Here is a 137,720-nt window from a genome sequence, read left to right as displayed (position 1 = left end):
ACCCACCCCCATCCCTCAAAACCCACCCACTTGAACTTTGGGGTCCATAGCCAGTGACCAGCAAAATCCCTTGTGACCTCAAATTCTTCTCTGAAGGGTCCCCCAGCTTCCTGCTCCAGCAGGGTCCCAGCTCTGCCCCGTGGTCACCTCTTCCCCTATGGCCCTCTCCAGTGGGGTTGCCTTCTCCTCCCACATCCTCTGAATGTGAGCCTGTGGCTGTCACACTGTGTCAGTTAGTTTTGCTGTGTAACAAATCACCCCAGAGCCTAGAGTCCTTAGAACTAACTTAACACAACATGTTATTTCTCATGAATCTGTGATTTGGCTGGGTGAGTTTTCTGGTCTAGGCTGGCCCCAGGTGACCTCTGCTGGCCTCTCTTGCATGTCTGGGGTCCACAGGCAGGTTAGCTAATGATTGGATAGTTAAGCTTGGCCTTTTTACCTGTGTAATGTTCCTCAGATTGTCCAACAGGGGCTGGCTCCTCAGGTCTCCTCTGGTGTTATCTTGTCTTCCAGCAGGCTGGCCCAGGCTCATGTACATGGTGGCCTCCGGGCTCCAAGCACCGCAAAGTAACAAGCTCCTGGGCACAGACACTTCCAGCCTCTGTGACTAATGCGCCTCTGGCCAAGGCAAGACACATGGCCATCCCAGAGTCTGGACACAGGCAGAGGAATTGTTGGGGCCACTTTGCAAACAGTTAATCCTGTGAGCCACGTTGCCTCCCCCATGCTCCGGTGTCATGTCAGGGGACTCTCTGACCCTTTGCCTTTTCTCTGTCACCCTCCAGTGCCTGGCACATATAACACACCTTTGTGACACTCAATAAATCTTCATAAATGAGTGATTAAATGAACATAGAAACAAATAGCCTGACCAGACAGTAGCACAGTGGATAGAGCATCGGACTGGGATGCAGAGGACCCACGTTTGAAACCCCAAGGTCACCAGCTTGAGTGCAGGGTCGCTGGCTTGAGCACAAGATCATAGACATGACCCCATGGTCACTGTCTTGAGCCCAAAGTGTGCTGTCTTGAGCCCAAAGGTCGCTGGCTTGAGCCCAAGATCTCGGCTTGAGCAAGGGGTTACTTGCTCTGCTGTAGTCCCCTGGTTAAGGCACATATGAGAAAGCAATCAGTGAACAACTAAGGTGCCACAATGAAGAATTGATGCTTCTCACCTCTCTCCAATCCTGTCTGTCTGTCCCTATCTGTCCATCTCTCTCTTTGTCACACGACTGATAGCATGCTTCCCGTCCTCTAGGACAACACCATCTCCAGTGACCACAGTGCACTGGCTTCACCCCTCGGGTGAGTCCCCCCTCATAATGCTGGGAGCAGCCAGGACACCCAGCTACCAAGGACACTGGGCTCTCAGCTCTCTCCGCTCCCGAGGGGGGTCCTGCAGTGTTGGTTGGCACCCAGGCAAGGGTGCTGATCTCAAAGGAGAGCCCTGGCGCTGGAGCTGTCCTGGGAGTCTGGGCACAAGGGCAGTGTGTGAGTATACGTGTGCAGATGTGTGTGTGAGACTGTGCCTGTGTATGTGTATGTTTGAGGGTGTGCATGCGTGTGTAAGGTGTTGAGAGGCATCATTCCCAATGTCATGCTGTGATCCTCACACCCTCTCAGAACCCGGAGGGGAGAAGAAAGGTCCCGGGTGCCCCGTCCTGGAACACATCTGGAGAGCACCTTGCCCTCTGGAGCAGTCAGGACGAGGGACAGTGGCCACTGCCTGCTCCGGCCGCACTCCCTGCTCAGCACAGCCTTCTGACCCAGTGAGCAGCTCTTCCCACTGGAGACTTTCTGTTTCTAAAGACAAACATTTGCAGGTCTCACAACCAGTGCCGTCCCTCACCCATCCACGTCCCCGTCTGGTCGCTGGTGTCAGGGCCAATGTTCCCCAGGCCCTATGGACAGAAATGACAACTGGACCATAATCCCCGTCGCCTCAACAGCACTATGTGGGGAATGACTGCAAACTGGGGTGGAAGACACGTTCTTTGGAAAGGGGGCTGTTCTGGGCTTCCAGTGGGGCTGAGAACTTACCCTTGGTTATGTCCTTGGCGTGACAGCAGTGTGGTCACGTGCGTGGTCTCTGCATCCCAAACCCTGGCTCTGCCACTTGCCCACTGTGTGTCATCTTACGCATGTCGTGTCCCCTCTCTGTGCCTTGGCTGCCCCATCTGGAGTCACAGTGGCCCCCTACTCTCTAGGTCACTGTGAGAAGTAAATAGGTTAGTGCACATAAGGTGTTTAAAACTGCACTTGGCCCATAGAAGCATTTGCGACTCTGATTTCAGAAACTCGGGAAGAGGTGGATCAGGGGTTGGATAAGGCACCAGGTGACCAAGTTTTCCAACTGGTTTGGAGCCCAGATTTAGCATCCTCAGTCCTCAGGAGCCAGTCCCTGGGACTTTCAACCCAAATCTCTGCAGAGTCCTGACCAGCAGGGAAGCAGGGACACCAGCACTAGCCAGCTCCTTTTTGATCTTTATTTAAAGGGGGATTAGGAAAGCCTGCAGAACCGAAGAAGCATCGAGTGAGGGTTCGGTAAGGACAGGATTGTTAAGGCAGACAGATCAAAGACCTGGCTCCTGGCGTCTTCGCATCTGAAGCCTTCCTTTTAATCACTCTTCGGAGAGCCCGAGGTCAGCGACGACATTTGGTTCCTCGTTCCCAAAGGCGTGTGCTTCCCACGCAGCAGAACCCCTGAGCTTGACTTTCTGCCTGCAACCAGGAAAAAGGGAGAGGCGCCCTCAGTTGTATGCCCCATACAGGGCCAGCATGTCACCTGGTCACCTCATTAATCCCCGTGACAACCCTTGGAGGTGCAGAGAATGATGCCCTTGGTTCACAGGAAGTAGCGGGTGCTCCGAGAAACCGAATAAGATGCTCAAGGTCACACCGCTTGACAAATGGGCCGCCAAGATTCAAGAGCACACACTCTCTTCCCACTGCCCGCTGGGGACAGAGTCTTGGGTCCTGAGCTCCCAGCAAAGTCAAAGATGATTTGAGAATTATTTACATCCTCAAACCCTGTATCCCTTCGCTTTTCCTCACTGGTGTCCTGGGGGCTGGAGCAGGGAAGCCATGACCTATCTACCCACCCCCCGGCTTTGGGGAGGTGCTTGGGAGGTCCCACCCCAAGCCACCCGCTCACTAGCTCTCCCTCTCCCTCTGTGGTCTGCACATGCTCCCACAGCCGGGACACTCGGTCCCCTCTGTGGTGGGGCTTCCATGATCTAGCAAGGTCAAAGCCACAACATGCCTTATCAGAGCGCCACCTGCGACCCTTGGCCAGCGCTGCGGGGGCCCCCTCACTCAGCAATGCTGAGCGCTGTGTCTCGTTTATGGCTGGGGAGACCTATAACTCAAGGGTGCTGCAGGCAGAGGAGAGAGCTGGGGCAGACTCCAGAAGTGGAAGGAAAGTAATCTCCTTCATAGCCGGGCTGTTTGAGCTCTCCCACAGGGGAGCACTGAGCTTTTGATGAAACGGCTGACGTTTGTCTCCGAGAGCCCAAACGGAGAGAAACGGGGGCAGGCACTATTTATCCCAGCCAGAGATTACCGTGTCCTGACCTGACACCCCCCTGGGGGTTCTAGCAGAGGACTCAACCCAAATACAAAAGCAGGGATCAATGTGAGGTGTTCTCCGTGCATGGAGCAACAGCTGGCTGTCTGCCTTTTTTTATTTTTCCTGTACAAACAAGAGTTGACAAACAAGTTACAGAGAGGCCCCCAGCTGGTGTCCTGCCCTCTGTTCTCTCAGTACAGAAGCTGTGTGTTCCCATTAATGTAAATCTATAGGGATTCAGGAGGTTGGGCTCAAGTGCCAGGACCATCAGTAAAGGAAATTAGATTTCTGAAGCAAATCCGCGGTGTACAGCAGGCAAGGCTTCAGGCAGGTGAGGCGCTGAAGCATTTTGGAAACATTCAGGGTTCAAATCCACCTGTGGGGTGTGCCAGAGGCTCATGGTAATGCCGCACCTTAGCTTTTCAGCCAGCCTGAATTCAGCACCATGGAGGTGGACACCTCCTAAGTTCACACATTTTCTGGGCAGTGATGGAGACCAGCCCTTGCATACACACACAGCCCAGAGGGGTGGTGGAGATAGCAGCCCCAAATGCAACCTTGGGGGAAATAAAACAGGGCGCCGGGGTCAGTGGATCAATAGCCCAGCCTCACTTCCTTCAGCGGTACAATAACGAGAGGCACTCTACATCTCCTTGCAGGGTCCCCAGCAGGAAGAAAGCTCAATGGAACACAGCAGCCATGATCTCCATAGCAAATTTGGTCATTTAGTTTTCCTCCTTCCCTGTTCTTCTCTCACTACTCCCTGGGATCACATCCCCATTCAAGTACCTGCACCCAAGTCCACGTCTCAGGCTCTGCTTCTGGGGAGTCCACAGCAAACTTAGAAAGCTGACCCTCAGCGAGGCATCCTGGAACTACATTGCTCCCTTGTCAGAGAGCCACAAAGACCCCGTTACTGGGTGGGACGTAGAGCCATGATCATCCCTGGCGGACAGTAGCATCACAACTATCAAAACTCTCACCGGCAGTGTGCTGGGTGAGGTCCCGGTGAGAGGAAAGCCTTGATGTTATGTGGTAACTAGCCCTTGGAGTATATGGAACCAATGGTCGTGGTGAGGATGGGAGGGTTGGCTGGCTTTGTGAACTGCCTGAGACTTGATGAAAGAGAAATGACAAGTTCAGGTCAGCCAATTATTAGCTGGGGACGTGCTTCCAAAGCCAGAATGCCTTCATGGCAGTGTTTAAAGTGGCCCTTGTCTCCTGTGGCTGGAAGGAAGGTGGTGCTGGAAATCAGGACTGTAATTAAATGTAAGTGTGGGGGGAAAAACTATAAAAGAGACTGAGCACATTGCCTTGACAGGTGTGCAAGGCTAATGCCAAGGACTGACAGAGCAAGAGTGAGACCCTGATCAAGGGATGGTATGCACCTAAAGGATCTTGAACTTATCCTCTGAACCCTCCAGGCTGGAAAAGGAACCTTTCTCCCCTTTGCGACAGGAAACCTCCTCTAAATTGGTGACTATAAAAAGACAAGTCTTCATATAATGATGCCCCTAGAAGATGCTGTCTTTTCTCAACAGATTCTGCTCTCCTCTCCTCTTTACCTCCAGACTATAATGAGTGTCAGTTGTCATCCTAGCCTGTGCAGGTTGTGAGAAATCGGAAGGGATGGATGGAGAAGAGATGATGGCGCTAGGACCAAACACAACACTAAGTTAGCTGTGTTTCACAAATGCTTCCATCTCAAGCCTCCTGGTGGAGAGTCCAACCAGCCACGGGCTTGAACACTCAGCGGTCAGGGGGACGTAGTGTGAGGCACATGCAGGTCCTGAAGAGGTGAAGAGGCAGGCAGTAGCCCACGTCCCCTTGCCCGCCTGGTTTCAGCACTGACTTTGTGGACAGTTCCATGCCCGTGGAAGAGCCGATGTCTCTACTCCTGGTTTTTCTGTCCAGAGAAGCTTTTCCCCAAAGTTGTATGTAGACTGCCCCACAGCGCAGGAACAACCCTCAAGTTGATGGGGAATAGGAGTTGGTGGATAGACAATGCCTACCTGGCCTTCTGGAGAGAGCCATTCTAACATGCATTCTCAAAAAGCCCTCAGTGTCTGGGAAAGCTGAGATCCATTTGCCCGCAGGGTTAACCAGCTCAACCAGGAGCCCTTCATGGATTTCCCCTTCCTTTCCCGTTGCAAGTCCATTAATCCACTCTCCTGATTCCCAGGACTCTACTTACTCTCCATTCATCTCCTGCTCTGAAGGCCTGGCCTTGGGCTCTGTAACTGGGGGTCCAAAAAACAAGCAGGCATCAGGTGATGTTTCTGTCTTGTCCCTTGGCCGTGGTCAGGTGCTGCCCAGGGTAGAGGGGAGGAGGGAGACATGGAGTAGCTCTCACTCTCCTCGGCCAGGCCACACGTGGAGATATATATTTATGTGAGTGGTTTGGGAGATAACCAGGTTTTTATTACTGGCTTTTATTGCCAGTGATTTAAAAACATGGGAAGATGTTAAATCATGATCATTATTGATTTCCCCCACTTTTTTTCTGGAAATGGGGGAATGAAGTTCTTGGTTTACCTCAGTTGACCTCAGCATACGAGGTCCCCTGGGAAGTGGCTCCTCCTGACTTCTAGGGCTTCGTGTCTCCTTCCCTCCCAGCCCCATCCCTGCACTCCATATCCAGTCCTATGGAGTGATTCAGTTCCTGTCATGCCCTACACACTCTTTCTCTCACCTTCTGGCCTAAGCCTCAGGTCTCAGCTACCTGGAAGAGCTCCATCTTTTTCCACCTAAGCCTCGTCTCACCTGTTCAGCCTTCAGGTGCCCCGATATCCCCTACACCAGGATGTGCTGGGTGGGTATCGCCAGTCGTTGAGGATTAGGGACCACCCTTATTATCCCATCTTAATTCCGTTTACATCTGCAAAGATCTTACTTCAGAATAAAGTCATAGTCACAGGCCCTTGGAGAGAGGACTTGAATGCGTCGTTTTGGAGGACACAATTCAACCCACCACAGTGACATGGAGCCAAAAGCTAGTGAATGTGGAGACATGAGTGGATGATGAAGAGGTGAGCCGATTGAGATATGAATGCTATCTTCACTGACATTGTGGCCAGAGGTGGGACAACCCTCCTGGCCTACTATCAAGTGTCCACTGCTTCTCATGGACTCCCCACCCAGGCAGGAGGGGATGGCCCAGATCACAGAGGCTGTGTGTCTGTGGGTCCAGCCTCCAGGGTGTCACCCAGTAGCAGCTAGAACTTGTCTTTGCACGACCACGCCATCGTGTCTCACCAACAGAACCCAGGTGGGGATGTGTGTCCCTTGCAGGCATACTCCGTTAAGAGTGGGTTTAATTTTTCATATTTGTCTTCCTTCTGCCAAAAGGTGCAAACAATGGGGGCGGGGGGGGGGGCTTAGGAAAGAAGATGTTTTTTAACCTAAGTGCCAGGAATTTGCGTGGCAGGTTCATTAGCCTCCCGCTGATACGCAGTACCTCCCTCAGTTATGAACACAGGCCACGAGCGGTCCCCGTGGCTCCATCCCCAGCTACCTTCACGTCTCCACGGAGTGACTACAGGTACGTGCACTTCCGCACTCCCCGCTGCTCCCAGGTGACCGGCTGCGAGACCCGCCACTCTGCAGTGTGCCAACATGACCCTCTGCAAATTCGCTACCTCTCCGTGGAATGCGTTTCTCTGGTAATATCACATATGTTCCTTTATTCACTTAAAAAGCTTATTTTGACAAGGGCCGTGCCAATGTCCCCAGGCATTTCTTTCCTAATGTGCCCATGGAACAAGAAAAGACATTAGGGTGTCCTCACAGTAGAGGAGTCCCCTGGTTCTTTCAAAGTTCCTTTGCACAACCAAATGGAACCCTAAGACACCTACCTGTCCTGGGCAAAGGGTGGCTCTCTCAGCACCCCTCCCCCCATGAAAGAAAGATGAAAGTCACAGTCAGAGGCCCAGCAGGACTTAAGAGGCAGGAAGTAAGACGTATTATCCCCGGCAGGGGAAACACCACCGCCACAAAAATGACATCCCCCAGGACAAGGCTCGCCCGTGGTGGCACTCGGGCCGTGCGGACCCCTGTCCTTTCCCCACGTGTGAGAAACTCAACAGCGCTGCTTCTGCATGGTGGGGGCCTGCATTTTCAGGGAAATAAAAGGGGCAGGAAGTGAGAGGCTTGGGCTGGGGACCCCTGATTCTATTCCCAAAGATGAAACCCCGGATTCTTACTGAGGTCCAGCACCTCCTACCAGCACAAGGCCCCCCACGACCTGCCGGGGGACGTGACCACAGTCAGACTCCCCCTCACTCCCCCAGCCCCATCTGTGCCAGCAGGTAATGACCCATTTGTACTCGCCAGACTATTGTTCGGAAGATTAACTAAGAGGTGAGGGTATTTTTAACCATCTGTATTCATTTAGGGGAAGAATGTAGAAACCCGAGGGCATCGTTCCTAACGGAGGACCTCTCCCGAACCCTCCTCAGATGTAGAATGTGGGCACGTCTCTCAAAGAGGCTCGGCAACACACGCGGATTACTGCAGCCAGTCCTCTTAAATTAGCCCGATTAAATGAGAAGACTTCTCAGTGTTTTGGTTGTGGGGTGGGGGTGGGGAGGGTTTGTGGACGGCAGTCATACACCAGCGAGGAGGAGAAGACAGGCTTTTCCCTACAGGCTGGTACTCACTCCCTAGAGGTGAGAATGGATGTTCTGGGCATAAACAATGTGGCAGGGAAATCAGGTCAGCAACTGGGTGTGGGGGAGATGCAGAGACATAGCCGCAGGCCAGCACCCCCGCACTGCCCACCTGAGCAGCTTCCTGCACTTAAAGCTGGTGACTCAAAACCTCTGTTTCCACGGGGCCCCCAGGAAGTGCCAGCCATCCGTGCAGCCAGACGGATCTCCTGTGGAAGGACACCAAGTACAAAACAAGCAGGCAGGGTTCAAGGGAAGGGTCCTGCCTCACAACCAACTCCCGGCGACAGCCCCACGGTTTGGAAGGAGATGCTGATCATGGATGGACAGCCGGCTGTCTCTGCCGTGACAACCAATGTCCCATGGCGGTTCCAGCAATTTATAATAAACATAAACATACATAAAAAACGGGGTCTGCTCGCCCCTGTGAACTGAGCCAGCATCAAATTCCCATTGTCCGTCTACACCAAGGAGGCAAAAGCAGAGACTGGGAAGTGACCCAGACTCCGAGCCAGGCGGCCGAGCGCTGAGAGCCCATTTCTTGGAGCGGAGTCACCGCCTCAAATCTGCTGTTGTTCCACTGGGCAGGGGGATGGTGGTGAATTTTCTTCCCCAAGCACCCCAAGTTCCACGTGAGGAGGGAGAAACCAGACTGGGATCAACAGGTGATGGCATTTTCTAGCCAGGAGGGGTTCTCCAGTTGATGTCACGTGTCTACATATATCTTGCCTCTGTCTTTTCCACAAACAGACCAACCTAACTTATACCTGCAACCTAGGTACGAGCTGGGGCCCCAAGTCCAATCTCCATGAGAAATTACATTCGAAGGGGTATGAAATAACGTCAAGGGCAGAGCTCTGAGCCCCGCTTGAATCCGGAAGAGGGCGTGGGTCTGACGTGAAGCCCACAGCCAGCCTACTCAGAGTTGTGTCCGTCCGTCCCCCGTCTTGAGCCTTCCTGCCTCTCTCTCTACCTCCACAGCCTCTCAGCAGAAGGCTCCAGAAACACCAGGTCCGCTCAGTATCTGAGCTCCCTCCCGTCTCCCCTCTCCATCACATCTTTGCCAGACAGACGGACTTGGCCTTCCAGGTGGGTTTTCTGTCTTCTCTCTGCACCGACACGCCTTCTGATCCAGCTTCGCGCCGAATCCCGGAGCTGACACGAGCGAGGCACACGGAATCAGCGTTCCATCTGGAAGGGCACCTGTCTCGGCAGGCTGCCCTTGAGATCTTCTCAGGCTGGGGCCCCACAGGCCGATGAACCTTGTCCCATCACCTGAAACGTACACAGTTCCCCGAGACGGCGGCGTCACCCGTGAACACATGAGGAAGACCGGCCAACTGGGGGAAGGGGAGGCTCTAAGAGGGGACAAGAAATGAGCGCTTAATGCCGAGGGTCCTCAAAATCAGCTCCGAGCGCGTCTGGGCGAGAGACGCCACCTAGCAGAGCGACTGACTGCTCAGAAGAAGCACAAACCAGTGTTTGGATTACTCCGGCTCAGAGAGCACCTGCCCCGGACCAGTTGCTACCACGGCTGCGCGCCCGGCCTGCCGTCCACCCACGGTTTATTTTCACAGGAGAAGGGAAGCACCTGCCGCCCTCTGAGCACCCCGCACCCCACCCCCTGCCGGCACACCAGAGCCAGGACTCACACCCAGCCCCCCTTACAGCGGCCATTCTTCTAAGACTAGGAAGAGCACAGACCCATAAAGAGTAATGCTAGTGACAGAACGTCGCCAGGCTCTGTCCGAGGACCCCTTCAAGGGGTGTCTTCACCTCTAATTCCCTGCAGGTGATGCAGACTGGCATTTCCAGGCACCAGCTCAAGTTTACTTGGAGCCAAGCCTCGCACCGGCTGGGTATGAGCGGCTGCTCCGTCCAGGCGACTTGCCCCTGACCTCACAGGGGTCCCAGCCCAGAGGAGTGGGGAGCCAAGGCCCCTCCGCTGCCATGGTGCGTGGGAACCACCCCTTCTCCATGAAAGAGCTGTCATCTGGCACAAAAGGGGGCGGGCGTGCTCAGGGCTGCAGTTCCCCGCCTGAGGACACACAATTGGGAGGGGTGCGTGATTTTCAGGAGCTCGGGCTCACCCTGCACATTGTCTATCGATTTTTCACTTTTCCTCGGCTGGGAGGATGCGGGGAGGCTGCAGTTCGCCACAATATTTCTGGCAGCTCTCCTGTTAAGTGGAAAGAGGGATGGCCGTGTTTGCTGGAATTCAAACGCTTTGCCCCGAACGCCCGGCGGGAAGGGAGCGGGAAGTGGTTGGGGGAGAGTGAGAGGAGACAGAGGGGGACAGGGGTGGTGGGGACAAGGACAGAAGTAGGAGAAACAGTTCTCTCAGGCAATATCCGCGTGGCGTGGGGGGAGCTACCACACAGCAGGATCTAAAAGGGACCAGAAGTCCCTTTGCCTTAGATCCCAAGCCACGGAGACAGACACCCTAACACCTTCAGAAGTCCCCCAGGGACAAGGTCCCCCTGGAAGCTGAGCCGCTAAGATACCGCCCTGGCCACAATGCTGAGCAAATTAAGCAGCTAAGATACCGCCCTGGCCACAATGCTGAGCAAATTGAGCCACTAAGATACCGCCCTGGCCACAATGCTGAGCAAATTAAGCAGCTAAGATACTGCCCTGGGCCACAATGCTGAGCAAATTGATCCGGGCTCCTCCAGCCAACCCTGTCTTTGCCCTTGAAATGGGGCCACGCCTCCAGTTCTAAACTGTGGCTCTGCAGGGTTCTGGTTCTCAGAGCACGCCTCCTGCCGAGGGGCTCATTACTAACCCACAGCCTCCCAGGCTCCTGCTCAGGCCTGGGATGAAGCCCAGCCCCCACTACGGGCGCTGTTCTTGCCCTTGACTTTGCTTCTGCCCAAGGCCCAACCCTGCGTGGGAAACTTCCTGGCAGCCCCTGGAGTGGCTTTCACTTCTCCTGAAAGGGACCGACTGCAGCCCCAGGTGTCATATCTGACCCCCACCCCCAGCTCTCCCTGTCCTGTGAGAATTAACTGGATGGATGCTGGTGCCCACGGGGGATCCCGCCACCCCCTGCTTCACACACACCCCAGCTTCACCCTCCCTCCAAACCAGTTTCTCCAAACTGCTTCTCATCTGTCTGTCTGTCTGTCTGTCTGTCATCATTGCTTCTGTCCCCATGATGCTCTGCGTGATATAACAGAAACAACGGGTCACATTTGTAAACCAGGCTGACTCGTTTCTGGACAAGCCAGAGGCAGGGTCTACAGAAAGAAACCGGATGGGAGCCTCGGAGGGAGGCAGCGCTGGCATGGAGGCTGGGATGAGGGGTGGAGTGAACTGGGGGCCAGCAGGGAAGAGCGTCCTGGGCAGAGGGAGGCTCAGAGGCCGGCACTTTGGTCTTGTGGCTGCTGTGGACTGACCTGTGGACCCCAGGTTCCTGTGCTGAAGCCCTAACCCCCTATGCGACTGGAGGCGATTAGGGAGAGGTCAGGTTATGCAGGCGAGGTCCCTCACAGGACGGCGCCCTTACCAGGAGAGACACCCAGCTCCCTCTCTCCACCATGTGAGGACTCAGCAAGAAGACAGCCAGCCATCTGCAAGCCCAGAGGTGAGTCCTCCCCGGAACTGAGTCTGCCGCCACCTGGCTGGTCCCGGATGTCCAGCCTCTGGAACTACAAGAAATAGGTGTCTGTGTCTAAGTTGCCCGGGCTCTGCTGTGTGTCTTGGTGGCCTGAGCCGACAGGGGCAGGACGTCTGTGCCTGGCTCTGGTGTCACAGTGACGCAGGGCTCGCAGAATGCCTCAGGAAGCGTCTTCTCGTCTCCTACTTCTTGGAAGAATTTGTGAAGATTTAGAACTGATTCTTCTTTGGTTGTTTGGCGGAATCCAATGGTGAAGCTGGCTGGGCAAAGGTGTGTTGTGTGTCCAGCTTGTTCAAGGCACATAATGAGGAGGCTGGTGTCACGGGGCGGGTAGAGGGCAGAGGACAGCCAGCTACACACAGGGCCCTGAGAGCCGAGGGGAAGAGCATGGGTCTTATGCAAGGGGAGGGGTGAGATCTGCCCTCACGTGACCCCTCTGGCAGCTGCGCGAGGTGGGGAGGCTCTGGGGAGACAGGACTGGAGGTCGGGAGGCCAGGAAGTTACTGGTAGGTTGGGCTGTCACCACAACGCACATATGAGCCTTTCAGGGTGGGCTCTGAAACGTGGGTCCCCTGGATTGAAGTTCAAGGTCGCAACCCCCCATCAGCCCGATGTCCCCAGAAGGAAAGGCCACGTGTCAGGTACCGCCCCTTCTCTCAGCCTCTTCCCATCCGGCTTCCACCCCCGCCCCCAGGGGGTGTCCCAGCCAGCAGAGAACCGCAGAGGGAGGGTGTTCATGCCATATGGAAAACGGGGCCACGCTCCATGGCTGCCAACCCGGACGGCCCCTTGAAGTGTCGGCGCGGCTGCGTGTGGCGTGACGAGGAAGAAAGACAATTTACAATTGCAAATTGGAACTCCTCTCCAGGAGCCACATGGAAATCTCACTCACAAAACAGATGGTGAGGCAGCGTCTAGGAACACGCTACAACCCATCACCGAGCAGCCCGGAGCAGGCGGTTCCGGAGGGAATCCTGCCTGTCTCTCCACCTAGAAGGGGCGTCTGGAGGGACGCTGGGGACAGGGGCCGGGACAGATGGCTGGAGCTGGGTCCGTCTGCCTGGCTCTTTTCTTCTGACTGTCCCTCTGCTCTCAACTCTCGCCACCGTGCAGGGGTCAGAACCAGGACCTCGGGGCACAGACGTGGAGTCACAGAAGCCTCACCCCAAACAGCTGTTGGCGGGGCCCGGGGAATGGGCTGTCCTGCTCCACCCGGTTTTACATCCAGGACAAGGAGGACAGTGAGTCCAGGACATGCACCAAAACCCTCTCTCCGCAAAGAGTGGGGGCCCGTGGGAAGGGCTGGGAGAGGGAGAGAGAGAAACGCACAAAAAAGGAAGACGAAGGAGCCCCAAGAGGCGTCTCCATATTATGCAAATGAAGCAGGTGTGTACAGACCCGGTGCATCTGCCATCAGACACAACTCCATGATCTCGCCGACACGCGAGCGAGGCCTTCCTCACTCACTCCTGAAGCTGCTCTTTTCCGGGAATTAAAAACAAACAAACAACAACAACAACAACAACAAAAACATGTCACTCCAAGAATGAGGTTTCTTAGTAACTTTGCCTCGTTCCTTCTTCCCAGAGCACCAAGACCAAGGACAAGGGCAAAGCGAACCCAGCATGGACCCTCAGAGGGACGCTACAGCTCAGCGACCCTGCCACCAGGAGCCAGGTGGGGGGCGGGAGAGACAGGGGCTGGCACAGAGCTCTGGGTCTGAGTTGGGCGGCCGGGAAAGGCTGGGTGATCAGAACGTGCTGATGGGGCAAACCCCAAGGACCTCCAAGCCCAGGTTGGACCAAAAGCCCAGGTGAGGGAGGTTCTCGGGGAAATGGGGTGTGAAGGGGAAGAAGTTTCCTTCAAGAAGGAGCTACCTGAGTGGACACAGCCAGGGGACAGCTCAAGGTTTGGTCAGACTCCAGGACTCCAGGAAATTCCACGGCTGAGCCCTTCACACACGTTGGAAAGTTTTAAGGAGACACTGACACAAATTGCGTACAAGCAGTAAAAATTAACATGCACAGACACGCACAGAGATTCAAAGGTGGGGACAAGCTGGCGTGGAGTGAGGAAAGGAGAGGCACGCTTGTCCCTGCATGGGGACCTGCCTCGTTCCGAGCTGCCGACAAGGCCTGGACGGTGTCCCAGCCCGAAATCCGCGGGAACGGGAGCGGCAAGGGTCCGCGAGGTTCTCAGTGCCCAATGTGCCTCTGCAAGACGCTGGGTGTTTTTAGCATAAATCGACCCAATTTTACAGAGTTTTCCTAACGCACTGCCTGCTTCTCCCTGAGAGAAGAGAAGCAATTAACAATGTTAAACACGGAAATGGAAAATTCCTGACAATCATCTGAGATTGGCCAGGCCACACGTGGACTTCAAGCGGGCCAGTGGACTTGGTGTGCCCCTTGGCAACCTCCTGGGAGAGAAAGCAAGCCGCCTGGCTGCCCAGATCTGGGCAGTGTCCCCACTGTCCCCTCCCACAGAAACCACTCTCAGGCCCTGGCTCTTCAGGAGGACAGACCCATCTGTTCCCAGAGGCTGAGGCCACATGTAGCCTCGTCCCTTGGAGCCCCAGCCCCAGCTGCACCAGGTCTCTGGAGATCCCTACCCTGCAAGACGTAGCCTGTCATAATTACCAAGCATGCAGGCCCAGCGCTGGGAACAGCACTGCGTCTGGGACGTCACCCTGAGCAGTCGAGCCCCACTGAGCCTTTTACGAATTCTGCAATTAATCCCACAAATATTTGTGGAGCGCTTACCAAGCTCTTCGGCGGGAGGAGGCGGAAGGCGTGGGCAGAGCTCCCGTCTCAGCCTGCGGCCACCTCACTGGCTCTCAGGCCTCCCAGGGGGCTAGGGCCACGGGGCCAAGGCTGTTCCAGTTCCTCCAACACTGGGCGCCGCTGGTTTCAATGCCTCCCCTCAATGTTTGAACGAAGAAAAGTCTCCTCCTCCCGGTGTGGGTTTCCGGGGCCGCTGTAACAGAGCACCATAGCCCAGGGGCTCCAGTGACAGAAACTGTTGTCCCCGTTCTGGAGGAGAAGTCTGAGATCAAGATGGTAGGATGTTGGCTCCTTGTGAGGGCTGAGAGGCAGTCTGCTCCAGGCCTCCCTCCTCAGCCTGTCGGGAGCGTTTCCTGAATGAATGCCTCGTGTGCCCTTGTTAAAAAGACAGCAGCCTGACCAGGCGGTGGCGCAGTGGATAGAATGTCGAACTGGGACGCAGAGGACCCAGCTTCAAAACTCCGAGGTCACCGGCTTGAGCGTGGGTTCACCAGCTTGAGCATGGGATCGCTGGCTTGAGCGTAGGATCACAGACATGACCTCATGGTCGCTGGCTTGAGCCCAAAGATTACTAGATTGAAACCTAAGGTTGCTGGCTTGAGCCCAAAGGTCACTGGTTTGAGCAAGGGGTCACTTGCTCTGCTGTAGCCCCCTGGTCAAGGCAGATATGAGAAAGCAATCAATGAACAACTAAGGAGCTGCAATAAAGAATTGATGCTTCTCACCTCTCTCCCTTCTTGTCTATCCTTCTCTTTGTTTCTCTCTGTCTCTGTCACAAAAGAGAAAAAAGCAAAGAACACCAATCATGTTCAATCAGGACCCGACCTAATGACCTCTGTAAAGTCCTATCTCCAGTGAGGTCACGTTCACAGGGACCGGGGTTGGCCCCTTGTCTTTGGATTCCGGGGATACACAATTCAACCCGTAGCATCTTCTGGCCTTGGTCACCTTCCACCTTCTCTTCCCCGCCCGGCACAGACGTGAGGACCTCCTGGGTTGGGGCCTGAGAAGATGCCTATGAGCTTTATAGGGCTGTGCTCCCGGGAGTTTTCTCTCCAAGGACAGGAAGCGAGGGTGACAGGGACATGTGTCTCCAGCGCCCTCAGGAAACCGCACCTCTCGAGGTGGCGGGAGAGCCCATAAGCAAATGGAGTGCCTGCAGAAGAAGTCCCTTAAGAAAAGCCACGCTTCCTTCGTGACCCACAGCCTGAGGTGGGAATCACGGTGCCAGACCAATCCGTCTCCCCTGATCATCACGCCACCTGCGCGGCAGGTGGTGGCAGCTCCTCCTGACCAAGACCAGCTCATTGCAGGCAACAGGAAATATATATATATATGAAACGGCGGCCCCTTGGTGGGAGGTTTTCTGGCATTTCATCTGAATTCCATAATGAATAATTTATGTAAAGGCTTTATTGGAGCCCAGCGCCCCACAGTAAATGCTCCATGAGAACACAGACAAATATCTCAACGTCAATTTCTCTCTGGTGGATTCGGCTGACAGCCCAAACCAGATTCGAGTCACTACACAGCTTATTTACAAAAAAAAAAAAAAAAGAAAGAAAATCGTCATCTCACTTTTATTCGCATTTTTGCAGACCTTGGCGGGGTGAGAGGCACAAACAGCTGCTCCTATTGGATCCAGGAGGGGAGGGAGGGCCGAAATTTTGGAGCAGGGAGTGAGGAGGGGGCCTCCACTGTCTGCACCTTTCTGCCCGCAAACAGCAATGAGAAGAGAAAGTAGGAGAAAGAGCCGCCTGGTTCCTGGGGCGCAGGAGCACTATGGGATCGCGTGTCCTGGGCCATCCTTGAGTGGCATAGGGTACAAGCGTGAGGGGCATGACAAGTCCCCAGCACCCAGTGCCGGGGAGGCCATGGGGGAGCGGTGGGAGTCTCCCTCGTTGCTGGTCGGAATGCAACACAGTGCAGCCACTTTGGAAGACCCTTGGGCACATTCTTACACAACTAAACACACTCTTACCGTATGAACCAGCAATCACAGAACTTGGCATCTACCAAAAGGAGTTTAAAGATCTACATTCACACAAAAACACCTACACACAGATGTTTACAGCTCCTTTATTCATAACGGCCAATGCTTAGAAGCAACCAAGACGCCCTTCCATAGAGGAATGAATGGATAAACTGCGGCCCATCCAGACAATGGAATAGTGTTTAGTCCTCAAAAGAAGTAAGCGACCATGCCATGAAAAACCACGGAGGAAACTTAAAAGCGATCATACGTGAAAAGGAGTCCGTCTGAAAAGATTGCTTATGTGATTCCCACTCTGACATTTGGAAAAGGCAAAGCAATGGGGCCAGCAGAGAGATCAGCGGGTGTCGGGATTTGGGGAGGTGCACAGGGATGTTCAGGACAGTGAAACTGCTCCGTATGATGTTACGATGACAGATACACGTCATTATACCTGTGTATACGCGTCATTACGCACACGTCCATAGAAGGACAACACAAGAGTAAACCCCAAACTATGGATTTTGGATGATATAATGTATTGATATAGGTTCTTCCTTGATCAAAAAAAAAAAAAGGTACCATTCTGGTGAGTGATATTGATCATGGGGGAGACCAGGCATGTGTAGAATTAGGGGTTCTATGGGAATTCTCTGTACTTTCCTCTCAACTGTGCTGTGAACCTTGAACAGCTCCCTCCAAAAATAATAATAATGTCTTCTCAAAAAGAAGAAAAATATTATTAGAACTGTATCCCATACATTTAAAAAGTTAGAGATATGGAAAATATATTTTTCTAAAAAAATACCCAAATCACCTGACCTGTGTTGGCGCAGTGGATAAAGCATCAACCTGGAATGCTGAGGTCGCCAGTTCAAAACCCTGGGCTTGCCCGGTCAAGGCACATATGGAAGTCGATGCTTTCTGCTCCTCCCCCCTTCTCTCTCTCTCTCTCTCTCTATCTTTCTCTCTCCTCTAAAATGAATAAATCTTAAAAAAAAAAAACCTCAACTCCACCATGGCAGAACTGTGTGATTGCAGACGCATGGAAGGATCAGTGTCCTTCTTGATAAAATGGGAATAATTAAAAAAATGAAATAAAAAAAATACCCAAATCAAACTTGTAGACCTGAAAACCACAGTGTCTGAGATGAAAAATACATTGAATGGAATTCATAGCAGGTTGGCTATTTCAGGAGAAAAGAGCAATGAATTTGAAGACAGAGCAATAGAAAATACCTAAAACAAAACACAAAGGGAAAAAAAATAATTTTCCAAAGTTAAGAGGACTAGTGAGCTTGGGACAACTTTGACCAATGGAGGAGAACAGAAAATTTATTTAAAGAAATAATGGTTGAAAAATATTCCAAATTGGATAAAAACTGCAAGCCCACAAATTCAAGAAGCTCAATAAACGTCAAGCACAAAACATATTATCGCATCTCATAATTGAAACGATTGACCTCAATGATAAAGAAACATTTTCAATCTGACCTGTGGTGGCACAGTGGATAAAAGCATCGATCTGGAGTGCTGAGGTTGCTGGTTTGAAACCCTGGGCTTGCTCTGTCAAGGCACATCTGGGAGTTGATGCTTCCTGCTCCTCTCCCCTTTTCTCTCTCTCTCTCTCTCCTCTCTAAAATGAATTTTAAAAAAACTTTGGGGGAATAAAAGCTAATTTAAAAAAAGAAAGAAAGAAAAATTTTCAAAGTTATCCAGAGGAAAAAGGGGCTGTTAGAGAGAAACAAAAATCAAAAAGACAGCAGATTTCTTACCACAAACAATGTAAGCAAGAAGATAGTGGGCCCACCTCTTTAAATTATGAAGAAAAAAATCCTAGAAGTCCCATAATGTGGGGTTCCTCTGTGTACTGCACCCCAATGCCCATCAGATTCTGTGGTGATGTGGCCACTGAAATGTATACCATTTAGCTGTGCAGTCATTGATTGCTTCTTGTACATGCCCTGACTGGGGATCGCACCCAAGACCTTGGTGTGCCATGACGACAACTTATCTACGAAGCCACCCGGCCAGGGCCTCTGGTTAGTGCCATTCCCTGCTCATAACCTTGTGAGGAAGGGCCTCAGTGTCACAAAGTGGCAGCAGCTGAGCTGCTAGCATCTCATGCTCCCTCTCACTGCCTTGGGTGTTCGTTTCTTGCTCCACCGTGGGGAGAAGACTCATGCTTTGTACAGTGTCTTTGACAGGTTGCTATTTTTTGCCTGCAGCTCTGGGAGGAGATTCAAGCAGAGAAGCAGGTGGAGAGCCAGTCAGCAGCGGGCATCCCTGTCCAGGCATTTCTGCGGGCAGCAGATCCAGGGGTTACAGATGGCACTCAGCACAACGCCACCCCACGGGCGCTGCCACCTCCGCACATCTGCTAGTGAGTTCCCAAAGCATCTGGGTTCTCATTCTTCACCAAGAAAAACAAAACCACTGGACAGTGGCTCCCCAGCTTTTCTGTCCTCTTGCCATTTCTCTGCGGTTCCTGGGAATTAGCCACTGTGCTGGCTGCTACAACCCCGAGATGTGGGGACTCACCGTGGGGCCCCCAGGATGACCAGAGAACCCAGCAGGCTTTGCCCTCCGCCCCTTGGCTGGGCCGGGAGTGGGTGTTCCCCTCGGTGGACCAGCCGAGACCACGTGGAGGCATTCGGAGAGGAGCTGTTGGTGGGAACTTAGTTAATAAATGGCAATGTGAAATATGTATCCACTTACACAAGCTTCAGTAATTTCAGTGTGCTGGAAACCAGCGTCATGTTTTCATTTTTAATGAGCCTTTTGTGAAGCAGCCCTTTCTGTCACCATCAGGCACAGAGGGCAGGAGCTTTGGAGCCTGATACTGTCTTTGACTCCCTTCACAAACAATGCTGAATAATGCACCGAGTTTGCAGAAGGCGTGCCCCAGGCCGGGGCAGGTTGGCCCCGCATTTGCTGAGAGGCTTGGAGCTGGGACAACTCCCTGGTCCTTACTCTGAGCACTGACGACTCAGGCAAAGTTTTTGCTGAATGACAGCCCCCAAAGATATCCTGGCCCCAGTCCCCAGAACCTGTGAATGTCACCTTACATGGGGAAGGGGTTTTGCGGGTGTGATCAAGGACTTTGAGATGGGAGATAATCCTGGGTTACCTGGGTGAACCCAATCTCCTCACAAGGCCCTTGTAAGAGGGAGGCAGGGGGGTCTCAGTCGGAAAGAAGATGGCGCACGGCCGGTTTTGAAGACGTTGGAAGAGACCACAAGCCGAGGAGTGTGGGCGCCTCAAACAGCTGGAAAGGAGCCAAGAACCAGCTTCCCCCCTGGAGCCTCCAGAGGAATCCAGCGGACCCATGTACACCGCCTAGCCCCCAAAGGTAAGACAACTATGTGTGTTGTGTGAGCCACTGTGTTCGTGGTGATTGAACACAATAGCGACGGGAAACTTACATGACGCTCTTCTCTTTGCCAACGTTTCCCAACCAGTTGGTCAACAGGAGCCACCAGGTTCTCCAGGCCACCTGGCGTCCGTCCTGTCTCCCGCTATTTCCCGACCCTGCAACCTTGGGCTGGTGCCCCAGTTCTAAAATTAGGTCAGCAGTGTCTCCTGGGGCAGCACAGTGCTGACCATAAGTGGGTGTGCATCCATGGCCCTGGACCCTTCATGGGGAGGCAGGGATGGAGAAAGAGCCCATCTCCTGAAGGCAGGGAGGGCTTCCTGGGGGAGAGGGAGCTGGGCTCAGCTTCAATTCAGCACCTTCTTGGCACACAGCACCTCAGTCCCAGATAGAAAAGGTGTTTATTGACTAGTTGCAGGCAGACGTGCCACAGCTCACTGTAATTCCAGAGGCCAGGAGAGGTGCAGAGAAATGCCCAAGGCAGAGGCTCAGAGAGGGAACAGAGCCAGAGGCTACATAGGAGGCAGGCGCACTCAACTGGGAGGCTGACCCTGAGCGGCCAGGAGGCGATGGGAGACCTGGCGAATGGGGCAAAGGCCTGAGTGCAGGCCGAGATGTCTGCTGTTGGCCAAGCTCAGGGACGGGCTAGGGAATCCTGGGCGTGGACTTGGAGATACAGGGGAACCCATGCTCAGCGGTGGAGGCAGCAGCCACGTGGGGCTTGCCGGGGAGACCAGACAGTCAGAACGGGAGCAGCGGAGGTGCCGCTGGCTCGAGCCTCTCTGAAGGGGACCCCGCTCCTCCCACCAGTGGGAACATCATCCTTTCTGTCGACCCTGTGCCTTTCCCGGGTGTTGACAGCTGGCGGAAGTCACCTGTCATTCTCCTCATCCACAGTGACAGGCACTGCCGGGCACAGAGGCGCTGAGGGGAGCAGATGGAGAATTTGTGGGGGCCGCTGCCCCAGTGGGTGATGGGAGGGAGGAGGAGGTGACCGGGAGTCGGGCACCGGCATTCCTGGGCTGGGCAGCAGGGCCCTGCCGGCTCCTCTTCGCAGCTGCCCCGGGAGCAGCGCCCCCAGCACAGCCCTCCTCGGGAGAGCAACCGTCCCAGAGGCCTTTCCAGAAGCCTGTTCCCTGCTCAGCAGCAGCTGTCAGGGCGGCTGTAATGACTTCAAACTTCTTCTTAATCCTCCCAACTCTGCAAATGTCTTACATAATTCATCATCCGTCACCAGGGAGACCTGGTTCAATGACCAGACTGTCCCCAAATGACCTGACTGGTCTGGACTACAGGCCACCTGAAACAGGGCCTTTCCCCTGCTCCCAGCCGCCACCCTGCTCCCCACACCTGGCTTCTCACGGGCTCGGCCCAGGCCATGGGCTGTCTGGCGGCCCCACGTGCTGGGCTGTGGGCACTTCCAGACACCACCTGGTGCCAAACAACTGACCAGGCCCAGGTGCCCTATTAAAAGCTGGGTGTCCAAGGAGGCGCCGTCCCTCCCTTGGGAAGCCGCCCCACCTGGCACACCCTCACACGACTGGCTCTAGACCTGGCCTGTCTCACGCCTCTTGCCAAGCTCACTTTATAACCCACACTGTGTGATGCTCAGGGGTTGGGCCCAAACCCTGGCGTGTCACTGGGGAGAATGAGGACCCAGGTGGGCACACCCAGAAGGACTCTGAGGTTCTGGCCATCTCCGGGTATGCGGTGGTGAGAAGATGCAGGAGAAGTGGTCAAAGGCGGGCGCACCAGGCCTGAACCCAGATGGCTTGAGGGCTATGTGACCTCGGGCAGGTGACTGCCCTGTGGATGCCCAGCTACCTGCACTATAAACTGGGGCGATAGCTCACCATTTTGAGCACTTACACGCCAGGCACCATTCCAGAGGCTTCATGAAGATGAACTCTTTCTCCTCAAACATCCTTAGCACAGGAGTGACTCATCTGCCATGTTTGACCGTTAAGGAAACCAGGGCACAGAGAGGTGGAGTGGCTTGCCCCAGACCCCCAGATGCTCACTGGCAGAAACAGGGCTGGCCTCAGAATGCCCGGCTGCCAGCATTTACTCAGAGCAGTAAGTCCCTCTTCTTGAAGGACACCAGTCACTGGATTCGGGGCTCATCACCGTCAAGGACAACCTCGTCTAAACCTGAGTCCACCTGTAAGACCCTAGTTGCAAATAAGGTCCCATTCCCGGGCGCCAGGGTTTGAACTTAAGTATATGTTCTTAGAGAAACACATTCAACCCATTTTGTCCTAGGCCCTGATGGGCAGCAACCCATTTCAGTGCACAGGCATCGGGGGGTAGCTTACGCAGATACAGTCCACAGGGTCACTTATCCCGGGCTTCCTGGTGTCCCAGCTGGCACCTTGCTGCCATGTGCTTGGTCACCAGGTAAAGTGGCCCAAGAGAAGTGGCCGACACGGGACCATTTCCATGAACAGGGAGAGCATCGCCACCTGCTGCTGCCACCATTCTGCCTGTTTAAGGGAGGAAGGTTGTCCCCCGCAAGGCAGCCGGTGTCCGTGGGCTGGGATCGCACGGCTGCAGGGACTGGCCTTCCTGACACACAAAGGTCTCCTCCGAACCGAGCAGGAGGCCCACGTGAGCAGCACAGCCACAGATAGCGTGAGGAGGGGGAGCCCTTTGTGGCTGGTGAACGGCTCAGAGGGGTCCAGGGCGGGAGGGTGGCAGGCAGGGCGTCTTGCTGGGGGTGTCTTGAGCCCGGGCCCCCCGTCTTCTCTGCCACCGCTCTGCCTCCTCTTTGGCGAATCCCAGGAGGGGTGATGACCCTGGAAGTAGGTCTCCCATCGCTTCAGGAGGGGCTGTCAGCGTTCGGGGTCTGGTCGTGATCTGACCCCTCTCCAGCACCGTGGGCTGTTTGCAGCAGGTGTTTTTGGATGAGGCTCTACCTAGAATTAGTTCAAGGGTTTCTTTTGCAGGAAACCTTCTACATGAACGTTAGTGAGGGGACTCCAGCAACGTCCTTCATCCCTCAATGCAGAAACACACGCGCTCATCCTAAAAAAGGAGATGAAGTACCAAGTCATCATCCCGGGCAAAGACCAGGATGGAATCTGAGGTTTTCCCGAGCACCCTCCGTGTGACACCTCTGCACACAGAAAGCCCCCCTGGGAGGCAAAATGCCTGAGCCTGTCCACCAGGCAAGAGTCCTTCTCACTGGCCAGGGGCCGCCTCCAGAAGGCTGGGGCCCCTGTCCCCCTTTGCATGCTCTGACCTGGTCCAGTGTGTGCCAAAGAGTGGGTGACCCTACCCGGAAGGGAAAGAGAACTGTCTCCCTGACTCGCACCGTGCAACAGCCGCCACGCAGAGCATGCACGTGCCTTGTCCTCAGAGAAGCCCTGTCTGCCTCTGAAGTCCCATGGCCCAGCCTCCTTGCCCGGGGCCCCTCTCCAGCCCGGGGGTGGGGGGACCAGGCACAGAGAGCTGGTGGAAAAATCCCAAGTGAGGACAAAGGGTAGCCGAGCTGCAAGTAGCACCTTCCCCTATGGCGGTGATGGAAGCTACAGAGACAGGAAGCTTGTCCCCAGGCTGCAGTCACGGTGTCTTCAGGTCAGGACAGGTGAGAGCTCTGCCGTGGGCTGGTGTGACGTGGCTGCAGACAGGCGGCCTGGTTGGGAGATTGTCAACCAGGATGCTAGCCGGGACCCGGGCAGGACGACAAGGCACCTCCCGCGCCTGTGCAGTGATGCGTCCCAGAGCTGGAGACAGTGGCTACCCTCTGGCCTTGGGACAACGTGCTCACGCCTGCGTTTGTGTCGGCAGCCCAGCCGCCCCAGCCCTGTGGCCTGCAACCAGCCCCGGGAGATTGCTCCCCAAGCCTTGGCTTCACTTTGGCTCTGCTCGCCACCGGCAACCTTCAGGGTCGCAGTCTCCCCTTGGGTCCCTGTGGTATGGCAGCACCCAGCCCGCTCCATGGTTAGAGGAACCAGGTGCCGGCGCTGGGTCTCTGCTCCTGCCAACGGACAGAGGTCCCACTGTGCCTGCCAGCTGCTCTGACGACAGGTCTGCCTGTTCCCTCCGGCCCCAGGTGGAGGCAGGCTCGGGGTAAGGGCGCCGAGGACACACACAGAGGACGCCTGTCTGCACACCCGAGGCAGGGCCCTCATGGGGACTGTCTCTGTGCAGTCACGACTGGCTCCTCCAGGGAGCTCAGGCACCCAGCTCCTGATGCTCTGAGAACCCCTTAGCCCATCCCTGGTCCCAAAACCCATCACCACAGCAGTACGTCTGGGCTACAACTGCCTCCCACTGGGCCGGGGCCCAGATGCCCTGGTAGAAGCCGAGAAAGAAGCCAGGTTTGAGACAAGTGGAGAGAAAGGGAAAGAGAGAGAGAAGAAACCCACACCACCCTCCCACACAGACGGATAGATGACAGACACACAGACACATCCAGGAGCCGGCCCAGGCAGCAGGCTCCAGTCCCGGGCAGGGCCTGACCCACCCTGAGCCTCTGCTTCCCTTCTGTGAATGAGGGATTTGGAAAAGCAGATGCTTGAGTCCCTCCCAGCATGATTCACTGGCAACCCCACTTCTAGAAGAAGTCCCTGAAATTGTGGGGTCAGGAGAGGGAGAGAAAGCCAGAAAAACCCCAACCTGAGTCCCAAGTCCTCATGGGGTCTCCTGGGTCCCAGCGGGCAGAGGCCCCGGGGATGTGGGAGCCCAGCTTGGCCCCCTCTCATGGAATGCTCTGCACCTGCGTGTGCTGCGGCGGAGGGGCCCATGCACAGGGAGGTGCCTGGGGCAGGAAATGACCAGCCAAGAGTGAGGGGGGAGGGGGAGCCAGCCCCAGTCCCAGGCCGGAGGCAGCTCCTGGGCAGCGGAGACTCAGCACCCACTTCCCCAGGAACCGCCCCCAGCACAGATCCCGCCAGGATTCTGATGCATCAGTGCTGTCTCCAGACCACGGGGCAGGCAGGGTCTGGGCTCCGGGTCTCCCAGGGCAGGTGGGCATCACTGTTCTCACGGGCACTGCCCAGCAGGTGAGCTTCTCCCTCTGGGGTTGAACCCAGAGCTGCAAGCAGCCGCCCCCTCTGGCTAATTCCTCTCTCATACTTGGGTTTCATTCCCCGGCACTGACCAAAGTTACGGGAACACAAGAGCCTGAAAATTCACCTTTTCTAAAGAAGCGGCTGCTGCTCGTTCGGACCCTGGCCAAGCAGAGGAGTCTGAGGGTCTTTGGGGAAGGGGCCACTTTCGCTGCTCCTCACCTGCCCGCCTGCCCAGAGAGCAGGAGCGGCCTGCGCCGGCCGTGGAGGCTGCAGCCTGCCACCCGGCTGCCCGTTCCCTGTCTCCTCCTGCCCCCTGGTGTCGGGGACTTGAGACACAGACTGTCTGGTGAGGGAGAAGGCCGAAGAGCTGGCCTTCCAACTGGTCACCCACAGGCAGCCCTTGCTCAGCACGCAACTCCCCCGTCCACCCCGATCCCGGGGGACAGAGGCTGCTCCCCTGCAGAGAGCACATGGAGGGGGAAGGGGGGCCACCAGCTCCTGGCTACATGGCTGTGGGCAAGTACCGGCCTTCTCCGTGCCTCAGTTTCCCTAGCTGCGAATGGGACAGTGAGAGAGCCTACCTCATAAGGTGGTTGTGATCCTCCAAAGAGATAAGCTGAGATCAGAGCTATTGGGGGTGGGGGCTTGGGAACAGATGGGCCTCCCAGACAGAGAGGGACGACTGGAACCGCCATGGCAGCCCTGCTGTTTCCAAGTTGGAGGCACCTGATGCTGGGCATCCGGGCAGCAAAGTTTAAAAAGCAATTTCTAAAGTCCCACTGGGCATCTCAAGCCGAAAATATCATTGTTTGGGAGAAGCGCTCTGTCTCAACTCAGCGGCGGCCATGCCCAGAACCATCAGAACTTTACTGACTAACCCCAATACATTCAATAAAAAGGAAAAAAATGAAAGTTAAAAAAATAAAAACCTTCTTGGAAAGAGAAGAAGGAAGAGAAAGAGGAGGAGGAGGGGAAGAGGAATTTGGCTGACCTCAAAATACCTTAAGACCCCAGGTAGTGAATGAGCACCAGGAACAGCACCTCTTTGGAGACACAGATAATTTGTCACTAGAGGAGCAAGGCCAGCCCCGGGTCCGCACAAGTGGCCAGGTCACTCTGGGTCAGGCCAGAAGGACAAGCCTTGCCCGGGTCCCCGTGGTCCTGGGGAGGCACAAGGCTGAGCCCCGTAGCCTGGGGACCCGTTTTCGTCATCGCAGTGAGACAGCAGAGGTTGTTTCACAAGCCTCCGCCCCGCGGTGGCCCCTGGGCCATCGCGAGCCTAGCTCCCGAGCCACGCAGATATTAAAACGTCATTATCGGTGCTCCTCTCTGCTGGAAGAATGCATCCTCACAGCGATGGAATAAAAAATAAAAAAAAAATGGGGGTAAATTAAAAAATTATTCAAAAGAACATTTCTCTCTTGCTGAGAAAAAGGCAGGGGGCCCCTTTCCTTCCAGAGAGGAAAAATGTTTCATAAAAACCTTTGCCTTTTTGTAATCAGTTACATACAATAGACATTTGTTCCAGGGAATCCAACAGAAATCAGGAAAAAGAGATAAGAAGGTTCCAAACCAGCCCATGAAAAGGCGCGGGGGGGGGGGGGGGGGGGGGGTTACAGACCCTCCAGGACAATGTTTCTTTTCCCGCGTGCAGAGGGCAGTCAAGAATTAAATTTGGACTTTGGCTCCTCTGAGATGTCCTAGGGCAGGGGTCCCCAAACTTTTTATACAGGGAGCTAGTTCACTGTCCCTTAGACCGTTGGAGGGCTGGAATATTAAAAAAACTATGGCCTGACCTGTGGTGGCGCAGTGGATAAAGCGTCGACCTGGAAATGCTGAGGTCGCTGGTTCAAAACCCTGGGCTTGCCTGGTCAAGGCACATGTGGGAGTTGATGCTTCCTGCTCCTCCCCACCTTCTCTCTCTCTGTCTCTCTCTCCTCCCTCTCTCTCTCCTTTCTAAAATGAATAAATAAAATTTTAAAAATTTTAAAAAAATTAAAAAGAAAAAAAAAAAAACTATGAACAAATCCCTATGCACACTGCACATATCTTATTTTAAAGTAAAAAAAAAAACAAAACGGGGACAAATACAATATTTAAAATAAAGAACAAGTAAATTTAAATCAACAAACTGACCACTATTTCAATGGGAACTATGGGCCTACTTTTGGCTAGTGAGATGGTCAATGTGCTCCTCTCACTGACCACCAATGAAAGAGGTGCCCCTTCCGGAAGTGTGGCAGGGGCCAGATAAATGGTCTCAAGGGGCCGCATTCGGCCCACGGGCCGTAGGTTGGGGACCCCTGTTCTAGGGTGTCTTTGCTGTCCTGGCGCCAGGGGTCAGCCTGGATTGTCCAGTTACATAATGTAGGGTGGGAAACAGCCCCACCTGGTGGCCATAGGGAGGGGCTGGCCAGGCCAGAAAGACCAACCTCATGAGTCAGCATGGGGCACTGGGTCACAACAGGTCTCAGTCACCTGGAGACCGAGGTCAACACTGTGGACAATCAATCATCGATGAATCATCAATCATGCTTCTGTGACAGAGCCCTGCCTCCTAAGAACAAGGGACCCTGAGGCTCAGGAGAGGTTCTCTGGTTGGCAGTCCTCCATGTGTGTTGTCACACAGATGCCAGGAGAGGAACTTGCCCTGACCCCATGGGGAGGGGACAACGGAGGCTCTGCCCTGGGCACTTTTCCAGGACTCTACCCGTGCGTCTCTTCCTGTGGCTGACTTCAGTCTGCGTCCTTGCCCTGTAAGAAGCCATGATCATAAGGATAAAAGCTCTTGGTGAGTTCTGTGAGTCCTTCCAGAGAATTAGCAAACCTGAGGGTGTTCCTGGGGGCCTCTAAACTTGCAGTTGAAGTGACGTCTTGTGTGGACTGCGTCCTTTTTAGTTATTATGAATTCTCACTCAGTGTGTATGTGTATGTGAGGGGGGGGGAGGAATTAAGAAAGATAATAAGAATGAATATTTTCCCCCAACTTCCTGACCTGGTAGGAATTTGGGTCTGGGACACCTCCCAGGACTGGCAGAAAGGTTGTCCCACCTTTTACCTCCAAGTTCATGCTAACTGTGTGAACTTGGAAATGTCCAGAACTCCAGGTGGGTCCGTCATAAACACTCAACACAGCTGTCAGCCACTCCTTGTCCCGGAGCCAGCATTCCTTGAACCAAGAGCCATGTGTGGAGACTGTGTAACAGAGCAGCTCCTGCCTTCCATGCGTGCGCTGATCTTGGAAAGAAGGCGGAGGGAGCTTGCGCCAGAGTAAGACAAGGTGGGCGGGTCACCAGGCAGCCGGGCAAGAGCGGGGCGCGAGCTGGCTTGGCCAGGGCATCACCTGAGGAACAAGGTTGTTTACGTTCACGGCCTTAGCTCACACCTGTGTGCTGCTGTGAAGAGACCACAGGGTACCCTGGATGTGCCACTTACATTTACATACAATGACATTTTCCCAGCATTTAGCTGCCTCGACCTGAATTTACCCTGGGTTCTTAGGACACAATGCAATGGGGACACCAGCTGTGGGGACTTGAGCAGGCAGATAGAGGTCCCTCCGGGATGTCAGGAGTTCCTCCTGCAGAGAAGCGGCCAAACGGACAGGGTCACACATTGACCATTCTGCTCTCAGCACCCACAGAGCAGGGCAGAGCCCCTGACACCCCATACGACCAATCGAAGCAGCCTTCCCGGCCGACCTGCAGACAAGCGTCAGCGACACATTTGTACCTAACCACTTGCTCCACCGAATATCCTCGCACTGCCCTGAGGCCAGCACCGGGGCTCTGAAATGGGGGCTCCCCCGACCTCCCCTTGTTTCCCGAAGCCAAGCCAATGATGCCGGGGCTGAGTCTCTGCAGACAAGCAATGGCTTGTCTGCCCTGTGGCTGAGGCTGCTGGTGCCCTGTGTCCCGCTGACCGCCTTAGGCTACCCCTCACAGGGCCTCCCCACCTATTGACAGCTAGGGGCGGAAGCGGACACCGTACAACATCTGCATAGCCCAGATGGAACTCCCACTTCAAATCTGATGAAATTGAGCTCTTCAAGGTCACTGGTGGGAATGGACCGAGACTTGAGCTTGACTGTTCCTGGTCCTAATCAGGTCCGGGTCTTACCAGAATGTGACATCAGTGACCACTGGCAGAAATGTCACCGCACCCGGGTGGCCTTCCCCGATGTCAGTGGCAGCAGGTCCTCCCCACGCTGAGGTTTCAATGAGGGCAACGCCTTGAACGCAGAGAGTCCCCCAACACCCTGTGATTTCTGCGCACAGACCACGAACCGTTTCCAAGTGGCCACGGAAGGGAAACAGCCACCCGTCGGTGATCGTCATGTTGGTGGGTAACATACTTTCCTCCGGCGGCTGTCCCTCACATGTCACTGATGTTTTAGCCAAATGAACCGAGAGGGTGATGACAGCCTGTGTGAGTGGGAGGCAAGATAAATCCTGGGAGACTAATTGGCAGGACCGTCTCACAGTCTGCACCTTACCTCTGGTCTAATGCGATCGTAAGCCGATTTCCTCGGCCGCCCCCCAGGCGGCCCAGCCGCTCTCAGAACAGGGCTTTTCATCTCCGTGGTCCTCCTCCTGACTGCCCAGAGGAGCTCAGAAAGCAGCGTTTCCTTCCCTGAGCTGGAAAGGTCGCCTTCTCCAGGCACTGTGAATCCCGGGCTGCTGGTCCAAGGACTTTGGAACGCCGATCACCCCGCAAAGTCAGCAGTGAGCAGATCCACGCCACACGGCCATGCACCAGGGAGCTCCGTGCCAGCGTGCCGCGGAAGCTCAGGGTCTCAATGCTCCCTCTGAGCAAATCTCATTGATAGCCAGGTGGGTATGTTGCTGGTGTGGGAACAGAGACAACAGTGGCCTCCATGATCTGCTGCCCAGCAACGCTTCTGCACCCACTTCCCAGGCGCCTTCTGACTCTCCGAGATGCGCCCTATGAATAAACAAAGGATGGTGATAAAGTGTGCGATGTGTGGAGGGGTTAGGAGACCATCCTGGCGGATGCTGGTGCATTTCTACTGGTCCCATGTGGGACGGGGAGGTCGTCTGAAGTTTGCCTTTGTCCACTTTCACCTCTGACTGCGTTGCCGACATGATTTCGAGCCACTGTCAATAAAAACGGAAGCACAATTAGGTGTTCAAAACACACACAATTAGTCACAGGTAAAAAGAAGCCAAGCAGCCCTGGCCAGTTGGCTCAGCTGTAGAGCATCAGCCCAGTGTGTGAAAGTCCCGGGTTCAATACCCAGCCAGGGCACACAGGAGAAGCGCCCATCTGCTTCTCCACCCCTCCCCCTCTCTTTTCTCTCTATCTCTCTCTTCCTCTCCCGCAGCCAAGGCTCCATTGGAGCAAAGATGGCCCCAAGTGCTGAGGATGTCTCCATGGCTTCTGCCTCAGGCGCTAGAATGGCTCCAATTGCAGCAGAGCAACACCCCAGTGGGCAGAGCATCGCTCCCTGGTGGGCATGTTGGGTAGGTCCCGGTCGGGCGCATGCGGGAGTCTGTCTCTGACTCCCTGCTTCCCACTTCAGAAAAATACAAAAAAAAAAAAAAAAGAAGAAGAAGAAGAAGAAGCCAAGCACGGAAAGCCAAGTAAGCAGGAAAAACAGTGTCAAGATGTTCTGCACGAGGAACCCTCCGAGTTTTCTGCGACGGGGCGAGGAGGTGGCGGGAAGACCCATGGGCTTGGGAGAACGCTCGGGCCAGTATCTGTCCCCGAAGCCCATGAGTCTGGCCGTGATAATAACCTCCTGCTGAACACAAGCAATCACCCACGTGAGCACATGGGGTTGACCCGCCCTGGTACCCTGTTCCCGACAGAAAATGACCTGTGGCTCTCACACACGACAATGTCACACAGTGCCACAAAAGTGGCACTGAGGTCAGACTATCAGTGAAAGCTCTGCAAGGGGACAGCAGGTGCCACCTGCCGCACAGAGCCCATGCTGCCCCTTGCTCTGCCTCTCCTTTGTCTCCACATATCACATTCTTAACCGTGCCACCACCGCTGCGTCCAGAAAGCTTTTCTCGACCAAATGAACTCCACAGAGATCATTCCCGCTCAACACCAGCGTCCCTCTGGAACTCGGTTCATTCTGATGGCCACAGCAGCAGCAAGCCTCCATGTGCCCTACGGGCTCAGCCTGCACACCCCTTTCAAGTTCATGTCCCGAAGACACCTTGCACCTAGCAGGACCTGGGCAAATGTGTCTGGGGTTGGATCCTGTGATGACAGAGATCCTATCAACACTGGACGTTAGTCCTGTTGTAGGGTTATAACTACTAAAGAAGCCTATTCAGGTCAACCCAAAGAGAACATTTAAAAAAAAAAATCAGGCTGAAGCCTGGCCCATGGTGGCACAGCACATAGAGCGTCGACCTGGAACGCTGAGGTTCAAAACGTCACCAGTTCAAAACCCTAGGCTTGCCTGGTCAAAGCACAGAAGGCACATACAACAAGCAAGCAGTGAACAACTAAAGTGAAGCATCCATGAATCAATACTGCTTATTTCCCCCCTCCCCTTCTTTCTGTAAAACCAATAAATAAAATCTTAAAAAAAAAAAACAGGCTGAAAAGCTCTTTCTTTATTTTTTAATCAATGCTAAAATTTATCACATATTTTTTAAAGGTTTTATTTATTGATTTTAGATGAGAGAGAGAGAGGGAGAGAGAAAGGTGCGGGGGAGGAGAGGGAAGCATCAGCTTGTAGTTGTTCCTTGCATGTGCCTTGATCGGACAAGCCTGGGGTTTCAAACCAGCAGCCTCGTACATTCTGTGGATGTGGGCAAATTGATAATGGCACGTGTTCACCATTATAGTGTCACACAAAATAGTTTCGCCGCCCTGAACATCCTCTGTGCTCTGCCTGTTCCTCCCTCCTCTGACAGCCACCAACCGGTCTTCTCACCTTCTCCGTAGCGATGCCTCTTCCAGAATGCCGTGCAGTCGGAATCGCACAGGCTGGAGCCCTTGCCGGTCCCCTGCTTTCCCTCAGCAGTATGCACATATGTTCCGTTCCCTCCATCTCTCTCCATGGCCTCACTGCTCATTCCTTGTCAGTGCTGAATAATACTTTGCTGTCTGCATGGACCACAGTTTATGTATCCGTTCACCTACTGGAGGGCATCTTGGCTGCCTCCATGTTTCGGCAATTATGAACAAGGCTGCTACACCCACATCCGTGTGCAGGTTTTTGTGTGGACATAACGGTAGACTCCTTTTGGTAGCAAATACCAAGGAGTGAGATTGCTGGGTCATATGGCGAGAGTCGGTTTAGCTTTGTAAGAACCGGCCGTGCTGCCTTCCCACCAGCCTTGGGTGAGATTCCTGCCGCTCCTCATCCTCCTGCGAGCTTTTTTTTTGTCTCTCTCTCACTTTTAAAAAGCTATCACATCCTTTTTTAAAATAGAAAGGGTCAGCACATTAGAGACAATCCCTCTGGACAGGAGGGATGTATAGGCCACCGTCTGCTGGCAGTAATGAGGTGTGCTCCGACCAGGGTGGCCCCAGCTGATGCATCTGCTGATGGTGCCTCAGCTGCAAGTCCTGTCCGACTCTCCCATCAGCCCTGCAAGTGCTTGTGGAAGGCACTTCCCAGTGGACACAGCCGTGTGCACGCGGTGACTCTGTCTCATGGGCGAGAAGACACAGTTTTCCTGGAAATCTTCAACTCTCCATTTCCTTCTAGGTATTCTCATCGCCATCCATTCACTCAAAAAGTAGTTTCTGAGCATCTACCAAAATGTGCCAGCCCCTGTGCTGGGTTCGAGGACTGTGCTTGGGCGCAGAATACAGTCCCCTCCTTCAGGGAGCTTCTAGTCCACATGGGGGACCAACCACAGGCACAGTCCTCACAAATGTCCACCATTATGAGGGTGCCCATCCTGTGGCCCTGACCTTGGAAGGGCAGGGGATCCGCTGGTCAGGAAGAACAGGAGGAACGAAGGGCATGAGGAACCCAGCGCCGTGCAGAGGCATGAGCTTGGGTTCTGTGTCGCGTGTGCCTTCAGGATCAAGTGCATCACAAAGTGGTAGCCTGGGAGGTAGGGGACGGTGAGGGAATTCCAGAAGAGGCCCTCCAACAGCTCAGGGCCTCCTGCGTCATCAGGAAAGCCACCTTCTGTCCACGGAGGAGCTCCACTGAACCTCAGGTCCTCATTAACTTCCTGCCTGTTTTCTCCTGAATTGAGGTCTGACCAGGGCTGGATCCTAGAGGGAAGAGGTGACTCCTGATCACCTCCCATGGTCGCTTTCTTCCATTGAGAAACCTTATCTAATCTCCCTAAGTAGTTCTGATGCCCCTGGTGCATACCCTACCCCGTTACGTGACATGGCTTCTCCCCTGTGGCTCTCATCATCACTGCCACAGGTTTATTTTTTTTTAATTGACTGATTGATTTCAGAGAGACAGAGAGAGGAAGGGGTTGGGGAGAGAGAGAAAGAAAAGACAGGTTAGGTGTTGAATACGGGATCACTTTGGTTTTTTTCTTACCGGCTGGCAGTATATATTGGTTCCTTTTCAGATGGATTTCCTGCCAGTCCACATTTGTCTTCTCCCATCCGTCCGTGCCTCCCGTGGGAAATAACATGGGGAGAAGAAACACAGGCGTGGGGAGGGGAAAGGGCACCTCCACCAGGCAGGTGGCTGTGTGGCTGTGCGCGTGGGAGTGTTCTCACTCACTGCCAAAGCGACCCCCCACATGCCGTCTAATTGAAGGATCGTCAGTCAGCAGAGCAGAAGCGCTGGCGGTCCGTATGCGCTCGCACTTCTTATGCACTAAAAAGAGATCCGCAGTATTTCCAGGCTTGGAGGGAGTCATTCCGCACTGCGCGGAGAACATTAATGCTTCCAGAAGAGAGTATGAATCACGCCCCCGCTATGAAACAACGCGTAGGGGGACCCTCCAGCTGTACAGGAGGCCGCCGCACCACATAGTTCACTTTTCAACCTTTACTATTTTAACCAGAAAAATTAATGCTTCTGACAAAACAGCCTGATTTAAATGTTCTTACCTGCAGGAAAAAAAAAAAAGGAAGCACCAAGCTCATTTATTTGCGAAGCACAGGGCTCATTCCTGGAGCAGTGGCCAGCCATCTGCAGGGAGGGAGACAGGCGTGTCCTTCAGCTTGCAAGCACTCTGGAACTCTGCGTCCTTTCCTGAGTCACGTCCTAGAGCCCAGGAGCTGGGGGCCTGGGCTGCCTAAGGGCAAGGCTGGACTGCACCTTTTGCAAAAGTCTCAATAATAATAAGTGGCCACGTGCCTGGACTGACAAGAGCCCGCACATTGCCAAGGGCTTTGGAAAGGGGGGTTGTTGCACCGTGACCCGTTGTCGCTGAGGGAGAGGAGTACTGTGGAGCTTGACGTGAGGTGAAGTGGCTAGACACCATGCCCTCCCCAGGTAAAAAATAATGTAGATGGAGCCTCTTTAAAAAGGGAGCAACTGCCTTCCCATCTATGCCTCAAACCTTTGAGGTGTTAAAAGCAGGGCAAATTAACCTCTGGATGGAGCCTAAGGTCAAGTCCCAAAGAACTGTGTGCAAAGATTAAGGAAAAACTACCCAGCTGATGACTACAGGACTGCACGTTTAAAACGTTTAGAATGGGGCGTGGCTATGTCAGTTTATCAGCACCTGTCGCGATGCCTTCCTTCTACAGAGCCTTCCCTGCTCATAAATACCCCCTGCCTTTGTCGCTAATCTGAACACGATTTCAAATCTGTGCTTCCCATATAGATACTGAATGTCTCTCACTTTGAAAGGCCTTTCTTTCATGTTCAGGTGAACACCGGAAGAATGTGGCCGTGGGGGGGGGGGGGGGAGCTGGCCAAGTTACAAGAAGTGGTTAGCTGCAGGCCTCCACCCCAAAGAAAAGGGTGGTTCACTCCTGCAACCAGTTGGGGTCCTGGGCCAGGTCCACCAGCACCCTGCACGGATGCCGCGGCGCAGCCCGGCCCAGCGCAAAGGGAGATGAGCCCCTCTGGCCAAGTTCCACCAGCAAGAGGCAGGACCTCGCAGGGCAGGCGGCTTTGCCTGCCCTCAGGCCAGGCGGACCCCAGCACTGCTCACAGCGCTCACGAAGCAGAGGCCAGGGAGACCACTACCGTCATTTCCCGCCCGCCTCCCGACACTTGGCCGAGGAACAAGGGAGATGCCCATCACAAACATGGCCTCCGCCCCTCTTAAACGTGGCGGCCGCAGAGGCAAGCAAGGGAAGTGCCCCTTACAAATATGGCCGCCATCAGCCCGCTACATAAAGCGCCGACTTTGTTGGGTCACATGCCTGAGAATCTCGAGCTGTGATTGGCCAGTCCTTTGGTGACGTCAGACGCCACAGCGCGAGCCGGGGGCTGGAGGGTTGCTGCAGCGCTGTGAAGCGTTAGGCTGCAGCGAGAGGGCTGGGCTGCGGTGCTAGGGGCGACATTGCGCCTCTCACACTCATGAGGAGTCGGAAGGTAAGGAGGCCGAGGCCTGTTTGGGGCCAAGTGGGGCTGCAGCCGCCGATTGCCTGGGGAGCTGAGGGGGGCGCCTCGGGCCAAGGGGCGATCTCTGCTTCGGCCTCGTCCAGGGTAAACCCTGAGGCCACGCCTCCTGAAGGGGCTCCCATCCCACGCTTTTGGGGAGGGGGTTTTAGGCCCTGCTCCCTGACTGGCTTTTTCAGGCCACGCCTCCAGTAAGGGGCTTTGAGGCCTACGCCCCCTGAGGGGCTCTTCCAGGCCACGCATCCAGAAAGGGTCTTCCCATACCACGCATCCAGGAAGGGGGTCTCAGGCCACGTCCCCAGAGGCTATTTCCCAGACCACGCCTCCGGGAACGGGACTTCCAGACCACGCCCCCGCGAAAGGGTCTCTCAGTGTTTCTGCCTTTCTGTTTCCTTGTATACGTCCTCATGTTCTGTTGAAACTGGGTACTTTAGATATTGTAGCAAATCTGGCCAGTGATCTCCCAGCCCTCCCCCAGGGTTTGTCATTGTTAATACGCTGTTTGTTTGCGTAGTGACTTGGTGGATTATTCTGTTAAGAGTCTCTTTCCTGTTCTGTCGGGCGGCACTGTGTGTGTGTGTGTGCGCGACACTGCCACCCTAGGGTGATAGTGCTGGTAGGAGGCTGTCTTCCTCCCCTGCTGTCCACACCCAGCTGTTAAACTCCAATACTTGCCAGCTGACTGCTCAATTGTTTTCTGCTATGACCTGGGACATACCTTGCTGTACAGTCACATTCTGGCTTCTTTGAAGAAGCAATTTCTAAGGTCAGTGTCTGGTATCTGTGGTGGCCCACGGTGGGCCCCTCCCATCTATGTTACTCTCTGGTTCTCCCCTGCAGTGGAGCTGGCCTGGCCTGCAGCATCTCAGCGGCCCTCCCTCCCAGCCTCCACTCTCCTGGACAGCCCCTCACAGGCATGGACTTCCCTCAGTGTGCTGCACAGGAAGTCACTTCCTTTGGGAAGAGATTATGATGTTTTGATGTCCCCCAGGCAAAACCTCTGAGCCTGAGCTCTGTATAGTTGGGACTGTGATAACACCCCTGCTGTCCGAGGGGCTGGGGTTCAGAGGAGAGGGGCCCTGGCAGCAGCCTGGTGAGCTGCCACCTGGGAGCCTCAAGGCCTCACGGGCCACAGTAGGGGTGGATGAGGCGCGCCATGGTGACAGTTTCTATCTACACTAGCTTCTTTCCTTTTTGACCTTTTTTCTTCTGAGCATGAGGCCTTCCATCTGTCCCCTTGTGTGTTCTCTGTCCAGGACCTGTCAGAGGACAGCTTTCAAGCCTGTCCCCTACAATGTCCATTTATCGGTCCCTTCTCTTCGTTACTCGCTGCCATCATTTCCTGAGTGTCAGTGGTATCTGTTCTGCAACAGAAAAAGGAATTCGCAGGAAAAAAAACTGCTGGAACTCTAGTCAAGTCTGCAGCTTAGTTAGTAGTGTGGTCTAAAGCCCATTGCTTAGTGTTGGCAGGTGTCCTCTGGTGGTTTGACCTCAGGGAAGCTGAGTGAGCATGTACAGGAACTCCCTGTACCAAAAACCTGAAATTGCTCCAATGTAACATTTTAAATTTCATCACTTTAATTAATTTCTTGTTACTAGAAGACTTTCCTTTGCATTCAGAGTAAAATGGAGGTGGACCAATTTCTTACTGTTATGGTGTATCAAACAGATTAGTTTAATTCCTATAAACTAATAGAATTAGGACTGATTTCACTTGTAATTGGAGGGAGGGAGTTACAGGGTTGGGGGAGGTGGGTGGCTTGTTTTGTGTGTAAGTGTAATAATCTTTTATCCAGAACTTGGACACCACATGGAAGTTTGACAGCCTTCTGAGGAAGGCTATGTGCTGCTTGTTCAGAACTATTATTACCTTATAAACATGGGTTCCTAGAAATGTATGTGATAAAGAGACAAATGATCCCAAGCTTCCAGGATAGAGGGGAGAGGGCATCTACATCGTAAACCCAGACTTTTGTTTGAATTCACACACTTAGGCCCTGAGTGTCCTACCAAAATGATTCAGGGGAGGGGGGACTGTCTTCAGGTTTTCTCCCCAGCTGGGAAATCCCATCTCTACACCCATGTTTCGGGGGAGCAGCGTCTGATCGCTTTGCCTCTGGTCCAGCTCGCAGGGGGAGTGCGGTCCTCGGCACGCCTGAGAGCCCGAAGTTGCTCAGCCAGACTGACCTCTGCCCAGGGGGTCGGGATCACCACGTCCACCAAGACGGTATGTCAGGTGAGCCTCTCACTCACACAGTGACACCAGGATCCAAACTGGAGCATTTGCTCCCCAGTGCGCTGTATTGGAAACCAGAGCAGCAAGGGAAGGTGCTGGGAGTGCCATCGGATCTGCGGCTCTTATTTCCCAGTGGCTGCTCATCAGTGGGCGGGCACATGTCTCTGACCCCACCTCCTTTAATGGGGCCTTCTGAGTGATGGTGGCCTGCTGCCATCCTGCCCATCCCTAAGGGCTTCCAGAGAAAGGAGAGTGGGCTGGGGAAAAGACCCGTGTCCCTGTACCATGTCGTGCGTCTGTGGTTGCCTGGCAGTCCTCATCCTGGCGTTGCCGTAGGTCGGTTGGCCTCATTGAGGCTGGGACTTGGTTCAATACCAGCAGCTGTCAGTCTCCCTCCCAGTGCACAGCGTGGGAAAGCCGGGCTGAAGCCAGTGTATGTGTTTAAAGAGCCCCTCTCAGTCCCTACCTTCACACAACTTAGGTTGTAGCCAAACCATGGAAACTGGATTCTTTGTTAAAAGATTATAATCTGTGAGTGTACCAGAGCGATGTAGGGGATGTCTAGGTTCTTCCCCAGCTGTCCCCTTGGTGGCAGGCAGTGAGCTGACCCTACAGAGAAGCTGGGCCTGAGCATCTCCCAGGGTAAGGTGGGAGGAATGCCAGCCTCGGGCTCGGGACTGGTTTGTGTGCCATCCGCTCCGTAATGCTAAGACGGGTCGCTTTTCCCTGACGTTTTTATTCCTCGATAGACTTTCTCATCCCACAAAGCCACAGACAGGAGAACTTCCAAAAAGTTCAAGTGTGACAAAGGCCATCTTGTGAAATCGGAATTACAGAAGCTGGTCCCTAAGAGCGAGAGTACTAGCCCGCCCGAAGTGCCCCCGGAGACCCCTTATAAGAATGAGCCCCCAGAGTTGGCTGAAGACGGCCAGTTGCCCCAGGGAAAGGAAGCCGGCGTTTCCACAGTGCAGGAGACCACAGGCCTTCCCCTCGGTCACAGCCGAGTGCTGAGTGACACTTGCTCAGCAAGGACTGACGATGGCCTCTCTGGGGCCCTTCCAGGAAGAGAACTGAACAGCAGCTCCGCAGTGGGGGGCGGGCCCATGCCGGAGCCAGAGCAGGCCCAGAAGCCACTGCTGCAGATGGACAGCAGCGTCTTCCTGGACGATGACAGCAACCAGCCCATGCCGGTCAGCCAGTTCTTCGGCAACGTGGAGCTCATGCAGGTGAGTCCTGCCGCAGTCCAGCCACGACGAGACTATTACGGGGTCTTTGAATGGGAAAAGGTATGGAATTGAAATAAATGATAGACAGGGACTTAAAGATATATATAATATATATACAGATGGGTTCAGGAGGATGCCATGGCAAACAGTCTCTACTGTTCCTTAGCCGTAATGGCCCTGCTCCCAGAAACATCCACTTTTATTCATAGAAGAAATGGGGTCCATCAGCAATTCAATTAAGTTTCCAAGGCAACTCAAAGACAACCCCCACCATACCATCCAAATATACTTTACACTAATAAGAAACTAGCTTCCAGCCTCCTCCGGAGAACATGGGTTAGACAAATGAGAATCAGGTGGAGCTCTTTGTTAACTAGGCAAATGAGGTGGGGTTTGGGCCCAGCACCTCTGTCCAGATTGCAAAAATACCATTTATTTATTCGGTCCCCAACAAGTCCAGCGGCACCTTCTCCCCTTGGGGGTTCCTCAGCAGACTGCATCCCCAGGGACTGCGTGTAAACACTACCTCCCTGCACAGGAGGAGGTTATAAAACAGTGGCTCACTGCACTGGGCACGCCCACCCTCCCTCTGCCCCGCTCAGAGCCTCTGCCACGGTGCTGGGCAGGGTCCCCGCCATGGCCCTCGGTGTGGGTGCTGCAGGGCTGTGCGTGCTCTGGACCTCACTGCAGGGTCGTGAGATCCTGTCTGGTTGCTGAGCTGCCGCCCCATACTGACTGGGCTGCCTGTTTTTCCGTCTCTCCCTTGAGGTGAGCCGAGTCTCCACCTGGAGAGCAGTGTGGCACTGGGTCCCCGCCGTCTGCAGGCAGGTGCTGACCAGAGGGTGGTTGTGACTGACGATGGTGTGTTCTCTTCCCCCAAGGACCTCCCACCAGCGTCTTCATCTTGTCCTTCAGTGAGCAGACGGGAGTTCAGGAAGATGCACTTCCGAGCCAAAGAGGATGAAGAAGAGGAGGATGCGGAAATGTAGGGAACAGAACACACACTACAGCTTCTGTACCTACTGAGTGCAGTGGACTACTGATAGCGTAGCAAATTATGAGACTTATAAAATGTATCCCCAAGAGGACGTGTCAGTGATCAGATTTCCCGTGGGGAGGTTCCGCGGGTGGTATCCCTGGAGGGCGGAGCCCGCTGCGGTGTGTGCAGGGGAGTGTCTTGTCTGCTGTCCCCGCAGAGGGGAGAATAGTATGAGCCCGCTGAGGGGCTGTGGTTAAACACGATGCATTTGTAGAGAAAACTCTCTGCTTGAGAACTTTAGGTTTGAGAGTGTGCGGTTTAATTTTTCATTGTCAGAATGCAGTCGTTCTTGTGATTGAGTCCATGACCGTTCTTAAGGAACTCTCCTCTATTTCTGTCTAGGAAGCTCGTGTGGACCTTGGAAATTTTGCAAGATACATATGGGGGAAATATAAAATCTATTTTGAAAAATATCTTTAAGCTGAAACTGTCTTCCTTTCTAAAATGTTTGGGAGCAAAGTAGGGAAGGTGAACCCTGCCCGGCCCCAGCCCCATCCCTGTCCCTGTCCCCTTCATCAGACCAGGTTGCCTCTGTCCTGGAGCTGAACGCCCAGGCTGTGGACCTGAGGGTAGGCCCTCCTGTGGAAGAGGTGTGGCCTGAGCACATTCTTCACCCTGTGAGGTAGGGAGGGGCCGTCTTCTGGTTTATTACATCTTCATCCAGTTTCCTGCTCACAGCTCTGCACACCCCTAAGCGTTTGAGAGTATTGTCACTACGAGGTGGCTTTGAGACCACATGGGTGCGGGCTGGTTAGCAGAAGAACTAACCCTGTGATTAGAGGGTTGGAACACTCAGCCCCACCCCTGGACCTCCTGGGAGGAGCAAGGGGTTGGAGGTAGAATCACTCCCCCAGTGGCCAAGGACCTAGCCAGTCCTGACTCAGGAATGAAGCCACAGTAAAACCCTGGAAGACAGCTCAGCTCTTGGTCCTTTCTCGGAGAGCTTCCTTCCAGGTTGGTGAACGTGTGGTGAACCTGGACAGGGCACCGAAGTCCCCCCACCCGAGCCCACCCACCTTGCTGTGTCTGTTCCGTTGGGCCGTCTGAGTATCACCTTTTACGATACACCAGGAACATGTTTTTCTGTGGAGTCCAGCTGTGCAGCGAGGGCCAAGCTGTTCTCAGCGTGCTACTGGGCACAGCTGGCCCCACAGGCCACACCTCCCAGTCCTCGGGGAGGAGCACCTCGTGCTGCCTTCTTGCAGTGGATTGTAACACTCTATGATGGGTCTTTGCAACATGACACACAGTTACATAGGGAGCCCACTGGGCGAGGGACAGAGCCCTGTGAGGGGCGGAGTCCTGCGTGTCCAGCAGCAAGGGGGGGAGGGGGCAAGCTCGCTTGGATGCATGTTGGGAGAAGAGTCCGTCTTAAGCACTCTCCTAGGATCGCCACCAAGAACGCACAACACGGACATGCTATGAAGCTGCACTTCCGGATGGGGAAGCTGAACCGCCACCCCCAAACCCGCCATTGCAGAGCAGGAAGGGCCTCAGCAGCCCCCAGCCCAACATCTCAGGGGCACTGGGCCTGGGAGGAGGCCACATGTCCTGTCCCCACTGCCTGGATCAGGCAGGTGAATGCCGTGTGGGAGACGGGAGTCCTAATATTCCACACACAATGGGCTCAGTCCAAGGTAGTCCCGTCTTTTGATGAAGAAAATGGAATGATCTGGGTCAATTTAAAAAAAATAAAACCACCGACCCCTTCTTTTTATTCTCATTCCTGTTGTTTTCAATGAGTGCAAACTTCTTTGACATGTCTGTTTATGAAAAATCTTTATTGCTTTTCCTGATTCTATAATAAATTTAAGAATTCAAATGGTACAAAGTGTAAAAAATAGATTTTTTAAAATTATGAAATAAGTGCTCATTTCAAAACTTCCAAGTACAGATTGTGTGTTGGTACCCACAGGGGACTGGTTGCAGGACCCGCCCCCCAACCATACCAAAATGCAAAGATGTCCCAGTCCCTGATCTAAAAGGGCAAAGAGGAGGGCACGCCGTTGTCCCTCTGCACCCGAGGATTCCACACCACGGATGAGAAGCCTGGACCTGGCGGGCTTTAGGGAATTAGAATTAGCCCTGTGTAACCCAGCCACACCTGCCCTGTCCCCGGGATTGGTGCTGTTCACAGACACACTGTTGGCACACACACGCGTGTAGCCTGCATAAACAGCAGGCCATCCTCTGCAGAGGTGGGCTACTCGCCTTGCGCGGTTAACAGGCAGCTTTCTGTTTCTGTTGGAAACACCCAACACTGCTGCACAGCTAGGTGTTACGTGTGTTTGGCTGAATCAGGAAGTCAGTGATCCCTGACCGTTGAGTCTACACAACCAGCAATTTCAGGTGGTGAACATAACGCCACGCTCGCCCTCCCCTGCTGACGGGCCGCTGGCAGGTCTCCCCTCCGGCCATTACAAACAGGACAGCAGGGAACATCCTCGTGTCTTCTTAATGGAGTGTGAACGCCTTACCCCCAAGGGTCACAACACCTGAGCATTTAGAAGAGTCTAGAAGATGGCATTTCTCATCCGGGACAGTGAGACCCCACAGAGCCCACATGTAAACTTGTCCCACACATGAGCGTGACCAGAGGTGGCCAAGACACCGTTTAGCATGGACCCTATGCCACACAAGCGTGCAAAGCCAAGTCAGAGAAAACGGGTCCCTGATCCTCACGGACCAGATGCCGGGGGCCCGGTGTCCCCTCAGTGAACCAATGCATCCTCTGCCGTGGGGTCTAAGGGGCAGAAAACAGACTCACAGAGGTACTGAAATCAGCAATCTGTAGGAAGATTTTGTAAAGGTTTTTTTTTCAGAAGCTATTGCAAGTGGCCAAAAATATACATAGCACCTATGAAAATTCCCCAAGTCACCAGGCCTGTCAATGTGCGGAGGCACGTGCCCGCGTCACCGGTGGTTGCAAGCAGCCCGCTTCCTCCTGGTCTTCTCCCGGGGCCTGTAGATCCTGAGCGGGTCGCAGTGAAGTCTGTGGACGGTCTTCTTGTGGCAGGCGACGTGCACCAGCTTCAGGTTCTCGGAGGTGAAGAGCAGGCTGTAGAAATACTCCCAGTCCACCTGCCTCCCGTCCTGTCCCTCGACGGCCTCTGCCAGCGTGGGGATGACGGTGCGTTTCTTCTCTATCCTGCACAGTGAAGCGAGAGATGGTCACTTCCTGCTGTCGCCGCCCCAGATGCCCGGGCCCCTGAAACCAGGCGTGGTTACAGCACAGTTTCTACTCGCTCGCTCATGGCTGAAACAGTAAAACCGGGTTTGGCTGCTGGTAGGAAAAGACGAGGGAAATGAGATTTCGAAAGAAACCGCACTTGGCAACATCCCATGGGGGGGGGGGGTGGCGGGGGCTCACAGTACTGCTGCGGGCCAAGCACTCGGGGACTTTTCTTCAGACGCGACCCAGCACCGTCACCGCGTGTGGCCTCGGCTGCCGGGCCCACTGCCCGGCCAGACCTGATGCGAGCCACTTGCCTTATATCACTTTGAAAATCGGGATGGTGCGTATTATTTTTAAATACTGAAAAATACACAGGGAAAAAAAATGGGCGGTGGCCCTGGTTCCCCGTGATCACCGGCAACAACGTTTCTCACTTGTTTCCACGCTTTTTACTTCTGTGCGGATTTACCAGAAATTTACAGGGTTGCACGTGAACACGTTTTAAGTGGAACTCAGAAAGGAAGCTGGTAACCTGAGACAACCACGTTCATCTTGTTTCCCTCGTCCCTCCCCAGAGGTGACCACTGTCATGGGTCTGGTGATGGTTCTTCCGGCCCACCCATGTATATGCTAGTGTGTACGTGACCACTTCTAGTGGTTCTGATATGGCTCTCGATGTGTAAACGTTTTCACTCACACAGGCAATACGAAGACCAACTCGGAGGCCCAGAAAAGGCATAGCTGGGAGGGCTGGCGGCGGCGTGACGCACCAGCCAGGCAGACAGGGTCCTCTCCCCGACACCATGGCGAAATGCTAAATAAAAGCCCCCTTTCTTAAAAATACATAGCGGTTTATATACATAAATAAACATAGTTAAGATAGAAAGAGAGAAGGGGCCGCCAGCTGCCAGAAACAGAAATCAGGAAATCAATGCTGGGTCCATAGGGACACGTGACAGCCCAGTGCCGGCCCGGGTCCTGGCAGAGGCATGCGCAAGCCAGGAGGGGAGGCTGCTGAGACCCCACTGCAGCCACTGCGAGGGGAGAGGAGCCGCGGAGGAGCCGGGGGCTCCGGGGAGGAGGGAGGGAAAGCCTCTAGGCTAGCGACAGGTTGCTGCGTAGCTAAGCGAAGCACTGGTTGATGCTTCTCCCTCTCTCTCTCTCTTCCTCTCTCTCAAATCAGTGGACAAAAATTTTTTTTTAAAAAGAGAGAAAAGGCCTGACCAGGTGGTGGTGCAGTTGATAGAGGTTCAGACTGGGATGTGGAGGACCCAGGTTCGAGACCCCGAGGTCGCCAGCTAGAGCGCGGGCTCATCTGGTTTGAGCAAAGCTCACCAGCTTGGCCCCAAGGTCCCTGGCCTGAGCAAGGGGTTGCTGGGTCTGCTGAACACCCACGGTCAAGCACATATGAGAAAGCAATCAATGAACAACTAAGGTGTCGCAACGAAAAACTGATGATTGATGCTCTCACCTCTCTCCGTTCCTGTCTGTCTGTCCCTATCTATCCCTCTCTCTGACTCTGTCTCTGTAAAAAAAAAAAGAGAAAAGATTTCTGCTCATGTCAGTCAAGGCAGAATGCCATCACCACGCAGTGCCCTGTGCAGCCATTCACTGGGCCCCGGGGGACCAGGCCTAAACGAAGCCACCCTTCTGCAGCCCTGAGGCGCAGGCATGCTGACCACAGACCCCATGCATAGAAGGGAGCAGGTGAGAGAAGGACACACATGAGGTCACAGGGACATGGACAGGACCTGGTCCGGCTCTCACAGTGCCACAGGGAGGCAGCAGGACTCCTGCGTGGGCCCGGCAGCCCCTTCCACGCGGACATCGGTCACACTGGTGGGTCCAGGACCCACACGTTCGGTACGTGGAGCACAGGGCAACGGGTGAGCCACAGCCACACTGCGGGGGGCCTAAGCATAGTCTCCAGGGCAGGCCCCGGCTTGGTCGCCTCACTCACATGTGGTCCAGGTTCCAGGTGCTGAACAGGACCCGGCTCTCCCTGTTCCCATAGGGGTTGATGGAGTGTCTGGACGCACAGTCGGCCATGTCAAAAGGACCCTGTGCCAAAAGAGAACCAGGTGACCGCCGCGAGTGAGCCTCTGACCTGCCGGTCTCGGGTCAAGGGGCCACCAGTCACGCTCCCAGCTCAGCCCCAGATGTCATCGTCGGCCCTCGAGGCTGGACCACATGTGACGCATCACAGAAGGGGAGGTGGCCAGGAAGGAGTGACTGCCCACCTCACAGAGGTCACCGGCTCCGAATCCCCAGACTCATGGCACCTGGGGAATGGTGCTCGCGGGATTTGCTCAGGTGTCCAGGAAGGACCTGTGGTGTCTGCCTGTATGGCCCAGGATGTGGCTCCAGCCAGCGCCACCCAGCAGGGGGTCAAGCTTAACTAGTGCCCAAAATGTCACAGCCAGCCACAAACCCCGGATCCCTGAGCTCTGTCCCCTAGAAAGCTAACCCAAGGGAACAAAATACATGCTTTCCAGGGGCTCCTGAATGTCCCTTCTTCTCCTACCAGCCCACTCAAAAGAACATCATACCCCTGTCCCCACCCCGTGTCAAGGCGAGATTCCTGCTCGGGGCACCTGCGTCTTCCCCACTCACATCAGCAGTGAGGTCCCCGACCAGCAGGACGGCCATCTGGGAACCTGTCAGAAATGCAGGTCCTCGGGCCCATGTGAACTCTCGCCCCACAGCCTCGGGGTTCTGTGCCCTACTGACCGCCCTTCCCTCACAGCAAATGGGCGCTGACGCCTGGAGCCAAGGGTGGGATGTCCTCCCCACCTCCCACGGAGGGCACGATCAGCAGACACCTGGGTGGTCCCAGGGTCAAGGACAGGCAGCTCACCTGGCAGGAGAACCAGCCTTCAGGCGTGCAGAGCCGGCCGTCAGCCTCGGCCCCTCTGTCAAAGTAGCCGCCGTTGTACCGCGCGGCCCGGAGCTTCTGGCCCATGGCCTCCACGATCCGCTCATATTCCTCCCGAGCCTCCACGCCCACCGCGGGTGTGTGAGAGCTCACCTGGAGGGACACCAAGGACATCGCTGAGGGGGGCTGGACGATGCTCTGCGCCCACGTTGGGCTCCCCGTCCATTCAAGCGCAGCCGTGGGGTGGGAGCTGAGCTCAGACAGGCCATGGCTGTCCAACCCTGGGAAAGCTCTCTGGAGATGGAGCTTTGGTCACAGTCGGGCTCTGGACACCCTGGCCCTGTCTCCCGGCACTGACCGCCGCTGCCCAGGAAGACAGAGAGGAGGGTAGGCAGGGAGCAACTGCCACATCAGGTCACCACCCCACCTCCCATGCTGCTCGCTCAAGCGCAGGTGGCCACTGCCACCCATGGGTGCATGGGGCCATGCCATACACCAGGGGACCCCCTTCCTGAGCTGCCCCAGAGCCAGCCCTCCTCTGTGTGTCCTTCTGTAAAGGTCTGCAGGGGCCACACAGACCCCCTCGAGGTCAAGTGTCTGCCCGTCCCCGGGACTCAGTCATCCTCCAGAGCAGGGAGGTGCCCTCTCTGCTCCCCCCACGGCTTCCTGTCTGTGCTCGTTTGTTGTCTGGGCTGCTGCTTTGTTGCAAAGAAGAACAGAGACCACGCCGGACACCGGACCAAGGACCGATTTCCACTGGGACCATGGCAGCTTCAAATCTGCCCGGAGCTACCTCTCACGTCTCCCGCGGGGTGGCCCCGAGCCAGAGCTCCGACCACAACTACTCAGAGCCTTCTACTTCTTCTAGGGCTCAGACACCTGTGTTTTGCCCCGGAGAGGAAAAAAACGACACCACTGGGAAAGGGAAGGCATCTCCCCCCCCCCCGCGAGGCATCCTTCAGCGCGAACGGTGAGCCAAGACCAGGTGGGCTCACGTCCACATTGAACTGCCTGATCGAAGATACGGAAGGTGGGTTCTACTCCAACCGCGCAGGGAGAGCTGCATGCAAAATGGGAGGTGGCACGCCCCTGCTGGGACAAGGGCTGCCTGGGCAGAGGCGGCCCCGGCACCGTGCAATGTGGGGCTGGGAGTCCAGTGATCCCTGCACCAGAGGAGCTCCGGGAAGCCCACCTCCCACAGCGAAGTCGCCTGCCAGACCCGCCCAGCACTCAGTGAAAGCAGCCCTACCTCTCTCAGGTAGCTCCGGATCCTGCTCTCACAGCTGAATCGCAGATAGCTGGACTTGTTCCTAAACCGGGACTCCAGTCCTGCAGAAGCAGCCAAGACAAGACCCCTGCAGAAGCAGCCAAGACAAGACCCCTGCAGTCCATGGCTCTGGGAGGGCCAGGACGTGGGGACTGGGGGCTTTGTGGGAGAAACGTGCCACCATCCCTGGTTACTGCTCGTCCGGTCCACCAGGAGGCTCTCAAACGTCACCCAGGGCTCCGGCGGGTGACCTTCTCCGGCTGGCCTTAAAAGGCCAGTCCAAGAAGTGGAAGCCACCCAGGTGTCCATCAGCAGATGGATGGATAAAGAAAATGTGATCCGCCTGACCAGGCGGTGGCACAGTGGATAGAGCGTCGGACTGGGATGCGGAAAACCCAGGTTCAAGACCCCAAGGTCACCAGCTTGAGTGTGGGCTCATCTGGTTTGAGCAGAGCTCACCAGCTTGGACCCAAGGTCGCTGGCTTGAGCAAGGGGTTACTTGGTCTGCTGAAGGCCACGGTCAAGGCACATATGAGAAAGCAATCAATGAACAACTAAGGTGTTGCAATGCGCAACGAAAAACTAATGATTGATGCTTCTCATCTCCATTCCTGTCTGTCTGTCCCAGTCTATCCCTCTCTCTCTCTCTCTCTGTCTCTGTAAAAAAAAAAAAAAAAGAAAATAAAAGAAAATGTGGTCCATCTACACAGTGCAATGTCATTCACCTTAAAACCCGGACACCTGGGACAGCTCGGATGGACCCGGAAGACATTAGCAGCTCAGTGAAATCAGTCACAAAGAGACAGGTGCTGTCTGATTTCACCTTCTGTGAGGTCCCTGGAGGAGCCAAACCCATAGAGACAAAGAGCAGACGGTGGTGCCTGGGGCTGGGAGGGGCGTGAGGGTCAGTTTTTAGCGGGGACAGAGGTTCCAGTTTGGGGAAGATGGGAAAATTCTAGAGAGGATGGTAGTGATGGCCACACAACAGCGTGAATGTGCTTTAATGGCCCTGAGCTGTGTCCTTAACAATGGCTGGAATGGTAAACTGTGTGTATGTGTACTTGACCACAGTCCTAGGCTGCCTGGAATCCAGTCCCGCACAAGCAGAGAAGGTCGGCAAGCCCCTGTCTGGGGAGTCCCTCATTGGGGAGCCTCTTGCTTTGGGAACTGAAGTCAAATCCGGCCTCTCCCAGGTGTCTGGCTGTGGGGAAGCACTCCCACCCCCAGCTGCCTCCGGGCCCCAACTCCACCAGGCACCTTCGAACCAGGGAGGGTCCTCCTCCTTGGTCTCGGCTGCAATGTTCGTGCTGATGGTGTGCAGGAGGTCGGCCAGGAGCTTCTGCCGCAGCGGGGCCTGCTCATCAGACAGCAGCTGCCGGGCGGCCTGGATGACCCCCACGTGCGGCTTGTGGAACACGCTGAGGAAGCGACTGATGTCGCTCACATCTGCCACCAGCAATGGGAACAAAGAGAAAAGCCATCAGTCCCTGGGGGCACTGCCTTGGGAAGTCAAAGTGCTGACCGCCTCCGTGAGTAGGGGCTCCCCACATCTACCCCTCCTCACTCAGGAAACAGCTAATCTCAGCACTGTCCTGGGCCCCAGTCCTTGCCCGACACCGAAGAGCCCAGCTGTCTGGGCCTGGATCCTGGTGCCCACTCCTTGGGTGGGGTACGGACAGAGGAGGAAGGCATGGGAAGTGCTTCAGAAAACAAAAGCCATCAAGCGGACTCAAGCGGACTACGGCCCTTTATTCACCCTTTCTTCTCCAAAGGAAGTCATATTATCTCTGGACCTCCCAGGAGACCTTCCTCTCAGAACCCCTGATTCACTTCCTTCCTCCTCTGGAGGCTTCCCGCCCGTGCCCAGCGCTGCAGGCCGCCCAGCCGGCGCTTAGGACCAAGTGGAGCTGGAGGTGACCAAGGTCCTTACAAGACCTCACAGATGGAACTCAGCACACAGACAGCTGCGAGACACGGCCCACCGGGGTCATTGCGGGGCTTGAGGCTGCTCAGTGTTTGAAAATCAACCCCTGCAATCAACCCTTCGCAGGTGACGGAAGGAAAGTCACATATCATAGCACCCGATGCCTAAAACAGAGGTGAAAATCTCCGGGACCTATAGCTGGGTGAAAAGTTCTCAGACTTAACACCAAAAGCAGAAGCATAAAAAAAAAAAAAAAAAAAAGACAACTGGACCTTTAGCAAAATAAAATAAACTTTAGCTCCATGAAAAGACCCTTTTGCTTCATTAGACAATAAAAAGACAAGCTACAGAGTATGAGAAAATATTTTACAAACCCCCTATCTGACAAAATACTCTTATCCAAAACGTATTTTATCTCTTAACTCAACGTTAAGAGATAAAAACAATTAGAAAATGGGAAAAAGACACAAAGAGGATACAGTTGGCAACAACTGTGCAGATGATGGCGGTTCCCACACAGCCGTGCGTGCAGCGGGCCACACCGTCCAGGCTGCACACGTACACTCTGTGATGTTTGCACAACCACCAATCAGAGCAACACACTTCTCAGAATGTAAGTGTCATGGGACTACACAAGTGGCAGATGGTCACAAGAAAAACATTAAACACCATTAGCCCTCAGGTAAATCCAAACAAAGACATGATGAGACACCACTATACACCCATCAGAATGGCTACAGTAAACAGCACACAGCCAGCAGCTGGGGGAGCAGCAGACCCCCTGTACCTGCTGTGGCAATGGGACCTGCTGTAGGCACTGGGAACCATGGGGGTGTTTCTTTGCTTTTTCTTTAACAATTGTATTGGGATTTAATTTTCGTGCCTGACAAATTCACCCATATGCAACGTACAACTCAGTGGGCTTTAGTTATTCACGGAGTTGTACAACTAGGTCCACGGTCATTTTAGAACGCCTTCCTCACTTGGAAAAGAAATCCCACCCCCTTTAGCTGTCTATCAACCCCTTTCCCTCCACTCCCCCACCCCCAGCCCTAAACAACCACTGATCTCCTTGCAGTCTCCACAGACTTCTCCGTTCTGGACGTTTCCTGTGGGTGGGATAAAGTTCTACAGGTCTTTTGAGACTGGCTTCTTTCACTTGATGTGGTGTTTTCAAGGATCGTCCATAGTACAGTGTAAGGCAGGAAACATTCCAATGTTTGAATAGGCCATTTGTCCATTAGTGAACATTGGCTTGTTTCCACCTCCTGGCCATTGTGAATAAAGCTGCTATGCACATCCGTGCACAAGCCTTTGTATGCCGATGTGTGTTTTCACTCGTCCTGAGTACACAGGTCCACTCCTAGGTCACTCCTAGGTCACCTGGTGATTCTGTTTCAGTTTCAGGAACCGCCAGACTCTTTCCCATGGCCTCGGTACCGTTTCACATCCCCCCAGCAGAGTCTGAGGGGTCCCCTTCCTCCGCAACCTCACCCGCACCTACCATCCCAGTGGGCGGAAGGCAAGGTCTCAGCATGGGTGTGATCTGCATGTCCTCTAGGGCTGATGAGATGAAGCATCTTTTCCTGTGCTTGTTGACTGTGTGAGTATCCTCCCCGGAGCAATGCCTCCAGGACCGCTAGCTTCCCTTGGCACTCCTAGGCGTACCCAACTTCCCTGCCACTCTCCAAAGGCCCCCCACAACTTACAGCCCTGCCAGGTCTGACCCTCCGTGAGCAGCACGAGCTCCGAGTTGTCGGGGATGCTCCAAAAGTAGTCTCCAGTCAGCTCCGTGCCATCTTCGTAGAGGCACAGGCGAGAGCCCCGCATGGGCAGCTGGGGAGAAGGAGGGGAGAGAGGGCGGGATGCTTGCTTAGCAGGCCCATCTCCAAGCAGCAGCGTGAGGTCTTCCCACCTGCAGCCCCCACAAAGAACAAGAACGAACTAGGTTTTAAAGAATCACACTTGACAGCAGGGCAGACACCTGAGACAAGCATATGGGTCTAAAGAATCAGTGTGACCTGTCGGAACAAGGGCACTCACTGCAGGTCATTCAAAAACATGAAGAGTCACAGAAAGGTATCTACAGTGGTCACCACTTTGTGGGATGCACGACCTGGACCATTCCTAGATGCTCCTCAAGGGCACTTAAAATCTGACCCTGGCCTGACCAGATGGTGGCGCAGTGGATAGAGCACTGGCCTGGGTCGCAGAAGACCCAGGTTGGAAACCCCGAGGTCGCCAGCTTGAGTGCAGGCTCATCCCGTTTGAGCTCCAAGGTCGTGGGCTTGAGCAAGGGGTCACTAGCTCAGCTGTAGCGCCCCTCCCACGCCCCCACTCCGTCAAGTCACATATCAGAAAGCAATCAATGAACAACTAAGGTGGGTGCTGCAACAAAGAATTGATGCTTCTCATCTCTCTCCCTTCCTGTCTGTATGTCCCGCTTGCTATCTCTCTCTCTGTCTCGCAAAAAAATATAATAAATCCGCGCCTGTTTCCAAAACTGACGCAAGATGCTGCCACCAAGCCAGTGAACGCACCTCCACCAAGGAGGTTAAGAGGAACATCTCGCTGGAAACGACGCACGGCCTCTGCACGGCGGTGTGACCCGCACACAGGTCCGCTTGAGGAATTTTTAGGAAGACTCCTGTCGCACCCCCGCTCCGCACGTGCACACGCCCCAGCGCTGGCCGAGGCCCAGACACGGAAACACATTCGGCATGGGTAGGAAGGACGGCGGGACAAACACCGCACCCGTGCTGCAGGGCCTCCAGAAGCCCGGGCGCCCAGCACTGCACGCTGGGCTACGGCCGTGCCCCCAGCGACAGCTGACGGCCAGGCTGCCCTGTGCCACCCAGGACCTCCGGGCGAGCTCGCGCCCCGCACGTGGAGGCCCCGGGCCCAACCCCCGACCCCGCCGCACCTGGAAGCGCTGGCACCCCTTCCGCAACACCTCCAGGCAGTTCTTCCCCGCGACCCCAAACTTCTGCTCACAATGCAGGGCCCGCAGCTTGAACGTCTTGGGCTTCCGGAACACAGACAACATCCTTAGGGCATCTGCGTGGCCTGCTGCTCATACGCGTCCTCCTCTGGGGGTGGCAGGGCTCGGCTCCTGCTGGACACCGCGGAGGAAAAGCAAGCCGCGCAACGACCCCCGGAAACTACACTTCCCAGAAAAGCCCGGAAAAGAAAAGGCGTGGCCCCGCCTCTGTATGCGCATGCGCCTTTCCCGGAAACTCCGTTACTCAGAAGGCCACGGGGAAGTGGAGGTAAAGTCCCGTCTTGTGCGCAGGCGCATCGCGATGGGGACACGGTCGCGCAGGCGCAAAAGGCGGGGCCAGGCCGGGCTGGGTCTGGTTGTCATGAGAGCGGCAACGGCGGCCGGGCCGCTGGGCGTAGGCGCCCAACACTGCTCCTCCTCCGCCGCCACCGCCGCCGCTGCGAATCCGGGGTGCGGGCGGGCCCGGGGCGGCGGAGGCGGCGCTGCCTGAGCTCTACCAAAGGCACGGCGCTGCCGGGGATGGACAAAGGGCCCTGGGGGTCGTGCAGGTGCCAAGATCCGGCGGCCATCCGTCCTGACAGGTACCGGGGCGGGGCCAGGGGCGCGGGTCCGGGGCTTGGGAGCCGGCGTGTGGCCGCAGGGTGAACCGGCCGCGGGGCGCCCACTGCTGGAGGGCGGCGGGGCCGGTGGCGGGGACGGACTGCACCCAGGGGTCCCGAGCTCGGTGCCGGGCGCGCGGCGGGCGGACGGAGACCCGGACTACAGGACAGTTCGCGTCCCGTCGTTTGTTTGGTTACAATGCGTCTCTTCGACCTCACGAGGTCTCAGGCACTCGCACCAGATCCCGCGACCCCTATCCCCCCCCCCCAAAAAAAACCCCACCTAATTGTATTGTAACATTGACGTTTTCTCTTGAAAGGTGGAAACAAAGTTTCCTCCCTCAGTCTTGTAGCAAAGACGTCCTGCAGTAGCTAAAATGTTTCAGTTTGCTTTTGGAAAGCAGACCAGGGAAAGAGCCCGAATCAGCTCTCTCCCGGCAGGACGAGCCTGGGTGGTGAGGGAGCCTAGGCCGGGGACATGCAGCCCGGCGCTGGCTGGGGTGGCCTTCATCCTGCACTACGTGCTCATCACTGAGCTCTCCACGGAGCTTCGGTTCTTCCCGAAATGTAATGATGTTTCTTTATAGAGCCTGGTGGCAGTATCTTTCAAGTGATGCCCAATGTCTCATGTGAGACATAAACATTTACACAGGAGGGGACCCTGGGTTACAAGGTGACCAAAAACTGGATCCTTTGCAAATACCCAGACTGAGGCTGCCTCTGCTGTGCCCAGGCATTTCTGCTGCCTGGTTCCTACATGCCCGGTCTTTTTTTGGGTCTATTGAAGCAACATGGTATAATGTGCAGGGGTAGGGAAACTTTTTGGCTGAGAGAGCCATGAACGCCACATATTTTAAAATGTAATTCCCTGAGAGCCATACAATATGTTTAACACTAAATACAAATAAATGTGTGCATTTTATGTAAGACCAACACTTTTAAAGTACAATAAATCTCTGAATTCTTTTTAATAACGTTGTTATGCTGCTGCTAACCAATGATGAATAAAGTACTTCTTACCATTAATGCGACTTCTGGTGCTGCATGGTTTTGCTGATGGCTTTGTCGTCTGGTTGATACATGGTGAGGTTAAGCTTCATGCAGATGTTGAGAGTTTCATCTGTTAAACGTGATTGTAGCTTGGTCTTAATGTTCTTTAGATGTGAGAAAGACTGCTCACATGCATACGTAGAGCCAAACATTGTCAGTACAGCAATCCTCACACGCTGCAGTGTGTGATATGTGACAGGGAAGCGAGTTCCAAATTTTGACAATCAGTTGGTCCGCGGGTTGAAGTTTTTTCATTTCTCACCACTTGTGTTTTCTCGCCAACTCTGCTTGCTGTCGTGCAAGTCTTTCCAAATCTTCATTCAGTGACTTGGAACTTATTCACCCACATGTCTGAGGCCTTCAGGTCAGCAGCTTGTAGCTCAAAATCTCTGACAGAGACACCAGGGATGTTACTCAGGTCGGCACTGTCCACTGCACACTCGTGTGGATGGTTGATGAACTTAAAAAGATGAGTGCGCTCATGAAATTCTCCAAAGCGCACTTTGAATGACTGCAGGAGATTAGATGTGAAGCCCGCTAGCTGCTGGAGATCAAGATGTTGAGCAGGGTCACTTGCTGTGCATGCATCTTTAAACTCTCCCAGTTTTTCAAAGTGTAGTAAACGACCTGTTTCAATGTTGGTGATGAAGAGTTCCAGCTTGTTTTCAAAGGCAAACACTGCTTGTTGAAGGGATAAGACTGTATTTCCAATGCCTTGCATTTTCACATTGAGCTGGTTCAGATGTTCAGTCATATCCACGCAATAGTAGAACTTCAGGAGCCACTCAGTGTTAGCTAACTCAGGATGCTCGATGTTTTTCATTTCAAGAAAAGTCCGGATTTCACTCAGACAAACCGTGAAATGGCTGAGCACTTTCCCTCTTGACAACCAACGCACATTGCTGTGCAGAAGCAGACCAGGATAATTATTCCCAGCTTCATCCAGCAGTGTTTTAAACTGGCAATCATTTAAAGCTCGGGCAACAATAAACTTGACCACCCGAATGACCAGCGACATCACCTCACCAAGCTGCTCGCCACACATCTGAGCACAAAGCGCCTCCTGATGTAGGATGCAGTGAAAACTTAGGATGGGTCTCTTTTCATGTTCACAAAGAAGCGCTACGAAGCCTCTGTTTTTCCCCACCATGCACGGAGCACCATCAATACACACCGAAATAAGTTTATCCATCGGTAGATTTTTTTCTTTAGCAAACTCAGTGAAAGACTTGAATAAATCCTCCCCTCTTGTTGTCTCTTTCATGGGCAAAACAGCAAGACTTTCCTCACGTAGTGTGTCACCAACAGCATACCTTGCAATCACGCTGAATTGGGATAAATGGCTTACGTCTGTTGACTCATCCAATGCGAGAGAAAAGAATGGTGCTGCATTTATGTCCTTCACTTGTGTGCCTTAATTTGATTTGCCATCATGATGGTACATCATGAACAGTTCTTGCCGACAGAAGTATGTCTTTTATTAGTTTGATTATCTTGTCTTTATCCAAAAAGTCATCAAAAAGTTCATTGTCAACATCAAGCATGAATGTTTTGGCATACTCCCCATCTGTGAATGGCTTTCCGTTTCTCACAATTGCTAAAGCACCAGCAAAGCTAGCCGAATTCCAGTCACTTTGTTGGATCCAAACAATGGAGTTGCTGCTGACTAGCTTGCACTCTACACAGTAGCTCTTGACATGCTTTCTTCCTGCTGTCCCCCTCTGGATATTTCGATGCAAATGTAGTATGATGTGTGTCAAAGTGCCGCTTTATATTTGACCGTATCATTGATGCAATTTTATCATTGCATATTAGACACACTGCAGAACCTGCTCTCTCCCCAAAGGCTAATTCCTCTGTTCGTTCCTGCTGAAAAGTACGATACTCCTCATCTTTTTTTTCTTTTAACCATCTTCTTCGTCAAAAGGGTTTCTGCAATTAGCTAGCTGACTACTTGATTAAAAGGAGGGAAGTTTTACTTCCTGACTTCACCACGACCCGTGTACTTTATGCATTATCCAATAAAAATTTGGTGTCCCAGGGCCCTGGCCGGTTGGCTCAGTGGTAGAGCGTCGGCCTGGTGTGCAGAGGTCCCGGGTTTGATTCCCGGCCAGGGCACACAGGAGAGGCACCCATCTGCTTCTCCACCCCTCCCCCTCTCCTTCCTCTCTGTCTCTCTCTTCCCCTCCTGCAGCCGAGGCTCCATTGGAGCAAAAAGATGGCCCAGGCGCTGGGGATGGCTCCTTGGCCTCTGCCCCAGGCACTAAAGTGGCTCTGGTCGCTACAGAGCGACGCCCCGGATGGGCAGAGCATCGCCCCCTGGTGGGCGTGCCGGGTGGATCCCAGTAGGGCACATGCGGGAGTCTGTCTGACTGCCTCCCTGTTTCCAGCCTCAGAAAAAAAAAATTAAAAAAAAAAATTTGGTGTCCCAGATGACAGCTGTGATTGCCTCCAGACACCCGCATCCATGAACATGAGCAGTAGGAAATGAATGGATTGTAATACAATAGAATGTTTTATATTTTTAACATTATTTTTTTTATTAAAGATTTGTCTGCAAGCCTGATGCAGCCATCAAAAGAGCCACATCTGGCTCATGAGCCATAGGTTCCCGACCCCTGGTATAGTGTGACAAATCCTCCGTATGGCTTTAGTAGGTCCTGTTTTTAAGGCTTAGCGCCATGGTAGAGGGTACTGGACCCTGACAGCTGGGAACAGACCCTGCCTGTGTGGCTCGCTAGTTGGATGACGATGGGCATGGGTCTCACTGTGCCTTCATTTCCTTGTCTCTAAAGTTGGGGTGACAAGCTGAACCTGTGTAGTTGTTATGAAGGTTTGTTGAGTGTGTATCCAGTGCTGGGGACCGCCCCTGGCCCACTGAGCACTCTTGGGCTGTGCCTACAGCGGTTACAAGTGCTGAGTAAAGGAGTAGGTCTATGCGTACATTGGGTAATGGGAGTAGGCTTTCAAAACTGTACAAGTTCAAGACCTACTGTCACATTCAGTCGAGAATACTTGATAGACACCTACTATTTCCAAGGCAGGATAGGAAGTAAAAGGTACTGCTCTGAAGATGGTGGACGAACTTGGGAATTGGGAGCACAGAGAAGTAACTTTGATCTTTTGAAAGTTTGGCTGGGCTATAGAATTAGTGGCAGAAGGTGGAGACTGGAACAGCAAATTGGGTCAGGACGTAGTTGGCCCTGTAACCCTGGACAGAGAGCCGATAACCCCAGCTAAGCTTGAGGAGGGTTTGTCTGGTGGGGGCATAAGAGGAGTGGGCGGAGCGGGGCTCCAGGGAGAGAGACCAGCTGTTGTCTAGAAAAGACAATAAAAGAGGGGATGTAGTGAACCACCTGTTCACTGACAGGACCCGTGAGACTTGGCATTCAGTGGGTGGGAAGTGGGAGGGTGAGGTCAAGAGGAGAGTAAGGCCAAGCTGACAGCCTGAGCGTGTGGGAGGAGCTGCAGGCTGTGGGTGGACCAGCTCCGTCCCTGGAAACAGGGACACAGAATACAGTGGGTTAAATCACACGCGTCTGTTTTTTTGTGACTTCTTTTCATTCTTTTCTGAGTTAACTGAGTTTCCCTGTCCTGCATTGTGACATCTGCAGTGAGCTTTGCATAAAAAAACAGCTGGGGCCCTGGCCGGTTGGCTCAGTGGTAGAACATCAGCCGGCATGTGGAAGTCCGATTCCCGGCCAGGGCACACAGAAGCGCCCATCTGCTTCTCCACCCCTCCCCCTCTCCTTCCTCTCTGTCTCTCTCTTTCCCTCTTGCAGCCAAGGCTCCATTGGAGCAAAGTTGGCCCCAGGCTCTGAGGATGGCTCCATGGCCTCCGCCTCAGGCGCTAGAGTGGCTCTGGTTGCAACACCCCAGAGGGGCCGAGCATCACCTCCTGGTGGGCATGCCGCGTGGATCCCGGTGGGCTGCATGTGGGAGTTTGTCTGCCTCCCCGCTTCTCACTTCAGAAAAATACAAAAAAAATAAAAATAGAAACTGGGGTCTTTAATGGTGGTTTATCCTTCTGTGTCCAATGCTTTGTTCACGTATGCTTAGAAACATTAGCAGGTACCAGGCAATAAAGACTCTGTTGGTGTGGTCCTCTTCCGGTTCTCGGTGCGAGTAATGGAGGATCAATACCACACATCTAGCAGGTTGAAATAAGCAAGATTTCTGGGGGATACATTTGTGTGTTACCTCCTACTGAGAATTTTAATTAATACTATGTCTGACCCCAAAAAACATTCTGGAGAATTCTTGCTCCTCTGTTTTAACGAGGACTATTTTAGTTACAGATACCTAAACCTAACTCAGATTAGCTTACTGAAGAGGAATTTGATGGGCTCAGTAGCTGGAGAGAAACCAGAAGTCCATGAGTGGTTTGGGCTTTAAATGTGGCTAAACCTAAGGCCTACAAGGCTGTCTGCCTCCCACATTACTGTTCCCCATGTCAGCCTGCTCTCTGGCAGGAACTCTCTCCCTGGTGGCATCCAGCAGCCCCCACAGGTGTTATCCTCCAGCCAGTGACAGTGGAAATGAAGCTTCTCTTTCCTGGCAGCCCCAGCAAAGTCCTAGGGTCTAGTGGCATTGGCCCAGTTTGGGTCCTTTTGTCCTGAACCAGTTACCAAGGAGGGATGTGGAACTCATGGACAGAACAACCCGGGAAAAGCGGCCACCACGGGTGGGAAGCTGAGGAGTGCAGCGTGGGATGTTGCACCCCTCAGATCCTGGAGTGGGAAGGGCAGGTCACCAAGGGAAATTGTGACTGAGGTGCTGTTTTCAAACCAGGCCAGGATGGACACTATCAGGCAAAAGTAGATGCCACACATCCTCCTTCCGAACAATGATGTGTAACTGTGAACAAAGTCCAGTTCATTAAAAAATCATGACATTAAAAAAACAGCATTCAACCCATATGTGTGTCAGTGTCTCCTACGCATCAGTCACTCATCCTGGCTCCGTGTGTCCATCTCTGCACTCTGTATTTCTGTCTGTATTTCTGCTGTCCCATCTTGGGTAGTAATTCTTATTTAGCAGTTATTACACTGTTGATTAAAAAGTCCTTTTTCCCCCTTATTTTTGTATAATTTATTGATGTACTGATTGTATTAGTTGCTTACCTAATGTAAAAAAAACTTTGTATCTCATCTAAAAAGCTTGTTTGTGCCATAACTTTGTTACCACACACTGACTTAAAACAGTTTATCCTGGAGGCCAGAAGGCAGAAATCACAGTGTTGGTGATAATTATCCTTTCTGATAATCATTGGTATCCTGGCTTGTAGATACATAGCTCCCATGGCTGTACCACTGTCATGTGGTCTTTCTGTCGTGTGCATGCCTGTGTCTCTTTTCTTGGAAGGACACCAGTCGTTTTGGAGTAGGGCCCATCTTACTCCAGTATGACCTCATTTTAATTTTTACTACATCTGCAAATTTCTAAATAAAGTCACATTCATAGAAGGACTTAAATACTTTTTGCAGGGGCACATAATTTAACCCATGACACTGGTCAAACTTTTTGGATATATTTTTGGAAGAAGTCAGAGTAACTTAAATGAGATCTTACATAGAATTAGAGGCTCCTATAAAAAGCGCCTAACAAAAAACCACGAACTGTTTCAAAGTAATGGAAAAGTTCTGAATACATTGTGAATTACTTCGTGTGTTAGCAAGGCTTGCACAGTTTCGATGTGATGGTATTGTTATAACATGTTGCTAAGTTTCCTTATTTTGAAGAAGTGTTTCCTGCTCTTATGAACAGCCCCAGTGTCCAGAATGCCCCACAAGATTGGATTCGTTGTGGTCAGCTCTTCGGGACATGAAGACGGCTTCAGCGCCCGGGAACTGATGATCCACGCGCCGACTGTCAGTGGCTGGAGGTCACCAAGGTGGGCTGCACAAGGGGCCTCGGCTGAGGACTCCTTGCATTCTCATTTTGTTTCAACTCAGACATCAGAACTGCAAGGTTGTCAGCCTCTGCTGCCGCCTTCCTCTCTGATTACATGATGCCTTTTCTTCCTTCTGCTGATGTTCTTAAAGAAAATGTGTTGGGCCTTTTCTCCTAGTAACATTAACTCATGTTTTACTTAAGAAATGTGAAAATACAAAAAAGAGAGACAGTGACAGCCCCCCCCCCCCCCAGGTGTTGAACTGTGTTTGCCCACATCCGTGTGTTTGCTCACACCGCTGTCCGCATTCTGTGCAGGGAGGTCTGTGTTCGCAGGCTCTTAGTTTCCTGGCTGTGCTCATGGGGTCGGGTTCTGTGTCTAACTGCTTTTCTGTACACCAGCTTTAGCCCAGCAAGTCTTTCAGATTGTCTTGGATATTTGTGCATCTTTATAAACGTGTTCATTGCGTGAGTAATGCAATACTAGTTGGGGCATCTCTGGAGAGGCCATCATTACTCAGTCACAGCGGCGGCGTGGTTGCTGAGAAGCCGAGGGCCTGGTCAGGTCCCTGCACTGCCAGCAGAGTCCCTGGTCCTCATGACTTACCCGTGTCCCACTGGAAGGCACTGTTTATATTGTGCATGCTCATACATGTGCAACAGGTGTCTCATTCTAAACCCGTCATGTACCCGGGACTGCTTTTACTCACTTCCCTGCTGAAAAGGTGAATGCAGATCCCACTAAAAGGGAGCATGTGTTTCCCCTTTGGCGTTTGGGAGGAGGCTGACAAGCCAGACTCTCTTCCCTGCCTGCAGCCTGGCTGGGTGAGAGGTGAAGCAGACAGGGACAGAGTGGCCCTTTATTGATGAGGAGGCGGCTGCAGGGATGAGGGCTTTATCTGCAGGCAGGTAAAGGTCACAGGACTGAGCTGGCCACAGCTTCTTGCCTGCTGGCCAGGCCAGCCTCCCCAGGTCAGGGCTGGGCACACGCCATGCCAGCTGCCTCGGTATCCCCCAGTCTGCAGTCACCCCAGTCTCGCCCCTCCCCGGCCAGGGCCTGCACTAGGCTGGGGCCACAGTGTCACGTGGATGCACTTCCACCCCCCAGCTCCTGCCCCCCCACCTCCCTCCCACAGAGGTTCTCGTGCAGCCCCACCTGTTCAGTGTTCATGGGGTGAAAGGTGCTCACGTGTAGGGACGAGGGACTACACAGTAATGAATATAAAATAAAAATAAGATGGCCGTTTGTGCACTGACATGGTAGTGTGTTCCCTTGGGGACATAATAGATCCCTTGTTTTATTGCATAGTAATGAGTTTTCAGACCCCACAGCAGGAAAGGAGACATGGACACCCTCCCTACCCAGACTCACACTGGGCTCGGCTGGGGCTCTCCTGGCTGCAGCCCAGCGTTCCCTGAGCTCAGGCGCATCGCAGGAGGGCAGAGGACACCCTCGGCCAGGCCCACGGGGAGGATGGGGCTATGTTGGCCCAGGTTAGAGAGGGCTCACTGGGCTCCCACGGGTGCATCCTGGTGGGGAAGGGCCGGCCTCCTGCTGGGCATGGGGGCCTTGCTCCCTTTCTCCTGTTTTTCTGCCACCTAGGAACTTAGGGGTCTGCTCTTCAGAGGTGGCTCCGAGGCAGTGGGAGGCTCACAGCAGGAGTTTGCTTCCAGATTCTTATTCAAACAGAAACCTGGGGCCATCAGTTCATCTCCAGAAGATGGACGCACACCTACCTGCCTTTTCAGGTGTCTGTGTCATTCACAGTCCACGTGAAGGATGCTTTTTAAACAGTTTTGGAGGCTTCTTTACATAATAAAGGGTGTTTCCCTCGTGGATTATGGGGAGTCCCTGTGTCTGAGAGACCTCAGGACAGGCTGTGTGTGCCCTGAATGTGGGCACGGTGTCTTCACTGTCCATGTCAATGCCTGGCACACGTGAGGGTAAAGAGTGTTTGTCACTCGCTTGGTGTCCCGCTGCCCTCCATCCCACGTGCACCTCTCTTACAACCTTTGCTTTTGAAAACTCAGTGTCAGGAAATGCCAGGCAAGATGCCTGCAGATTTGAGTCCGTCTGGTCTGCCCTAGTCACCAGCCCCACCGTCTTGTCTCATACTCTCCCCGTTCGTCCTGTTCTGTCCCTCAGAGTTACACGTACAGTAGGCCCCTTGTCGTGTTGGTGGTTTCAATTACCTGCGGTTCAACCACAGAAGGAACATTTTTAAATGGAACATTCCAGAAATAAACAGTTCATGCTTTTTAAATTGCCTGCTGTTCTGAGTCATGTGATGAAATCTTGAGTCAGTCCGCTGGGGACATGAATCGTCCCTTTGTCCAGTGTCCTCACGCTGTAGATGCTTCCCGCCTGTTAGTCACTTAGTAGCCACATTGGTGAACAGATGGATGGTCACCGTATCTCAGGGCTCGTGGTCAGGGCACCCTCATTTTCCTCAGTAATGGCCCCACAGCACAGGAGTGGTGGTGCTGGCTGTGCGGAGGTGCCCAAGAGAAGCCGTAAGCGCTTCCTGTCAGCGCAGTTCTCACCCTGACCAGGAAAAAAACTCCTGTGCTGAGGTGGCTGAGATCTACAGTGAGATTGAACCTTCCACCCTGAAATCGTGAGGAAGGAAAAAGAAATCCGTGCTGGTTGGCCGTCTCGCCTTGGACTGAGCGAGTTCCGGCCCCTGTGCGTGAGGAGTGCTCGGTTAGGGTGGGAAAGGCGTTCATTTGTGGGTGGAAGACGGAGCAGGAAACGTGTTCCCATGGACAGCGACGTGTTTCCCAGAAAGCACGGAGCCTCTGTGGGGCCCTCAGCAGGGACCCCCAAGACAGTGACCACAGTCACGTCTCTTTATTACAGTACGTTATCGTCACCGTTCTATTTTATTCCCAGTTGTTGTTAATCTCCTACTGGGCCTAACATGTAAGATACACTCCATCACACGTGTGCAGGTGCAGGAGAAACATGGCACCTGCAGGGCTTCCCAGATGCATATTCGTGCAGCCACGTGCTTTCTGTTCCTTCCTCCTCCTCCGCACACCCAGGGCGAGGCACAGCTCCAGCTGCAGTGATGCCTGAGATTACTGCCCAGCAGGGAGCCAGGCGGAGGCCAAGGGCGGGGAGGAGGCCCGCTCATCCTGTCAGAGCGTAAGGAGAGGCTTGGGCCACTGGGTGGGAGATGCTGCCACTGCTGAGGTGGGGAGCACTGGGGCAGGTTTTAGGGAGCTGGGGCATGAGGTCACATAATGCCTCTCAGATGTCTACATGGAAATGGCAGGTTGCCCACTGATCATGGGATGAGACTCAGGGTGATGTGTAGTTGGCATTCCTTCATAAGCAGGAGATGTGCAAAGCCATGGGGCTGACAGGACCCCAGTGGTGAGTGCAGGGAGACGGGGACCCGGCCCAGGGCACAGTCCAGGGCCCTGTGGCAGGCGGGCCAAAAGGGGTGGTTGTATGGGCTGCGTGAGGCATCACAGAGGGCAGCAGGGCCTTCCAGGGGTGCCCTGTGGGAGTGTGGGGCGGAGGGCATGGGCCTGAGCTGTTGTGGTGACCACTCCTCACTCCTGCGTGGCATTGGCTGAGGAGGGCAGCTGGGAAACAGGACGGGAGCCAGAGAGGGACACGCAGTCTCGGGAGGGTTTCTTACACTGGGGGTGTCTAGCATGTGTTTGTGTCCTGACAGGAATGATCTGGGAGGGAGGCCAGGTGGGTCTGACGGTCAGCGGGCGAGTCCGGAGCAGGGCCACCAGCAGACAGGGTGTAGTGCCGGTAGTTGAGGCCAGGCAGGTCCACATGGGATTCGGGTAGATGGTAGAAAAAATGCGGAGCCGGAAAGGGTTGGGCCATCCCATTTAATAAAGTCTCACAACATTGGACAAGCACAAAGGCAGGGGAAACCACTTCTCAGGCACACAAACAGCAAAATGGCCCCTCACAGTGGCGGGCAGACAATCTGCACATCCACAATCCCCCATCTCTCAGCTCTCTCAAGCACAAGCACCCATAGCCTATATAGGCCGTGCACACGTGCTCACGCACTAATCAAGCAAAGCTGCAGAGCTGGTAAGCCCGCGAGCAAACCTGACACGGCGGCCCCACACGGGGTGATCAGACCAAGGCCCATCCGATTGCTGCGGTCTGTGGTGAGTGGCTGCTGGGAGGACGGGGGGAGATGTGAGGGACAGAGCCTGTGTGGCCAGGACAGTGACTGGCAATGGTGGGGCCTCTCCTGACTGTCCCGTCCTTCATGCGTCCCTGCTCCAGATGCCCTCGATGCCGCTGTGCTGTGAATCTAGGGCTCGCCAGCCCAGCACACGTGGTGGGCACCACCTTTAGCACTGCGGCAGGTGGCTGCGGCCATCGTCACGCCCTGTGAGGCCCACGCCGGGGCTCTGCTGCTTCTTGTTTAGGTTTTAATGTGCTGTGTCACTTCCAGGAAGTGGGAAGCTCCCGTATGGTCAAGGCAGGTGTCCCCTACAGACCCCTGAGAACGCGCGGTGGGCACACACTAGATGCAACAGCCGCTGCTGACTCCCACCAGGAGCTGCAAGCAGGGCTTTCCCCAAAGTGCAGGCTCCCGGTGGTGGTGGGGGGAGGGGGGGTCCTTGGGCTCCGTTCTGCCCGTACCGCCTCTTCAGATGAGCGTGTTTATCTCGTGATAAACCAGGTGCCTTGAGCCACGTCTTCCCCAGTGCCCACAGTGCTGCTCATTAGGTGGCAGGCAGGTCAGATTCCTCCTAACTCCAGGGTCCCGGTCCAACCATGAGGAGCTGGACAGGGCAGGGGGCCTGTCCTCGGCCCTGTGAGCACAGCCCGGGGCCTTCACCGTGCTGGGAAGGGATGCGTTCCTGGGAGGAGGGGGCTCAGTCCTCACTGTGTGGGGAAACCAGAGTGGTGTCTGCTTTCAGGTTCTGCCCGTTCCCACAAGAGGTGGTTGTCCAGATGGTGGAGCGCTGCCGCGTCAGGAAGCTGCAGCTGCTGGCGCACCAGTACATGATCCCCAGCAAGGTCGAGTTCTACGTCAGCGAGAGCCTGCCCGAGTACTTTGCACCATGCCAGGCAGAGCGGTTCCGCAGGCTGGGGTGAGGGCCGGAGGGCAGTGCCTGGGGCCCACGCGCGGTGCCGCCCACCAGAGGGCCCCATGACCCCGAGCGCCCCTCCTCTTGGTCCCGTGTCCCGCTGCCTTGTGTTAATGAGCAGCGTGGTCATCACCACCAGTGACTTCCAGCCTGAATTCTCAGATGCAGAACTTGCCTCGAGAGAACACTCGTTAGCATTCCACATCTGGGCGTCCTTCCTGGGTTGTTCATCCTCCACCCGCTTTCCTTCACGCCCAGCGTGTCATGGGGGGGCTCGCACCATCCTGCCCATCAGCGTAAGTGCGCATTCTGCTCTCCCCAGCTACGTGTCCCTCTGTGACAATGAGAAGACGGGGTGCAAAGCTCGGGAGCTGAAGTCAGTGTACGTGGACGCGGTGGGGCAGTTTCTGAAACTGATTTTTCACCAGAACCATGCCAACAAGTACAACATCTATAATCAGGTGAGTCACACTGTCCCAGGATGGTGCCCCAGCTCTCCATAGGGTTACGTGTCCTGTTCTTCTATGGAGGAATGTTCTGCACCCCTGGTGGGAGCCACGAGCCCGGATCACAGTGCAGGCAGGATGCCTGGCCAGTCCGAAGGAGCCCTGAGACATAGTCGCAGGCCCGGGCCAGCAGCGGGCTCGCAATGAGCTGGGGAAGCCTTTCCCCTGTCCGCCCCTAGTAACGTCTCAGTTCAGCTACAGTGGTCTCAGGGTGTGCGAGGGATTCCTCCCTGTCAGGGGAGGACTGTGACTTGGCCCGAGCTGCGTGAACCAGGATGTTCACTTCATCATCTAAGTTACCAGGGTCGTGTTGGTGTGACCCTGAGCGGCGGTTCCTTGAGAGGCTGTCCTAAAACTGGGAAGAGTGTAAGCTGCTGTTCTTTTCATGGCCTTTAAACATTAAAGTAGCTGCTTGGTTCATCCTTCAAATGTTAATGTAAAATTACAGTAGCCATTATTAATAATCCTGTGCATTAGCACACATTTCACAATCAATGTGTGTCACCATGCACCATCCTGTTTGAAGACAGTTGTGCAGAGGGTGGTGTTATTGCAAACCTTTTACACTTAATTTCTGCTTATTCAACTCAGGTGGCTCTGGTCGCGATAAACATCATTGGAGACCCTGTGGACTTCGGCGAGGAAAGCAATGCTGTAAGTTTGGGAAGTTTCATTTCTAAAGAAGAGAATTTATTTCTAAGAGGAGGGAAGCATTTGTTTTTGTCACAAAAGGTGTCATCTTAGATCTCTGTGAAATCGACTGAAGCATAGCTATTAAACTCTTCTTTCCTGGAGAACTGGAGCTGTCCCTCCCAGAGCCCAGGGTCACGACGCTCGCTGACGGCTCTGCGTCAGCCCATCCTTAGTAAGGAAGGTCTCCTGCTGTTTCTGTTTCTCCTCTGAGACACTAAGCAGAACTTCTTGCTCCCAAAGTCCTCTAGGGAGAAGCTGATTGACCATTACCTGGGCCACAACCCAGAGGACCCAGCTCTGGAGGGAACGAGCTCCGGGTAAGAGCCCCACTCCCGAAGGCAGTGAACTTCTGGAACTTTCTTTAGAATCAGCAAAGTGAGTCGCCTCCACAGGGCGCCTCTTCCAGGGCCTCTGATCGCAGCTGAGAGCTGTCTGAGCCTCTGGGGGGATTGTTTTAGCACACTTCAAGACAAAGGTCACTGTTTCTTTCTGTGTCTTCATTTGTTGCCCTTTGGAGATTAACTTCCTGAACGTTCAGTTATTATTAGAAGGTTTCTAAAATGTATTTGGAAAAAAGATCCACCAACCATTCGTTGGTATTTCATTGGCACAGGAAAATTCATAGGTAAAAATTAAAGGCGTTAACTGTCCCAAAGCGTCATTTCCTGGAGATGTCCCTGTACGTCTGCTTTTAAAACTTCATTCCCTATGGAAGTGAGAAGCACGTCACACCGTCTTTATAAGGACAGCTTTCTCCAGTTACTTGTCCACACGCTTCACAGACAGCCTCGTGTGCTTTTCTGTGCTGCCTCGGTTCTGGTAGGAAGCGCTCGGTTGGCCAGCGCAGAGCGCAGCCGGCAGCCAGTCTGCACATCCCTTTTCTCCTCACTGCTCCCGGGGCATGTGCTGCTGTTGACAACAGCGAAGGGGCCGCTGCAGGGGCCAGGTCGGAGGGAAGCCCCCCTCTGACAGCGGCCCCCCAGCAAGGGAAGTGTCACACACTGGCATTTCACTAGAAGCTTAGACTCTGCCCACCACTTGTAGTAAGGTCTCCCTTGGCTTGCTGGAGTCTGAGCTTGGACACAAAGTAATTCACACTGAAGCGCCTCTTCTGAGGCACAACATGTGGAGGGAATTCTGTACTCAGAAGCTGTGGGCTTCGCCGGGCATGTGGACATAGAGCCTGGCTCCCTACAGAGGCTGCCCTGGTCGCCTGCAGGCCTGGTCCCCGTGAGGACCTTGCAGCCTGGGGGAGGCGGGCTGGGGTCGTCATCAGAAACAATGATGGAGAGCTACTGGTCTTACCTGCCAACCCTCGGGCTCTGTGCAGACCCTCCAGCACCTGCTGAAGCACTAGCAGCACCGTCCTTCCCCCTCAGGGCGGGGCCCAGGTACACGGGAGGCCCTACACAAGGTCTCCGTGGCTTTCTGACCACCTCCTCGCTGTGGCAGCACAGGGCCTGCGAGGGGAACTCCAGCCAGCAGGATGGGGCGGTTCTTGTCCCTCTGATGAGAGTCCTCGGTTGTCGTGGTTTCTGTGAAACCGGCTCTTTGTAGGCAGCCGGGAGGGGCGTTAGACTGTGCTCTGCAGTCCTACCTCATCCCGCAGGGCTTCCGGAAGGCAGAGGAGGCCTGTGACAGGTGTGAGTGCTGAAGGCTGCACATCACTGCACGTGCAACCCATTGCTTAAGGGGCAATCTGCAGAGAGTGGAGAGCCCGCTCTGTGACACCAGCGCCCCGAAGTCCTGCCTCAGGTGTCACATGACATCACTTTTTTCTTTGAGGGATTTTTGTAACAAAGTCTTTGTTTTCACCTCTAGGACTTCAGGGGAAGCAACTTAGATGTAAGAGCATAACCTTTCTTTTGGTAATACTTGTGAAGTGATCTTGTGGACACAGGAGAGCACGTCGCTAACTAGCCATCACTAGGATGAACTGACCTTGTGCAGATCCACGAAGTGCCCAGTGCCAGGACAGGGAAGCGGGGTGGTGCTTGGCCACTCAGATGGTGACGTCGCCCGTGGCCTGTTTGAGTCCATTATTGTACGAATTTACCAACCAATTTTTCTATAACAAGTAACATTTTAATTAAAACTTACCTGTCTATAAAGATGCCCTGGTTGAAGCTAACCGTGGCGTTTGTCCTGTCACTAGAACAGATGGGGAGATAGACTTGTCCCCTGTTAACGTTATGTTGAGTCCCTGGGCCAGCACCGCAGCAGTAACGCTGAGTTGCCGGGCAGGCACCATGGCCATAATGTTGAGTCGCTGGGCCGGCACTGCGGCTGGGAGTCTCTGAGCTGTAACAAAGCTTCCGCCTGCTATGGGGACAGCAGAGGAGACTGTCGGAAGTACAGGCTGTATGGTTGCCAAGGAGAGTGTTCCTGGGAGGGTTTTCTGATATCCTGCAGGACATGATGGTTGGTGACAGCATCTGACACTTGGAGGTAAAGCCCAGTGGAAGCGTCTTTAATGTCCATCAGTCACGGTGGTGCTGGAGCCGAGCCCAACACCTGGCTCCCAGGTACCAGCTCACGGCTCAAGGACACTGGTGCGGGGTTCGGTTTTCTCCCATCTCCAGCAATTGCCAGGCACGGCCATGTCCCGTGAGCCATGAGGAGTGTGGGGGCCAACTGCTTAGAGGCCCCGCTGCCCAGAGTGCAGCTGGTCAGGGCCAGGCCGTGGGCTGTGTGGTCAGGCCGCTGCACTGTGGCCTTGTGACCTGAAGCCGTGCTAACTCCTCAGGCAGGAAACCTCGAGGAGCAACAAGTTGGGGAGACACCTCCCCAACCATGTCCTCAGCACTGAGCCCCTGGGGCCCTTCCCCCCAGGGCCCCTCCCCACAGTCTCCCTGCGATGGAAATTGGCTCTAAAACGGTCATCACTTCCCTCTAGGAAGTCTGACTACATTTCCCCGCTCGATGACTTAGCATTTGACATGTACCAAGACCCAGAGGTGGCGCAGATCATCCGCAGGCTGGACGAGAGGAAGCGCGAGGCCGTGCGCAGGGAGTGCTACGACCATGCCAAGAAGCTGAAGCAGGCCATCGCCGACCTGCAGAAGGTGCGCTGAGGGCCCGCTGGGGGGTCCGCCTCCGTGCCGTGCGGGCTTCCTGGAAAATGACACACGTGTAAACATGTGGGCAGGCCATAAGGCCTAACGGTGCTGTGGGTTCCACGGTCCAGCGAGCTCCTGAAGACACCTGTCACTGAGACCCGTGCGGCCACACTCCAGTCTTAAGTGGATGTCACATGACTCAGGGCTTCTCAGACGCTGTGCAGGGAGGGGGTCCACGCCTCCCGCACTTTGTGGCCCCTGCCCCTACCGCACATGCAGGGGCCAGCACCGCCGTCCTGTGGGCCCCAGCTCTGGTGGCCAACTGGGCCGTGCCAGCCACAGCACGGCATTGTGCTTCAGGTCGGGGAGCGGCTGGGCCGGTACGAGGTGGAGAAGCGCTGTGCCGTGGAGAAGGAGGACTACGACCTGGCCAAGCACAAGAAGCGGCAGATGGAGCAGTACCGCAGCCGCGTGTATGCGCAGCTGGAGCTGCACAGCCTCGTGGATGCCGAGCTGGTAGGTCTATCCTCTGAGAGCTGGCGATGGCGCTCCCGTGTGCCTCCATAGGGCGCTCTGACCACGTGGGCCCTTGCAGGACTCCCACAGAGCAGCAGGAGTGTGAGGCAGGGCCGGCCCCACTCTCCAGCGTTCCCTTGTTTGGGAGGATGAGTCGTTGCAGCCCTGTCCCCCGTGCCCCACGTGCCCCCCATGCCCTGGGAGCTGTGGGAGGATAACCCCAGGTCGCGCCCATGGGGGGCACTGCCCGGTCCTCAGACCCACACGGGCAGAGTATGAGCCCATGGTACAGGTTAGGAGACCGAGGCTGAGCTGTGGCCAGAGGGCTGGTAGTGCAGACTGGAGCCGCACGGCCTGGGTCCAGATCCCAGCTCCACCACCCTAGCTGGGTGATCAGACTTAATCCCTTAGCCACCCTGTGCCTCAGTTTTCCCGTCACATTTGCCAGGGGGTGTGGTGAGCACTGAATGAGATAATCTGTCTAAAGCACTTACCAGCACGCCTGCTGCCTACGCCTGTTATGATGACCCAGGAGAACCTTTGTGCTCGGGTCCAGCCGGGTACCCCACACACCTCTCTGCAGGCACTTCTGCGAGGCAGCCCCACACTGTGATGAGCCGTGCACAGGTGCCCGTGATCACGGGGGTTTCGGTGTCATGCAGGCAGCTGAGGGCTGTGGCGTAACTGCAGGACACCTTCCACGCAATCACTCCTGCCTTCCTGAATGAGTGCTCTGTGGCCAACATGGGGGACAGGTCTGGTATGCAGTGGCACTAGGAATTAAATGCCTCTTTTCCCTAGATGCGAAGGTCTTTTGATTGGCCACTCCAGCCTCTCATCCACGGTGACAGTCCTCGCCACCAGCCACCAATGCTGCTGCCACCACCAGAAGAAGAGAGGGTGACAGAAAACCAGTTTGCAGAGCCATTCCTTCAGGACAAGCCCTCGTTGCGTTCCCTGGACGTTTCCCCTCAGGACTGCTCTGTGGACCAGCCGCTGCCCACCACACACCCGCGTCTCAGGACCCAGGTAGGTAGCCTGGGTCAGTTGTGCACTGTTCATTCAGCATATGTGGAGTGAGGGCCTGCATGTGCTGAGGGCTGTCCCAGTACAGGGCACAGACCAGCCAGACCCCTTCCTGTCCTCCCTTCCAGGATAGGCAGGTAAGTGCTGAACAGAACACGGTGACATGAGCGACCAGCACATAGTCACACCTGGCTGGGCGTCTGTGGTCAGTGCCAACGCCCCTGCTTCTGACCCGTCGGCAGGTCTGCGATGCGCACCCCTGACCTTTGCTCTTCTCCCTCCTCATCGCTTGGTTATCAGGGCTATGAGGGGTTCAGAAAGCAGTAGAAACCCTGACTTTGTTTGGTCTGTTGCAACTGTTTTAACCTTATGATGCTGGTATTTAGCAAAAATACCCTCATTCAGACCAGGAAAGGCCAGAGCAGTGAGCCTGCACTGTAGACTGGTGTTAGATAGGGACCACATGGGAGCAGGTGCAGTAAGCCTGCGGTGTAGACCAGTGTCTGGTGGGGGACCACACGGGAACTGGTGCAGTGAGCCTGCAGTGTAGTAAGCCTGCAGTATAGACCAGTGTCTGGTGGGGGACCACACGGGAGCTCTGCTGCCCCTTCCTGTGCTGCAGCTCGAGTCCCTGCCCTACGACGAGCGGCCTCTTCCCGCCATGCACAAGCAGCCCGGGGCCGTGGCTATGGAGCCAGAGAAGAGTGACACAGACGTCAGCGAGGATCCCAAAGGGGCCACTGTGGGCGAGCCAGAGCCCCTGACAGAGAAGGCTTTGAGGGAGGCCAGCTCCACCATTGACGTGCTGGGGGAGAGTGTGGTAAGAGGAAGCTGCTGTAGACCTGCGTGCGAGAGTGCGTGTGTGTCTGCGTGCCTGCATGTCTGTGTGTGTGTGTGTGTGTGTGTGTGTGTCTGCGTGCCTGCATGTCTGTGTGTGTGTGTGTCTGCGTGCCTGCATGTCTGTGTGTGTGTGTGTCTGCGTGCCTGCATGTCTGTGTGTGTGTGTCTGCGTGCCTGCATGTCTGTGTGTGTGTGTGTCTGCATGCCTGCATGTCTGTGTGTGTATGTGTGTGTGTCTGTGTGCCTGCATGTCTGTGTCTGTCTTGTGTGTCTACATGTCTACGTCTGTGTGTCTGTCTGCGTCTGTGTTACATCCCTGCTGACTCCTGCCGGCGGCTTCCTCACGGACGCGGTCCCTCCCGTATTTGCTCTCCCTCTTGTCCTGCCTTCTGTTTTCCCAGCAACATCAACTTTTTCAGAGAACCAGACCTTCTCATGACACACCTGACGTGGGACGGCGTCAGTGTTGTCATGTGTCCCCAGCCGTGTTTCGGGCTCCATTTGCTCCGGGACCCGCACCCCCATCCTTGGTCCAGGGTCTCCCCGAGCTCCCCTCCAGCCCGTGTTTCAGATGACTCCATTGTCCTCCCAGCAGCCACCCTCCCTGTCCCTCTCCCGCACCCACAAACAGTGTCTGGGAGCAAGGGTGTGCACGGTCTCTGCCTCCATCTCTGCTCACCCGCCTGTGCTCTCCTGACCGTATGAGTTCTGTTGCAGGCGGGCAGGAAGGAAAGGAAGGAGGGAGGGAGGAGCCAAGCAGCAGGCCAGGTCTGTGTGAGGGTGCTGACTCCCCGTGGTCCTCAGGACCAAGTTGGAGAGTCCTGAGCTGAATACTAACTCTAGGAAGCAGCAGAGACATGAGTACCACTTTCTTTCTGGCGCTCACAGAGCTGGTGGTGGAAACTCACTCCTCCCGTGAGCACCAGCTGATGCCAGGGAGAGCAATGGTGAACCGAGCAAAGCTGGGTCTCCTCGGCACAGTGAGCTCATGTGTCCCTGGCTCCCGACTCCACAGTAGGCCTGTGCCGGAGCTTTAACACTGTCCCCACTTTACACGCTCTTACATTCCATGTCAGGAAAACGGTGCCTCTGAATACTCACATTTGTTCTGCAGAGGCCCTGGTGTTAGATGTCTTTTTCATTTGAAACAAAGGCTCCAGTGGCATAGCACTGGGGTGGGGGTGAGGGGGACAGTGATGTCGCTGACACGCCACAAAGTAAGCAGGACCCTGGTCTGCAGGTGGCCGGGGCCTATTCCAAGATGTGGTCCTCCCGGGAAGACGCACTGCTTGCCCTGTGTAAGCAGCTGATGGACATGCCCGTGGGGACCCCAAAGGAGGCCCTGAGGAGCACGCTGAGGGCAGCCGTCTTTCTCACCAGGAGATCCATCCGCGACATCGTGACCCCCGTGAGTTCTCGGCCCTTTGCGCCTGTGTCTGTAGTGCAGCACTGTGACCCGCCCCAGGAGGTCCGAGTAGCTCAAGAGGTGGCCTGTCGCCCTCTGGTTGTCGGCTCCCACAACGGCCCCTGGGAATACGGGTTCTGGAAGTGTGTCAGCAAGGAGTCCGGGCGTCTGTCTGCGCTCGGTCATCCTCGCCAGTCCTGGACAGCCGCACTTTGTCACGCCCCTCAAAGCCAGTGTCCACAGATGCCTGTTCCCCACACCTTGTCAGCGTGCAGTTGTGTGTTTGCTTTCACGGGCCCTGAAGCTGGGGACTTATTTGCATGTTCTGACTCCGAAGGGGCCTCCAGAGGGAACGTGTGTGCCGCACCTGCGCTCACTCAGGGGCTTGTCCGCTGAGCAGGGCCCCTGATGCTTGTGTTCACTTTTGACAGAATTCACCTGGTAGCTCACCTGTTCTCATCACTTTTTTCTTAGGTCTTTCAGGCTTCTTTGAAGTTGTTGAAAATGATAATCACACAATATATCCCTAAACATAAACTGAGTAAACTTGAGACAACCCACTGTGTGGAGAGAACCATCCCCATGCTGCTCACAAGAACCGGAGACTCTTCTGCGCGGCTCCGGACTATGGCTTCGAATTTCATTCAGGTACAACTGCCCGGCAGGCCCGAGCTGTCGGGATGGGCACCGCCCTGCAGGTGCTGCGTCTGCGCGGGGCACCTGGCTTGGCCGCAGTGCCGCTCCTGCGCTCTTAGACGGGAACTTGGATTGAACGCTACAGTTTGGGTTTCTAGGGTTTCTAACTCAACATGTTACTTCTATTCATTGTTAAAATAAAAATTCATGAAATAGTAAATCAGAATAGAAAAATCCAGGGGTGAAATCACAAATGAGTTAACTGTTGTGAAGTCAACATTGTAGCCTGCTGCTAGGCAGGCGCAGGGGCTAGTGCTGAGCCAAAGTGAGCTGGGGGTGTGCGGGGCACGCTTCCACCGCTGCACTAGGAAAGCCCCTCTGCATCCTCCCGACAGCCGGCGACGGCATCTGGCCTGGGAGCGCTGCATGACGGTCCCTTCGTAAGTCTACGAGTTCCTCAGCACCTTAACACACACTTTTGTGAGCGTGCACGTCTTTCATGAGAAGGAATCTGAAACCTTCATAGCTTCTCATGAGGGTCATTTCTCTGCTGTGAAGAGTCGCCTGTCTCATCTCATTTAGTAAACTTAAATTTTCACTTAAAGTGACTGCGTAGCACTATAAAGAAGGTAAAACAAGTTATCCCCAAGGGTTACAGAGCACCCCTTCTTCATACAGCCCAGAACGGGTACCTGTCATCTTTCAGAAGATATATGGAAATGAGAGCAGGTTCACTTAGTTCTTTTCAAGCGTGTGGATTTCTGAGGAGTTGGCCCTACTGAGTCCCCTCTGTGGGAGGTCCCATAGCCACGGACCGCGGTGAAGCCCACCAGGCACTGGCACCCAACTTTGGCTTTGAGTTCACACACTTGCAGTGTCTCCTGTCACTCAGGAGCTTCCTGTTCATACCCCCATGTCTGCAGGGTCACCCCTAGGCCCCGATGCCCTGTGAATCACGCAGAAAACGGGTTAGTTGAGCGATTGACCTGCAGACCTACTAACCCAGGGAGGGCTCTGTCTGCTGCAGCTCACATGCTTCGGTGCCTACTCTCTTCTCTCTCTTTCTCTCTGTCTCACTCACTTGGCAACCACTTTATATTTCATTGTGTGTAGCCAGACAATTACACACCATTCTGTCACCTTGATGACAGAAGCTGGTATTTAGAGATTTAGATGTGGGGCAGTGCATACACTTTTCCTCTTAGCCCTTCTGAGATCTCAACTCGAGCGTTGTGTGTGGTTACACTGGGCTGACGTGTCAAGAATGCTGAGATGGCCTGACCAGGTGGTGGCGCAATGGATAGAGCGTTGGACTGGGATGCGGAAGGACCCAGGTTTGAGACCCGAAGGTCGCCAGTTTGAGCACGGGCTCATCTGGTTTGAGCAAAAGCTCACCGGCTTGGACCCAAGGTCGCTGGCTCCAGCAAGGGGTTACTTGGTCTGCTGAAGGCCCGCGGTCAAGGCACATATGAGAAAGCAATCAATGAACAACTAAGGTGTCACAACAAAAAACTGATGATTGATGCTTCTCATCTCTCTGTTCCTGTCTGTCCCTATCTATTCCTCTCTCTCTCTCTGTCTCTGTTAAAAAAAAAAAAAAAAAAGAATGCTGAGATGATTCATGAAACAAAGCTAATTTCTTTCAGAATTTTAGACCTCAGAATCCCTCTTTCTTGATCACGTTTCTCTGAAGCTTCCATTAACCCAGGAGAACGGCCTTACTTCTCCACGCCTGGCTTCTGTATCCACTTGTTATCCTGTTATGAACGGAAGTGTAGGCTGAGCACTGGGGGTGTCACTCCCAGTTGCCACTTGGCTCTTACTGCCCGATTCTGTCCTTCACTGTTGACTTTGAGGATCACATTACAGTAGGTTGTACTGAATTGCCCTTAGCATTTTCCAATACAGATGAATAAACTATGTTGGTTTTTGCAGGAAATGGCCTTGTTTAAGGAAGTGAAGTCTCTTCAAATGATTCCATCTTACCTGGTACAGCCATTGAAAGCAAACGCTTCTGCCCACCTGGCCATGAGTCAGATGGACCTGCTGGCCCGGCTGCTGAAAGACCTGGGCACAGACAACACGGGCTTCACTGTGGACAGCGTGATGAAGGTGAGTGTGCCAGCACACACCTGTGTGACACACCACCCCTGTGGCCCTAGCACAGAGGTGGCATCTGGGGCCCGAGGGTGTTGAGTGAAGGAATGAGTGACCTCAGGAACAGCGTGTCAGCTGGCTGGCTAGCAGTCCTGCCGGGTGAATCCCCTGAGTTGTGCATGATGTGGACAGACCTTTGTCCATGGAGCTCGGCCAATACAGAGACCAGGTGTCAGGAGAGCCGGCAGCGCGCACAAGAGCACGGCACACGGACCGCCTGTCCTGTCCTGTCCTGTCCTGCTGTGGATGGCCTAAGGAAACCATGGACGCTGCGGGAGGGAAGCTGCTGCCAAACCAAGAGCCCCTCCTTCCTGACTCCAGACGGGCCGAAGGGCAGCTCTGGCGTGGGGGGTCCTGGGCAGCCACAGACGTGCTCTCCCGACTGCCTTCAGTCCACCCTGCACGTCAGACCTCCCTCGGTCCCTCTCCGCCAGTGGTGCATGACTGACGAGTGTCTCCGTAGTCGGGACCCCACATCGCTGCTGACTCAGACCTGGCTTTGCACCTGGTGTGCTGACATTACCAGGGTCACATAGGCCCGTTTACAGTGCACCTGTTTCACCCACAGACCTGTGATTTACACTCGGAATGAAGACATCTTTGAGTACGTCCTCCCACTGCCTCCCAGCACTCTGGCCCGGCTCTCCCAGCCTGTGGCCTCAACCCCTTCCTGACTTGGGTTCATCATGCCGACTCTCACGTGGAGTCCTCAGGCCTCGCCCTCTCCTTTCTGTACACACACACCCCTCAGGGTCTCCCACACCCCCACCTGACTGGGGAAGGCTCTCAGGTCTCTCCCCGGCCTGTGCCCTCCCTGAACGGCTGGCTCCCCACCCGCTTCACTCAGCACCTCCCATGTAGTCCATGAGCGGCATAGGTGCGTGTCCAAACCCAGCTCCGCCCTCCCACTTCTGTCGCTCGGGCCACGTACCTGGGCTCCATATCTGGCTGCCCCTTTGTGTCCAGCCCCCGCCAGCCATGCGGTGGGCTCGCCCTCAGGGGCATCCGGCACCTGGCTGCTTCACTCCCACTGTGACACCCAGCCCAGCCGAGCTCTGCTCCCTCCACGGCTAGTCCTGGCTCCTGGAGGGCGTTCCCCTTGCCCTCCTCCCCGCGTTCAGGTTCAGTTTCCTGTCCCCGCTCCCCCCAGGTACGATGCCTGCCCACATGGCCATGCTCTTGACTGGCAGCAGGCCTCCTAGGTGCCAGCCTGAGCTCCGGGCCAGTCGGTGGGCTGCAGCCCCTCTGCATTTCAGGGTGCACGCAGTGGAAGCTCCCTGCTCTCCCCCATCACGGCAGTGCAGTCCCGTGAGGCCCTGCAGCTCCATTTGATACTTAGGGGCTCGCTCTCCTCCAAGTGTATTGCCTCCAGCCTTCCCACATAACCACGGGGGTCACCCAGTAAAGGACAGGGATTGGACGACTCTGAAGTGGGAGGTGACTGTCAGCCAAGTCCTTCCCGCCCACTCTTCCACGGGCCAGGGCAGCCCCAGCCTAACGCCACGGGGCCTGAAGTGTAATGGCTGTGCCTGCAGAGGCACAGGGCAGGGCTTTGTGGAGCACACAGCCAGCTTGTCGGTCTGATGCCAGTGGGATGGATCCAGACCTAGGAAGAAGAAGAGGAGGAATGAATAAATGCAGGAAATGGGGCGGGGGGGTGGTAACTGCAGAGCGAAGTCCTGGAGCCCTGAAGGCGCCAGGCCGCATCATGCACGGAAGTCCTGGAGTCACGAAGGCACCAGGCCACAGCGCAAACGGGAGGACAGCTCAGTGGAGTCTTAGCGGAGGAGGTCAGCTCAAAGCCAAGCGGGTGGTAGAGGTGTGGGAAGTGAGGAGGAAATGTGATGAGATGCTCATGGACGTCTGGGAGGGGGGGGCTGCAGGTCCTTTACTGTGCAGTGCCAAGGACCCTGTGACCCCTAGGGCTGTAAATGCATGTGCAACCAGCTGGCATGATTGTCACATCAGCCATCACAGCCTCCTCTGGCAAACAAAGAGGAGGAGAGTCCGGGTGCAGGGGCTGCACAGACGCCCCCGATGCGGGGCGGACCACACCATTGGGCTGGACACCGGCCGTAGGGACGGGAGGAGAGGATAGGTGGAAAAAGTGGCAAAGGGTGGGATGAAAGGGTCGAGGTCCTGCTGGGGTTGAGGGGTCGTCAGGGGAGGGGTACAGAAGTGAGCGGAGAGGTGGGAGGGGGTGGCCTCAGGGAGGATCTCAGGCCAGTGCTTCGAGGTGGTGCGGCAGCTGGAGAGGACAAGGTCTGGGGTGACACCAGGAGTTGTGCCAGGCTGAGACCGAGGGGAGCACAGAGGCCCGCAGGACCCTTCCCAAATGTGGTAACTAACGTCCATCCGAGACGGGATAAATGCAGTGTGCTGCATTCGCATGCCAGAGTGCCAAACTAATTAAAGTGAGTGGAGCAGGTCGTGCCGAATGAACGTGCACAGATATCGAAAGCGCCAAGTAGGACAAAAGGGAGTTCCAGAATAAGCATAGTACACATGTGCGCACACGCAAGGATGTCTGGGCAGGTGCAGCCGGCTCCAGGAGGCCGAGGGCCGGTGTGCCAGAGACAGACACGCTCGGCACGATGGCCAGGGTTTATTGCTGGAACAGAGAAAGATCCAGAACCAACGTGGGCGATCGTGACCCTGGTTAGTCCAGGTGGTCGATGCACAGAGTTAACTCTGTCTTCTCGTCTCTGTGCTTAAAACAGCTCATAATACTTAATGTGGAGTGTGTGGAAGGGGTAGAACCTGAGAGTGATTGTAAATCAGTAAGTGGGGAAATGCAGAACACCCTCCCCTCCCCTCCCCTCCCCATCCAACCTGAGCTCATGCACAGACATGTGCTCCCCCAAGCGAGAGCCATGTCCCCGAGAGCTGGGATTTTGTGGCATTTTCTTGTCCTTTTCCAAGTGTCTGTAATGTGTTCTGTTTCCCTGATGCGGGATGAAGCACCCTGCGCTCCACAGCATCAGTGACAACTGGAGCCCCTCTCTGTTCAGTTCGCAGTGCGTGCCCTGGAGCACAGAGTGTACGAGGTCCGGGAGATGGCCGTCAGGGTGGTTCTGGACATGTACAGGCGGCACCGGGCTTCTGTCCTGGAGTACCTCCCCCCGGATGACAGCACCACGCGCAGGAACATTCTCTACAAAACGATCTTCGAGGGGTTTGCTAAAATAGACGGCAGGCCTACCGATGTGGAAGTCAGGGTGAGTTAAGTATGAGCGTGGAAGGAGTGGTCTGACACGTAAGCTGGCCTTGTTCAAGGAGTGACTGTACAGGGACCCGCACACCCCGAGCGCCTGGTCGCCGGGTCAGACCCTGCACTTCCCTTTGCACCTGCGAGGCTGTCCCCCTCCTGTAATCATGCTAGCGTGAGGACATCTGTAGCCTCATCAGTCAGAATGTTCTTAATTGGATGTTTACGTTTAACCCTCGTTATAGGATTCATCTTACTAGTATAGTGTATAAGAAGCCCAGTTTACGTGTGTAATCTGTCTCCCACTTTCTAGGGCTACTCTAAAAAGCTATTCTAATGGAAAAATAACTTTCATACCAGGCACAGAAAAAATTGGCTACAGAAGAAGCAGAAAAACAAAAGAAAGAAGAAATTAAAGTTTTACAAGGGCAGTTAGCAGCACTGAAAGAAATGCAAGCCGAAGTTCAGGTGGACCGGGTTCAGGTGAGCTGGGTTCAGGTGGGCCGGGTTCAGGTGGGCCGGGTTCAGGTGAGCTGGGTTCAGGTGAGCTGGGTTCAGGTGAGCTGGGTTCAGGTGAGCCGAGTTCAGGTGGACCGGGTTCAGGTGGACCGGGTTCAGGTGGACCGGGTTCAGGTGGGCTGGATTCAGGTGGGCCGGGTTCAGGTGGACCGGGTTCAGGTGGACCGGGTTCAGGTGGGCTGGATTCAGGTGGGCCGGGTTCAGGTGAGCTGGGTTCAGGTGAGCTGGGTTCAGGTGGGCCGGGTTCAGGTGAGCTGGGTTCAGGTGAGCTGGGTTCAGGTGGGCTGGGTTCAGGTGGACCAGATTCACATGGGACCAGGGGCCAGGTGGGCGGAGTTCAGGTGGGCCGGGTTCAGGTGAGCTGGGTTCAGGTGGGCCGGGTTCAGGTGGGCCGGGTTCAGGTGAGCTGGGTTCAGGTGAGCTGGGTTCAGGTGGACCAGATTCACATGGGACCAGGGGCCAGGTGGGGCAGAGTTCAGGTGGACCGGGTTCAAGTGAGCCGGGTTCAGGCGGGCTGGGTTCAGGTAGGGCCGGGGTTCAAGTGGGGCTGGGGTTCAGGTGGGCTGGGTTCAGGTGGGGCCAGGGTTCAGGTGGGCCAGATTTACATGGGGCCAGGGGCAGGTGGGCTGGGTTCAGGTGGGGCCAGGGTTCAGGTGGGCCAGATTTACATGGGGCCAGGGGCAGGTGGGGTGGAGTTCAGGTGGGCTGGGTTCAGGTGGGCCAGATTCACATGGGGCCAGGGGCTAGGTGGGGCCAGAGTCCAGGTAGACCAGGTTCAGGTGGGGCTTCAGTTGCCTGGGGTCCACAGGGTTCTACCATGGGCTTTGCGTTAGAACCCTGTGACCATGGACTTCATAATGGAAACACACAGCACATTGTGTTTGCTCTTCACAGCATTATTGAAATGGGTACTTTATTCCTGATTGGTTATTAAACTCTTTTGGGGTTAAATGGACAGCATCTTCCTTAGCTCATGTGTATGCTGTTCATGTTCCCTGGGGGGTGGGGTGAGCTGCTGCGGATGCTGAGCACAGACTCTGGGCGCAGAGGGACCCCCATCCTGTCTGCAGCTCCCCAGGCTCTATCAGAGGCTGTTGGGAAAAGGAACTTGAACCTAAGCATCTGATTTCCGTGCGTTAAAAAGGCAAGGTCTTGGGCAAATGGTCGACCTTGGGAAGCTCTAAGTCTTGCGCCTATAGGAGACATGTAGGCGGTGGGATCAAACTGCTCGGCTCCTGGGATTTATATTAGCTTCATGCCACTGATTTTTGTTACTAAGCCCGTAAGGAGTATAATGCTGGTGCCGAGGCCAGGCAGGTCCACGTTGCATTCTGGCAGACGGTAGGGAAACTGCGGGGCTGAAAAGCGTTGGGCCACTCTGTTTAATGAGTCTTGCAATGGCGGATGAGCACACACGTGGGGGGAAAACTGCTTCTCCGGCAAAGAAACGGCAAAATGGCCCCTTACAGTGGCAGGCAGGCAATCTGCCACCCGCCATGCCCCTGAGCCCAAGCACCCATAGCCTTCCATAGGCCATACACACGTGTAGCCACATTCACGCACCAATCAGGAGAAGCACTTGCAGCCGGGAACCAGCAAGCAAGCCTAGCACAGCTGCTTCCAACAAGGAGGAAAAATAAATGTAAAGAAAGAGAAAGCAGAGAGATGGGCGCTGCTGCAGGGACCTCTGGCTACACGTGGAGGTGGGGGGGACTGCCTGGTAAGTGGTCCAGCCGCTTCCTCTTCACAAAGTAGGACTAGATGAGAATGAGGACGAGAAGACAGCTGAATGTATCTGAGTGCCTATGGCAGAGAGGTGCACACCACCTCCCCTAACGCTGGCATGTCGGGACGGCCGTAGAAAGGGAGAAGGCTCCCTTCAGGAATGGGGACAGAGGAGCAAGGAGCTCCTGGGACCAGCTGGGGGCAGTGCCTTCTGCCCACGCAGTGGGTTTCAGGATTGAGACCTTCAGGTGCCGTCAGACTGTCCCACTGACCCGCTGACGCAGGTCCACACTGGCATGGCCCATCCGCCCGCTGGTGAACCTGCCACTGGGGCCTCCCTTTTCTGTGCAGTGTGCTCAGTGTGCCTGCGCACTGGAGGGGGGCTTGCTTGCGGAGGACGTGGCAGGAGGCCCCAGTCGGGTCACCACCCGTTGCTGCCAGGAGACACTGAAGCTCTTCATTTAGTCACAAGTTGTGTGCTGGGCACAGTCCTAGGACAGGGGACACAGCAGTGAACTGACAGATGGGAACCCCCACCCTTGTGCCCTTCCTGTCCCGCAGTGGAGACTGTCAACCAGAGGTGCCGGGGAAGGGCGTGACAGTGGGGTCTGTGCTGGGGGGGGGGGGGGTGCCAGGGAGGGCGGCACCCAGAACTGTGCGGCCCAGCCTGGAGGACAGAGGATGAACAGCAGGGGTGCCGGAGTTGTGGGGCATATGGAGCCACGTGGACATGGGCGATGAGTGAGAGTGTTGCCTGGGAAGCAGAGGAGGGTTCGTGCAGAAGGAAGTCCCCGCACTGCGGCGTGAATGCGCACTCAGCCTTGGTTTGGAGCCAGGCCGGGGCACCTCCAGAGTGCGGGTGGTGAGGAGCGGGGGTGCAGCCGGGCGGACAGGGTTTACTGGCACGTCTGACAGGCCCTGCAGGTGAGTGAGAGGAGGGGTACCCCAGTCTGCCAGGTGTTGAGGTCTGTGGGACTGAACTGCTGAGGACACTGACCACGACAGAGCCCACTGAGGGGCAGGGGTGGGGCGAGCGGAGGGCCATCCCATGAAGTGAGGTTAAAGGTGACTGGAGACTCCAGTGGAGACGCTGAGGGAGCGCAGGGTCAGCAGGGGGGCTCGCACTGGGGTTGCAGAGAGGACCCCGCGCCCGGCTGGGGGGCTCGCACTGGGGTTGCAGAGAGGACCCCGCGCCCGGCTGGGGGGCTCGCACTGGGGCTGCAGAGAGGACCCCGCGCCCGGCTGGGGGGAGGGCACTGGGGCTGCAGAGAGGACCCCGCGCCCGGCTGGGGGGAGGGCACTGGGGCTGCAGAGAGGACCCCGCGCCCGGCTGGGGGGAGGGCACTGGGGCTGCAGAGAGGACCCCGCGCCCGGCTGGGGGGAGGGCACTGGGGCTGCAGAGAGGACCCCGCGCCCGGCTGGGGGGCTCGCACTGGGGCTGCAGAGAGGACCCCGCGCCCGGCTGGGGGGAGGGCACTGGGGTTGCAGAGAGGACCCCGCGCCCGGCTGGGGGGAGGGCACTGGGGTTGCAGAGAGGACCCCGCGCCCGGCTGGGGGGAGGGCACTGGGGCTGCAGAGAGGACCCCGCGCCCGGCTGGGGGGAGGGCACTGGGGCTGCAGAGAGGACCCCGCGCCCGGCTGGGGGGAGGGCACTGGGGCTGCAGAGAGGACCCCGCGCCCGGCTGGGGGGCTCGCACTGGGGCTGCAGAGAGGACCCCGTGCCCGGCTGGGGGGAGGGCACAGGGGTTGCAGAGAGGACCCCGCGCCCGGCTGGGGGGCTCGCACTGGGGTTGCAGAGAGGACCCCGCGCCCGGCTGGGGGGCTCGCACTGGGGTTGCAGAGAGGACCCCGCGCCCGGCTGGGGGGCTCGCACTGGGGCTGCAGAGAGGACCCCGTGCCCGGCTGGGGGGAGGGCACAGGGGCTGCAGAGAGGACCCCGCGCCCGGCTGGGGGGCTCGCACTGGGGCTGCAGAGAGGACCCCGTGCCCGGCTGGGGGGAGGGCACTGGGGTTGCAGAGAGGACCCCGCGCCCGGCTGGGGGGCTCGCACTGGGGTTGCAGAGAGGACCCCGCGCCCGGCTGGGGGGCTCGCACTGGGGTTGCAGAGAGGACCCCGCGCCCGGCTGGGGGGCTCGCACTGGGGTTGCAGAGAGGACCCCGTGCCCGGCTGGGGGGAGGGCACAGGGGCTGCAGAGAGGACCCCGTGCCCGGCTGGGGGGAGGGCACAGGGGCTGCAGAGAGGACCCCGTGCCCGGCTGGGGGGAGGCCACAGGGGCTGCAGAGAGGACCTGTAGGGAAAACAGCTGGGTTAGGCTTGCTCACTTGTTTTCCGCTGCAACTGCTTTGCATGATTAGTGCTTGAGCACGTGGCAGAGAGCCTATGTAAGACTTGTGGGTAGGTTTCTGCGGGGTTGGTTCTGATTGCTTGTCTGCTTCTGGAGAAGCGGTTTTCCCTGCCTGCTCACTTGCCTGCCTCTGCACGAATACAAGTGGGGATGGCCTGACACCCTTTGGCTCTGCGGTTCTTCTGTGGTCTGGCTGAATCCAGTGTGAACCTGCTTAGCCTCGACCGGCATTACAGGACCCCAGGCCTGGGCTGGGGGGCCGTGGGGAAGAGGCAGGCAGCAGAGGGGGTCTGGGTCCCGGGAAGGAGTTGGTGGGAAGCTGGAGGAAGGGAGGCTCAGGCCGCCCCGGGAGCTAGGCCTATAAGGGCGTCGGGGAGGAGGACTGAGGCAACGTGTGCTGCTGAGAGCCCCTGGTGAGGGGGACGCTGGTGACGGGTGAGCAACGCGGAGGGGTGGTGGCCTTGACCAAGATTGGTTTCCGTGGAGTCCACGACAAGACCCTGAAGGGAGGGAGACCAGGAACTCGGGAACAGGTGCTAGCACTTTCGGGATGAAAACATTCTGGATGGACGTGCGCCCTGCGGCCATTTGTCCTGACCCCCTGGTTCTGTGTCTTAGGAAAAGGAAGGCGAGGCCACGGCAGCAGAGTGTCCGGGTACGTAGTGAACGCATGTGGTGAAAGCGCACACAGAGCCCATCTGCCCCCTGCTGCACTCGGGCCGCTGCGAGCCTGTCCACCGGTATTAATGTGCATGTTTTTAAATACATTTCACATTAAATGTTACTAACTTAAAAAAAAAAATAAAAAAAAAAAATAAATAAATAAAACTGATGACCAAAACTTTGAAAATGTTTCCACAAAGGGTTACTTAAATTGCTTCCTCTTGGACTTCCCCAGACACATGCGGAAGGAGAGCAGCTGCAGCCAGTTCTCCCGAGGTTCCCGAGAGCCACTGTCTGGACAAGTGAGTAGAGCAGCTCTGTCCCGACGGGGGTGTGGACACGTCTGCCCTTCCAGCGGTCTCCGCAGTGGGGACACCACGTCTGACGCAGTCAGCAGGGACGCGGTCAGGGAGGAGGCCGCCCGTCCGGACGCGCAGGAGCTAGCCCAGAGCAGCAGGGCAGCAGCAGTGTGTCCCCCCAGGAAGGTGAGGGCGCATTGCCCTGCCTCTGCTCCTGGTGGTGGACACTACGTGTCCTTTCTGCTTGATTATTCCGACGAAGTTAGACTTTGAAGGTCTCTTAAGCAAAGTTAGATACACCTGCATGGTATCAGAGGCACCGTCCAAACTGCCTGAAGCCCTGCCCCAAGGCCCTGTCCCAACGCCCCGCGGACGCAGCCCCACAGCCAGCCTGCGCCATCAGGCTCTACTCTCCTTTGTTTCAGTCTGTGCATCTTCTGCGGGGAAAGGAGCGCGTCCTTCACGGAGGAAGGCCTGGACCTTCACTACTGGAAGCAGTGTCTCATGCTGACGAGATGCTACCACTGCAGACAGGTCAGGCGGCTGCTGCCGGCCCGCAGCTCTGGAGATACCCCCGGTCCCAGCCTCCGCAGGGGACAGGCTGCGGGGGGGGGGTAGTGGGACAGGTCAGGCGGCTGCTGCCGGCCCGCAGCTCTGGAGATACCCCCGGTCCCAGCCTCCGCAGGGGACAGGCTGGGGGGAGTAGTGGGACGCCTGGCACCCTCTCTGTTGGGGTTGCTTCTCTTCTCCTGATGCAGCACGTATCCATAAACGCATACATGTCACAAGTGTACAGCTCGAGATGTCACAGAATAGACACCCGGGGTCACTACCACTCAGACTGGGTACCTGTGAAGTCCAGTTGCAGAGTCTTGATTTCTGACAGTTTTTATCTGAGTTTCATATAAACCTAATCAGGTACCATATGTAATTACAGTATTGTGTCATAGTTCCTTGCTCTATCACAGTTTACCCACCCAGGCTGGGGGAAGTAGTGAGACGCCTGGCACCCTCTCTGTTGGGGTTGCTTCTGTTGGGCATACTCAGAGAGGGCGTGGGGACCTGCTGCTGGTCCCCGGGCCTCTGCGCTCTCTTCACCTGCCACCCCGCCGATGTGGGTGGGGCCCCTGGCTGCCTTCTCGCCCGTCTCTAAGTCCGTGCCGATCTCTTTCACTGACCTGTTACTCAATATTCCCAGTGTGCGCTGTGCCACTTGCATCTGTGAATTGGGCCGTCCCCGGCAGGTCTGGTCTTTTCGCTGTCTCTTTTTATTTAAAATTTTTATTTTTAACTTATTCTGTTGACATAGTTTCAAGTGTCCCACTCAATATAACATTCTCTACCCCCTGCATTGTGTCCCCCAAGCCCCAGTCTGTGTCTTTTCGTGGACAGAAGCCTTGCATTTGAATGTGGTCTACCTTGTGTCAGTCTCTTATAGCTAATGCTTTTTGCATCCTGTTTAAAAATCTTCTCCGCATCGGCCTAGCGTGCGGAGGACCCGGGTTCGATTCCCGGCCAGGGTACACAGGAGAAGCGCCCATTTGCTTCTCCACCCCTCCGCCGCGCTTTCCTCTCTGTCTCTCTCTTCCCCTCCCGCAGCCAAGGCTCCATTGGAGCAAAGATGGCCCGGGCGCTGGGGATGGCTCCTTGGCCTCTGCCCCAGGTGCTAGAGTGGCTCTGGTCGCAACATGGCGACGCCCAGGATAGGCAGAGCATCGCCCCCTGGTGGGCAGAGCATCGCCCCTGGTGGGCGTGCCGGGTGGATCCCGGTCGGGCGCATGTGGGAGTCTGTCTGACTGTCTCTCCCTGTTTCCAGCTTCAGAAAAATGAAAATAAATAAATAAATAAATAAATAAAATAAATAAAAATCTTCTCCTACCCCAGTCTTCATCCCTTGTCTGATGCAGGGAGACTTTCTGACAAAGGAGGAGGACTCTAAGGAGGATGCTCTCTGCCCCTGTGGGGCTCTGTCCAGCTTGCACTAGAGCCCCAGGCCCTGTGGCTGGCAGTGTCCACTCCTGGACCCAGCGTGCATGCTGGCTCTCGGCAAGGTGTACAAGTCTGCAGCATGGAACTCTAAGGCATACATGGGCCTCCTTCCAAAGCTGTCAGCAGGGCGGGCACACCTATGACGTGCTTTGTGACCCTATGTCTGTGCACGTTCTCGCAAGCAGCTGGGAGCCAGCCTTGGTAGCTCTGAGCTGTTCTCCCCTAACACAAATGTCACCCTGGAAGTAACAGTGGCTTCCCCCATGCCAGCCCTTAGCAGCAACCTTGATACTAAGGTCGGGTGACCATGTCCTTAATGCTAAGGATGCTGAGAAGGACATGGGCTCTTCAAGCAAGTGACCGCAGGAGCTCAGTGGGGCAGGTGCCAGAGGAACCGGCACGCGTGCCGAGCTCCACCTTGTACAGTGGAGGCTCAGTGACTACAGCACAGGGCCGGTGCCAGACAGTGCCGGCTGGCCTGGGCAGGGCGTGCGTCGGCGTTCCCAGCAGCGTGCTTTGTTCTGTGTTTTGGATCCAGGTGGTTGAGATATCCAGCTTGACAGAGCACCTGCTGACAGAGTGTGACAAAAAGGATGCATTTGGAAAGTGTCACCGCTGCAGCGAGGCTGTTTTGAAAGAGGAGCTGCCTAGACATATCAAAGCGAAGGACTGTAACCGTGAGTGCCTCCTCGGGTGCCGTGTCCCTAGCTCACCCTGGGGAAGAGCTATCCCTGCTTCTCTGCCCCTCACCCAAGTTCCACAGGAGTAACCACATCATGTCTCCCAACACCATTTCAGCTGCCAAGCCAGAGAAGCTGGCGAGCCGGTGCCCGCTGTGCCACGAGAACTTTGCCCCTGGGGAGGAGGTGAGGCCCCCGCCACACCCTGCATACCTGTCACCTGCCCCCCCCACCACGTGCTCCCTCCCACGTCCTATGGCAGCACCTCCAGACGGCACGTCCCCCCCATGCAGATGTCCACTGCAGAGCACTAAAATGTGACTGCGGAGCCACAGGGGTGTCAGGCCCACGCTCTGCGGTGCTGGCGGGGCCGTGACCTCCCAGGGTCAGAGCACATCTTCCCCTGGCCCCAGAGGCCACACGTCAAGACTGGTTGCACATTTAACTCACGTGATAAGGTACTTTTTGTCCCATAGGGCTTTCTGTGGTGATGGCTGATTGTCCCCTTGGTGTCAGTTAACGTGTCCCTGCATCCTGTGTCCCCCACGAGCTGCAGGGGGGGCAGTAGCCTGTGCAGGTGCAGGTTTGGCATGGTCAGTTTCTACTTCCTGTGGCCACTGTTTCTGTGAGGAGCTCATGACAGGTGCAAGGTTACAAGTGCTGACTCCCAGGCCCACGTCACCAGCTCTGGGGACTGCGACGTCCAGATGTCCAGTCCTGCCGCTGCTTCTCTATCACCAGCTGGACTGGCTCTTGGCAGAAACTCTCCCTCTGAGTCCTCGGGCCGCCTGGGCTCGGCTTCTGCTGGAAGGACAGAAACGTGTCCTCTTCGCCTTGTTTGCTGGTTTTCAGATAGCAACCTGGGCCCTTGTTTGGGCAGCTCCCTTGTTCCGCTTTGTTTTGTTGGGAGTGTCTTTGTGAACTCGTCATGGGCTGGAACCACCAGCCTTGTCACTGTGGCCTCCGTCCTTAGTGATGCTCTTCCCACAGGCTCTGACATTGCTAGGAACCCAAAGGGCTCAGAGCTCCCTGGCCATCTGGGGCCCAGTGCCAGGGTCAGCCTGTCCTTCACAGAGGCCAGTTCCCCTCAGTGGGGAGTCATACTTCGGAGCCACTACAGGGGTCTCAGACCCTACTCTGGGTTAGCCAATTCTCCAGCCCTCTCCAGGACAGACCAGGGAAGCATTCAGATACGTGCTGTGTGCTCAGTTGATACATTCTGATCCCGAATCTGAGCTGCATAGGTTTTCTTTAACCTCTTCCTTCCAAGAGTCCGGGTCTCAAAGCCCTGGAGACGGCAGCATCAGAATACCCCAAATTATTCATTGCTTTCCCCCGTTGGCAGGTAGGACAGGCTCAGGAGAGCAGGGCCAGGACCGGACCGTGCAGTGACAGCAGAGGGTCACATTTGTGCCCAGGCCTTTGTCTTTACTGCATGCCCACTGGTGCCATAAAGTCACACAGCTGTTCCTGCATCACTGCTACCAGCTGTAAGCACCCTTGGTTCACTGCTTCATGTCCTGGGCAACATTTGAGTGCTTTGTAAAATTCAGTTCCATAGATAAAAAGCCTGGATGGTTCATCTGTGCTTCAAGTGCACTCAGAGAAGGCAGACGGCTGCTGTCCCTGCCCTTCCTAGAGGACAGTTTCCACAGTTCTCCATTTTTGTTGTTTATTGATTGATTTTAGGGAAAGGAGAAGCGGAGAAGAGAGAGAGGGAGAGAGAGACATCGATTTGTTGTTCCACTTATTATGCATTCGTTGGTTGATTCTTGTATGTGCCCTGACGGGGGATCGAACTGGCAACCTTGGCGTATCAGAATGACACTAACCAACTGAGCTACCCAGCCAGGGCTTGCCTTTTTTTTTTAATGGCAGCAGCTCTCACATGCACACACATGTTCTCTGTTTATTTTTAGAATTTAGGAGCCTTTGTGTTTTTGTTGTAACTGTTACCTTTACACCTGTCCCTCACACACCACCCAGTCCCCTCCTTGTGATGACGGGTCTCCTCCTCTGAGCAGTGCAGACATTGGTTACAGCCTCCCCTTCTTCCTCGCCTGTGGTCCCACACGCGATGACTTCTTACGGCGGCTACAAGGCAGTCAGCAGGCTCTCTCTGTGTTTGCGTCTCTGCTGCGCAACAGTGCCCACCTGCCGAGTGGCTGAACTCCCAGTGAGAACCTCACAGTTTCTGTGGTCAGGAGTGTGGACACGACCTGCCTGGGTCCTCTGCTCGGGGCCCCGCAGTCGGTGGCCAGGTGTCAAGAGCCGCATTCTCACCTGTGGTCTCATTGGGGAAAATGCTCTGTGGAGCTCCTTCCAGGGACTGGCTGCTCCGTGTGGCTCTCATCACAGGGCTGAGCCCCTTGTGCTTGCTGCTGTCAGGCACGGGCCACCCCGCCTCACCCTGGGACTCCCTGAGCTGTGTTTCCCACCTGCACACCCTCACGTGACCAGTTCTGTGTTGGGGTGGGGGTTGAGAGCAGAGCTGCTGTCTGTGGAGGGGAGGGCCGGGAAGGCAGGCTGTCCTGTGAGAGACAGCGGAGCCCACAGGCGCAGTCAGCACGGAGCGTGCAGAGATGTCCCCCCAGACACCAGCCAGTGTGGCTGCCTCTGGCTGCATCTCCCACCTCAGGCGTCCTGGCCTGTGATGGGTCTCCGGGCTGATAACCGCCTCTCTCGTTTCAGGCATGGAAAGCTCACCTGATGGGCCCCGCGGGCTGCACGATGAACCTGCGTAGGACACATGTGCTGCACAAGGCCCCGTCGCAGGGTGAGCACCCACGGCGCCCCAACCAGAGGGGCCTCCGCCAGCGGCGCCCCGTCCTCACGCTGGTTCCTCAGGGAGGGGCTTAGGTCAGGCCCGGAATGCTTGACGAGGAGGGGATGTATTTCATTAGAAACCTTTCTGACTGGAGGCCTAGCCTGCACCCTGTTTTAGGGCCGTGAGAAAGGCAAGGGCCACGAGCAGGAGGGTGGGCATGAGGAGCAGGTGTGTGCACGTCTGTGCCAGGCGCTGGGCTGGGGGAGTGTGCACGTCTGTGCTGGGTGATGGCTGAGGGCTGCACACGCCAGCCTGTGACAAGGACAAGGGCTGCCCAAGGTCACTTGGCCAGGAAGTGGAGCTGCAGACCCACGTTGCTTGCTGCCTCCATTTCCAGAGCTGACTCTTTGGAGCTAAAAGTAAGGTACTGGCTTGGGTCTCTCTCCTTGGACCCTCAGTCGGCATTGCCTCTGAGCTCTCATCCTTTTGTCACCTGTGCACCTGGGTCTGCAGCTGGCCACCTAAGAACTGCATGGCTGCTGTCCTCTGCTGACCCCACCACAGTCGGGCTGGCTCCAACAGATGGGTGACAGCCGTGTCACAGCCCCCAGGCTCTGTCCTGCCCCCAGTGTTTGCTGACGCCGGCCACTGCACTGGCATCATGGCTCTGTGCTCCGATTCATGCATTAGTCTCCTTTCTAATGTGTTGCCTGTCCTTACATGTCTGTGTGTCCGCTGCAGGTAAAGGCCCAGCCGTAGCCAAGTCGGGGGCCTCAGGGCCGAAAGCGGGAAGCAAGATCCCCACCCCAAAGGGGGGTCTGAGTAAAAGCTCTGGCAGGACATACACCAAGCGGTGACATGACAGACCTCTGTCTCCTTGAGTGGTACCCAGCAAGTGTCCTCATCGTGAACATTTCCCCTGAAAGCCATCTTTGGGCGGGGTGGCCCCATGCTCCCCGCCCCACCTCCTCTGGCACTGTGTGTGGGGCCGACTGCCTCAGCAGCCTCCCAAGTGGCACCTGATCTCTGTGTGGCAGTCGGTCGGGGCTCTGACTTCGTCAGGGCTCTATAGTGACCAAGTAACCATGCTGTCAGAAGAGAATCCAACATGGTTGCCCAGGAAGCTCACCGAAGATGGGCTGGGTCAGGTCAGTGCGTCAAGGGGGGTCCCCCAACATGGCACCCTCTCCTCCATGTTGCAGTGATTTTGGGCAGACCTCACTATAAACCTTGGCGTGTAGTCTGTGTCCGCCAGAAGACAGCAGCGCAGGGCTGTGTCTCCCTGGCAGTTGACAGGCAGAGAGCAAGGGTGAGTGCGAGCTGCTCCAGGCCGTGTCTCCGGAGCCTGTGTTGTCCTCTGTGAGAAGAAATAAAGCTTAAACAAAACCAGGAGTCACTGAGAACTGGTCCCCTCCAGCACTCATGTCTGGTTTTGGCCTGTCCCACGTCCCTCTCAAAACCGTGTTGGAATTGGAACTGTAAGGTCACTCCTCTCAAACACTCCATATACTGCTTAAAACCAAAGCATCCCTTACAGTGATCAAACCAAACCTCAAACTCCCGTCTCCTGACCAGGCCCCCCACCAATGGAAGTGGCTCGGCATGCCTCACCTGCAGGTAGCCCTGCGGAAAGCTGGTGTCTGTCTGGAACCTCCCGGTGCAGGCCTGCATACCCCAGGTGCCCAATCCACGCAACACCCACAGGAGCTGGCCCCCACCACCCCATCCTGAGATCAGGGGTCCGCCGTCCTCTACCCCTCAAGAGTTACAGGGCCAGCTGTCAGAATGCAGCTAGACCTGCGTGGAATTGCTGGGATTTCTACCACAGTTAGGGTGTAAATATTTTTAATTCCTACTCTGTGGGACCAGAATGCATATAAACTAATAGCTGTCTACACAGTGTGCTGCTCCCTGGCCACGTTAACAACCATAAATTAGCCCTAATCAGTCGTTATATTTGGTAATTAGTACCTTCTCATATGATTGACTAGAAATACTGAGCAAGACTGACCCACAGAATTAGCTTTAAAAAAAAAAAACTGCACTAAAAGCGAGCATGGAGCGGCCGTGTGAACTTCACTAGACCAGGCAGGACCAAGTGCCCAGATAATTATAAAATAGCCCTCTTGGGCTTTCAGAAGGTGGTGGTCGTTTTCTAATCCATTGCTGAAGTACAGCTAAAACACTTTTTTAAACAGAATAATGAGAAAAGTTAACCAAGAAATTATCCCTTTCTCTCTAATCAAAACTTTAAAGAAATGTTTCTTATATATTGTAACTTGAAAATATTTGTAAAAATATTTAGTTTTTAGTGACTGACAAAATCGGGTGCATTTAAAACGGGTTCATCCAGCCGGTTACAGAAGAATCAGGTTTTTCTGGTTAAATGATCTGCGGCCACGATCAGTGGCTGCTCAAAGCTTTACAAACTGATATACACACTATTAAGGAAGCAAGACTACAGGATAAAAATCTGAAAGGACCCTTGCAAGCTCTGTTGGCCATTCATAAGTATCTGAATTTGGAAGAGAAATAATTGAGTTTTTATTCATGAATATGTTGTGGGGTTTTAACAATATTTCTATTTCATATTTCAGAATATTCTAATTTAAAAGTTGTATCTATAAATGGGCATTAGAATACAAATGCAAAAAAATCCTTTCAATGAAAATTTGCAATTTTTAATGTTTTAACATAGTTTTCTATTTGTCTTGATTTCAAGTACCAGAATTATAAAATATCTGAGTAATATATTTTTGTTGTTTCAGGAATTAATTCATTTTGAGTTTATAGTATTCATATAATAAAAATGTCACTAAATGTTTGTCACCTTTATTTCAAGATTAGAGTTAAAAGTGACTTATAGGATGCATTTCCCTCTGCAAGCCTGCAGGTGTGGCTGGGCAGACCCCCCAGAGGGCAGACTCCGTCTGCTGACTGGGGACTGTGATAAGTTGCCAGGAGACTCTGGTCCTAAATAAGTTGTCATATGTAATAGAAAATTATTGACCAATTTTACCTGTGGAGTTAAGTCAGAAGTTCTGTAAATGCTCTAATTGTGCCCATGAGGACTGTAATCTGGAGTCTACATGTGAGTTTTCCCATGTAAAAGAGGGTATTTGTACCAGTCAGTGAGGCTGTTTTACTTTTCAAATAAGGAAAAATGCACTTTCTCTGTAGATTTGTAGAGTGGTTTTAAGCTTTTGTCAGCTTAAATTTATAATTGTTTCTATTTTAAGTTATAATGTGTTTTCCTTTACAAGAGTAGGTACTGAAACTTAGGACATCAGTTTAAAACAGCAAAACTTCAAATGCTTTATCCTACCTAGGTCACGGGGTGGGGGCAGGTGTGTGCTGCAAAGGATATAAGTGTCACATGCTGCATAATGACCTCTCCATCATGACTGGTGGAAGGTGGTCCCAGAAGGCTGTGATGGATGGTGACGAGCACATTCCTGTCTCCATGACAGCCTAGCCGTGGTGCCAGAGCACAAGGCATTCCACGTTTGTGGAGACGCTGGTGTAAAAACATACCCACTGCCCCCCACTTGGTAATGACAATAAGTGACTATGTTAATTGGCTTATGTGTTTGCTATACTTTTATTATTTTTTTGAAAATGTACTCTTAGTCCTTTTTTTTTTTTGAGAGAGAGAAACAGGAATGTTGGGCTGCTCCTGTTATGTGCCCTGACCAGGGAATCGAACTAGCAACCTTTACACTCCAGGACACCCAAACAACTGAGCTATCCAGCCAGGGCTTAATTTGTATTGATTTGGGGGGGAGGAAGACCCCTGACCAGGGATCAAACCTGCAACCTTGTTGTTTCAGGACTAAGGTCTTAAACCACTGAGCTAACCGGCCAATGTTACTTATTGTTTTTAACAGTTTCCTAGAAACAGTAGCCATGTTACCCTGGCAGCAGCTTCATCAGTACCCTGTTTACCTCATCTCTTGATGGCACTGTTTCCCTTGTGCTGTTTAATCTCACAGTGTTTTATAAATCTAAAGTGTACAGTGGTTATGCAACCCACATTTGTGCACAGTCATGTCCGAGGCCTCCATTCCCATGCACCCTCGCTCCCTGACTCACCCAGGGCCACATCCAGTCCCACAAGCCCCCACCCACGGTCAGTCCTCTGTACAGGTAGACCATTTTTTTATCTTCCATACTGCGTTTTTACTGAACCTTTTCTATATTTACATATCTTTAGATACTCAAGTACTTAGTGCTGTGTTACAATTGTAGCATTCAGTACAGTGACAGGGTTTGGGGCAGTGACCGTGGTGAGCTTGTCGCCAGGGGAACAGCAGGCTATCCCTTACAGCCTCGGTGTAACAACTCCCATACCTGCGCTGCAGGCCAGACTCAGAAGTGAGCCCACTCCTGGAGATTCCAATACAAGAACCTCTGATCTGTAGGGGAAGTGCACTGAAAACTTGTTAGAAACCAGCAAGGAAAGTTTAATCCATGGCTGTACGACAGAGAGGGGACTCCACGCTGAATACAGCAGGGGCTGGGTTGTGGCTGGGGCAGGGTGAGTCGGTGTCGGAGGCAAGCAGGGTAAGACACCAAACGTGCCACTTAGGTGCACGGATTATCCCGACTGGTCGCTCTCCAAAACACGCCAATGCAGGAAGACGCTCTCTGAACCCCTCTTCTGCATGAAAACGCATCCAACTAAAGGAACCCAACTATCATCAGTCCCTTCCCGGCATCGTGGAGCAGACAAGACGGCAGGAGAGGGGACGCGAGGTGGCGCCACACCCCGGCGGACTGTCACCTTCCCCGGTTCCCCTGGGCTCCTTTCCCTAAAGACCACGTGCTCCCCAGAGGCCGCCGCCCCACCGCTAGCGCACCCCGGCGGGGAAGCTCGGATCCTAAGCGTCCTCAGGCGGCCCGTCCTCCCCGGGCGTCGCCGGCGGGTCGGGGCGGCCCCGCTGCTCCCTGGAGTCTCGGCGGAGGCCGACGGGCTTCGGCTGGGAGGGCCCTGGACCCCGGGTTCGGCTCTTCCAGGAGAGGCGCGGCCCGGGGGCCCACTGGGCCCGCCAGTGGTCCCTATGCCCGAGCGCGTCCTCTACGGCTTCTTCCGGCCCGTACCGGAATTGGTGCACCGCGCGCCGGAAGTGACGCACCGCGCCCGGGAAAGCAGCCGGCGGCGGCGCGATGGCGGCGGCGGCGGTGTCCGAGTCCTGGCCGGAACTGGAGCAGGCGGAGCAGCAGCGGCGGCGGGAGCTGCTGCTGACGGGGCCCGCGCTGGAGAAGCGGGTGCAGGCAGCGGGCGGGCGGCTGCCGCCGCGGCTCTTCACGCTGTCGCTGCTGCACTATCTGGAGGTGAGCGGCTGCGGGAGCCTACGCGAGCCGGGCCCGGGCCTGGCGCAGGGCCTCCCGCAGCTGCAGAGCCTCGTGCTCCGGCGCAATGCGCTGGGGCCTGGCCTGAGCCCCGAGCTCGGCCCGCTGCCCGCGCTGCGCGTGCTCGATCTATCGGGCAACGCGCTGGAGGCGCTGCCGCCGGGCCAGGGTCTGGGCCCCGCTGAGCCGCCGGGCCTCCCGCAGCTGCAGAGCCTCAATCTCAGCGGCAACCGGCTGCGCGAGCTGCCGGCCGACCTGCCGCGCTGCGCCCCGCGCCTGCAGACCCTCAACCTCACCGGCAACTGCCTGGACTCCTTCCCTGCCGAACTCTTCCGCCCCGGCGCGCTGCCTCTGCTCAGCGAGCTGGCAGCCGCCGACAACTGCCTTCGCCTTCTCAGCCCCGACATCGCCCACCTGGCCTCGCTCAAGGTCAGCCGGGCGACCTGGGCGGGCGAGTGGGCGGGTGGGCGCCGGCCCTGGGGAGCTGCCCCTACCCCCGCTGACCTGGCCTCCGGCCTCAAAACGCTGTTCACAGCTGGGCTTCCAACACCTGACACACTCACTGTTGCTCCTTCTTAGCAAGCGTGGCTTCCTGCGCAGGTGGAAGCGGGTGGACGGCAGGGCCGCGATGGGATGTCTGTGTCTCAAGTATCTGTGAAATGACTGGTTGAGCTCTCTGGAGGGGCCACCCAGGCAAGGCTGGAGGATGTGACAGGAGGAGACTTTGCACACTGCCGCACGGTGTGACTTCGTTTATGGCATTTTACTTGACGCCAGCGACAGCCTCCCCCAGTAGGTTTATCATTCCTGTTTTGCAGAAGAAGGCTGGCAGGGTGTATTCCCAAAGTAAAGAGCAAATAATTTGGGTTTTCCCCCAGACGACATGGTCTGGGGTCTGCTCATTTATCCTTCGCGGGTCTCCAGGCCCCAGGTTAAAGCTTGGCTCACAGCAGGTGTCCATTAAGCCCACTGAGTTCGAAAGACCAGAGGATGGAAGTCACAGAGCCACCACCTAGCTCCAGTCTGGAGGCGCTGTGTCCAGTGTACTTCCCCCTGCACCGTCCCTTTTGTTTCGTCATTTAAAAGGCAGGGCTGCATGTCTTCGCCCCCCCCCCCCCCCCCGTTTTTTATACTTTTTTTTTTTTTTTTTTGTATTTTTCCGAAGCTGGAAACGGGGAGGCAGTCAGACACTCCCGCATGTGCTCGACCGGGATCAACCGGCATGACCACCAGGGGACGTCGCTCTGCCACAATCAGAGCCATTCTAGCGCCTGAGGCAGAGGCCACAGAGCCATCCCCAGCGCCCAGGCCATCTTTGCTCCAATGGAGCCTCAGCTGCAGGAGGGGAAGAGAGAGACAGAGAGGAAGGAGAGGGGGAGGGGTGGAGAAGCAGATGGGCGCTTCTCCTGTGTGCCCTGGCCGGGAATCGAACCCAGGACTCCTGTACGCCGGGCCGACGCTCTACCACTGAGCCAACCAGCCAGGGCCCTGTTTTTTATACTTTTAATGCACACTTTCCTTAAACAAAATGTGTATTGTGTTTAGCCACTCATCTATCTGCAGGAGAGATTGCTCTTAAGATAGCTAACCGATCTTACAGCTATGTCTATAAACGTGTAAAGATAGTGTGTGTATGTAGTTGAGGGAACTAGAGCCCACTCTGCAGAGTGACATGTGCTCACTAGCATTTCCAGGAAGACACTGTGGGGGGTGAGTCCCCCGATGGTCCAGGTGCCTCACACTCTCTGCTCCGTTTCCCTCAACTCCATATTGCCATCTGAGAGATCTCCTGTTTTTGTTTCAAGTCGATGTACCAGGTGTGTGGCTTAATATTAATAATATTGCATCATGTGAGTGCACAATCAGGTATATTTCTCTTGGAACCTGTAGTTTCTTTTCTGCCAGGCCCTCTGTGGTGACACACCCAGTCGAGTCATCGTCTGTATTGTGTCCAAAGGGCAGATCTTGTTTGCTAATTCCTCACGTTCTCCATTCTGGTGAGTGTTTTTAGACGTCAGTTGGATCGCGGTCACGTGAGGAGAGCTGTTTCTCAGAGTATTGTGCAGGAGCTACTTAGCATCCCGTTTGGGTTTAGATGATATCCTTGAGGGGGAGAGGAGTGCTTTTCTTTTTCTTTTCTTTTTTTTTCTGTGAGAGGTGGGGAGGCAGAGAACAGACATACTTCTGCGTGTGCCCCAACTGGGATCCACCCGGCAAGGCCACTAGGGGGCGATGCTCTGGCCATCTAGGGCGTGGCTCAATTGCTCAGCAACAGAGCTCTTCCCAGCAGGAGGAGGCCAGGGAGCCAGTCTCAGTTCCCGAGGCCAACTCGCTCCAATCGAGCCATGGCTGCAGGAGGAGAGAGAAAGAGGAGGGGGAGGGGTGGAAAAGCAGATGGGCGCTTCTCCTGTGTGCCCTGACTGGGAATCGAACCCAGGACATCCACACGCCGGGGACATTCTACCACTGAACCAACTGGCGGCACTTTTTCTAAAATGCCTCCCTGAGGAGTGCACCTAGCGAGGCCACAGTGCTGCACACACGCTGGGGTCAGGAGGACAGAGATGCCCTTGTCCTTCCTGGTGCTGCGGAGGAAACGGGAAGCATGGTTTTCGCTCGGTCTCCTCACCTGTGAGATGAGACGAGGGTGATAGACGGGGCTCACGCAGGGGGTCCATGGCTGCATTACCACTCTAAGACTGTGGCTGAAAACAGCAGTCGTGTTAGGTGCTAACGATTCTCCATTCTGGACCTCAGGCTCAGCTGGACAGTCGCTGCCTTGCTGTGGGTCATGTGTGGGGGTTCCACTGACGGTGGCCTCCGGGCCGCCCGGGCTAGAATGCCGAAGGGCCAGGATTCTTTCCTCGGGACCTCTTTCCCCCGCAGCATAGTCTGTCCTCTCACGTGTCACGTGGCAGCTCAGCTGTGCCCTGGAACTTCCCTCTCACTCCACTGCATCCTTCCTGTTGGTTCAACAGGTAAAGCCCAATCCAGAGTTGTGGGGAGGCATTACACAACGGTGTGAAGACCAGGAGGCATGGTTCTTACGGGCCACCGCAGTAGCGGCACACGAGCCTCTGCTTTTACCCCACCCCATGCAGGGAGGCTGCAGTGCCAGTGCTGGGTGCCTGCACCCAGGGAGTTGCCCAGGTGGTGGCCCAGACCCTGTCCTTACTCTGGGACCTGGGGCAAGGAAGCTGAGGGACAGCTACGCTTGGCTACTTTAGTGGGCCTGGCTTCGCAACCGCCAGGCCTCTGGCCTGTTCGGCATGGCTGTCCCACAGGGAGACCTGAGAGTATGGAGCGGGCTTCTCCCCAGCAGCATACGTCCTCCCAGGGGTCTGTTCCCTCAGGACCCCACTGCCAGGGCTGCCGTGCACCAAGGATTGGTGGCGCCCTCACATGGTTGCTGCTGCATTTTTCGTGATTTGCCCAGACCCAAAGCACTTGCCCATCAGAGACTGACGCAGGGGTGAATAGGACAGACATACCCCCAAGCTTCTGGAAAGGGCCGGGACAGGACATTAGTTCGCTAAGACCGTACCATCCTGCCAGGAATTGTGCCCACTGACCTCACCAAGTGTCATTCACATATGGGACTCCTCCCATGTCGAGTTTCACAGAGAAGTTAACTTCAAGGGTGAGACTTTGTCCAGTGATCAGAGAAACTGAACTTAAGGGATAAAATCCTTCAGTTTTTTGTTTTCTCCGTTTCTGCAGGAGGTGGGGCTCACCCAGGTGGGGCTCATCCAGGTGGGGCTCAGGTTCCTTCAGCCTGCCACCTGCTGGAGCTAAGACTGCTTCTTATACCCTCCCCCCAGAGGCGGAGGCCTGTCCCAGGTTCCCACCACCAGGAATTCAGGGTCACTTTCCCAGCAGTGTGTCCCATGCAGAAGTGGTCCCAGAAGGTGGTTGGCTGGTGGCACAGTCTGGGGTCGGAGACTGGCCCACTTCGCTCCATCAGGGCTTATTACCTGTGAGAAGGGAGCAAGTACAGGTCCTCTGAGAGTCAGCTCCAGGCGGGGCTCGAGTCAGTGTGGGGTTCATGTCCTTTTTAGCCGAGGGCGTAATTCAGACACACCTTCCCCCGCAGGAAAGCCTTGCTCAGTCTCCTGCCCTGGCAGGGTTTGCAGGTACTGAGGGCACCTCCCGTCTCAGGGCCTCCCGAGGCTGCACCCCTCACCCTCTCATCCTCGCAGGCACCTTCCAACTGTCCAGCCAGCCATGTTTTCATGCATGGATGAGGGTGACATCAATGGCGTTGGCAAGCTGTTTGGCCAAAGGCTCTTTGGACGGTGCAGGAGACTGTGAAGCCAGTGTGTTCAAGCTAGGCTGCAGACTGACCCTACCTTGAGACGCCAGCCCTTCACAGCTCTCCGGGCTCAGGGCAGGCTGGGGGTACCAGAGTCATCTGGTCCAGTTTGGCCCAGCTGGTCTAGCTCCTGCTCAGTTTCCTTCGAGCACCAGCAGCTGGCTTCTTAGAGGGCATTGTGCAGCCCACAAGCCCAGGCGCAGGACCAGGCACCGTCACCATTGCTTCCTGTTAGGATTCCAGGGCACATAGGGGAAAAGCTGGGTACAGTCCATCTGCCCCACCACATCAGTCCTGCCCGAGTGGAGGAAGGCCTGGAGAGGCCCAGCACCGGGACAATGACATGAAATCCTGTGAGCCCCAGCCAGGTTGCTCAGTGGATAGAGCATTGTCCTGGCACGCTGAGGTTTGATCCCTGGTCAGGGCACATCTGAGAAGCAGCCTGGGGTTGCACAGCTAAGGGGAAGGACAAAGTGCAGCTGCAAGTTGATGCCCCTCTCTCAAATCTGGGAAAATTTTTAATAATAATAAAATAACCATATAAAAAAAAGGAAATTCTATTAGCCAGTGACCACACACTGGCCCTCTGCCACTCGGACCCCAGAGGTAACTGATGACCGCACCTGGCTTACCTGTGCCCCTTTGCCTTCCTTCATCCCTGTTCACAGCGCAAGGTCAGCTGGCAGCACAGAGGCTTATAGCAGTGGCCCCTGCCTGTTCCTGGGTCACCGAGAGGCCTGCGTCCCCTGCAGTGTTAACACAGTTTCCCCTTTCCCTGCACTCGGGATGAGACAGCCGTGCTCTGTGCTTCAGTTTGGGGAGAGTGCTTCACTTGGGGAATGTTGCTCCTGGAGCAACATTCAGCTTGTTTCCCTTAGGAGAGTCATAGCAGTGTTTTGTGGGGCACCTGTTTGTCATCTAGAGCAGCATGTTTCAGCTGCTGGCCCGTGGACCAGTCCCCCAGAAATTTTGAGTCACTGGTCTGCAAAAGACTTAACCACCCCTGTTGTATGAAGATTTATGGCGCCAGTGATCCTAGTCAAATTTGCTTATGCTCAGGGTGATGTCTGCCTAAGCTATCCCCCAAATAACTCTCCTATTGTGCAAGTCCCTAAATGCAGAAGGGTTGAGAACCACCAATCTGAAGTACTCATTTGTTCATAACCAAAGCGCTCACTCCCCTGTCCATGTTCTATCTTGTTTCTCTGACCTGACCATCCAGCTGCAGTGTTGCTGTAGTTGCGACCCCGAGGAAGCTGAGGGTCAAGACAAGCGTTTATTATAGAGATCGCAGGGGAGGTGCCAATGTGCTCTGGGCGCGATGCCCTGGCTCTGAGGCGGTCTCCCTGCCTCCCTTTCAGACGCTGGACCTCTCCAACAACCAGCTGATCGAGATTCCAGCGGAGCTGGCCGACTGCCCCAGGCTCAAGGAGATCAACCTGCGCGGGAACAGGCTGAGGGACCGGCGCCTGGAGAAGATGGTCGGCGGCTGCCAGACCAAGTCCATCCTGGACTACCTGCGGGCGGGGGGCCGGGGCAAAGGCCAGGGCAAAGGCCGGGCCGAGGCAGACAAGGAGGAGGGCCGCAGAAAGCGAAAGGAGCGCAGGAAGAGAGAAGGGGGCGAGGAGGAGGAGGTGGACGAGGCCAGCCGCCTGCTGCTCCGCGTGCTGCACGTCTCCGAGAACCCCGCCCCGCTGACGGTCATGGTCAGCCCTGGCGTCCGGGAAGTCCGGCCCTTCATCGTGGGGGCTGTCGTGAGGGGCATGGACTTGCAGGCCGGGAACACGCTCAAGCGCTTCCTCACCTCTCAGGTGGGTGCAGGTGGCCAGTGAGATGTGGGGCCCACACGGGTGCGGCCTGTGGGGGTTGGGGGGTGAGGAGAAGACCCCGTGGGGCCAGGACCTTGACCTGGCACTTCTGTGTGCCTCAGTCTCCTCCCTGGGCAATGAGGACACTGCAGGCCCTAGCGCTGGACGTTGATGGGGATGAGTGGAGGCAGCATGTATGCCGTGAACAGAGGGGACTGGACCTCAGTCCACGAGCCCCTTCCACAGACAGAACCCGTGTGAAGGAGGGTCCCGGGGCGGGTCGCTTCCCCCCTCTCCCTACAGTGAGCACAGCTCTGAGGCTGGCTGTCGCCCTGGGAAGTCCTGTTCCTCCAGCCCCTGAGGTTTGGGTGGAGCTCCCGGTTTCTGTAAAGCGTTACACATTTAGTTTGTGTGAGGTGGCCTCAAGCCCTCGGCTCTCGCCAGCGTGTTCTGTTTGAAGTTGTGCTTGTGTTCATTTAGTCATAAGCTTTAGTTCAGGAAGGGATCTTTGAAGTCTCAGAGAGAGTGTTGTAGAGTTAGGGAAAGAAGAGATTCTGCTGATGCGCAGATGAAACCGCGGTCCCATGAAGTGAGTGAGTGTCCGAAGAGAGGAGTGGGTGCGGACGCCCCCCTTCCCATCCTGGCGCACTGAGCTCTTGCCCTCATGCCGTGTTGCAGACGAAGCTGCATGAGGAGCTCTGTGAGAAGAGGACAGCGGCCACCATCGCGACCCACGACCTCAGAGCAGTCCAGGGGCCTCTGCTGTACACCACCCGCCCACCGCAGGACCTCAAGGTGACAACGTGTTCCTCCTGGGTTTGCAAAAAATGCACATGCACAAGGTTGTGTGGGAGCCTTTTGCAGTCAGGTCAGACAGTGCTGCTGGCACGTCCCCAGATAAGACCCAAAGCAGGCCACTGTCACAGGCCTTTTGGGAAGCCAGCTCCTCAAGGGAGTTTATACCTCAAAAGTGGTTTTCTTCATGTGCTCACTGACACGGGACCAAATACATTTGGTTTGTTTCCCAGTTGCAAAACCCCTAACCGGGTTTGATGTTAGTGAGCAGACCTGTCACGGTCCTGCCGTGTTCTGTTGAGCTCAGCACTGGGCACCAAGGTCCCAGGCAGTGACCTGCTCCCCTGCCGGCCTTGTCTCCCCCTCGGCCTTCCGGGGCCAGTAGCCTTGGAAACGCAGCTTGTGTCGAGCGGTGCAGGGGAAGCTCGGTTTCAGGAGGACTGGAGAGTTTGGGCGTTTGGGTTCCCGGGTGACCTGTGAAAGGCGTGTGGTCACACACGACATGGAGAGCGGTAGTGTTGTTAGCTGCAGGACAGTTGTCACCTCTCTCATTGTGGAGGTTAAGGCGGAGGCTTGGGCGGGTCACCGGCACATGTCCGCCAGAGTGTCCTCACGTGAGCTAACCAGAGGTTTCTGCCCCAAGATCATCCCCCTGGGGCGCAAGGAAGTCAAGGCCAAGGATCTGGTTCGGCAGTTGCAGCTGGAGGCCGAGGAGCACCGGAAGCAGAAGAAGAGGCAGACTGTGTCAGGCCTGCACAGGTGGGGGTGGCCCGCGGGTGCATGCCACCAGGAGGTCCCACATGCCGTCCCTCATTTTATTAACTGTCATTTAGGAAATTCCCAAAGTTGCCAAAACTTGAGAAATCTCTCCAAAGTCCATTCACTCTGCTGTCAGACTTGTGCGAGGTTGAGGCAGTGCTCCAAGACCCATGTCTTGTGGGGGTGTGGGGTGTGGACACCACTTCTGAGGATGCCAGTGGAGGATGGCAGGCCTGTGTCACCTCTGGAGAGTGGCCTGTAGCGCGGCACCAAGGATGCAGGTGGGAGAGGGAACCGTGTCACCTGTCAACCCTAGAAAGACGAACCACCAAACAGACACGTCTCACCAGATCTCACACAGCTGGAAGACTACCCTTGAGCCCTGGGACCTGCTGTCCTTAGGCCAGCTGCCGTCCCTGTCCACACAGGTTTGGGGACACTGTTCCCAGGGCTCCCTGGGTCGCACACTTGGCTGGTGTAAAGGGCTGTGACTGGCCCAGCTGAACCGTTAGGGGCATTGTGGTAGCTTTGCTGTCGCTGGGTCTCCCGCAGGTACCTCCGCCTGCTGGATGGCAAGGAGCAGTACCCTTGCCTCATGGACGCACGCGGCGATGTCATCTCCTTCCCGCCAATAACCAACAGCGAGAAGACGAAGGTGAGGATTGTCCGTGTGTCTGTTCCCGATGAAGCCTGGCTGCCCACAGCCACAGGGCTCACATTGGGGCTGGTCGGCAGGCTGCGCATGGCCACACTGGGCCAGACCACATCACCATGTGTGCAGCCTTCCACAGGGAGGTGGCGTCCGGGCTGGACTGACTCCACTTTGCAGGGTTCTCAGATTCGATGTTACCGTCGCTGGTGCCTACTGTGGTAACTTGACGTTTTCCCAAAGTTTTCCTGATTTCTTTTTAAGATTAAGAAAACGACTTCTGACTTGTTTTTGGAAGTAACGAGTGCAACAAGCTTGCAGATCTGCAAAGACGTCATGGACGCCCTCATTCTGGTGAGTGACTGCAGCTCCGTCCAGACGAGGACAGTGTGTCCTGTGTCCCTTCTGCACCGCTGCCTCCTCTGCAAGCTGGGTCCCGCCTGCTCCTCTCTGGGCTAAAAAGATGTTTTTCATTTGCAGAAAATGGCAGAGATCAACAAGTACACTTCAGAAGATAAAGAGGAAGGGTCCACCTCGGATACAGAAGCTGACGCCACCTCTGGACAACCTCCGGACGCCGAGACGAACGCCAGTGCTGAGAAAGACGGGGCCGCCCCCCTGGTGGTGGAGCAGGTCCGGGTGGTGGATGAGGAGGGCCACCTGAAGGTGGTGTACCCGTCCAAGACAGACCTGGACATCGCCGCCTCCCACGTGACCGTGATCCGCTGAGCTCCACAGGTGCCGCGGGCCTGTGTGCGGTGTTACTGAGTTAAGTGGTTACGCTTCCCCCTTGGCATTTTTTAAGGCCATCTGCATTCTTTGTTCAGTTTCCAGAAGATTCCTCCTTCAAGGCGTGCCGTGTTGTCACGTGCTTAAATGCCACTCCCACTTCTACAGAGGTTTTTGATGAAATCATTCGCGCGGGATTCATTGTTCAAACGTCCTGAAATCATGTGGACACAGCCAGTGACTCTGCGGGGACAGAGGCTGCGGGCCCGGCGCTCAGCTCCACGCTGAGCCCTGCACACATCTTCGTGCCGTGTGCGGCTTCTCTGCGGTGCCACGCCTGTCACGCCCGCTGCAGAGTGCGGCCTTGTGCTCCCCACTTGCACTGAATCAGGCCTTTGTTGAAAAGAAAAAAAAACTTTGGTGGTGGGTTTTTGGGTTTTCTTGGTAAATTTCCTAATGTTGCTGTTGGACACGTAGCACGTGGAGCCGTGGAGCCTTTAGCCACAGCCCATCACCTGCACAGACGAGCGCCCATTAGGCCGGCGAGCAGCGAGGTGGATCGGGGGTGGTACAGGTGTTTGTGAATGAGCCCTAAGGGGAAGAGCAGACTGCGGACCCTGGGTTCCCAGGGAAACATGCAGGTGTCCCGTTGGAGGTCCGGACAGAACGGTTCCCTCTGTTCACTGTCTTCTGTCGTCCACCGGGTGAAGGGGTCTGCGGCAGGTTCTACTGCAGGTGTTCGCAGCGTTCGTGTCTCGGTGTGGCCATCTGTCTATACAGGTGTTGTGTGGTGTGTATGAGTACATGTGTGCCCTCCCTGGAGCCGGCTGGCTGGAGGCCATGCTCCTCACTGATCTCACGGGTCTGCAGTCTGGCTGGAGTGTGAGAAACTGACTCCTCAGCTCTGTTTGGTGACACTGTTGACTCAGTGGGCTTTGATCCACAAAGGACAGTTTATGTGTTTTCTCAATTTGGGGGGAGCGTTTAACCATCCTAAGTGGATGTGCATGAGGCCCGGGCCCTTGCACGGGGCACACGAGCAAGGCCCCACACCCCACACAGCCTGTCTGCTCTAGGATGTAGTGCGGTGTGGCCTTGAGACCTCGATTGGCCATCCTGTCACCACAGCCTTCCCATCTTTGTGCCTGGGCTGAAGTAGGTGTGCCACACGACAGCTTTCCCATGTGGTGTTTCCCCCCAAAGCCAACCTGTGGTGTCTGTCCCTGGCTTGTCAGGGCTGCAGGTCACAGCAAAGCCCTGCGCAGGGAGGGGGCACCGCCAGGCTGCCCTCTTGGCTCCTGGGACTGGGAGCTTGGTAACTACATTGTCAGCGTCTCTTCTGCTACAGCTGTGTTCTGTGGGGTTGGGAGAGGGATTCACGTACGGCCAGACCTCTGTGCCAGTCTCCCGTCCACCAGTCCAGCCATACAATAAAGGCATTTAGTAAACACCTGGCTCCTTCCCAGTGTGGCTGTCCTGCCGTGGGTCTGCAGCCAGTGTGGGAGTGTCTGAGGAAGCAGACCCAGGACCCACGCAGTGACCGCCTGCAGCCCTGCCTTCCTGGTCCTGCCCCACCCTGAGGGGTCCTGCTGTCCAGAGCAGCAGGTGGGTCCCCACCCAGAGGCACATGCCAAGGAGTCAAGTCACTGGGATACACACACACACACACACACACACACACACACACACAGTCATCACTTCCTGACCTTCCATGTCGGGGGTGCTGGACAGTGACCTAGCAGGGTTTTGTTCCCTCCTCTCTCTGCCCTCAGGGCCCTAACACCTGGGCCTGGCACATGGCCTTGGGGACCATGGGACCAAAGCCACTCGGGTGCATCTGGGACCCAGGAGGATCACATCCTATAAGGCCACATGTGCCTGCAGTTTCCCTGCAGACAGGGCTGGGCTGCCATCAGCCCACGGGAAGCGGGAGCTGCACCCACTAGTGCCTTTGGCTCTCCAGCCAGAACCGGGGTTGGCCTCTGGCATCTGCTGTGGCCCAAGGAGGAGGTGTTTATGAGGACCCTTGTCACCCAGCAGTGCTAGACCTGGCTGCAGAGCCTCTGAGGTCACCGGCCATCCCTGGCTTCCTGTAAGGTCCACACATAGACCACACCTCGCCTTCCCTCCTGCCCTGTCCACCTCCCTTGGCCAGTCGTGTCTGGCCTGCCCGGCAGCCAACTTGCTCCTGCCCAGCGGCTGCTCAAGGACTGTGCCCCTGGAGCCTGCAGGGCGCCTGGGCAGTCAGGGAGGGTGGTGGGCTTGGGTTAGCCAGGATCCCTCCTCCTGTCTACCCTGACCCAGGCCCTGCCCACAACCCCCACCCCATGGCCTGTCCTGGGATCACCAGGAATCCAGCTGGGGCACCAGGGTGAGGCAGTACAGGTGGCCAGGTGTGTTCCTCCCTCCCCAGATGTGGCCAAAAGGATGGGGGTGTAGGGTCTCCCTGGATACAGACCTGGCTGGACCAGACCCTGCCTACTGCCCTGTAACCTGCTTACCCGGCCCCCAGCAGGCACACCTGCCAGCCTCCCTCAGAGTCAGGGACCACTCAGGATGTGCAGCCTCACCTGATGTCCACCTGGCCCCGCCGCACCCCCCAGGCTGGTTCTGCCTTCTGCTGCCAACTTGGCCTGACACCCAGGACTTGGCAGGGCCCACAAGGACAGTGACTGCTGGTCTCCCACCCTCAGCCGTAAGGCATCTCTCGCAAGGGTCTGAAGGGGCTGAGACACATTTGCAATGGGCAAGGGGCTGAGCATGAAGGCCCAAAAGGCACTGCTGGGCACAGACGGGCATGCAGGCCTTGGCTGTGGTCAGGTGAGGTAGGAACAGGTCCAGCCAGGGGAGGGCCTGTTCCAAGGCTCTCAGCCCAGCGAGCAGAGCAGACCCTTCCCACAGGCCTCCCAACAACTGCTCAAATGCCCTCCGGCTGGCCTTGCATAGATGGGTGGACAGCACTGAGTCACGCCTGGCCTGGGGCCTCGTGGCTATCACCCATCATTTATTCCACAGACGTTTAATAACTTGTGTGTACACCATCCTCTGCTGGGGGCACCCGTGAGGTGAACAGCCCCTGAAGGGAAGACACGGGGTGGACCTGGGACAAGGACTGAGGCCCCTCTGCCCGCGTTGCCTGGGAAACATCTTCTAGGACGTCTTCTCTGCCTGGGAGTGAGGGCAGAGGGACACACACGACTCCTCTCCCTGCCATCCTTGCACATGAGTCAGAAGGCCCATAGCGGACAGGCCAGTTCTTCACAACACCCCCCCCCCCAGGGAAGACCCCCATGCCAGGGCATCCAGGTCCGAGCTCGAGGCTGGGGAGAGGACAGCCACCCCATGTCCCAGGGTACCCAGGCTGCAGGTCTGCAGGCCAGGTGTGCCCCAGGCTGGGTGTGCCTGCGCACCCGTGGAGGGGCCTGTGACTGGGGAGGGGCGGTGCATTCGCACACGGAGTCTGCAATACAAATGGGTGTGTGTGGGGGGTCTGTATACGAAGGGGTTCTCGTACCCGCGTCCCTCCCAGCCCATGCCCCCGTTGCGTGTGGCCAACACTTATATGCACTTGTGTATGTAGTAGCCGGTAACGTAGCCCAGGATGAAGACGACCCAGAAGAGGGCCACTCCTCCCAGCACCTTCACGGCGACACCCAGCTTGCCTGAGCACAGCTTCCGGGAGAACCTAGGGTGTGAACAGTCAGCACGTGAGCCCCGGGAGGGACCTGAGTGGAGAGGGGGTGGGGGTGACCCCGGGATAGGTGGGCCCCGAGGGAAGGCAGGGGCCACTCCACTGGACTTGGGAGACAGGTAGTAACCCAGCACAGAGGTATGCAGAGGTGGGGGGCCTAGGCTGGCTCAGACTGCCAGGGAGGGCACCCAGCTGGTGCGGAGTAGAGGCTGGCAGGAGGGTCAGGCTGGGTTACAAGGGGCCCGAGTGGCCTGTGGGCCCAGTGGGCTTCCCCTCCTGGTGCTCACCTCTGGCAGCTCGAGGCCTCATCTGCGCTGGACACAGCCCCCATGCTGACTTCATCCCACCTGCTGTACTGCACGCCAGTGTCCTGGGGCTGCATGCTGGGGCCGCCAAGGCCTTCACGGGGCACTGGCTTCACTGTAAAGCTCGGCCCTTGCAGGGACAGTGAGGGAAGGGTGCTTTCAGGGTGAGGGTCTCCCGGGGGGCCGGGAAGGGGGCAGAGAAGCACTAAGGTGGGCTGGCTCCTTTACCCATAGCCTCCCCATTGCCTTGTGAGGTGACCGAGACCAGAGTGGTTAAGCCTCTTGCTTAGAGTCACATGGGAAGGGGACAGAGTGGAAATTCCAACCCAGGGAGTCTGAAAGTCCAAGAACCCTGTGCTCAGGAATGTGAGAGGGTGAGTGTCCACCCAGCGCTGGGGGCCCTCCCCGTTGGCTGGGCTGATAACCGCCTTCCTTCTGCCCATTCCTGACAGATAAGGCCCCAAAGCCCTCTCTGGAGGTTGGGAAGGGAAAGGATGGGGCTGTGCTGGCGGCTGGTACGGCCTGTCTGGTTGGGGGAGGAGGCCTGGCTGGCCCCATGGCAGCTGTGTCCTCTGGCCCTCAGCATGATGGTCCATCTCCCCCCACCGCCTGTGGGAGGAGCCAGGTTGTGGGGGGGGGGGGGAGCACACGGGTCTGCTGGGGTCTAGGAGCTGGGGAGGCAGCCAGCAGCAGGCCCCTCACTTCTCGAGTCTGAGACTGGGCTCAGCCCCCACCAGCCTGGGAAACCCCGACCTTGATCCCAGGAAGCCTTGGGCACAGGCTTCAAAGCACAGAGGGCCCCTTAGCTGCAGGAAGGCAACCCAGAAAGCCACAAGGCCAGGCATGCCTCTGTATCTGCCCTTTCCAAATCCCCGGCCCAAGCCCGTGGGGAGGACTGATGGCCACAAAGCCTGTCAGTCTGGTGGGGGCCCTTCCTCCCTAGCAGCCACTCAGACCCATCCTCAGGCCTGAGAGCAGCCAGCATTTATAGACTGTGCGTTCTTCTTTCCTGGGGTGTGTCCAGTAGAGGCGCTGTGGGCCAACTCCCAGCTCCCTACCTCACATCCACCCTTTCCTTCCTGGGCGCAGAATCTATCTTGTTCCAGAAGGTAATGTGCCAGCCCCAAGTGATACCCATGGGCTAAAACAAGCTTATTACCCTGGTCCCTGCTTTCCCATGTCACCTAGATGTGAGCAGAGTGCTGGGTGACATGTGGGGGATGCAGCAGGGAGGGGTTAGGGAGGCTTTTCCTTCGTGAGAGAAACGCAGTCACCTCCCTCTTCCTGCCTTGATGTGATGGCTGGAGCTGTGGCAGCTGCCTTGTCACCAGGAAGTCCTGCAACCCCAGCCCTGATCCGCTGTCCCTGAATCCACACCACTGTCTACCTGTGGGCTTCCTGGTGGAAGGACAGTCAGCCTCCATCTATTCAAGCCCAGGACAATGGGTTCTTCTCCTTTGCAGTGAAATGTGTCCCTAGCTGATGTAGACTTGCTCTCAAGTCGTCCTAGTTGGACAGTGTCACCAGAAGTCGGTGGGGTGACTACACCTGGGCTCCTGAGGCCCTCACTTGCTCAGTAACCATCTGTCCAACCCACACACAATGGTCACACCATGTCCCAGAAGCCTGGGGCTGTGCTGCCAAGCAGGGATATCTGCCAAGCCCTGGGGGCCTCGGGGACACAGCCCTTCCTGGCAGTGTGAGGATAGGAGGCGCTCCATGTACCCCCAAAGCCCCTCTGAGGAGCCCACAACTTACAAAGGGAGAGTCGTGGTGGAGGGGGGCAGGGCTGAAACCTCAGGGGCCCAGGAAGATGTCAGAAGCTGGCCACTGGACCTCACCTCCTCCTAACCCCTAGGTCGACTGAGGTACCACTGATGTGTCCCACCTTAAAAAATAGAAAAGAAAGAAAAGGTGACGAGAAGGGGCCGTGCCACCGTTCAGGAAGGGAACGGACCCTGAGGTGTCCCCAGGCGGCTCGCATCTGGCCGTCCCTCCGGTGGGTCAGGCCGGAATTGGTCGGAGGGGAACAGGCCATCTTCCCCGCCCCCCGCACCCCCAATCCCAAAGTCTCAGGCCAGCCGCTCGCAGGCCAGGGAGGCCGCGGCCTAGGAGGGCCGAGGGCTGCCGCTGCCGAGGACCCCCTCCACCCGCGCCAACCCCGCACCCCCTCGGATGCACGAGGAGGTTGCACCCTGACTTGGCGTCTCACCTGGCGCAGACGTGCCGGGTTGCGCGGAAAGGTGCGCGGAACCTGGGCGGCCACAAGGCTCCCTAAACGAGGGCGGGGCCGGGGCCAGAGGGTGGGCAGGCCGGGAAGATCTTATCCGGGAAGGGGCCTGGGGGCAGGGCCCTGCCGGGGGCGGGACAGGGGCGTGGCGAACGGCGGGGGCGGCCCCCAGGCTCGGCGCTGTGGAGGAGGGACTGCAGGGAGGAGGGCGCTGCTCCCCAGGACCCAGACTCGCCGGGATCTTGGAGTCTCCTCCCCACCGTGGTAGCCCCGCGCGGCCGCCCGGCCTTCCTCGACCCTGCGGGACGGGCCGAGCTCAGAGCCGGGCCCCAGATGGAAGTGAGGGTGGTGGGCAGACGTGGGCGCAGGGCCCAGAGAAATGCCCCGCGGTCTCTTGCATTGCGTACGGGCTCGTGCGTGCAGACCTCGGCTCACGGACAAGCGTGCCTGCCCCTCCTGCTGCCCCCATCCCGGGAACCTCGGTGGGAATGGAAGTACCACCCCACCCACCTTCTAACGGAAGGGTCACACCCGCAAGGCAAGGGTCCCAGGCAGGGAACCCCGCGGCAGGGGGCCTCAGAGGTGCCCCCCCCCTGGAGGGAGGGAATTACCTCTGTGGAGTCAAAACTGAAAGCAGTGGGGAGGACAACCCTGTCCTGTGTGGGGTCTCCCCAGCATGAAGCCAGCCAGCGGGGGGGGGGGGGGGGGGGGTTTGGTGTGATCCCCAATGAATGAGTTTTGGAATGGGGTTAGGGGGTGGTCAACGTAAGAAATGTCCAAATCTGTCAAAGTGTTTATGTTTATTTGAGCCAAACTGAATGACAGTTGCCCAGAGGTAAGATCTCAAGACACTGAGAAAAGCCTGTGGAAAATGGCAGTTCCACCACTTATTTTATATGATACCTGAGAATCAAAAGGGAAGCCCTGGCCCCGGTGACTCAGTTGGTGTGAATTCAACCGGATACAAGAGGGTTACAGGTTCCATCCCCGGGTCAGGGGACATGCACGGATCAGCCGAGGAATGCATCAATGAGTGGAACAACAAATCAATGTTTCTCTCTCCGATCAATAAAATTTAGAAGAAAAATCAAATGGAGACTGACCCGGCAGCGCAGTAGATAAAGCATCATCCCAGCATTCCGATGTGGGTTCACCCCCCCCCCACCCCAAGTCAGGGCACTTAGTGAGCGCACAACTAAGTGGAACAGCAAGTTGATGCTTCTCTCCCTTCCTTTCCTCTCCCTCTCTCTCCAAATCAATGGGGAATTTTTTTTTTTTTTTAAAGAAATCAAAGGGGAAGATAAAAGGGGCTGATAGATTGGGCAGATGAGAGAAAGCAAAGCAGAGGATCTCTGGGATTGGATACAGAGTAAAACGTGAGACACATGCTTCTTTTGTATGCAGCAGTTAACAGTTGACAATTAGCCTGGTAATAACATTGAGCTGATCTGTGCTCTCTGCTCTCCTGGCTGCGCCCTGAGGGGTCTGGGACAGGAGATTGCGCTCACCTGTCAAAGGCACGTTATCAGGTATGTTGTTAGATGCAGAAAGACAGCAGACAGGCTCCAGCAGGTTATCAGGTATGTTGTTAGATGCAGAAAGACAGCAGACAGGCTCCGTTCACGTAAATCCTGACCTTTGTGGAGCTCAAACACCACCCTCGGGCAGTACAACCTGCCATGAACCGCTTTGGCTGGAACGTTTTAACCTTAGACCGTCCTGTGGGATTGCTTTAGGTCTGTTTGTAAAGCCGCCACACAGGCCTCCCCTGAGCTTGTTGGGTTTAGTACGTGGCCCCTTTTTTCCCCGTTCACAGAGGTGTTGATGTCATCCAAGCCCTCCTGTGAGTCCCCAGGGAGGAAACAGCGAGACCGTGGCCGACAACAGGGTTTAATTCTGAACCAGAGTGCAGAAGCGGGGCCACCCAGGGGCGGCTCTCTGGCAGCACCCGGGCTGCCGCTGGGCTGAGCCTACTTGGCCAGCTTCTTGGACCTGCTGGGCGAAGAGACGAGCTCGGACTGCTGCAGCGGCGGCACTTTGACCCCTTTCTGCCTCAGCTGGTTGTAGTAATCGGTCCTCTCCGTGATGATCCTCTATAGAAAAGCGTTGGGCAAACAAGTTTGTTACACGAGTCTTTTGGGTTCACTCGCTTGTGTGGGGCAGCGTTAGGTGTGTGTAGTTCTGTGGAAGGCTGCGGGTGCTTGCCCAGGGGGAGGGGCGGTTGTTTGCGGAGAATGGGTGTTTGACCTGGCCTGTTTGGGCTGGAGAGTGCTGAGGCTGGTGAGGGCGAGTCTAGAATGGGTCAGGGCTTTTGAGCCCCCAGTGAGAGGGAAGCGGTCTTCTCTGCCTGTTTGCTCGTCCCCCATTATGAGACTTTACTAAACGAAATGGGCCATTTTCTGGCTCCACAGTTCCTTTCCTGTCTGTCCGAATCCCATGGGAACCTGCATGGCCACGATGGCAGCCACTGGCCTTACACAAAGGACCCCCACCACGGGGCGCCCAGGCTGCACTGCTCGCCTGGGACCCGCCCTGTCCTTCCCCGCAGCCTGGGCTGTGCTGGGGACTCTTGACAAGTGGCTCTCCTGAGTGGGGGGAAGGCTCTGGCATGTAGCGTTTGCCAATGTCTGTGCTGTGAAAACACTGACCCCGGAAGAGAAGCCCACTCTGGTTCTGGGGCAGCTCAGCCCTGATTGACGCTGGTGCCAAGTCCACTGCGACTGGGAGACTTGCCGAGCCTCAGGTCTGGCCCTCAGGGACCCCTCTGTCCTGCATAGGGAGCCTGCCCCATCCTCTCCTTAAGCCTCTTCTGGCCCACCAACAAAGTAAGGGCCTTCTTCCTGGCTCCTGGTGGTGCTGATGACCCTCCCACCCACCTCCCTCTCTCCTCCATCTCTCCCTCCCACTTCTCACCCTTTCCTTCCTCTGTCCCATCCTCCCTCTTCCTCCCCTTTCCACCCATCTCATTCTCCCTTCCCCCATCTCTTTTGCCCATTTCCCCCTCCTCACCCTTTCTCCTCTCTTTCTCCTCCTCCCTCTTCCCTTAGCCCAAAGGACAGCTGGGCCACAGAGACCTCTCCCTGAGGACTGCTGACACCTTCCAGGAGCGCCACTGACCAGGGGCCCTCCCCACTTCTCAGAGGAAAGGAACCGCTCTCAGGAAAACGTGGGTGCTAGAAAGGCCATGGGCACCCTCTGGGGTCAAAGGACCCCACAGTCAGAGGAGCCCCGAGTGACAAGGGCACAGGCCCACACAGGTTGTTGAGTCAGCCAGGTGCCTCTTCTTCCAGAGCCCTGGCCTGGGCCACATTGAAGGTGTGCGTGCGCGCGCGCACACACACACACACACCACCACCACCACCACCCCTACGAGGAAGCCTGGCAGCTCAGCAAAGTCAAGTGCCGGGCCCACAGCGGCTCCGCCAAAGGCCAGGTGGGTGGTGACTCCACTGCCAGCCCCAACCCTGCCCTACTTCTGAGTCCTCTGCTTGGGGTCAGGGAAGAGCCGGCCTGGGCCAAAACCACGGAAGGCGGATCGTGCCAGGGTCCTGGCTTGGCAGGATGGCGACTCCTCCGAGGTGCTAAGAAGCATCCCCGGAGGCGGAGCTGGGCAGAACTGGGGCTCCTGCTTCTGGCGACTCCCCGGGACGCCAGCTGCTTGGCCCCCTTCCCAGTGCACCCTGGAGGGTTTGCTCCTGCTGCTGGTCACTCAAAGCCAGCTCCGTGACATCACCACCCTTCGGGAGACCTGGTCCCCTCTGCCTGAGCAGACAGAAAGTACACTGCTGGGGGTGACAGAACAGTGACGCTGCCAGGACTCGCATAGATGTCCCCAGCATCCAATGCAGGCTTCTCCCTACGCCCCAGGCTGCAGGTGCGGGTGGCCCGGGGACCACATGCGCCGGCTCTACCTGCAAGGACTCCAGGATGTCTTGGTCAGAGATCTCGGTTGTCAAGGACTTGATCCCTGAAACGCTATAGGCAGCCTGCATGATCTTGTTTCTTAGTTTTTCAAGCTGTGAGCGAAGGGAAAACACGTTGCTGGGCCTCTGCGGAAGGAAGGCCAGTGCCATCCAGGGAGAGGAGCCCTCCCCGTGCCTGGTGCATGGTTTACAGAAGGCGGGCTCATCCTCAGTGCACGGCTTGAGGGACCAGGAGTGAGGATGGAGGGGGTCAACGTCTGCCTGTGAGCTATAAGGTGCTACATCTAAACCCTGACCCGGGGTGGCCCCACCGCACAGACTTTCTAACCCACTAATGTTTTTTTTTGTTTTTTTGTGACAGAGACAGAGACAGAAGGACAGACAGAGACAGGAAGGGAGAGAGGTGGGAAGCATCAGTTCTTCATTGTGACACCTTAGTTATTCATTGATTGCTTTCTCATATGTGCCTTGACGGGGGGGGGGGGGGTCCAGCCAAGCCAGTGACCCCATGCTCAAGCCAGTGACCTCAAGGTTTCGAACCTGGGTCCTCTGCGTCCCAGTCTGACGCTCTATCCACTGTGCTACCACCTAGTCAGGCTACCTCACTAACAATTTTAATTGGAAAAGTAAAACCTGCACATGGTTTTTTAAAAAAAAAAAAAAAAAAAAACAGAAACAGAACAACCCCAGGCCCACCCCCCTTCCCCAGAGGAGCTTGGGCCGCAAGTCTCTTCCAGACCCCAGGGAGACTCTCCCTGACTCAGGCCAACGTCCTGCATATCAGTTGTCCCTCACTTTGGGCATAGAAGGAGATTCCGGGTGGTCCCCCCTTATGCACTCAAAGTGGGCCGGGGACCCTGGAGCTCTGGGCAGTCTGCTGCTGGGCCGGGACCTCAGGGGTGGCCGCCGGGAATACCCTGGCCTGGGTGCTCTCCAAGGCCACGCGCGCCTGCTGCTCGGCCTCCTGGACCGTCTCCATCCTGGTCTCCGTTTCCTCTTGCAGCCGCCTCTGTCTCTGCAGGTGGGCCTGGCTGAGGTCCACCTGGGTCTGCAGCTCCCTGACCTGAGTGTTAGTCTTGGAGATGGTGTCTTCCCGGTCCGTGAGCTCATGCTCCAGGTCACATACTTTCTGGGGTGGGGGGAAGCAGGGGACGACAGAGGAGTAGATCCACCTGTTCCCACCCCTCTCCTCTCCCAGAGACGGCCAACTCGGACCCGAGTTCCTCAAGCCACGTCTGAACCCAGGGGCGGCGCGGGGCCCCTGTATGCCCCTGCACTCCCGGGCTCTGTCCGAGGGGACGCTGCCGCAGTGGGGGGCGCCAGTCACCTGTCGGAGGAGGAGGTTGTCCTTCTCCACGAGCCCTGTCAGCTCCTCCTGCTTCTTCTCATCCCGGAGGCTGGAGAACTGAAAGGCAGACGGGAGGATCAGAGGGGGCCTGGCGGAGACTGCGGACAGAACACGCCTCTGATGTCTTCCTCCTTGAACCCCCGAACGCTGAAAGCCACAAGAGTTCTCAGGCAGCTGAGAGAGAAGAAGGAGATGGATACCGAGACTTGGGGACATTAGAAAGCGGGTCCCAGAACGAGGAACCCTAAGACGGCAGCAGGGAGAGCTCAGGGCATGTCTGTGCATACTCCGAGTCCCCAAATGTCTCTGAAATGGGTGGGGCCGGTTCTCTGGATGTGGAGAGATGAAGGTTCAGACACCCCCCAACCAGAGTTGCCAGGTGGTCCAGTGGGGGTCTGGCCTGGGAGATAGATGCCAGGCTCGGTTGTGGGTGGAGACCCCGGACTCCAGACTGGGATGTGGGTGCTGAAGAAGGAGGCCACGCCCTCCCCCTACCTCCCACCCCAGACTCCTAGAACACCAGCAGTGAGGCCTTCACATCTCAGGCAAGAAATACTTCCAGTTTCCCAGATTCCGGGGAAATCTGACCCAACCAAGAGGAAAGACACAAAAATTCTACCTTTGAACTCTCGGTTGAAATGCCCACACACACCACCATCCCTGCCGTGTGCCGTGAAGCCCAGAGCTGTCGCCATGTGCTCTGATGCTGGAGCCAAGCTCTCACAGACACGACAGAGACCAGAATTATGGGAAACAGCAATGGTGCGAGAAGCTAAAGACCAGGGGGTCACGAACCCTCAGCTGGGGGGAGAGAGATACTGTAACAGAGAAGCAGAAAGAAAAAGGAACACCCAAGGGGGACCTTGGACATTGTAAATGTTATCCCCAAGTCCAGACTCAGGAGGAGGGCTGTGGTTAAGTCCAGGGAAACTCCTAGAAGTAGAGCGAAGAGACCAAGTTGTGGAAAGGAGGAAGAGGAGGCAGGAAGGAAGGACGACAACCAGAACAGAGAGTCCGGAAGTCCGCCAGCCCAGGGACTGAAGCGTCAGTCGAGGATGCAGCAGAGAAGGAGGAAGAGATCAAAACAAAACAAAAAACAATGAACAGAGAAAAATTCCAGGATGGACAGATGGAAACTGGGGACAATGTAAGTAGACCCTCCATAAGGCACAACTTTGTGTGGCATTTCAGAACACCTGGGACCAAGACCGGATCTTGTACCTTTCCAGAGAGGATGCAGCCACCACCAAGGACTAAGTCATGTCTGTGTGAAAGCACAGCAATGAGGTGACCCTTGAGCTCACTACCAGCAGCCCCGGACTCTGGGATATAGGGAGCCACCCCGCCAAGGAAACCCTTCCCAAACTGGAATTGTATCCAACCTAGCTGTTAATGCACAGAACAAAGACATTTAGGACAGACGGCATTCCCCCTACCCCTCGCCCCACCCCTGCCTATTTCTTTTTGTCCCTCACTCATCTTTTCTGAAAAAACACCTGGAGGATGTGCTCCAGAGAAAATAAGGGTAGACCAAGAAAGAGGAAGATGTGGACACAGCAGCTTTAACATGCTTTGTGTATGAATCGTAACACTGTTTTGCAAACGTGTTTCCGTTAGGTGTGCTTGCCGGTACTGTCCCTCCAGGGTGTAACTGTGGTGTCAACTCACGGACGTGAGTGGAATGGCATTGGGGAGGGCCGGGAGGACAGAGTGGTGCACTTGGTAATGCTAAGACAGAGAATAATCTAGACTGGGCCTCAAGTGTGCTGTCTGAGACACGGAGAGTGGTTCTCTAATGAATCAGAAGAGGTGGAAGCGGTCGCCTTGGTGAAGGGACAGATGGGAGGGAAGGGGGCAGGACCCTCCTGTTTTGCGTGACAAGACTGTGGGACTCTGGTTCTTTAAGCTACGTGGGTGGAAAACTTCTATAAAAATAAAAACAAGATGCTTTACAAGGAGCCGGCTCAGCAGAATGGTACACACTCGACACGTGGGTGGGGGCTCTCACCCCCAAGACTCAGGAGCTAAGAGGTGCTTGAGGCATGGCCAGTAGCCAAGAGGCCCAGGAGACAGGGTAGCTGCTGAGGCCTGAGGGCAGTACAGGGCCCTGGGGACCTGGTGTGCAGCCCACTTTGCCTCAGTCAGCGATGTGACCCTGGGAGAGTGACTTCTGCTCCCTAAGTTCAGCATCTCCATCAGTGAAATGGGACAGCTGGTGCCTCCCCTGGAGCTGCTGGGGGGACCCAGGGAAGCCACACGGGGCCCGGCGTGCTGAAAGACACAGCCACCTTGTCAGTCATGGCCTGTATCTGATGCTCCCGCTCTCGAAGCTCCTTCTGCAGCAGCTCGTTCTCCACGTTCATCTTCTGCAGCTGGGACTCCTGGTAATCCACTTGTCGTTGTAAAGATATGCAGGCTCCTGAGTGATGGGCGTGCGAGATGGGGGGAGGGGCGATGAGGACAGGAGGGGGCCGGGGTCGCCCGGCTCTGACTCCCCCACAGGTGCCCACCTCCTCAGCTCCCTCCGTGCTCTCCCACCCTTCCCCCCGTGGCTCCCAGCTCAGAGGCGCAGAGTGGACCCGGGCCTGCCCTGCCCGCCCATCCCCACTGCCCAGCCTGGGCGGGCGGTTCCACCTCTGCATCCGGCTACCCCCTACCTGTTGCCAGGGACTGTCTGGCCCTGGCCACCTCGAGCTCGAACTGGAACTCCTGGATCACCTGCTCGTACTCCTCCAGCTGGGCAATCAGCTCCTCCTCGAAGTCCTCGTCCATGGAGCAGACCCTCCTCCTGCCGCCTTCCTCCTCCTCCTCCAGAGACTCCCTTTCCTCATCTATTTCCAGGTCCAGCCCTGCCACCCCCCACTCCACTTCCTCTGCAACGCCCTCAAGGACAGCCCCCTCTGTGCCCACCGCGTCCTTGCCCCCCGCGCCCGTTGCCCTCTCGGCCTCCCCTGCCAGCCCCTCTTTCTCCTGGGCACGGCCCTCCAGGTCCCTGGCTCTGTCCATCATGACATACTCCTCCTGCATCTGGGGAGGGAAGGGAACAGTAGGCAGGACCGTGGGCACCCCTGGGGCAGTACAGGAGCAGGGGGCACACTGGGTGCTTGCCACCATCACAGCCTCACAGTCTACGGGGGTGATGGGGCTGCCAGGAACCAGCACCCCAGAACGGGACAAGGGCTGGATGTGCTCTTCTAGGTGGAGGCTGCCCCGCCCTCCTCCCTGTTCCCTTACAGAATGACTGAGGGCTGCCCTGGGGGGGGGGGTGGCACCAGGTTAGGGCTGCAGGTGGGGTGGCATGACCCCTGCCCCTGCAGGTGAGTCCCGGATCAGTCCTGTGCATTCAGGACGTGGCCAGCCCGCACCTGCCCCCATCGCTGCAGCTCCTCCTCCTCGTCATGGCTGGAGGCCTTCTGGGCGCTCAGCCCACCTGCCTGCTTGGGCCCCCAGTCGGAGGGTTGCTCCTGTGAGAGACGAGAGAGAGAGACAAGATGCCGCGGGGGACCTCAGGGTTTCACACAGCTCCCTCAGCTCCCCAGGTGACTGCACCACCAGGACCTGTCCCCTTGGGAGGGGGAGAGCAGCCGCTCCACATCAGGAGGAGGGCTCGGTGACCTGCAGGTGGCCCCCAGGGGGCAGTGACCTTGCAGCAGTGAGCACAGGCATTTGGAAGCGTCGAGGGTCCAGCCTTGGACATGCCCACCTTGCATGTGGTTCTTGCCCTGCTCTCTGCCGCTCTTACTTAATTCACAGCCCTCAGGCGGCTGGGCAACGCTTCCAGCCCTCCCCGGACTCCCGCTGTCTGCTGCCTGCCGGCTGCCCCACAGTTGGTCTCTGGGCAGTTTCCTTTGTAGACATGGCATTTGGCGACAGTGTGCCCCACTCGTGTGTGCCCCCTGCATAAAATCGGGCTGTCCCCTCAGGTATGAAAGAAAGCAGGTCTTAGAAAGACCAGGGCATGCTTACTGGGGCCTCTCCGGGCTGCCCCTTGACCCCTTGACCCCAGATGGACCTGCCTCATTCAGTCCTCTGCCCAGACCAGGGAAGACAGGCAGCATTCCCAAGCCCGTTGACAGGCAAGGACACTGACGTCCCATGTCCCACAATCAGAACAGGCCAGGCGAATCCCAGTCACCTTCACCCTCGGGACATGGCCAGGCCAGGTCTGGGGACTCCGCCTGTGGGGGGCCTTCTGTCCTAATGACAGAAGAGCTGGCCCCCACTTTACAGGTAAGGAAACCGAGTCTGGAGAGTGCCACCACCTGTCCCAGGGAGCACACGCAGCGGCTGAGGGCCAGACCAGCTGCACAGCTCACAGCCCTTCTCCTGTCGCATTCCCATCACCCCCCCCCCTCCACTCTGGCCTGGCGCCCGGAACCTCGTGACCCAGCCCAAGCTCCCACAGGACGTAGTGACATTCAAGATGATGGGGTGTGAGGGCAGCGAGGGGTTCGGGTGCTGAGGGTCGCCTGGGGGGGGCTGGCTGCACGCTTTGGAAGCTCACCAGGACCTGCCGGCATGGGGCGCTCTGCTCACCTTCACGCCCTGCCTCAGGAACGTCTCCTGGAATTTGTTTCTGAGGAGGTATTTCAGCTGCTTCCTCAGGACCTCCGCCTCCTCCTGGAGCGTTAAGATCGTCTCGTCTTTCTTCTGAACCTGCTCCTTCAGCTGGGAAAGGCGCTGGACCTCCTTCCCCAGCACGGACAGGCAGTAATCCTGGGCAGAAAACAGGCAGCCCCTGTGCTGCATGCACTTGGCCTCACACCCTCCAGTCACCCCCAGGGCAGCAGCTCCAGGCCCAGGGAGAGCAGACCTACTATCCTGGGACCCTGAAATCCTGAGCCCAGGATGAGTGCTTCTTTACCCAGCCATGCCCTGACCTAGGGCAGGTCTGAAATCCCTGCCCAGGAGACTCCTGGAAGCCCACCCTTCAACCTGGCTCCTGGCCAGCTGCCCACTGTGAGAGAGGACACCAGTCTTCTGTGCAGCCCCACACCTCACCAGTAACTCCCTCCAAGGGCCACTTCTTAGGAGCCTTCTGCCCCTCAACCTTCTATTCTTAAAATCTCAATGCTCTAGAGCCTTCAATATTGGAGACACAATACAAATGGGGTGTTTTGGACACACAAGAAACAGAAAGAATGTGTCCCCAGCAGATCTGAACTTGGAGAAAATAAAGAGAACTCTTCAGGCAGGAGGGAGATGGTCCCAGACAGAATTCCAGAAGGAAAGATAACTAGAAAGTCCTCCAGTGTTTGGGAATTAAGTGGCAGGCTTCCATAGAACCCATGAGTCAAAGAAGAAATCACAAAGGAAGTTAGAGAATATTTTGAACAGAACAATAATGAACACTTGGACATATTGAGACTTGCAAGGTGCAGCCAAAGCTGTGATTGAGGACAAATTTATAGCCTTCAAATGCATCTAGGAGTGAAAGCAATGGAAAACAATTATGTAAGGATCCATCTCAAGAATTTAGGGAGAAAACTGCAAATTGAACTTAAAGAACAAAGATGGAAGGAAATTATACAGAGAAGTGCAAGGATGAATGATATAGTGAGGAAGAGAGAGGACAGAGAAACTATGACAACATTTTAGCATTTGGTGAATCTGAAGGGTATGTGGGAATCATTTGTACTATTAGGTTACAGGGGGGAAATAATCATGCAGAAATCATACATCTTCACCCATCCTGTGGTGACTTTTAGGCACGCACAGGTGTCCTGAACCATACAATGATTACTGGGAAGGGGGCACTCCTTCCCTGGGGCTGCTGAGTCTGCACAACACACATGCACTGCAGCAGGTGGCGGTCTTGCCTCCCGAGGACGTGCTCACCTGCGACAGCTCAGAGGAAGGTAGAGATGAGAGGAGGAGAACCCTCATGGCACTACCCTTTGACCTCCTGGAGGCAGACAAGCCTGCAGCCCTTCCCCTGGTGGGTGGGTTCATGCATGAGCTGAGCATTCCCTTCCCACACACCCTGAATGAACAGCAGTCCTGCAGAGAACGTCCTGGTCTTCTCTCTGTGTGGTGCTACCTAATGATAGCCTCAGGCCATCTCCCCAAAGTGGAATCGCTTGGTCAAAGGATACAGACACGTTTTCAATTGTGAAATCTATTCATAAAATATCGAGGCAGAGTTCAGGGAGTCAAGGTCAAGTGAGTAGTCACAGACCCAAATGATGGGGTCACGAAAGATTCCCCACCTTAAAAAACAGAAGCTGACTCTTAAGAAGAGACAATGAACATGGATAAACTTCTGGCAAGACAGATGGAGAGAACAAGAGAGAAGGCATGCATTAGCAACATCAGGAATGAAAAGGAAACTGCCTCCTGCAGACCCTCTAGCAGCGTGGGGCAGGTGGGACATGAAATGTTATGCAAAATTGACGAATACACAGATGCGTTCCCAGAAAAACACTGCTTTGCCCAAATGGAGGCAAGAGGAAGAAGGAAATCGGCATGCCTCACAAGGAAATGAGTTTGTCGTTTTTAAAAAACCAACCCTGAGAGATGACATCAGAGTAATGGTGCAGTAAGAAGCGATACCGATAAATCTCCCCCAAAACTCAACAAGATCTTCAACCAGAAACAGAAAAACCTATCCTTGGAGCCTCCAGATGTTTTGCAATACACCCAAAGGTATGGTCGAGCGAAATATTGGCTAAATATATAATCAAACCCCAAAGGAAATAGGGAGTAAGAAATGCTCCGCCTTCCTCACTAACCTAAACAGGGCGGCTTTCACTGGGAACTGAGAATATAGAAACTAAAGCGGGCAAAGGGGGTGAATAGATCCAGGCCGCGGCACAAACTGCTGAACCAGGCTGTGGCACGGAGATCCAAGCCGAGGAAAAACTGTTCCTGTGGCAACCTGGGCAATATAAGCTAACACTCGCGCCAAACCCAGACAAAGAAAGACAAGTGTGGCAGCCATTTTCCCCGATCTCCTAGTCGGCGCACGCAGATAGCGGGCGAGAGATTCCTTCCAAAGCCCCGGGAGTGGGCGCCCGTGTTGTCCCACAGAGGGACAGAGTCAGAGGCCTCTGTGTGGGCCAAAAGCAGAATCTCTGGACCGCCCCAGCGCACGGGGAGGGAGCAAGAACTAATCCCAACGCTGGAACTTTTCCATGCGGGAGGGGTTTCACTCAGAGGGTGAGGCGGCCGGCCTGATATCCGGGTCTTCGCGCTCAGATAGTGAGCGAGAGATTCCTCCGAGTGCCTCGGCAGTGCGCGCCCATGTTATCCCACAGAGGAGCAGAGTCAGGGGCCTTTGTGTGGGCCAAAAGCGGAATCTCAGGCCGCCCCAGCGCCTTGAAAAAGCCGCGCACGGGGACGGAGCAAGAGCCATTTCCAATGCTGGAACTTTTCTGTGCGGGTGGGGGTTTCACTCAGAGTGTGAGACTGCTGGCCTGATATCCTGGTCTGCGTACGCAGATAGTGGGCGAGAGATTCCTCCAAGTGCCTCGGCAGTGTGCGCTCGTGTTATCCCACAGAGTGGCAGAGCCAGAGGTCTTTGAATGGGCGGAAGCCCCGCCTGATTATGCTAGCAGCTCTGACTGACTGAGCCTTACCCAGAGCCCTGTGCTGAGTGGGAATAGAGTGGGGAGTTGCCAGCTCTTTGAGCCTCTTACTATCCAGGCAGAGGCAGCAGCAACCCCATAGCTGGATTATCAGGCTACTAATTGAGGAAGGAAAGACTAGGAGAAAGGCTCCAGGAACACGGACTCTCTCACTGGCGCAGCCTATAAATGCTAATGAGCCTGGCCCTGGCCGGTTGGCTCAGTGGTAGAGCATCAGCCTAGCGTGCGGAGGACCCGGGTTCGATTCCCGGCCAGGGCACACAGGAGAAGCACCCATTTGCTTCTCCACCCCTCCGCCGTGCCTTCCTCTCTGTCTCTCTCTTCCCCTCCCGCAGCCAAGGCTCCATTGGAGCAAAAATGGCCCGGGCGCTGGGGATGGCTCTGTGGCCTCTGCCTCAGGCGCTAGAGTGGCTCTGGTCGCAACATGGCGATGCTCAGGATGGGCAGAGCATCGCCCCCTGGTGGGCAGAGCGTCGCCCCATGGTGGGCGTGCCGGGTGGATCCTGGTCAGGCGCATGCGGGAGTCTGTCTGACTGTCTCTCCCTGTTTCCAGCTTCAGAAAAATGCAAAAAAAGAAAATGCTAATGAGCCTCGATTGCCAATGAGACTAAAGCACAATACATGACATCACCATAGAGACTTATCAACTGCAAACCTCTACCTGAGCATGCCAAAGGGGCAGAACCTGGGGTACAGAGTCACCGACCAGGAAGAGGGAGAGAAAAGAAAAAGCAAGAAGATAACCTCCCAAAATCAGCAATAATACACAGACTTTATAACCTATCCCATTTTATTATATTTGTTCATTTGTTTCTCTTATCTTCATTCTTGATATATTTTTTTTTCCTCTTCCAATTTGGTCGTTTAACTCTCTGCCAGTCTCACTCTCTCCTCTCCTTGAACTACACTAGCCATAAGTGTTACATCTCCCATTATCTTTTCTTTCCTCTTCCTTTCTCTCTATGAGGGTTGCACTCCAAAACCCTTAACTCTCTCTCTCTCTCTCTCTCTCTCTCTCTCCTCTTTTTTCTTCTTTTAGTGGTTCCCTCTTTTTTTTCTCTCTCTTTCTCTTTCTTTTCTCCCTCTATATTAGTTTCTTCCTTTCTCCTTTATGTCTCCTCTCATTCAAACCTCAATAACGAACAATATCTTATCTGGGACTCAAACTTATGTTTGTGGCATTTTGGGGGTTTTTTACTTCACCTTTTTAACACACTAGCAGTGCTCCCATCCCTGGCTCTCCATTTTATCTAGTTCTTGTTCCACTAAATACAATAGTAATTTTTTAATTTGTCCCCCATTTTCCTGTTTCCCTCTTATTCCTCTCATCATAACTCTTAGTCAACCAACACCTAAAAGCAAATCATTTTATTCTTGACCCAATTTTTTTTCTTATTTGCTTTTTGTGGGTCCATATCCCCTTTTTTTTTCCTTTTTTTTTTTTGCCCCTTTATTACTTCTCCTTAATTCAGGCCCTCCATTACAGGCATTGTTTGTTCTATTTAGTCTCAAGAAAGAGGGGAGAGGAGAGGAGAAGAAAAAAGGAGGGGGGGAATATTTTCCTTTTCTCTTTTTTTAAATTTTTTATTTTATTTTATTTTTCTTCATTATTAATTTTTTAAAAAAAAACAACTCTTTTCGATTTTTTAATTTTTTTAAACTTTTTATTCTTTATTAAATCTCATTAATACTATCAACAAAACCACCCTCAGATGCCATTAAGGAAGAGAAAATCGAATATCATGGATACAAAAGAAAGAGAAGTAACAGCTAGATGAGGAAAAATCTATGGAGAAAAAATTTAATATATTGGAAACCTTGGAGCTAAATGACAGAGAATTTAAGATAGAAATCCTAAAAATCCTCCGAGATATACAGGAAAACACAGAAAGGCAACTTAGGGAGCTCAGAAAACAACTCAACGAACACAAAGAATATATTTCCAAGGAAATTTAAACTATAAAAACAAATCAAACAGATGAAAAACTCAATTCACATGCTGAAAAATGAGGTAACAAGCTTAGCTAATAGAACAGGCCAGATAGAAGAGAGGATTAGTGAAATAGAAGACAAGCAACTTGAGGCACAACAGAGAGAAGAAGAAAGAGACTCAAAAATTTTAAAAAATGAGATAGCCCTACAAGAATTATCTGACTCCATCAAAAAGAATAACATAAGAATAATAGGTATATCAGAGGGAGAAGAGAGAGAAAATGGAATGGAGAACATACTCAAACAAATAATAGATGAGAACTTCCCAAGCCTGTGGAAAGAACTAAAGCTTCAAATTCAAGAAGCAAACAGAACTCCGAGTTTTCTTAACCCCAACAAACCTACTCCAAGGCACATCATAATGAAATTGGCACAAACCAACGACAAAGAAAAAATTCTCAAGGCAGCCAGGGAAAAGAAGAATACAACATATAAAGGAAGACCCATTAGATTATCATCAGATTTCTCAGCAGAAACTCTACAAGCTAGAAGAGAGTGGACCCCAATATTTAAAGTCCTGAAAGAGAGAAACTTTCAGCCACGAATACTATACCCATCAAAGCTATCCTTCAAATATGAAGGAGAAATAAAAACATTCACAGATACAGAAAATATGAGGGAATTTATCATCAGAAAACCCCCACTCCAGGAATTACTAAAGGGTGTTCTCCAATCAGATACAAAGAAAAAAAAAACAAAACAAAGCCACAAGTAAAAGCTCCAAAAAGAACACAATAAAACCAAATTTAAACTGTGACAACAACAAAAAGAAAGGGGGGGAGAGGATGGAGATTAACAGTAGCAAAGGACGATGGAGTGCAAAAGTACTCACAGACTAGTGCGCTACAATGAACAGGGTAGGAACCCTTTTCATTACTTAAAGGTAACCATCATTGAAAAAACCACCACAGAAGCACATGAGATAAAAAAGATAGCAACAGGCCCTGGCCGGTTGGCTCAGCAGTAGAGCGTCGGCCTAGCGTGCGGAGGACCCGGGTTCGATTCCTGGCCAGGGCACACAGGAGAAGCGCCCATTTGCTTCTCCACCCCTCCACCGCACTTTCCTCTCTGTCTCTCTCTTCCCCTTCCGCAGCCAAGGCTCCATTGGAGCAAAGATGGCCCGGGCGCTGGGGATGGCTCTGTGGCCTCTGCCTCAGGTGCTAGAGTGGCTCTGGTCGCAATATGGCGACGCCCAGGATGGGCAGAGCATCACCCCCTCGTGGGCAGAGCATCGCCCCATGGTGGGCGTGCTGGGTGGATCCCGGTCGGGCGCATGCGGGAGTCTGTCTGACTGTCTCTCCCTGTTTCCAGCTTCAGAAAAATGAAAAAAAAAAAAAAAAAGATAGCAACAGAGGAAAGATGTATGGAATACAACCAAATAAAAACAAAAGATAGAAAAACGAAAGAGAAGGATCAAACAGGACACAAAACTAACAGAAAGCAATATATAAAATGGCAATAGGGAACTCACAAGTGTCAATAATTACACTAAATGTAAATGGATTAAACTCACCAATAAAAAGGCACAGAGTAGCAGAATGGATTAAAAAAGAAAATCCAACTGTATGCTGCCTACAGGAAACTCATCTAAGTAACAAGGATAAAAACAAATTCAAAGTGAAAGGCTGGAAAACAATACTCGAGGCAAATAACATCCAAAAAAAAGCAGGCGTAGCAATACTCATATCTGATAATGCTGACTACAAGACAGCAAAAGTACTCAGAGACAAAAATGGCCATTTCATAATGGCTAAGGGGACACTGAATCAAGAAGACATAACAATTCTTAATATATATGCACCAAACCAAGGAGCACCAGAATATATAAGACAGCTACTTATTGACCTTAAAACAAAAACTGACAAAAATACAATCATACTTGGAGACCTCAATACACCGCTGACGGCTCTAGATTGGTGATCCAAACAGAGAATCAACAAAGATATAGTACCCTTTAAAAACCAACCCTGTGAAGCTCTCTCCAGACACAGCTGGCGTTCCTTCAGAATGTAACAAAGAGATGAGGCCAAAGCCCAGTGCAAACTCTTTCAGAGAATTGGAAAACAGGAAAATGCATCCCCACTTTTTTGTTGTTGTTATGAATAACTGACACCTAAATCAAACACAGGAATTATAAGACAGGCAACTAATGAGCCAGCCTCCCTCATAAACAGAGGTAGGGGGAAAGAAATGACATGACAAGGAATGAACTCATAGGGCCGTCGGTGCGTATCAAGCTGATTATTACTGAGAGTGCGTTCTCCTCAGTGGAACGGCGGGGCCCGAAGTTGTACAGATGGGTAGAGGACATGACACATGTTGGCGCGCTGCATACAGGTTGGTGAGTGATAGACATGTGAATTCCAAACTGCCCTCTTGATGTTCCGCCTGTCTGTCGGACCTCACCCTTGCTGGACTGTCGCCCCTGGGGCAGGGGAGCTCCGGGAGGCTGGCGGGCCGCCCCTGGGGAAGCGTTCCGGACATACCAGGACCTTTGATTCAATGCCCACTTGCTCGAGACTCTCCTTTTGCCCTATAAATTAGTCCCCCTGGCTTGTACTGGCGCCCTTCTTCCCAGAGAAGTGCCCCGGCAGGTATTTCTCCTTTAATAAAGCCTGCACATGTGGTGTTTGAGTGCCGTCTCATTCTTACATCGGGTGCTGAAACCCGGGACGGGGTACCAGCTGCCTGGACAATCCCCTTGCCGGCCAAACTTACAACCAGGAAGCAGTGGACAGCAGCAGCTTGTCCGGGCTAACTCCCTGATTCTGTTCAGCTGTGTGAGCGCAGTTGAGCGACTGGCAGTCCGACCCTGTCCTGAACCCCTGCCGGACCAGAGAAAGGTAAGGAGTTTCTCCCTTCCCTCTCCCGGTTGGCTTTAATTCGACCCATAAATCCCTAATCCATCATCGGACGGTTTTCTCTGGTCAGCCTCACATTTTGAGGGGTTTGCCATTTTTCTGTCCCAGGGACAGCACATTCCAAAAGTCTAAGTGCTTAGCCAAATCCCTCCACATTCTCTTTGAGCTCCTTCTTAGGTGGTGACGACCCCTAAGCAAGACGACTCCACATTCCCAGGAGAGCTTTCTCCTTTGAGATTATGATTGGAGGTGGGGACGCCCTCTCTAGATCACTAATCTCCACATTGGGCTCTTTGGAGTCAAAGCCGTCTGACCAAACCTCTGTCTTCTACTCATTTTCTTTCGCCATACTGCCTGGCCACGATACAAACTAGACAATGACTCCCATTGGCCTGAAAACGGGACATTCAACTACAATATCCTAAGAAATCTTGACGATCTTTGCCACCGGATGGGAAAGGCTTCTGAAATTCCTTACATGCAGGCTTCCTTTTACTTTTGCTCCTGTCCTTAATTTCTGTGTCTTCTGTTCTACATGCAAGCCGTTTTTGGCCAAAAAAACCTCACCTAAAACCTCCACTCCTAATCTTTCCTTCTCCGCAAACTCCCAACTCTCTTCCCCTCCTGCCTGACCCCCGGGGGCACCCCTCTCTCGGGACCCCTCTCTGGTCCCTCTGCAAATCTTTTCCACTTGAGTCTCTTCCCTCCAGAAAGGCCCCTCCCTTCTCAGAATTCTGTTTTCTCATTCACCTGCAAATCCAGTCTCTCTTTCTCCTCCCCTGCTGGCCAGGGGCCCCTCCCTTCTCCACTGTGTTCTTAAACCCCTCCTCCCTCCTTACAGACTGCAGGCTCTGCCTTTCTTCTCCTCGCCCCAACCCCCCCACACACACACAGACTACAGCTATGCCCTCTCCCCCTTGTCCTCTCCCCTCTCTTCAGAGCTCCAAATCTTTTGACTCCTCTAACCACGTGGCACCACCACTAGCACCTCAACCTCCTCCTCCTCCTGCAGATTCTGACCCTCCTTCTTTCCATCCAGCTGCTCACACTGTCCATCTGTCTGCTTTCTCTCTTCCTCCCCTCTATGCTGGCAACTCCCTGCCATCTCAAAAAGCTTAAAAAAGCAGAGTTGTCTTTTGAACTGTGTGAGTGAGTAATCTGTTTTGTCTCTTTGTTTATCAGAAAACACCTCTAGCATAATTTGAATTGAAACAAGTAAAGCACGCTCATTTAAATTCCTTAATTTATAATTTGTAAAATCTTTGTTTAATGTGTAACTGTGTCTGTTTCTAAGGCCTTAAACCAATAATTACCCACCTCTTAAACCAGGCTTACTCATCCCCATGGACTCTCCCTGCAATACCCCCATCCTTCCTGTTCGAAAACCTTCAAGGGCTTATCGCCTCATACAAGCCTTACATCTAATCAATGAGGCGATAATTCTCCTCCATCCAGTAATCCCTAATCTCTACAAGTTACCATCACACATTCCCTCAAACACCATTCATTTCACAATCCTAAACCTCCAGGATGTCTTCTTTACCATTCCTCTACACCCTGACTCTTACTTTCTGTTTGCTTTCGTCTGGACTGACCTGGACACTAATGCAGCCCAGCAACTTACATGGACTGTCTTACCCCAGGGGATCAAAAACAGCCCACATCTGTTTGGGCAGGCACTAGCTCAGGATTTAGCAGCATGCAATCTCAAAACTAATACTCTCTTACAATATGTAGATGACCTACTTCTCTGCAGCCCCTCCCTGCCTGCCTCAAGAAGACACATCTTCACCCTTCTTAACTTCCTTGCCATGAAGGGATATCCTGTCTCCTCTGCTAAGGCTCAACTTCACTTAGTCCGTAGTCTATCTGGGCATCGCCTTAATCCCCACCACCTGAGGTCTCACCCTAGATCGAATTCAGACCCTCCACAGTCTTCAACCACCTATCACCACAAATCAAATCCTTTCTTTCCTTAGCCTAATAGGCTTCTTTAGACACTGGATTCCCAATTTTGCTCAAGCCCTGAGCATGGCTTTTAAGGTCTATAATGGCCAAGGGAGTAACAGAAAAGGCAAATAAGGCCCAAAAGAAGTCAGGAAATACCAGCTTTTGGCATACACTCTTAAAGGCTCCAGTGCCCTAAAGGACTTCATAGAATTCCATCAGGGCCCTGCTCCAGAGTAGAAAGGAAGGTCATTGAACTGAAGCCTGCCAGGCTTCCTGGCCCCACTGGCTGATACGTCTGTGCTGTGAAAGAGGGACACAAGAAGGTAAGGTGCCCCCTTGCTCCATGGAGGGAAGGTTCAGTCTCTTCTAGCCCTGCTCAGCTACCTGTGACCTGACCTTGCCCAGCATGCTGGGAATTGCCACTAAAGGCCCAAGGACATCGTTCATGAGCCTAAGGTATTTCTTCCAAGTAGCAGATAAACTGACCTCATTTCTTGTAAACACAAGGACCATCTACTATGCCTTGCCTGAATATTTGAGTTTTATTTATCCCTCAAAGATCTTTACTGTGGGTATTGACAGTCTGATTTTGTTACTTTATTTACTCCTTTATTCCTCTTGTCTCAATGCCCCATGCCTATTGTAGGCTGGGACCTGCTGCTAATTCCAGCTAGAAGCAGTGGTCACTAGGACTTAAACTCTAGCTGCAAAGTGTAGAAATGTAACCACCCTTTCCCTAAGTACTTGCAGGATTTACAGGTTACTCAGCAAACTGTTCAAAGACTATTCAAGAGGCGCTTCCAGCAGTACATCACCCAAGGACTGACTTTCATGTGGACAGGTCCACACACCGTGATCCTGACAACTCCTACTGCTGCTAAGGGCGACTCTTTCCTCTACCCTGACCATCTAGAGCTCAGAAACAGAGAAATGAAATGACCCCTTGTCCTATTTATTCTCTATTCACCTCTCAACCTGCCTCAACCAATCAGGTGCTTTCTACTTATGTGGGACCAACATCTATATATGTCTCCCTACTAATTGGACAGAAACCTGTACCCTAATCCAGTGGTCCTCAACCCCTGGGCCATGGACCGGTACCAGTCCGTGGGCCATTTGGTACTGGTCCACAAAGAAAAAATAAATAACTTACATTATTTTTGTTTTACTTATATTTAAGTCTGAACGATGTTTTATTTTTAAAAAATGACCAGATTCCCTCTGTTACATCCGTCCAAATATCAACCTAGTCCCACCCCATGAGCCTCTTCCAGTTCCTAGTGCACTACCCATCAATCTAAGGACCAAACAAGCTGTACAGGTAATCCCTCTTCTTATTGCTTTAGGAATCTCTACAGAAGTAGGTCTAGGGACAGGGGGACTGGCCACTTCCCTGTCTTATTCCCTCTCTCTCTCTCTGAAGCCCAGCAAATTTGTAAACATGGAATCAGTGGTTTCACACAAACTGGGTGTCTTGACTACTGCCTTTCATTAGTCCACTCACTCTATTTATTTTTCTAACTTTTGGACCCTGCCTCTTCTGTTTGTTCACTAGTTTCTTACAGAACTGCATGCAGACCTTCGCCAATCAGAAAAGTGGAAAAATCCACCTAACCCTACACACCTTCTAAAAACTTACACTAACAGGTTCCCCATCTCTAAAAATCTCCACATGTCCTCCCATTCGAGAGGAACCAGACCAGCACGTCTCATGAGGCTCATCCAGGAGACCATGTATCACCATGTCACCCTGTTCAATCGGTACTCGCAGCAAGCAACTAACAATTATTACCTCGCAAAATTTTTTTACTTCCTCACTCAGGTTTTCGAAGACATCGCCTGGTTCAGACCTCATAGCACGGAAATTGATGACCTCCTTAACTGGGTGGGGGACTTGGCTTGGCAAGGTTCTTTTCTTGAGTTCTCTCCAGAAGAAACAATAATTTTCCCATTTTTTCTCCTCTTTCTCCTCGTCACCCCTCATCGTACATTATGAAATTAACAACTGCCTTTCTTTTATATGTAACCACAGAGGTAAGAAATGATAGACACGTGAATTCCAAACTGCCCTCTTGTTGTCCCGCCTGTCTGTCAGACCTCACCCTTGCTGGACTGTCGCCCCCTGGGGCAGGGGAGTCCCGGGAGGCTGGTGGGTCGCCCCTGGGGGGAGCATTCCGGACATACTAGGACTTTTGATTCAACGCCCCCTTGCTCGAGACTCTCCTTTTACCCTATAAATTAGTCCCCCTGGCTTGTACTGGCGCCCTTCTTCCCGGAGAAGTGCCCGGCAGGTCTTTCTCCTCTAGTAAAGCCTGCACATCTGGTGTTCAAGTGCCGTCTCATTCTTACAGTGAGGTCCATCGGAGGCTTAAAGTGCCACCCTCTGGGCTGAGGGTGGACAGGGGACAGAGGGTCCGTTAAGCGTGTGATTCACAGACACCAAAGGAGGGGCCTGGAGGTCAGTTCAGACCCTGTCTGGGGACCTTCGGGCACAGCTACCCAGATTGTGGAACAGAGGCGGGGGGAGGGGGGCCTGCAGGGCAGTCTCTCCAGCAGGGTGGGGAGCCAGGGAGCCAGGGTGCTGCGGCTCCGCGCTCAGCAGTACCTTATCGTGGATGACCGAGATGTACCAGGGTGTTCGCTTTCCCAGGTGGCCCAGCCCCAGAACCGGGCTCAACGTTGGGGTCTTGCTCTTCTTCCGCAAGTAATTGACCTCACAGGCGCTCTTACTGAAGGCCAGATGGGGCCCTGTCGGGGAGCAGGGGCGTTAGACTCTTCCCGGCCGAGTGGCCCTGCAGTCTTCCAAGGTCCTGTCCCCCTTTTGAGACCCCCTCCCCCAGAAACCCTCCCTTGTCCAGCTGGGTTCCTCCATGTCTCCAGGCCACACATGGTTGTCCACTCCCCCCCCCCCCCCGTGTATCTGCTGACCAAGTGGAGGGACGCAGAAAGCATGCCATGAGGCTCCCAGAGCCCGGGAGTCAGGACAACACGGTGACCCTGGCGCTGCTTGTGCACAGGGGGACCTGGACACTTGCCAGGGGCTTCCTCATACTCAGGTACAGCTGTGGCTGTCACGTTTGGATAACAGAAATGAGTGGACAGTACTGGTCTGGAGGAACGGTCCCTACTGGTCTTGACCCCGGGACGCAGCCTGGGGATCCCCTGCGTACGGGACGTGGGGCCAGGCAGGTGGTCCTGGGAAGGGAGTTCCATGGAGCGGGAGCAGGGGCCCCGACAGGTGCAGGCAGAGGCCCTCTGGGCCTGGGCGGCAAGGAGAGGACCCTAGTGCCCAGCAGGCCCTGCCGCCCTCACCGTCCACCTTCATGTCCGAGCCCCGCTGGCTGGAGAAAGAGTCCCTGGTCATCTTCCAGGACTCGGAGCCGGGGCGTTCCTCCTCGGGGACAGCGCGCACAACAGCTGAACCTGCAAGGTGTTTTAACCATGTTGGCTGATGACTTGTGGCACGTTCCCGAGGCCTCCCGGGCCAGCGTCCTTTTAAAATTAAAGGTGACTGTTCTCCGCGGCCGCATGGGGCCACCGTTCCTCCCACCGGCGGGCCACCGAAGCACACCAGCTGCAGCTGATTTAATTTCTGCTTCCCTCTGACCCCTAGGAGCCTCAGCCACCCTGTCGGAGTCTCTCTGGAGTCTCGGAACACCTGGGGTGCAGCAGATGGTCACCTGCGGTCATGACGGTTCTCCTCTCTGCATTTCAGAGGGGTTGGTCCCTAATGAGCTTTCATCAGCCTCTGGACCTCTTTGTCCTGAAGCTTCCAGAATCTTCAAACTTCTCTTTCTCTCCCACCCCCAACCCTACTGACCTCTGCTGAGTGAGAGACAGGGAGGCAAGGGACTGAGGGACAAGGAGGAGGACGGGCGGCCCTTCCCTCCTGGGCCCTCGCTCTGTCCCACACACGGCAGCAGCGAGGGGCACACAGTGGTTTCAGAAGCAGCGCTGACTGCCCGGAAAGGTCCTGACCCCAGCAGGGGGGGAGGAGGCTTCCTCGGGGGGCGGGGGGCTCCGTGGTGGCTCTCACCGCAGTCGGACATGGACGTGGCCCGGGTACAGAACTGAGGGCAGCCGGGGCGACTGAGAAACACCTTGCGCATCGCTTCCACCTCCGACAGGAAGCTCCTGTCCTCGGGGCTGGAGTCCTGTGCTAACTCATTCTGGCGGAGCAGGAAGAAGAAAAAGAAGAAGGTCACGGGCCACAGCAGGGGCCTGTCCCCTCTCCCTGCAAACCCCAAGCCGGCTGGCAGCCACGCGGTGGTGGCACCTGCTCTAGAATCCGCCGTGGCTGAGCCCAGGGGATGGTCTGCTCGGAAATCCCCTGGGGGCAGGGGGCTCTCCAGTCCTCCTTGGTGAGTTGCAGGCATGTGGAACCCCGAGTGTTCTCTTCCTAAGCTCTTCTCCCCCCTTCACTACTTCTCAGGACACCCTCCTCACCCCTGTAAGGAACGCTGGGTGGAGGTGGGGGTGGGGGTGGGGTGGGGTGGGATCTGCATCTTCTCTCCATCACTGAAACACCTGGAGAGCTCTGTCGGCACCCTTCCCCCACCACCCCGCCCCTCCCCGAGCCCTTCTCAAGCAAGAGAGGCAGCTCCTCTCCAAGGCTCCTGCAGCCTCACACCTGCCTCCTGTAGTACCAGTTGATGGCCTGGGTCGACTGCTGTCGTGGGTGGAGTGTCCATTCCGGGGCTTGGCTGTCCCGGCCGCACATGCTCTTGAGGACCTTCAGCCCTTTCTCCATCAAGTTGGGCAGGGTGTTCGGCCCCTGGGGCTTGCTGGCTCCCAGAGGCAACATTGCGACAGTGCCACAGAGAGGACCAAGCTTCACCACCCCGGTGATGACTTAGAGGAGGGTTCCTGCAGGTCTCTCCGGTCAGGTCCGGAGCGGGGCCTCGAGGAAAATGCAGCGCCCCCCTCCCCCCGCCCCGTGGGGACCTGAAGCCTGGCACCGGCCAGGAGGAGACCAGCTTCCAAAGCTCCACAGCCTGTGGGATCCTGGGAGCAGAGTGTGGCATCACAGATGTCTCCATGGAAACAGAGCAGGGCATCCATCTTCATTTCCTGAGACCCGTCTTCATTTTCTACAGGGCAGGGGCCCCACAAGCTGCTTCCTCTGAGTCGCAGGATGTTCTGAGTATGGAGAAGTGGCCTGAAGCATTAGCAGCCATTCTGTTTTGTTTTGTTTTGTTTTCATCATCAGTATTTCACCTTATTTACTTAAGTGGGGTTTTTTTTAATTAATGTATTTGAGAGACAGACAGAAACATCAGTCTGTTCCTGTACGTGCCCTGACCGGGGATTGAACCTTCAACCATTGTGCTTCAGGATGATTCTCTAACTAACTGAGCTCCCTGGCCAGGGGTACTTCATGTTATATAATACCTGACACCAGACCAGTGGCTCAGATATGAAAATTAGATGACCTTGGTTAAAATCCATAATCGAGATGCATTTCTTTAACACCTGATATTGTATTCTTTTTAAAAACTAGAATTGGGGGGCCGTGTGGGGAGAGATGTCCTCTAGAGAAATGCTCACTGGGATTCTGTTCGAACCTCGCTGCCCCAGATTCTCAGACACACAGGCTTGGGGCTGGCAAAGGACCTTAAGAAGTGACATTGGCAAGTCTCAGCGTCCAGGCTGCTGTCTGAAAGGTTTCTTTATGGCCACTTCATGGTTTTCCAACTGCAATGGGAAAAAACAAACAAACCAGGCATAAACGGCCCCATTGTGTGAGACTCTACTGATATGAAATGTCCAAATCCATAGAGACAGAACACGCATTGGCGGTGGCCAGAGAGGATGGGGGAGGGGATAGGAGTGAGTGTCAATGGGGACGGGGTTCCCTTTTGAGGGGAGGAAGAATGTTCTGGAACTTGATCGTGGTGATGGCTGCACAATGTTGTCAATGTGCTACGTGCCCCTGATTACACACTTTAAATGCTGATTTTTTAAAAACATTTTTTGATTTTTTTTTTTTTTTAGAGCAAGAGGGAAAGAGAGAGAAGAGAGAGAGAGAGTGGAGAGCATCAACTCATAGTTGCTTCATTTTAGTTCATTGATTGCTTGTCGTATGTGCCTTGACCTAGCAAGATCGGTTTCAAACCAGCAACTGCAGCGTTCTGGGTATCTGTGTTCTATCCACTGTGCCATCAATAGGTCAGGCTAAATGGTGATTTTTATCTTAATAATAATAATAATAATAATAAAACTGTAGCTGTCATAAGTATTCCATCTACCTATAATGTTATACACTTTGCTTTTAAAGTATTTTAAAGAACTTAAGAGATGTGCTCTCTAAGAGAGCAGCTTGGCCAGGCTAACCCCGAGCCTGTCTCCAAGGCCCCCTTTTCTCCGACTTCCCAGTGTGGGCTCATTTCTTTCCCATAAGGTTACTAAAGAGCCGGAGCAGCCCTGCCCGCACTCTGCTGCTGCTTCTATTCTAGGCCCTTCCTTGTGTCCCTGTCCCCAGCTTTAATAAAGCACTCTCAAAATCACCTGGACTTACATTGTGACATCTTTCCTGCACAACATCAAGAACCCACTCCCTACCGGCCAGCCCTAGGCAGACCCAAAGGGTCAGGTCCCCTTTCCAGTACCAGTATAATTCCACTTCTATAAGGACCTAGGCCAGACAGACTCAGAGACAAAAATTAAGAGGCAGGGGGAGTGTTCCTAGCACAGGAAGCGGGTTCACCAGCGAGCTTGGCTTCTTGAAGAGCAGTGGAAACCAGATCTTTGGAGGGCCTATGCTCCTTGTGATGGGGAACAGCCATTAGGAAGGTGTGAGACCTCCTGGAAGCAGCTGGAATCCCTAAGGGCAACAAGCACGCACTGGTTCCCGAGGCTGCTCATCGTATTTATTGGTCTCTGCTCAACAAGCAAATTAGCAGAGCCTGGGTCTAATTCAGGGGTCGGGAACCTTTTTGGCTGAGAGAGCCATGAACGCCACATATTTTAAAATGTAATTTCATGAGAGCCATACAATGACCCATGTACATTACACATTATCCAATAAAAATAACACAGGCCACAGGCGGGGCTCACACAACAGCATTCTCCTCTCCCAGTTCCGGAGGCCAGAAGTCCACCATGGAGCTGTCTGCAGAGAGAACCAGCCCCAGGCCTTTCCAGCTGCTGGCGGTTTGGCGGCCTCCTCCGAGTTCTTTGGTTTGCGGACCCATCACCCCATCACCCCATCACCCCATCGCTGCTTTCTTCCCATGGAGTTCTCCTTGTGTGCGCATCTGCATGCACATTTCTTCTTTTACAAGGTCACCAGTCCTAAGGGGTTAGGGCCCAGCCTCCTCCATTATGAGCTCGTCTTAAACAATTACACCTGCAACAACCCCTTTTTCAAATAAGGACACACTCACAAGTACTAGGGGTTAGGACTTCGAGGTGTGAATTTGGGGGAGACACACAGTTCAACTCATCACACTACTCTCTGTCAGCAGTAGTAAGTGTAGGAGTGCTCAGATGGGGAACTGCTGGTGGTGGGAGAGGCTCCCCATTGAGGCGACAGGTTCAG

General features: G+C 54.9%; 6 protein-coding genes across 11 annotated transcripts; 3 read left to right on the top strand and 3 right to left on the bottom strand.

Annotated features, from left to right (window-relative positions):
* Nucleotides 1–35,333: 35,333 nt before the first annotated feature.
* On the top strand, nucleotides 35,334–40,406 carry C3H1orf174 (chromosome 3 C1orf174 homolog). The gene is made up of 4 exons (XM_066374879.1): nucleotides 35,334–35,465; nucleotides 37,618–37,728; nucleotides 38,478–38,954; nucleotides 39,836–40,406. The coding sequence occupies exons 1-4, from the start codon at nucleotides 35,451–35,453 to the stop codon at nucleotides 39,941–39,943; spliced, it is 711 nt and encodes a 236-aa protein (XP_066230976.1). The 5' UTR covers nucleotides 35,334–35,450; the 3' UTR covers nucleotides 39,944–40,406.
* Nucleotides 40,407–40,531: 125 nt separating this feature from the next.
* DFFB (DNA fragmentation factor subunit beta) lies at nucleotides 40,532–52,390 on the bottom strand. Of its 3 annotated transcripts, none has more exons than XM_066374875.1 (7): nucleotides 52,158–52,390; nucleotides 50,944–51,070; nucleotides 48,568–48,756; nucleotides 47,293–47,372; nucleotides 46,026–46,196; nucleotides 45,129–45,229; nucleotides 40,532–43,141 (listed from the first exon to the last, which is right to left on the bottom strand). In XM_066374875.1, the coding sequence occupies exons 1-7, from the start codon at nucleotides 52,278–52,280 to the stop codon at nucleotides 42,907–42,909; spliced, it is 1,026 nt and encodes a 341-aa protein (XP_066230972.1). In that variant the 5' UTR covers nucleotides 52,281–52,390; the 3' UTR covers nucleotides 40,532–42,906. The 3 variants fall into 3 exon arrangements, with proteins under 3 accessions (XP_066230972.1, XP_066230973.1, XP_066230974.1); XM_066374876.1 differs by having other exon boundaries at nucleotides 52,229–52,386; XM_066374877.1 differs by lacking the exons at nucleotides 50,944–51,070; nucleotides 52,158–52,390 and adding an exon at nucleotides 50,739–50,924.
* A 180-nt stretch (nucleotides 52,391–52,570) lies between these two features.
* CEP104 (centrosomal protein 104) lies at nucleotides 52,571–92,700 on the top strand. Of its 2 annotated transcripts, none has more exons than XM_066374873.1 (22): nucleotides 52,571–52,816; nucleotides 59,651–59,777; nucleotides 64,688–64,861; nucleotides 65,181–65,319; nucleotides 65,956–66,018; nucleotides 66,298–66,374; nucleotides 68,954–69,122; nucleotides 69,477–69,632; nucleotides 70,434–70,661; nucleotides 71,281–71,478; nucleotides 72,739–72,906; nucleotides 73,378–73,551; nucleotides 75,475–75,651; nucleotides 78,708–78,914; nucleotides 79,265–79,387; nucleotides 84,111–84,147; nucleotides 84,391–84,457; nucleotides 84,880–84,988; nucleotides 86,982–87,120; nucleotides 87,242–87,309; nucleotides 89,815–89,899; nucleotides 90,632–92,700. In XM_066374873.1, the coding sequence occupies exons 2-22, from the start codon at nucleotides 59,665–59,667 to the stop codon at nucleotides 90,745–90,747; spliced, it is 2,787 nt and encodes a 928-aa protein (XP_066230970.1). In that variant the 5' UTR covers nucleotides 52,571–52,816; nucleotides 59,651–59,664; the 3' UTR covers nucleotides 90,748–92,700. The 2 variants fall into 2 exon arrangements, with proteins under 2 accessions (XP_066230970.1, XP_066230971.1); XM_066374874.1 differs by lacking the exon at nucleotides 52,571–52,816 and adding an exon at nucleotides 55,156–55,352.
* Nucleotides 92,701–94,342: 1,642 nt separating this feature from the next.
* On the top strand, nucleotides 94,343–105,742 carry LRRC47 (leucine rich repeat containing 47). The gene is made up of 7 exons (XM_066374872.1): nucleotides 94,343–95,671; nucleotides 100,916–101,365; nucleotides 102,041–102,157; nucleotides 102,801–102,916; nucleotides 103,469–103,571; nucleotides 103,830–103,919; nucleotides 104,046–105,742. Exons 1-7 carry the CDS (start codon nucleotides 95,057–95,059, stop codon nucleotides 104,292–104,294), a joined length of 1,740 nt encoding a protein of 579 aa, XP_066230969.1. The 5' UTR covers nucleotides 94,343–95,056; the 3' UTR covers nucleotides 104,295–105,742.
* Nucleotides 105,743–107,297: 1,555 nt separating this feature from the next.
* SMIM1 (small integral membrane protein 1 (Vel blood group)) lies at nucleotides 107,298–110,632 on the bottom strand. 3 transcript variants are annotated; one of them, XM_066372000.1, is made up of 4 exons: nucleotides 110,503–110,632; nucleotides 110,049–110,178; nucleotides 108,273–108,420; nucleotides 107,298–107,979 (listed from the first exon to the last, which is right to left on the bottom strand). In XM_066372000.1, exons 3-4 carry the CDS (start codon nucleotides 108,365–108,367, stop codon nucleotides 107,853–107,855), a joined length of 222 nt encoding a protein of 73 aa, XP_066228097.1. In that variant the 5' UTR covers nucleotides 108,368–108,420; nucleotides 110,049–110,178; nucleotides 110,503–110,632; the 3' UTR covers nucleotides 107,298–107,852. The 3 variants fall into 3 exon arrangements, with proteins under 3 accessions (XP_066228097.1, XP_066228099.1, XP_066228098.1); XM_066372002.1 differs by having other exon boundaries at nucleotides 110,132–110,178; XM_066372001.1 differs by lacking the exon at nucleotides 110,049–110,178 and having other exon boundaries at nucleotides 110,503–110,624.
* Nucleotides 110,633–112,402: 1,770 nt separating this feature from the next.
* Nucleotides 112,403–134,984, bottom strand: CCDC27 (coiled-coil domain containing 27). Its single transcript, XM_066372620.1, has 12 exons — nucleotides 134,811–134,984; nucleotides 134,217–134,349; nucleotides 133,493–133,603; nucleotides 132,786–132,928; nucleotides 120,328–120,507; nucleotides 119,157–119,255; nucleotides 118,449–118,818; nucleotides 118,080–118,210; nucleotides 115,771–115,848; nucleotides 115,360–115,572; nucleotides 114,432–114,536; nucleotides 112,403–112,613 (listed from the first exon to the last, which is right to left on the bottom strand). The coding sequence occupies exons 1-12, from the start codon at nucleotides 134,982–134,984 to the stop codon at nucleotides 112,491–112,493; spliced, it is 1,860 nt and encodes a 619-aa protein (XP_066228717.1). The 3' UTR covers nucleotides 112,403–112,490.
* Between the last annotated feature and the right edge of the window lie 2,736 nt (nucleotides 134,985–137,720).

The sequence above is a fragment of the Saccopteryx leptura genome, chromosome 3 (assembly GCF_036850995.1).
Source record: "Saccopteryx leptura isolate mSacLep1 chromosome 3, mSacLep1_pri_phased_curated, whole genome shotgun sequence".
NCBI lineage: Eukaryota > Metazoa > Chordata > Mammalia > Chiroptera > Emballonuridae > Saccopteryx > Saccopteryx leptura.
The sequence above is the reverse complement of the archived record's forward strand: the minus strand, read 5'-3'. Positions and strand labels throughout refer to the sequence as shown.

Bases quoted from the DNA above. Each gene is read 5' to 3' on its own strand.
- C3H1orf174 (XM_066374879.1), top strand. The intron at 37,729-38,477 runs GTGAGCCTCTCA...ATTCCTCGATAG, and splicing joins CCACCAAGACGGTATGTCAG to ACTTTCTCATCCCACAAAGC. The intron at 38,955-39,835 runs GTGAGTCCTGCC...TCTTCCCCCAAG, and splicing joins GCAACGTGGAGCTCATGCAG to GACCTCCCACCAGCGTCTTC.
- DFFB (XM_066374875.1), bottom strand. From the start codon at position 52,280: ATGTTGTCTGTGTTCCGGAAGCCCAAGACGTTCAAGCTGCGGGCCCTG. The intron at 51,071-52,157 runs GTGCGGCGGGGT...CCTTCTCCCCAG, and splicing joins AGGGGTGCCAGCGCTTCCAG to CTGCCCATGCGGGGCTCTCG. The intron at 43,142-45,128 runs GTGAGTGAGGCG...TTCACTGTGCAG, and splicing joins ACCTGGAACCTGGACCACAT to GATAGAGAAGAAACGCACCG.
- CEP104 (XM_066374873.1), top strand. From the start codon at position 59,665: ATGCCCCACAAGATTGGATTCGTTGTGGTCAGCTCTTCGGGACATGAA. The intron at 70,662-71,280 runs GTAGGTAGCCTG...CCTGTGCTGCAG, and splicing joins ACCCGCGTCTCAGGACCCAG to CTCGAGTCCCTGCCCTACGA. The intron at 84,989-86,981 runs GTCAGGCGGCTG...TTTTGGATCCAG, and splicing joins GATGCTACCACTGCAGACAG to GTGGTTGAGATATCCAGCTT.
- LRRC47 (XM_066374872.1), top strand. From the start codon at position 95,057: ATGGCGGCGGCGGCGGTGTCCGAGTCCTGGCCGGAACTGGAGCAGGCG. The intron at 102,158-102,800 runs GTGACAACGTGT...TTCTGCCCCAAG, and splicing joins GCCCACCGCAGGACCTCAAG to ATCATCCCCCTGGGGCGCAA. The intron at 103,920-104,045 runs GTGAGTGACTGC...TTTCATTTGCAG, and splicing joins TCATGGACGCCCTCATTCTG to AAAATGGCAGAGATCAACAA.
- SMIM1 (XM_066372000.1), bottom strand. From the start codon at position 108,367: ATGCAGCCCCAGGACACTGGCGTGCAGTACAGCAGGTGGGATGAAGTC. The intron at 107,980-108,272 runs GTGAGCACCAGG...TTCACACCCTAG, and splicing joins GAGGCCTCGAGCTGCCAGAG to GTTCTCCCGGAAGCTGTGCT.
- CCDC27 (XM_066372620.1), bottom strand. From the start codon at position 134,984: ATGTTGCCTCTGGGAGCCAGCAAGCCCCAGGGGCCGAACACCCTGCCC. The intron at 133,604-134,216 runs GTGAGAGCCACC...AACACCTTGCAG, and splicing joins CACGTCCATGTCCGACTGCG to GTTCAGCTGTTGTGCGCGCT. The intron at 119,256-120,327 runs GTGAGCAGAGCG...CGTCTCTCACAG, and splicing joins TCCTGAGGCAGGGCGTGAAG to GAGCAACCCTCCGACTGGGG.